General features: G+C 46.3%; 4 protein-coding genes, 1 long non-coding RNA gene and 2 pseudogenes across 8 annotated transcripts; 4 read left to right on the top strand and 3 right to left on the bottom strand.

Annotated features, from left to right (window-relative positions):
* Positions 1-4,937: 4,937 nt before the first annotated feature.
* On the bottom strand, positions 4,938-13,991 carry LOC129006274 (NUT family member 2D-like). 2 transcript variants are annotated; one of them, XM_054435817.1, is made up of 7 exons: positions 13,877-13,907; positions 11,120-11,819; positions 9,035-9,163; positions 7,923-8,062; positions 7,098-7,480; positions 6,500-6,616; positions 4,938-4,976 (listed from the first exon to the last, which is right to left on the bottom strand). In XM_054435817.1, exons 1-7 carry the CDS (start codon positions 13,890-13,892, stop codon positions 4,938-4,940), a joined length of 1,524 nt encoding a protein of 507 aa, XP_054291792.1. In that variant the 5' UTR covers positions 13,893-13,907. The 2 variants fall into 2 exon arrangements, with proteins under 2 accessions (XP_054291792.1, XP_054291791.1); XM_054435816.1 differs by lacking the exon at positions 4,938-4,976 and adding an exon at positions 5,119-6,167 and having other exon boundaries at positions 13,877-13,991.
* Positions 13,992-33,466: 19,475 nt separating this feature from the next.
* Positions 33,467-34,514, bottom strand: LOC129045029 (uncharacterized; annotated as a pseudogene).
* A 658-nt stretch (positions 34,515-35,172) lies between these two features.
* Positions 35,173-47,799, bottom strand: LOC129045028 (dual specificity protein phosphatase 8-like; annotated as a pseudogene).
* Positions 47,800-49,405: 1,606 nt separating this feature from the next.
* Positions 49,406-55,582, top strand: LOC129006544 (uncharacterized). Its single transcript, XR_010127418.1, has 4 exons — positions 49,406-49,590; positions 50,295-50,484; positions 51,747-52,686; positions 55,497-55,582. It is a non-coding gene; the product is annotated as an uncharacterized LOC129006544 (long non-coding RNA).
* A 3,183-nt stretch (positions 55,583-58,765) lies between these two features.
* LOC129006543 (arf-GAP with GTPase, ANK repeat and PH domain-containing protein 5) lies at positions 58,766-100,149 on the top strand. 2 transcript variants are annotated; one of them, XM_063669863.1, is made up of 12 exons: positions 58,766-58,951; positions 59,949-60,099; positions 61,950-62,072; positions 76,116-76,222; positions 77,688-77,875; positions 78,245-78,313; positions 80,601-80,669; positions 83,316-83,350; positions 90,906-91,006; positions 93,605-93,640; positions 96,923-96,974; positions 97,614-100,149. In XM_063669863.1, exons 5-12 carry the CDS (start codon positions 77,770-77,772, stop codon positions 99,162-99,164), a joined length of 2,019 nt encoding a protein of 672 aa, XP_063525933.1. In that variant the 5' UTR covers positions 58,766-58,951; positions 59,949-60,099; positions 61,950-62,072; positions 76,116-76,222; positions 77,688-77,769; the 3' UTR covers positions 99,165-100,149. The 2 variants fall into 2 exon arrangements, with proteins under 2 accessions (XP_063525933.1, XP_054292245.1); XM_054436270.2 differs by adding an exon at positions 70,157-70,249 and having other exon boundaries at positions 76,116-77,875.
* Positions 100,150-109,352: 9,203 nt separating this feature from the next.
* FAM25G (family with sequence similarity 25 member G) lies at positions 109,353-113,771 on the top strand. The gene is made up of 3 exons (XM_054436269.1): positions 109,353-109,480; positions 111,357-111,419; positions 113,584-113,771. Exons 1-3 carry the CDS (start codon positions 109,408-109,410, stop codon positions 113,715-113,717), a joined length of 270 nt encoding a protein of 89 aa, XP_054292244.1. The 5' UTR covers positions 109,353-109,407; the 3' UTR covers positions 113,718-113,771.
* Positions 113,772-116,711: 2,940 nt separating this feature from the next.
* Positions 116,712-133,087, top strand: LOC129006541 (annexin A8). 2 transcript variants are annotated; one of them, XM_054436268.2, is made up of 12 exons: positions 116,712-117,084; positions 121,143-121,233; positions 122,405-122,499; positions 123,841-123,954; positions 124,717-124,807; positions 125,467-125,546; positions 126,035-126,094; positions 126,641-126,734; positions 126,975-127,070; positions 128,904-128,962; positions 129,711-129,833; positions 132,174-133,087. In XM_054436268.2, exons 1-12 carry the CDS (start codon positions 117,064-117,066, stop codon positions 132,231-132,233), a joined length of 984 nt encoding a protein of 327 aa, XP_054292243.1. In that variant the 5' UTR covers positions 116,712-117,063; the 3' UTR covers positions 132,234-133,087. The 2 variants fall into 2 exon arrangements, with proteins under 2 accessions (XP_054292243.1, XP_063525932.1); XM_063669862.1 differs by lacking the exon at positions 116,712-117,084 and adding an exon at positions 120,696-120,830.
* Positions 133,088-141,577: the final 8,490 nt, after the last annotated feature.

The raw sequence follows: 141,577 nt of genomic DNA, 5'->3' as shown, positions 1-141,577 counted from the left end.
ACTCCATCTCAAAGGAAAAAAGATTATATATCATGACCAAGTTGGATTTATACTTGGAATGCAAGGATGAGTCAAGATACAAAAATCAATCAAGTCACACACCACATTAATATAATGAAAGACAGAAACCACAAGATTCAGACAAAGCATTCAACAAAATTCAACACCATTTCATGATTTAAAACACTCAACAAACTAGGAATAAAAGGAAAATACTACCACATAATAAAGACCTTACATGAAATGCCCACAACTAACATTATGTTTACTAGTGGAAGACAAAGCTATTTCTCAAGGTACAGGAGAAAGTCAAGGATGCCCACTCTTGCCACTTCCATTCAATGTAGTACTGGGCCAGAGCAATTAGACAAGGAAAAGATATATAAAAGGCATTCCAATTGGAAAGGAAGAAGTAAAATTATTTCTATTTACAGATTATATGGTTTTATATGTAGAAAACCCAAAAAATTCCACCAAAAAACCTGTAAGAACTAATAAATGATTTCTGCAAAGTTACAAAATGCAAAATTAACACACAAAAATCCATTGCAGTTCCATACATTAGCAATGACCAATATGGAAAGGAAATTAAGAAAAAAATTTCAGACCAGGTGCGGCAGCTTACACTTGTAATCCCAACATGTTGGGAGGCTGAGGCAGGTGGATCACTTGAGGCCAGGAGTTTGAGACCAGCCTGGCCAACATAGTGAAATCCTGTCTCTACTACAAAAACAAACAAATAAACAAACAAACAAACAAAAACAAAAAACCCACAATTTTATTTATAATAGCATGTAAAAGAACAAAATACTTAGAAATAAACTTAACCAAGGAGGCAAACAACTTGGACACTAAAAATTACAAAACAACAATGCTACAAGAAACCAAAGAGTATATAAATAAATGAAAAGACATCTCCATGCACGTGGATTTGAAGACTTAATATTGTTAAAATGTCCATATTACCTAAAACAATTTACAAATTCCATACAATCCCTATTACAGCATTATTCACAGTAGCCAAGAGATCCAATCCAAATATCCATTGGTGGATCAAAGGATAGAATATGGTATATACACACAATGGAAGACTAAGCAGCCTACAGAAAGAAGGAAATCATGTCACATGCTAGAACATGGATCGATCTCAAGAACATTATGCTAAGTGAAATAAGCCCATCACAAAAGGACAAATACTTTCCTTCATATGAAGTATTTAAGGTAGCCAAAATCACAGAAACATAACGTAGTGGTTGCCAAGGGCTGGGGGTGGGAGTAGGGGGGAAATTAGTATTTAATGTGTACAAAATTTCAGTTGTGAAAGATAAAAAATTTCTAAAGATCTAAATTTCACAATGATGTGAATATACATAACATTACTAAATTGTACAATTGAAAATGTTTAAGATGGTTTTTTAAAAAGGAAAAAGCATAGGAATAAATTTCATGACCTAAGACTAGTTAATGGTTTCTTAAACATGACATCAAAACCACAAGTAACAAAAGAAAAAATAGATAAATTGGACATCATCCAAGGTAAAAACTTTTGTGCTTCAAAGAGTACCATCAAGAAAGTAAAGGACAACCCATAGAATGGGAGAATATTTCTGCAAATTATATCTTGTAAAGCATTTTTATCTGGAATATATAAAGAATTCTTATAATTCAATGACAAAACACAAACCAGTTAAAAATTACTAAATGTTGAGTACACATTGCTCCTAAGAAGATATACAAGTGGCGCATAGGTACATGAAAGAGGTTCAACATCAGGGAAACACAAATGCAAACTACGATGAGATGCAACTTCAGAACCACTAGGATGACTTTATCAAAAAGAGAGTTGATAATGAATGTTGGCTAGAATATGGAGAGATGCTGGGACCCTCACACAGCTAGCGGGTATATAAAATGGTTCATGTACACTGGAAACAGTCTGGCACCTTCTGAAATGGTTAAACATAGAGTTTCCATATGGCCCATCAATTTCACTCTTAGGTATGTAGCCATGAGAAATGGAAACATACATTCCCAGGAAACCTTGTACACAAATGTTCTTAGAAGTGTTATTCACAATAGCCAAAAAGTGAAAAAAACCCAAATGTTCTTAACTGATAACTGGATAAATTTTAGTATATCCATTAACGGAATATTATTCAGCAACAAAAAGGTTTGATGTAATGATACATATTAAAAATGTAGATGACCTTGGAAATATTATTCTAAGTGAAAGAAGACAGATGTGAAAGACACACATTGTATATTCCATTCATAGGGCATCATGCGACGCTGAAGTTAGAATCAAAGTGAGCTACAAAAGCGCAGCCACCTGGATCGAGTCCATCCTGGTAGCTGTCAGAAAGCACAGCATGTTCACTAACGGGGGCCAGCTTTGCTCACATTGTCAGATGGAGTTTCCCAGGAGGCCGTGGCTTCTTCAGGGATCTGTCAACCAGTGGTGAAGGGAGGGGTCTCTGGAGGCAAACCTGCCGGTGGCCACCCCAGCTGCACTGGCTCCCAGAGAGTGACCTGGCTGCGTGAGCAGGGAGGCCAAGCCGACCAACAGCCTCAGTACACCCCCAGCACCTGCTGTGAGCAAGCTGCGTGGCTTCCCCAAGCATGGATGTGACGACATCATGGGTATTTACAGATTCCTTTTCACTGCGTCCCAGGCTCTCCTGGTTCATGTGTGATACACTGCACTTGGGGTGGAGGTGTGCTGACAGTTGCAAAGGGCCAAGCCTTTCTTTCCCGTGGCTCTGATGCACGGTTTCCAGATACCGGTCATGAAGGAAGTTCTTGAGATTATGCATCTTGTCCTAGTCACATAGGGCTGCTAGGAAAAAGTGCCATAGACTTGGGGGTGGTGGCGCATATTTTAAAAAAAATGTATTTGTCACAGTCTGGAGGCTGGAAGTCCAAGGTTAGCATCCCAGTGGGCAAGGTTCTGGTGAGGGCTCTCTTTCTGGCTTGCAGATGGCTGCCTTCTCACTGTGTCCTCGTGTCAGGGAGAGAGCTCTGGGGTCTCTGCTTCTTACCAGGGCCCTAATCCCATCATTAGGGCCCCACCCTCATGGTCTCTTCTAACCCTGAATAACTCCCAAAGGCCCAATCTCCAAATACCATCACGTTGGGGGTTAGGGCTTCAGCACAGGAACTGGGTGGGGGATATGTGTTCAGTCTACCAGAGCCCCCCAGTCAGCCCCACTGTGCCCATTTAGGGGCAGATTGTAGGGCTCAAGTGGGACACAGAGGTGGAGGAAGCACAAGTTCTGCCTTCTAGGAATGGCTCAGACAAAACAAGGACAGGGACAGTGGGATAGACAACAGCCAGTGGGGTAACCAGCAGGAGCCCCAAGGTGTCACTTTCACCCTTAGGTGAGGAAGTCGGCTGGGCACCCACACACGCCAGAGTATGGACCACGTTCCCTTCAAACACGGCTCACTTAACATTCCTAAACCCTGCAAAGGGGCAGTGCTACCTTATCTCCTGAGGATGGCCCTGAATGTAGAGGAGTCACAGGAGCTGCCCACATCACCCACCAGTGACTCTTCACTCCCCACATTTTCCCCAAGGGCCTGATGTGCACTGAGCTGGGGAAGACCTGCCAAGATAAACTCTCCTTCCTAAAGGCCACAGAAGATGGCAGGACTCCGACACTGCCCACATCGAGCAGAAGGGATGGGGCAGAGGGGCATCTGTCCGGCTGACTGCTGTGTTCTGTGGGCGGATGGGGCCAGAGAGGACCCAAACATGGCTCCCTTTGTCACTTGGCCGAGGGGCCAGGCCACCGTGTACCAGACAGCTTTGCCACAACAGCCTCTGCTGCTGGGCCAGCCCCCAGCACCATGACCACAGCTCTGCGTGCAGGCAGTGCTGGGACAGGTGCCCTGGCAGTCACAGGGGTCCTGAGCCAATAAGGGCCCTGGGGGAGGAATCAGAACTCAGACTGTAGAGAAGAAGATTTTGGCCAGGAGGGAACCAGGGTGGGTGCTGGGTCCTGCCCATGCTGGGATCTGAGATTCTAAGAGGTGGGTTAGGTGTAAAAGGGGCAGAAGTTGGCCCACGGGGTGAGAGGAGTTCAGCAGAGATTGGGAGGACAGGACAACCTGGGGAAGAGCAGAGTGTCCTCCCCAGCCTCGGTTCCTCTCCTGATGCAGTCCTCATCTCACTCATAGACTCTGGAAGTCTCCCTTTGGTGAACACCTAGCCCCCGACTCCCAGGGCACTTCCCAGACAGCCGATGCCACATCCCAGGCAGCCCCTGCTCTGCCCTTGGGGTCTGTGCCTGGCAGAAGGGCGGCTGACCCTCAGCCCCTCTCAGCCTGGGCCCCAGCTCCTCCTGGCCCTAGAACCAGCAGACACACCCACTCTGCACCTGGTGACTGGTCATGCTTGTTCCCATTGGTGATGGTGTGTTGGGAGGGAACTGTTTTAGATACCAATGTAAATCTGTGTCTACATCAATTCCACATGAGTTCAGTCCTCATATGGGAAGGGAATCATAGCTGTGGGGGGCTCCATGCAGGACCTTGAGGTCCTGGAGGCCAGTCCCTGTGGCCACAGCAAGAAGCATCTGCTTCAGCTAGTTGGACAAGACTCTCTCCTGCCCAGAAACAGGCAGAGGGACTTCCCCTGCTCCCCACCCATCGTCGTATCCCAAACACACCCGTGTGGACAGTCACCTCAACGTCTCCTCTCAGCCCAGTGCCCGTGCTCTTCCTGATGAGGGTTAAGCAGGAGCAGCCTCCTTTCCCCATGTTCACGTTGCAGGCGGCTGCCTTCTCCTCAGCTCCCACCAAGCAGAACAAGAGCCAGCCAGCTCTCTCCAATCCCAGGACTTTCCAGGGATGCTGATAATGATGGGAGGCCCCAAGAAGCCTCCCTAAAGCAGGCAGGGCCTTGTGAGTGGGTGGTGGGAGGGATCAGGGCTTCGTCAGCATCTATCAGTCCCTGGAGCATCTGAAGGGGCTCCCTACGCCAGGAGGAAAGAGTGGGGCCGGCCCCTGTGGGTTCCCAGAGCCTGGCATCTGCCAGTTCCTCTGCCCTCCCTCACAGACACCCTCCACGGAGCAGCACAGCACCGAGGACAGAGGCAGCAGCCCCGAGAGCATTTTCCAACACAACTACATTTATTCACATTTACACACGAGGCCCCCAATGCACTGCTTCCCACCCCCACTCCCCAGCCCCTTCCCCCCAGACCCTCCCTTCCTGCCCTCCCCGTTCAGCCACCCTCTCCCTCCCCTCCCTCCCCTACCCTCCAAAGCTAAGGCCCAGCAAGATCAGCACTGGGGGAGAAGAAGCTTTTGACTGCTTTGGGGCATCGGATGCCAGAGCCCCATCCTTGGGGATTGGCCCCAGAGAGCCTGCCCAGAAGCCCCTACTGGCTACAATGCTGCTTCTTCTTCCTGGAGACCAAGGGGTCACCCTTTCTCTTTCGAGACTGTGAGGGCTCACCCATCCCCCAAGTCAGGAATTGCTCCCCAGAGACCCTGAGCCCAGGCCCTGGGTGGGGTGTCCTTTCAGCAGGGGACGGGCTTCCAAAGAGAGGTTGCTTCTTGGACTTCGTGGCAGGAGAGGGTGCTAGGCTGAGGCCTCTTCTCTGAGCAGATGGGGACTGATGAGTTCCCTGGGGTCCCCACTTTTCTGGGCTGAGAAGGCCTGAGGCAGGGACAGGGCTCTGGGGTAGCCACCAGGGCAGAAGCTTGTGCTGGGAACCCAAGAGGAAGGCCAGGCTGGGGAGCTCCTCCTCCTCACTTGATCCCTGAGCCAGCCCATGTGACTCCCGGACAGGAGACCCTCCAGGGAGATCCAAGGCATCCTTGCTCCCCAGGCCAGGGCTGGTGGGTCTGTGGTCCTGGGGAGGAGAGGTTGGCCAGGCAGCCCTCAGCCCAGGGGAATCCTGACATCCCAAAAGCACAACAGAGTCTTTGGACCTGGCCATGCCAGTGTGTGCTCTGCCTCGTCCCTGAGGGTCCCGGGCAGCCTTCTGGGGTGGGCAGGTTTCCATGCCAACCCCTTGCTGGGGGTCAGGGATGTCTCTCTCTGCTCCTTGGCCAGCTGCAAACTTAGAAGAACTTGAGTCCAACCGAGCCGTGCTACGACCAGGGGCTGCCCTCGTATGCTGTTTCTCCTTCAAAGTTAGGAGGCGCTTCTCCACTAGCTGCGGGAGGAAAGGGGGCACTTACTGGCACTGCCCCAGGTGTGAGCAGGGCCCAGGGTGGTGGAGACCAGGGCACTTGGGCGGCAGGCAGGGAAGCCTGAGGCAGCTGGGCTTTATGTCAAAGAGAGAGGGTGTGGCTCTGCCGGGCATCCCGTTGGGCCTCACCGCAGCTTGCATGCTGACTCCCCTCCCTGGCTCCTGTCCATCCTACTCCCTCTGACCCTGCATCTTCCCACTCCAGAGCGGTTCCCCAAGAAGCCAGGCATCCCCGGGGGGGGGATTAGACAATCAGGTGGGCCCTGTGTGCCGGGTCCCTCCTGCCCCTGGGGTACCTGGGCAAGGGTGAGTCCTTCCTCCTGCTCCAGCTCCTGGCTTAGAGCCAAGAAATCCATCTGTGGATCTGGGGAAAGCAATTCTTCCAGGAATCGGGGGTGAATGACGGCCTCCACCTGGAAACAGAAGGAAGAAGGCATGAGCTTCCTGGGCAGGGAGTAACCTGGAGCCAAGGACACCCGGAGGAGATGCAGAAAGCAGCAAGCGCCCCATCTCCACCCTCCTGGGGCTGTCTCATATCATGGTGACCACCAGCTACAGACACAGACCACAGACCTGGTAGCATACACACACACAGACAGAGACACACAAACCACACACAGACACACAAACAGACCCACATATGACACAGGAAAAGACACAGACACAGGTAAGGTACACACTCCACACTCACACCCGCACAGACACACAAAGACACACAGTAACAAACCGCAGACACAAACACACAGCAACACACAGACACACACAATCACATACACAGACACTCAAATCCATGGAAATACACACACTGCTGAGTAGCGAAGGAACAGAGTTTAATTCCAAGGACCTGGGAGTGCCACCCCCTAGAATCCAGCAGACCCCAGCACTCCAGCCCACCTTGGTGACGAAGTCTTTCTGGGAACACAGCTTGTCAATGTAGCTCAGGAGGCCCGGGTCTGGGGGCGTCCAGTCCTCTTCCCGTGGCTGCTTCACTTTGCCCTCTTCCCGTTGTTTCTTGGGCTCCCCCGTGGCCCCGAGGGAAGGCCCTAGCAGTTCCTCCATGATGTCCATGTACTCCTGCACCACTTCTGGGGGGATCTCCTCAGGGACCTTTGTCTCTGCTGGCCTCTGGGGCCTGGGTGGTGGTAGGCGGGCCTTGGTCTCTGCTCGTCGGTGGGGCTGGGGTGGTGGCAGGCGGGCCTTGGTCACTGGCCTCTGGGGCCTGGGTGGTGGCAGGCAGGCAGTCGGGGCCTCGGGGCCGGCCTTGCTGGGAAGGTACACTGAGGCAGAGAGGGAGGAGTATGGGCGTGGTGAGGGCCGCTCCTCCTGCTTGCAACACACAGGGGAGGGCAGGGCTTGGAGATGTGAAGTGGGTCCCAGCTGGGTCAGGTCCACCTTAACCACAGCGCCCCCGGAGGAGGCAGGAGGGGCACATCTGAGACAGCATCGCTTGGGAGGAAGTTTGGAGCCACCAATGTGCCCTGTACTCTCCCCACTCATCCCTGCTTCCTGGGCAAAGCATATGTGGACTTTTGGACAGGAGAGGGGAGAGAGTAGCTAGGAAACTCGACCAAGTCAATACCCAACATATGCTCCCAGAAACTGTCCTGTTGGAGGGAGCAAATCCCCCTCTTGAAGGGAAGCATGGGGTGTGGGGACAGTGGCCTCCCTTGGCCCCTTTGGTCTTTGCCGTGGCTCCTGTGGGAATGTGGGAAGCCATACCTGGCTGCTTGACCACCTCAGGGGCCGGGGGTCCTCGAGGTTCAAGCCTCGGTGTGGCTGGAGGAGGCAGGCACTGGGGCCCCTTCATCCATTGTGATTTCTGAATCTGCATCTCCTCCTCAGCCTCAAACTCCAGGAACCTGGCGGTGAAGGAGGCCCAGGCTGTGCTGAGAGGGTCCAGGTCCCCTCCACCCAGGACCAGGCAGCGACCAAGGGCAGGGATGGGAGGGAGTGCCTCGGGTGGGCTGTCCAGGCCCTCACTGTGTCCCATTCCCCAGTCCCAGGAGGAAGCTGCTCCCAGAGTTCTGGGCTCACCCTCCCTCACTCGGCCCCTGCAGAGCCCATGGCATCAATGGGGCTTCCTGACTCAAGTCAGGGCCACGAGGTCCAGGAGGGTCCCGGGGGACCCCTCCTCCAGGTTTCAGCTGGCCAGGGGTGGGGTGTATGGCAGAAGGCATCAGGGATGATGCCCAGATGCAGGAGTCCTGAGGCTAGGACTGTGGGCCCCCGAAAGATAACCCAGGGGCACGAGGCCTGGGAGACCCCAGGTCAGGAGGAAGCAAAAGCTGAGCCCAGAGAACAGGGCCCCTTTCCCCTGAGGCTGCTGTCTGTCTGTCTGTCTTCATGGAGGGGACTGCCCAGGAGCAAAGGCAGTCAGGCCAGAGATAGGTCTCATGGTGTCCCGGGCACAGGTCTCCCCAACCCAACTCCCTGGCCAGGCTGGGATGGGAGAAAACTGACTTCTGGCCACTGCTGTGAGGAGCCTGCACCCCACTCTTGTCTATAGTCACTAGTGCCCCTTCTCCCCATCCCCACAGCTGGAGGTGACCCACTTTGGGCTGTGATGCTGGCTGCTCCTGCCATGACCTCCAGTGTCAAGGCAGGGATGGCCCCAGGCCAGGCAGGGGGTGCTTCCCAATAGGGCAGGACAGAGACCCCAGAGCACTCTAGGTGGCAGGAGCAGCTTCCTGAGGGAGCCAGGGGCCCAGAGTGTCCTGGGTTTGTCCACACCCTCCTCATACTCCACGTTGAGAAGCCACCATGGCCACCGGACCTCTGTCATTCACTCTCACCCTGCCACGCGGGCCCTGCTCCGAGGACCCCAGACTCACTTCTCTGCTATCTCGTAGAATATCATCCGGTCAAAGTTGCTCGTGTGCTGCCATTCCCGCATGGACCGCCACAGTCCCTCCTCCAGGGTCATGGTGGGCTTCCACCGGGCCAGGGATCGGAGAACTGGGCTGTAAACCAGTGCAGTCAGTCTCAGCCTATAAGCCCACCCTTCATCCCAAGCCCACCTGGTCCCAACACCTGGCCCCTGTCCTCCCCACACCTGTCCTGCCATCTGTTCCTGTCCTGTTCTCCCCCATGTGGGCTCCTCAGGCCCCAGGACACACCCCCAAGATCAAACATCAACACAAGCTACCAAGTGGCCTTTCCGACTGCCCCTCGAGTCCTCAGTGTTGAGAAGTGGACTCAGTACTATGGGTGGAACATGTGTGTCCCCAACATTCCTGTGCTGAAGCCCTCAGCACCAGTGTGTCAGTATTTGGAGGCAATCAGGGTTAGAGCAGGTCATGAGCGTGGGTCCCAGTCATGGAATCCAAGCTCTGATAAGGGCAGGAGGAGACGCCAGGGCTCTTGCTCTCAGCCACGAGGAGACACAGCCAGAGACAGCTCTCTCCAGCCAGGAGGAGGGCCCTGACCAGACACCCAATCTGCTGTCACCTTGATCTGGGACTTCTGGCCTCTGGAACTGGGAGACATGAATGTGTCTTGATAAAGCACCCGGTCTATGGGATTTGTTACGGCAGAGCCTGAGCTGACTGAGACAGTGTGCACACAGGATGACCTAGGGGCAAGGGTTAAAGTGCAGGTTCCAGGGCCCCAGGACTGAGCATTCAACTGGCTTCCTGGGGACTCTGGAGCAAGGCAGCCCCTGGGGATGTAGCCTCAGGGCCCTGGAGCATGAGGAGCAGGAGCACACGTCCAGAACCAAAGCGGAGTGGTGTCTATGCCACTGCAGCAGCAGGTCCAGATTCCACATTCCCACAAGAGCCATGGCAAAGGCCTGTGAGCCTGGGGCAGCTCCACTCCAAGAATCAGGGTCCCCAGTGCACCCAGACTCTGCTCCAAGGGGGAATGCAACCAGTTCCAGGGTGCGGGAACAGCGAGATTTTTGGGGATGAAGATGGGGCCACCTTCCACCTACACCCCAGGCAGGGGACTTCCCTAGGGGAACGGCCAGTGTGTCGCACGGTGGATGTGCTCAAGCTCCCGTTTGCTCGTCAGTGGGAAACACAGGGTGACAGAGGTGCCGCAGGGTGGAGAGAGGCAGGGACTGGGAATGAAACCACAAACTCTCCCAGATGCTGACGTTGCTGCCTCACAGCCACCACAGTCCATGGCCCTGGGCTGCTGGGCTTGAGGTGCACTCAGAGCTGTCACTGGAGCCCGTGGCTTTGGGGAGTGCTCTCCTAGATGGCCTAGTCCTGATAATGATAGTAATGGGGACAGCAATCATAATTGCTATCATGTAATGTGTCATAGCATGTGCCAGGCACTGTGCTATGCATGTCATATGTGAGCTCAAGTCATCTCTTCGCCATCATCTGAATGAAGCATCATTGTCCCTTTTTCTAGGAGGGATTGAGGGTGAAGATGCAAATATCTGCCTGGCATCGACCCCAGTGCGGGGCCCAAGATCATCCCCCTGTGCAGGCTCCACCACCACTGTGCTAACTGAACCTTGGTAGAACTGCGGGCACGTGCCAGGTTCCTGCTGGGCCCTGCAGCTCCTCCCCCCAGCCCCATGTGAGGTGCTCCTGACCATCAATACTGGGTTAAAGGGGAGGCACTGGAGTGTGTACTCAAAGACCTAAACCCAAACCGTAGCTCACGTCACACCAGGAACCCTCTCTGACCTGGTTCTTCTGTAAACATTTTTGTGAAAATTATTGAAAGTAAGGATTGGCTGGACTCATGGGACAGTGACGGGCAGTTGAGATGAGGCCCCTGACAGTCTGTCCTGAGCCACAGCCAGATTAATATTGTTGAAAATGTATCTTCCCATAGTGCAACCCATCACTCTCACAACCGCCCTGCAAGCTCCCCTGAACAGCGTGACCTCCCGTCCATCCAGCAGCCTCTTTATGTGTGAGCTGCAAGATCAGCTCCAATGCCCCAAGGACACTCACATGAGGAAGCACGAAAGTGCTTCGGTGTCGGGACTCTGGGGAAGGTGCCTCCGGGCCAGGGGCTTGTAGTGCTGCCAGAGTCGGAAGTTCTCATAGACACTCTTAGGGTTACAGGAGTCATCTGGCGGGGCCTTGGCCTGGGAGGAAGCCAGGCTGCCCTCTCCATGAGTCCCTTGTTGCCATGGCCCAGCATTCCCTTGGGACACGATGGGGGGCAACTGGGCAGCCGGTGGTGGTGGTGGTGGAAGAGGAAGGCCCTGGGACCAGCCTCCCTCACCGGCCTGGGTGCCCCCAACCACCTGGGGAGCCATAACAGGCACCACAGGAGCAGCTGCCAGGAGTAGGGGAGGTGGACACACGACACCTCCACAGACGGTGCCTGGAGCCTGCCAGATGAGGGGGGCCTGAGTTAGGACCAAGGTCTGCACCTGAGGGGCTTTCACAGGCCCCACCTCTGTCCCCATCTGGACAAAGACGTTGGAAGCCCCGGCCCCACTCGGGCCGTGGCCATCCCGTCCTGCCACCAGAGGTGTGCTGGGGAAGGCAGACAGCACCAGAGGGCCGCCTGGAGGAACCCCTGCAGTCACAAGGGGCAGCCCGTGTGCTGGGCCGGGAGCGGGTGTGGTGAAGGGCAGAGCCGTGAACACAGACAGGGAGGTGCCAGGGTTCACGGTCATGCCCGGTCCCAGCACTGGGTATGCTGTGGAGACAAACGAAAGAGGTGAATGAGCTGGAGTCTCCAGGTCCACACTAGTCACTGGGGAATCAGAGGGGAGTCCCAACAGCTAAGGGCTTATGACAGGGAAACTCTGCAGCTTGCAAGTGTCCCTGAGTGTGCATCGGATGCTCTGTTCCTCCAAGGAGAGTCGCTCCACTAGAGAGCCTGGCCTCGGTCACCAAGACTCCCTAAACCCTGTCTCCCAAGAAGCAACAGCCAAGCCTTTGCTGCCTGAGGGTCTGCCTTGGGTGTCCCTGGCAGACTCTGTCAGCCTCACAGGCATCTCCCAAGCCATGGGTCAGGGATCAGTCTCTCAGCGGCTTGGTGGTCCTCAGCATGCTCAGCAACAGGTGAGGGGCCTACCCCAGGGCAATGGCTCGGCACTCAGAAGGCCGACAGGAAGCCAGAAGCTTCTGAATATTATGGCCCCATCTCCTCTTCAATCTTCCTTTTCCTGAAGCTCTTGTAAATCCCTTTCTTTTCTAGCTCAAACACAACAAAAGAAAACCACTGGATGGAAATCTTTCCCAAGCCAGCACCCTAGGAACCCTGAAGATAATCCATAACTCGTCACACCCAGCATGGAAGTGATTGTCCTGGCACCACCCACAGCAAGTGCTAAATAGGGGTCAGATTCAGGCCACCCTTTCCTCAGTACTAGATGGTCCCGGCTGCCACTCAGGAAGCTCTGTTCCCAGGGAGCAGATCTGAGAGGCAGTGGTGGAGTCCCCTGAGATAGTGTCACTGCATAGCCAGCAACAGCCACACACGATTAGAACACAGCCAGCAAATGGCAAGCAGCAGGGCTATCAGGGGAGGTGTCTAAGGATTTTCACAGCTGCTGGTCATGTTACAATAGGTAGTGGGACAAGGAGCCCATCTCTGGCCCTTCTTCTCCTTTGAGCTCCCAATAACTGAACATAGTGACCAACCAAGAACCAGGGGTTCTTGGGCCACGGGCCAGGTGAGGCAAAGTTGTCTGGAACTCATCCCTGTTCATTAGGACCTCATGCAGTCTCTAGTCAAGGGGAATAAGGGATACAGCACATGCACCTCAGCATTCAGGACACATATTCTAACTTGAATAATAATAATAAGAGAATCATCTTCCTATTTGTGTGCTACTCTCTTTCCTCTACTGAAAAGGAAACCAGCCTTTCCAGACCCTTCCACTGAGAACCAGCAAGAATCCACACCTGTCCCCTGTTCATGAGGTAGTATAAATGGAATAAGAGCAAATTCTTCATCTCCACAGTAACACAAAGTGCAGAGGATGGGCCATGAGCTAGCAGACAAGAGGAAATGGGTCTGAAGACCTGAGCTTCCACAAAAGGGCAAACAATTCAGAACAACTCAGGAAACCCAGGCCCTGTGTTGCCTGAACTTCCCCATCTGCCCCCACCCCTGTTAAATCAAAGCCAACAGCTACCTGAACTGATGGAGAAGCCATGTCTGGGGAGGGAGCTGAGAGGCTCTGGGCTGTGGCAGTTACAGTAGCCCCCAGCCTCACCCACCCAGAGGCTGTCACTACATGCTCTGTCACAGCCAACCTACCCAACAGTTTTCTGGCTGAGACCACTTCTCCCCACTCCTCCCTAAGATCTAGAAAATTCCAGTCCAAATCCCTCTGAACACTATGGAAGGGCACCTTCCAGGTGCCTGAAGACACGGCACAGGGTTTGGGCTTGCCTGTCATCCTCCAGGGGCCACCAGCACAACATGATCCCACCACTCCCTACAAACACACAATGACGTGACCTGTCTCCTTCTAGAAAGGATCAATCCATCCACTCCATCCTTTCCCCTACATGGTGTATTCCCCCAGGCATCTTGGTCCACCTCTAAGGAGCCGTCCTCCCTAACCACAGACTCAGGGTGCCATGGCCATCCCCAGGTGTGGTGTCCTTTGGGACATCCAGTCCTCCCTCCCTCCTTAACAGCAGCCCTATCAACTGTCCCCAGGGGCAGTGTCAAATTTGAATTCCCAAGGAGTTGAGGCATGGCAGACTCGGATAATGCCCCCATCCCTACAGGCTCACCTCCATTTGAAGCCATCTCCTCAGGCTGGGCACTGACAATCGCTGTCTGGCAGTTTCCACAATGAGAAAAGTCAAGGGTAGGACCCAGAGAGTGACCTGGCTCAGCAGTTGCTCCTGAGTCCAGTGGAGCAGGTAAAATTTGAATGTAAATAGGTTTAGAACATAGGACCCCAGACATTCTGCAGAGGGGGAGGGGCAGTGGGCAGCTGGTAGAGGTGGGGGACATTCTGTGAGGGGCTTCGGCCATTAGGCAAGAACCTGAGTTTCCTTTCCAACTGGACGGCAGCAACAGAGATGGCGTGTGCCTCTTTAGGCAACTTTTAAATTGTCCTTTTGACTCACAGCAAAACTTCTACCTCATGTCCTCTTTACTTCCATTCTTTATCAACAGACCTACTTTTGTGCCAATCAACCCATGCTCCTTCCCACTTTGGCTCTTTCCCACTCTTGATGAATTTCAACGAGGGCTGCACTTCATGAACAAAATTCAGAACACGTTTTCAGTCTGAGAAACACAGGGGTTCTTAGGAAGGCAAGGGGACTGGGTGTTTGAAATCAGGATGGTCTCAGCCGATCCAGGCTATTAGGTGGCTGTGTGCTCATCATTGTTTAGGAAGCAATCCTTGTGCCCCCAGGTCGTGTATGTTGCTGGAATCTCTGTCCACACCAGCAGGCCAGCCTTACTTCCCATCTCCTTTGCTGGAAAGCCTCAATCCAGGAAAGAGTGGCTATGCGACCTACAGCACCGAGACCAGAAATCCTTTCATTTTGTTTCCCAGCATATTGTGCTGGTGTTAAATGTTTATTTTTTATCTTTTGAATGATTTTAATTTAACCAAGCAGTACTTTTCATGGCTTCAAATTCAAACTGTGCACAGTGGAATAGGCAATGACCAGCCTTCTTCCCATCTCTTTTCCCTGGCCACCACATTTTCTTTCCTGGAGGAAACAAGTGTTATCTGATTGTTTCTCATCTTCACTGAAACACATCCTGGCTGGCCTCTCTCAGCTCACTGTTGGCCTCACCTTCACCATACATTCTTGCTGTTTGGAATCCAGTGTCATCGCATGTGGTTCTCTGCATGGGAATTATTATAGCCTATCTTCAAAAAAAACTTCATTCTCATTTCCACACTGAGAATCACTGTCCATTTATTAGTGTCAAAATGACAGGAAAGAGCACCCATGTTCTGTGTTGTGGACATTGGAGTGTTAGGAAACTGGTCAAAGGAGATAAGGAGTACTCAGAGCACAGCAGCAAAATTTCTGACACACACATCACTGCCTGCTGGGCAGGGTAATTTTGCACGATGGGAGGGTGTTGGGGAAGGGAAGAGACCTTCAGCCAGACCGGTGCACACTGCGAACATTCACTGAAACACACTCTGTTGGAACTTACGAAGCATTTGCCCCTTTTGAAGACATTTGGACTCAAGAGGGCAGAGTTGCAGAAAAATGTAACAGGGGCCACACTGCAGGGGCAGGTGGTGGATTGCAAGTCTCAAGCCCAGGGTTCTCCCCTCCTTGCCCCAGTTGTGTGAGAAGGTCATTTCCTAACTCCTGTCTAATATCCCCATGAGTTCTTGGTTTTGTCCCAACTCTAAACCTGAACGGTCCAGCAAGCATTTCTATGAAATGCCTCCACAGTGGCCACTGGGAGGGGAGTGACCTCCATGCAGTGACTGCCTGTCTGGGTGCTCCCAGGCCTTTTGTCCTCTGAGACAGAACTGTGTACTTACATGCAGCCCTCTTCTGCTGTGCAACTCTACCTCGATCTTAGCTGAGAAGATCAACGGAGAGCAATTCAAGCAAAATCATGGTAAACTTACCAAAACAAAACAAAACCAAACAAACCATAAACACTTTGGAGATCTTTCTGAGGACTTGATCTTTTATCACGGGGCAAACTTAAATGATTTTCAATCAATAACTTCATCTAAGAGGGATGTTGAAGCAAAATATCATACTCAGATACTGAAGAAGGGCAGAATTCTTGGTAGCTTCCTCCCTTGTCAAGTCAGTCAACCGATGCTTTCTCAAGATTCTCACACATGGCTTTGATATAGGATTTGAATGAGTCTTTTTTGATATAGGATTTGAATGAGCCAGTGATACAAAAACTATACTGTGGAACAGTGTCTTGTCTTAATTCTGCAATTGCTTCTGTACATATTTGAAGTCCTAGACCCCAGGAGGAGAGACAATCAAATTAACCAAAGGTAATTTGTGAAGACTGGCCATGGGAGGTGGTGGCTAAAAGTCCTCCAGCCCCTGCTCTCTGAGCATCCCCACAGAAACTCCTGGGCCGCACTGACTGCTGAGAAAGAACATCTCAGGGCTTGGATCCCCTGTTCAGAGGACACATGCTCTTCCACCCAATCACGGAACAGTAGAGGAATGGCAGCTCCATGCTGTGTCCTGCAGAGCTCTCAGTCTCTGCACTTGAGGCCCTGGGCCTGCATAGAGGTGAAGGCTCTTCAGTGCTATCACGTGGAGACAGACGATAGGAATCCTGCAAATAAGCAGAAAGGATGTGACCATTAAACCTTCTTCTGAAGCTATTACAAACTCAAGTCAGTGAGTTGCTTCTCTACTAGCTTTTCATTGCCAACTGGAATGCTGCACTGTGTTGCAGAGTCAGGGGTGGGGGAGCCTGGAATTGTTCCCTTACTACCTGCTGCTTTATCGACTGAAATTGATCAAGGCTACAACCAAAACATTTCTAGAAATAATTTGAATGTGGTAGGAAAAACTCTGGGAATGGAGTCAGAAGAAAGTATATTTTGGAGTGTGTTTTCAGGACTAAAATTCTTTGCCAGAAATGTTCTTTAATGGAACCTCCAGACTGAGTAGGAAAATAGGGCATACTATTTTTTGAAACGCATGAGCAGGAATGAAATAAATGCCGTCCAAAGGGAATGCAGGACATTCAATTCGAGGATACTTTGCTTTAGGATAAACCCTCCAAAGGTAAACCTTTCAGCAAGGGTGTTACCTAAGTGCATGGACTGCAGGTTTGTATTACCGAAAATTAGGAGTGGTCATTGCCGATGTGCTGGTTTCTCAGAGGCACGGTCATGGAGGTTCCAATGAGGGGGCGTTGTCTGGACCCAGGAAGCACCCAGGTGCTGCCTCCCTCCATTTTCTCCTCTCCAGCGGAGCTCTCCCAGGGCGGGCTCCAGGCCAGCTCCGTGCACCTGCGCATGAGCCTTGAGGCAGCGAGGTTCCAGCGCCGGGCCGGTGGCCCTCAACCGCTCCCAGCACCGGTTGCGGCGGTTCATGGCAGGGAGACCCGCAGCGTGAGAGCAAAGGGCAGTTACCCAAAGGCCTTCGCTCTCATGGCGTCCCTCTTGGTGTTACCTAAAGATAAAGCCAAGTGTGTTTAGAAGGTAGTCGCCTCCTGGTCATGCTCCCACTGGTCACCAGTGTCTGTGGGGCGACCCCACATTGTGGCCAGAGCAGGCCTGTGGCTGCGCTCAAGGCGAGAGCGTTCATAGCTTTCCTAGCGGGGCCCTGCGGGATGCCCAGGCCGCGCTCCTTTCCCTTGCTCACCTGGCCCTGAAGTGAGGGGGGAGGTGTAGCAATGCAGTGGGAACCCCAAAATGTGTCTTGGCCATGCCTTTCACATTCCAAACAATGCAAAAGCTTGAGGAAAACCTCAGCAGTTGAAACCGCAATGCAGTTCAGCAAAGAAGTAGCTCCTGTCGTCGTAAAACAGTGAAGTTCTCACGGACGACCTCACTGAGTAAGTTGTGAAGCTTGTTGACTTGATCAGAATGATCAGCCAGCATGCATGTTCTAATATGCTCATTTGTCACTGATATGAGCAGCTGCAAAGTGGAAGAACAGGCTTTTAGTCGTAGTCTGTTCACTTGGTAGCACAAGTTGATTGTGGATGCAAGAGTGGCCAAAGTCAAGAAAAGCTTCTATGAGAATCGCTTACTTACGTGGAATTTACAAATAAAAAGTAGTGGTATATTATTTGTAAATTGTAGGCTACACATGTATCTAAAATTTGCTGCACACACGTGTGTATCTTGGGTGGTCGGGTTAGTGTGTACTTGAGAATGTCAGGAAGATTTATTTTGGATTTTGGAGGGTGTGAGATTTGTGGGGATGGTTTTGTGTGTGTGAAAATGCGTTTATATGAACTCTTAGTTTGGAATTTGATATGTATTTAATTGGTGAGAATCTAATATGTATTCACATGTGTGGGTTGGTGGTGTCTGTGTGGAGATTGCAGATTAAAGAAGGTCATAACTGGGCTGGGCAGTATTGTGGAACTCTATGTGTAATTGGGGATATGAGGTGGCATGTTTGCATATTTGTGGCGTGTTAGTTAATCACGGGTATATTTAGGGCATGTAGAGAACTACATGAGTATTGAGTTTGTGTGTGTGTTCAAGGGCGTGGCAGTTTAGATGAATGTTTTGTGGAGCTATGTGCTTGTATTTTTCAGTAAGTGGTTATTAGGCTTATATATTCTGGGAATTTAGTATGTGTGTGTCTGATAGAGAGATGGGGTTCTCTTTTTATACAGGAGAGTGAGAGAGTTGAATTTATATGTATTAGAGGTATGTGATATGGTTATTGGTTAGTACTTGGCAATGTGGGAGCTGGTTCATACTAGATTGGGATAATTTGGGATTGGGAAGTGTTTTTATGGGTATTTATAAATGATATGCTGGAGATATTTCCATGCATCTCGGGTGTGTATACTGGTTTGTGTGTATATTTATCAGCAGATAGATGAATTATCTTAGTCCATTTATAGAATATGGGATTGTTACTATTTAAAGTGTATTTCTTTGGAGAATGCTAGGAGGTTCGTACATGTGTTTGGGCATGTTTAGGGGATGAGGTGAAGAGGTTGTATTCCGGAGATGCAGCATATTGATTGGATAGTGTTTCGGGGGATTTATACACTCAGGGATTGGGGATATTTACATGAGTGTGTATGTGCCCATGGGTATATGGAAGTTGTGTACGTATATTACAGCATTATTGGTGTTTCTGTGTGTGTGTTTTTTTTTTTGTATTGTATGAGTTTTATCTGGGAGGGTGGGGTGTGTATTCATGGGTAGTTTGTGAGTGTGTATATGAGGGGTTTTGGGTATATTAAGACTTAGTGGTCCTCTGTGTCTGTTGTGAAATGTAATACTCGCAGAATTTGGTGTTGCCACTCATATGTGTGTTCTCAGAGTTTGTGAGGTGGAGTTACATGTATTTGATAAAAATAGTTTCTGGTTCTGTGTGTATTTGAGTTTATGTGGCTTCTGTATTTTGTATTCTGGGAGATGTGGGAGGTTCAGTGAAAGTATTTGGAAACAGAGAGGCTGTGTAGGTTGTGTTTGCATTCAAGAATCATGGATTCCTGTATTTTAGAGCTGTGGGATTGTATGTGATTCTTTTTCTGGGTGATGCATGACACAAGTGTTGTATACCTTGTGATTTTTTTTTTGAGCCTATGCCTATGGGATTTTCATTATGTACTGTTAACAAATCTACTGAAAGGATTTTCTTAAAAAAACAACAAAAGAAAAAAATAGAAATTTGATTCCAGTGAGCTGTTTGCAAATCAAGGAGTCCCAGCCTTCAGTGCAAAACAAAGGTACACTCTGAAAGAACAAAGAGAGGTATTATCTTTTATACAGAAAGTTAATCCTCAGATTCCCAATCTGGTTCACTCTGCAAATGAGGGATACAAGCTTGTTTATTTCTGATTGGCTGATGCAAGTCACAATCTATTTCTTAAGTCCATAAGACAAAATGGTACCCCTTGATTCAGGTGGCATAAACAGGAACAGACAGCTGTGAAAGTTCCAAAGTGACACAAGTATGTGGTTTTTGCAGGAAGCAGGGTACATGTGTGAGACCTGCAGTCAGTAAATGGCCGCTTGGCTCCATTTTGAGTTTAGGCCCAGTCAGACACTCATGATCCATCTGGAAGGATTAGCCCTTTCAGGGTTCACAGTATATATGGGTATATATGGGTACTGTGTTCATTGTACATGTTTTTATTTGGGCACATATATATGTACATATATGGTTTTAGCAGTGATGTGAGCATTTGGGGTGGGTAGAGTTTTGTCTGCAAATTTAAGTAGTAATTGGGCAGGCCATCTGTGTATTTAGGGTACAGGTAGCAGTTGTGTTGCTGGTGGGCTGGTTCAGGTTCTTAACTTTGCTGCACAAAAGAAGTCTTACTTTGAGAGTGAGTCCAACATAAAAGTAAGCAAGAGAGGTCATTGCAAAGCGAATGTACACTCTAACAGCCGATCAGAGTGGGCTGCTCAAAGATGAGACAGCATTGACTGACACTGGGGAAACCTCCTTTATGGAAGCCTTACATGACTATTCATGAGGGGGTGGGAAGGGGTGTCACCGTTAAGCACACTCTGGGCTGTTCTCTGGACACGCATGCGCTATTGCTGCACATGCTAGTGCCTATATCACGTGAATACCTGGTTAACATCTTAAATCTCTACCCAAGGGTGTGTTTTTCACTGTTATAATGAGCACTGGTCAACCCAGGGACACTAATCATGGGTTTTCACACTTGTGCGAATTTGGGGATTTTCCCTTCTTCTTTTCCACTTCCTTACTGCAGGACCTCCTTGTGCACTGTTGGACGGTTTGTTCTCTTCATCTGTTTAGCAAGTTTGTTCTCCTTTAATGGAGGCTATGACCACCCTATCCTATCTCAGTTGTGTGTATATGTTCAGGATACATGAGGAGGTTGTGTTCTGGAGGTACGTAGTTTGGTTTTGTTTTTATATTTGGGGTGAGAGTTGAGGGTCCTACTCAGGGTGCAGGTAGATTGTGTACATGTATTCCTATGAAAGGATGTGGCTGTGCTGGAGCTGGCTTGTGCTAGCTTGGGGTAGCCACTGGGCATGGCACATCTCTTCTCAGCTCTGTGTTCAGTGGCATTAGGTTGGTAGTTTAAAATTAGTCATGCTGAGATATTTATACCACATAAGCATCACAATTCTAGGCTTTCCTATTTCCCCCTGGAGAGCATTTTATTAAGCAGTTAGCAACAAACCACTGGGGTGTGTGTGTGTGTGCTCAGGATCTGTAAGCAGATGTTTGTATGAAGCAAGAATATTGAGGCTTTAATGGGTGTGTATACTGGGGATTCTATGTGTATTGTAGTGATGCAGAATGACCAGGGAGCATGGTTGAGAATGACCCTCCCTGGTCATTCTGCATCACTGTGTTACTCCTAAATAGTTGGTTCATTCTTTGGGCCAAAGAATCCTTACAAATGGTGGTTTCTGGCTCTTCCTCCCACAGATGGATGCAGGGATACCTGCACCTTAGGCAGGTGGTTGCTCCTTCAGTATCTGTGTTCCTAGCCTCTGGGTCCTCAGATGGGTGGGCCTGGTAGACAGAACACTGTGCAGAGCAGAACTTTCCTAGATATTGTCCATGTGATCGGCACAGTCAGAAAGATATGGGGTTTCCAGGACAGGAGGTCAGATGTGCCATGTCTTCTCTCAGTCCTGATGTCCCTGCTGATTCCTCTGGGGCATGGCGAGTGATGAGGACACACTCTAACATACGTTCCACGAGATGAAAGCCTGCACAACCTGTGCCTGCACTACCATCTGTCCCCTGGGTGGGGATACTGTTGGGTGTCAGGCTGAGAGCTAGGCCACCAGTTCTCAACCAACCTGTCCCCATGGAAACCTGAGGCTTCGGGGCTAAGACAGGACCTCCAGCAGGTACCCAGTGTTGGGAATATGTGTTGCTTTCTGTGTTAGGAGTTTTATCTCAGTGGAGTCTTGGTAAAAAGAGGGAATCAAAGGCATGTGACATTTTCTTTTTTCTCTGGTGAAGTGAGGAATGAATGTTGACCATTTCTTTCTGAAGTTCCATACAGAAAATGTATACTCAGCCTGAGGAGCCCAAGGTGACTCCTTAGCTGCTCTTGGAGAAGGTGTCATCTAGTCTTCACAAGGAGTCTTCAGGCACAAGGGCCTGAATCTGATTTCTCATGGAAGGCATTGGGCAGAGCTTCACAGTCCCACCTAGAGCTGGGCTGTAATTCTAGGGACAAAGTGGAGGAGCAACAAGGAAGTGGTGGGGAGCACACCTTTAGAACCTGGGCCTGGGGAGGGCAGGTCAAAGAAGCCTGAGTTTACACGGGCTCAGGTCCTGGGGCAGAAGCCAGACACAGAGCCTGGGCAGCCAGATTCACTCTGGCCTGGGTTGTGGGTGGGGATGACCCTCCTCTTGTGCTCCTGTCTGGGGCACCCCTGAGCTGCAGGCGAAGGTCTTAGTTGCACCTCGGCAAGGATGTACAGCCAGGCCTGGTGCTAAGGAGTGAGGAGGGTAGAGTCAAGGAGAGGAGGCACCGATCTGTGTCCCTTCAGCAATCTGGAGCATGATGTTAGATCCTGTTAGGGCGACCTCCCACTCGCATCTCCTGGATCTTCTGTCACTGGGAGGCTCAGCACCCCAAGAGAGAATGGATTTGGTTTCCCCTGATGTGTTCATCTGGTTCTGGGTCCCCACTCTCTCAGCACATTGGGAGCTGGCCCTGCGGGTGTGGGAGAAGCCTGGCAGGGGCAGGGGTCAGTGAAGTGACATGGGCAGAGCTGGGCAGGCTCTGTCCTGAGGGGTGCTGGGAGCTCGGGTCTGGAGAGACAAGGAAGCCCCTCCATTACTAACTCCTATGGGGGCTCCTGGGCTTTTGCTCCACTAAGCTACAATTCTTTGCATTTTCCCATCTCTCTAATTTAGTGGGGATTTAGGGTGGAGGCAGCAGTTTTTCTGTGACCTCAGTCCTCCAATGGATCTAAAATGACTTGTTGATAGTCTGTTTGTACAGCATTTTTCTTGTAAGGATGGGAGTGATGACTTCCAAGTTTCTTACATGCTCGAATAACTGACACTTTTTATTATATACTCACCCCCATGGTGGTAGAAGAATGCTATAATTTTTGGATCACTTCAGCTTTTTTTTTTAGCCCGAGTCTTGCTCTGTTGCCCAGGCTGGAGTGCAGTGGTGCAATCTCCACTCACTGCAATCTCTGCCTTCTGGGTTCAAGTGATTCTCCTGGGTGAGCCTCCCAAGTAGCTGGGATTACAGGTGTGTGCCATCACACACAGCTAATTTTTGTATTTTTAGTAGAGATGGGGCTTCACCATATTGGCCAGACTGGTCTCGAACTGCTGACCTCAGGTGATCCGCCTGCCTCGGCCTCCCAAAGTGCTGGGATTACAGGCATGAGCCACTGCGCCCAGCCAAGCATTCTTTTTTTTTTTTTTTTTTTTTTTTTGGGATGGAGTTTCGTTCTTTTTGCCCAGGCTGGAGTGCAATCGGGTGGGATTTCAGCTTACTCCAACCTCTGCCTCCCAGGTTCAAGCGATTCTCCTGCCTCAGCCTCCCGAGTAGCTGGGATTACAGGCATGTGCCACCATGCCTGGCTAATTTTGCATTTTTTAGTAGAGACAGGGTTTTTCCATGTTGGCCAGGCTGGTCTCAAACTCCCAACCTCAGGTGATCCACCCGCCTCGGCCTCCCAAAGTGCTGGGATTACAGGCATGAGCCACTACTCCCAGACCAGTCCAAGCATTCTTATATTTTTATTCATTTATTATTTTGTTAGTGACAGGTTCTTGCTGTGTCAACCAGGCTGGAGTGCAGTGGTGTGATCATAGCTCACTGTAACCTCCAACTTCTGGTCTCAAACCATCCTCCTGTCTCAGCCTCATGAGTAGTTGGAACTACAGATGCACACCACCGTGCCCAGCTAATTTTTTAAATTTATATTTTGTAGAGATGGGATCTCACTATGTTGTCCAGGCTAGTCTTAAACTGCTGGCTGCAAGCAATCCTCCTGTCTCAGCCTCCTGAGTAGCTAGGACCACAGGCCTGAGCCACCCTGTCTGGCTAATTATTTTTATTTTCTAGAGATGGGGTCTCCTTATGTCGCCCAGGCTGGTTGTGGACTCCTGGCCTCAGGTAATCCCACTTTAGTCTCCAAAAGTGCTGAAATTACAGGCATGAGCCACCATGCTGAGCTTCCCCAACACTGTTTTTTTTTTTTTTTTTTTTTTTTTTTTGAGATGGAGTCCTGCTCTGTTGCCCAAGCTGGAGTGCAATGGCGCCATCTCGGCTCACTGCAACTTCCACCTCCTGGACTCAAGCGATTCTCCTGACTCAGCCTCAGTCAGCTGGGACTACAGGTACACGCCACCATGCCCAGCACACCACCACTCTCTTCTGTACTCCGTGATTTGTGATAAGCAACTGTTAATCTTACTGAAGATCCCTTGTACAGGATGAATCACTTATCTCTTGCTGCTTTTCTGTCTTTAGCTTTCTACAATTTGATTATAATGTGTCTCAGTGTGGATCTCTTTGAGTTTATCCTGCTTTGAATTTGTTGAGCATCTCGAATGTGTAGATTCACAGCTCCCATCAAATGTGGGATATTTTTGGTCACTACTTCTTAACAAAATCTTTCTAGGCCAGGCACAGTGGCTCATACCTGTACTCCTGCATTTTGGGAGGCCGAGGTGGGAGGATTGTTTGAGCCTGGGAGTTCAAGACTGGCCTGGGCAACATGGTGAGATCTTGTCTCTCCAAAAAATACAGAAATTAGCTGTGCTTAGTGGTGGTATGTGCTATAGTCCTGGTGCTATATTCCCAGCTACCTGGGAGGCTGACTATAGCTGGTGCTATAGTCCCAGCTACTTGGGAGGCTGAAGGGGGAGGATTGCTTGAGCCTAGGAGCCTATGAGGTAGACGCTGCAGTTAGCCACGAGCCGTGAGATCGCACCACTGCACTCCTATCTGGACAACAGAGCGAGATCATCTCAAAAAAAAAAAGAAAAAAAGAAAAAGGGGTATATCTGCATGACTATGGATTAGGCAATGTTTTCTTACATACAACCTAAAGCACACCAACCAGAGGAAAAATAAATTACGCTTTCTCAAGATTAAAAAGGAGACTATCAAGAAAGTGCAAAAACAACTAATAGATTGAGAAGAAATATTTGCAAATTATATACATGATAAAGGTCAATTATCTAGAATATATATATTTCAAAAATTCATTTAGAGACAGGGTCATGCTATGTTGCCTAGACTAGTGTTGAACTTCTGGGCTCAAGTGATCCTCCTGCCTCAGCCTTCTGAGTAGCTGGGACCATAGGCCTGTGCCACCACAACTGGCTGTGGAATATATAAAGAACCCTTACCACTCAATAATGTGGACAAAACCCAATTTAAAAATGAGCAAAGCTTTAAAGAGAATAAAAATGAAACATTTAAGATTGTTGAAAATAGTTGCCTCTGGGGAGTGGAATATGGTGAGGCAGGTGTCTGGATTGGAGGGGACGAGCTATTGTGAACAATAAACCTTGTATCACTATTTGGCTGTCTGGATCACGGTTCACAACAAGCGGTGAGTTTTCTCCACAGGGGACATTTAGCAATCTGAATATATTTGTCATTTTTATAACTGAGGTGTCTTCCTGACATCTAACGTGTAGAGGCCGGGGATATTACTAAACATCCTACAAGGCAGAGAGAGCCCCCATAACAAAGAATTACATAGCCTAAAATGTCAATAGTGCTGAGGTGAAAAATTGTCTAAAGTATGTCTGAGGCTGGGTGCGGTGGCTCATGCCTATAATACTAACACTTTGGGAGGCTGAGGCAGGTAGATCACCTGAGGTCAGGAGTTCGAGACCAGCCTGGCCAACATAGTGAAATTCTGTCTCTACTAATAATAAAACAATTAGTTGGGCGTGGTGGCGCATGCTTGTAATCCCAGTTACATGGGAGGCTGAGGCAGGAGAATTGCTTGAACCTGGAAGGTGGAAGTTGCAGTGAGCCAAGATCCCACTACTGCATCCAGCCTGGGTGACAGAGTGAGATTTCATCTCAAAATAAATAAATAACTAAATGAAGTATGTTTGATAAAAATACAAATACAAGTCAATAAAAGTTATGTTAAAAAAATTTAAAAATCCTAAAACAATCTTTTGTACAATATCCACAGATGTAGTTTTCTTTCTTTCTCTCTCTTTCTTTCCTTCCTTCCTTCTTTCTTTCTTTCTTTTTTTTTTTTTTGAGTTTCACTCTTGTTGCCCAGGCTGGAGTGCAATGGCACAATCTCAGCTCAATGCAACCTCTGCCTCTCGGGTTCAAGTGATTCTCCTGCCTCAGCCTCCTGAGTAGCTGGGATTACAGGCATGTGCCTGCTTAGTGGGGGTATAAGCCCTCCTTACCAAGTAGAGAAAAAGGGGAGAAAATCACATTGCTAAAGCAATTGTGTTAAGCCCCATGTTATCTTTACTTGTGGAAGAATGTGGCTTTGACCTATTATTCGACACTTAGCACATATAAAATTTTAGGCCTTAGCTTTCAGTTCCTCAGATCATAGCAAATTGAAGTTTTGGGCTAACAAATTAGCTTACAGGGAATAATAGAAATCACTGACAGCACTACTACTGATGGCTACAGTAAGATCTCTGATAAAAATATGTTAAGTGATGCTCACTCAAATCTGTAAAGGTGCAGAAATACTCCTCTCAAACACAGTAAAAATAAAAATGATCTTATTATCTTGTATGTCAATTAAATGAACTATGGTATACCTATGCAAAGTACTAAACAGCCATTAAAAAGGATAACTTATATCCATGTAAATTACTTGGAATTATCACCAAAATACATATGGAAAAAGGCAGGTTTCATACAACATGTATAACATGTTCCCACTTACAATTTTCTTTCTCTTCCCCATTCCCTCTCCCCACCATATATATATTGTTTATAACTTTCTATATTATTTCAACTGTATAATACAAACTCATCTTTACAAAAAGAAAAACACAACTTTAAAAATGGTTAAACTATTAGGCTGGATGCTGTGGCTCACACCTGTAATCCCAGCACTTTAGGAGGCTGAGAGTGGATCACAAGGTCAGGAGTTCGAGACCAGCCTGACCAATATGGTGAAACCCTGTCTCTACTAAAAATACAAAAATTAACCGGGTGTGGTGGCAAGTGCCTGTAATCCCAGCTACTCAGGAGGCTGAGGCAGGAGAATCACTTGAACCCTGGAGGCGGAGGTTGCAGTGAGCTGAGATTGCGCCAGTGCACTCCAGTCGGCAACAAAGCAAGACTCCATCTCTCAAAAAAAAAAAAAAATGTTAAACTATTAAACTATTATGTCCCCCCATAAAATAAAGTTTTTTCTAAGGACTGTACCCAATTCTTCCTATAAATTTTACTTTTTAGTTGACAGAATCGGTATATTGTAATGTTTTTCTTTAACTCACGGGCCCAAGGCCTAGATAATCAACTTCTTTGAACAAGTTGTGATATATTGGATACAGGGCTGGTATAAGACAACTTTGAAATGTTCAAGGATTGCTTTTTATACTCCATCCCTCTCCACCTCCCAACTAATCTGTAACTCTATGTCTTAGCGCCCTTCCCTTAGTCACCTTAAAAATCTCATGAAGTCAACAACGACAACAAAAAACTTAAAAAAAAAATCTCATGAAGTCTAACCTACCCAAACCTATCCTTGGTTAGACTTCATGAGAAGTCTAACCCCACACAGCACTTGGAAAGATTAATGCCATATTCTAGCCTCATCCACTGACAAAAGGGCTCTCTGGCGCTCTCCAGCTCCTATTTGCTCACTTTCCATTCCTTTAGTGACATACCTTTGCTGGAGGTCAGTACAACTTTGTTTAACCACTCCTTTTCTCCCAATGTACAAATGACAAATTGGTCCTGAATCTTTCTAGAGGCATCTACGAAAGTATTATGCTTGCTTTAGGATTAAGTAAGCTTGTTACCTCAAACAACAATTCCAACTAGGCTGGGGCAGTGGCTTACACCTGTAATGCGAGCAATTTGGGAGGCTGAGGCAGGAGGATGGCTTGAGCCCAGGAATTTGATACAAGCCTGGGCAACATAGTGAGATCCCATCTTGATCAAACAATATATTTAAAAAACAAAAAAGCTGGCTGGGAGCGGTGGCTCACGCCTGTAATCTCAGCACTTTGGGAGGCCAAGGAGGGCAGATAACGAGGTCTAGAGATAGAGACCATCCTGGCCAACGAGGTGAAACCCCGCTGTAGACTAAAAATACAAAAATTAGCTGGGCATGATGGCACGCACCTGTAGTGCCAGGTATTCGGGAGGCTGAGGCAGGAGAATTGCTTGAACCTTGGAGGCAGATGTTGCAGTGAGCCAAGATCACGCCACAGTGCTCCAGCCTCGCGACAGAGTGAGACTGTCTCAAAAACAAAAAACAAAAAACAATTCCAGTTGGAGAAGGGCTCTGGCAAGTGGCAAGTCTGAAGCACACAGTTTGTAAATCACAAACATTTAATGATAAAATCCTTCTCAAAAACAGTCTATACATGCTAAACATGAAACAGCTTCACCCACCCAAAACAAAATCACAAGGTAACAATTATTACGCTTATTAGTTTTCTGCTCCATACAAAACTAATGTATAGGGATGCACAGATTACAAGTAGTTCCTGGATAACTGATACGTTCTTCTTTCTTTTTAATTTTTATTTTTTTGAGACGGAGTTTCACTCTTGTTGCCCAGGCTGGAGTACAATGGCATGATGTCAGCTCACTGCAACCTCCACCTTCCAGGTTCAAGCAATTCTCCTCCCTTAGCCTCCTGAGTAGCTGGGATTACAGGTGCCCACTACCACGCCTGGCTAATTTTTTCTATTTTTAGTGGAGATGGGGTTTCACCATGTTGGCCAGGCTGGTCTTGAACTCCTGACTTTAGGTGATTTGCCTGCCTCGGCCTCCCAAAGTGCTAGGATTACAGACATGAGCTACCGTGACTGGCCTAACAGGTAAATTCTTATATAGAGAACACGGTCTGAGGCAGAAGTTCATCTTTTTTAAAAAAGCAACTTTTCTAACAGCATGTGACTATAAAGTAGGAGATGAAAGGGTAATTTTGGTATACAGAGATATAAGGGGATGAGAAGGGTGGAGACATCAGGGTCCTGCAGAACTTTACATAGGTGATATTTACAGTCACACAAGAGAATGAACATCGACCTTTCAAAAGCTTTTCCAAAAACAGAAGAGGAAGGAATACTCCTCGACTCATTCCATGAGGCTAGAATTGTCTGGATACAAAGACTAGACAAAGACATCATAAGAAAACCATAGATCAATGTCACTTACAATAGCATTAAAAGGAATAAAATACTTAGTTGTAAGACTTCTACAATGAGAACTACAAAACATCATTGAAAGAAATCAGAGACCTAAATAAATGGAAAGACATCTCATATTCAGCATTGGAAGGCTTAATATGGTTAAGATGGCAATACTGGTCAGGTGGAGTGGCTCATGCCCATAATCCCAGCATTTGGGGAAGCTCAGGTGGGAAGATTGCTTGATTCCAGGAGTTCGAGACCAGTCTGGGATACGTGATGAGACCTTGCCTCTACAAAAAATTAAAAAGTTAGCCAGGCGCAGTTGTGCACGCCTGTGGTTCTAGCTACTTGGGAGGGTGAGGTGAGAGGATTGCTTGAGCCCAGGAGGTCAAGGTTGCAGTGACTGCTGCCTGGTACTCCAGCCTGGGTGAAAGGGCAAAACCCTTTTGGGGAGGATGAGGAAGATGGCAATACTCCACAAATTGGTGTACAGATTCAATGCAATTCCTATCAAAATCCCAGCCTCTTTTTCTTTGCTTTGCAGAAATTTACAAGCTGATGCTAAACACACATGTGACAGGATCAGGGTTCAGTCTCAGGTCTGACCCTCAATCTGACACTCTCTGTGGAAAGAGCAGTCAGGAAATAACAGATAAATAACATCAAATTTGAAGGTTTGCTGAGGAGTGAGAGAAAAAACTCCCTTTGCCTACCTCCTAGGCTTCAAAGCTGTCTGGGCCAAGATGTCAATTTAGCTGCATCCTGGGTCAATGAGGCTTTTGCGAATTAGGCAAATAAATCAAGTTACTAGAGTTTAAGCTGTGTTTTCTTTCAGTATTCCAATGAATCACTTTTTGACCTTTGGAATTATTAGGTACTTGTCAAGACTGATAAAATTTAGCTGGAGATATTGCAGATATGGGCGATAAATATGACTCAATAAAGTCTGAAACCATTCAAGACTATAAAATGTGTTTGAGATTTAGGCGAAGAGGAAAGACCTTTTGAAAATTGTGAAGGCTATTAACAGGCTGAACATGACTTCAATTCACCATATCTCAGAATCAGTAGGCACTTCTATAAAAGTGTGAGTGAGATAGTTGACCCATGTTAACAGGCTCCGTGTAATGACGCACAAGTTCACAGTAGTGCTGGGTATGTGGCAAGTCAAAGGTCCAAATGCCCTTTATTATGAAAGGCCAAATCTAGTCAAGTTTTAGAGTTACCTATACTTACTGTATTTCTATATTAGGTTATTTCATGACATTTATTTCATGACCTTTTTTCCTAAAAATGAATCTGAATAGCTTTATTTCTTTTCTCTTTCTTCTTGAGATCCCATCTTGTTTTGTCTTGTTTTGTCACTTAGGCCAGAGTGCAGTGGCACGATCACAGCTCATGGCAGCCTCAACCTCCCAGGCTTAAGGGAGCCTCCCATCTTAGTAGTTGGGACCACAGGCATGTACCATCACCCTTGGATAATGTTTTCATTTTTTGTAGAGACGGGGTCTTGCTATATTGCCCAGGGTGGTCTTGAACTTCCAGGCTCAAGTGATCCTCCCACCTCAGCCTCCAAAACCTCCAAAAATGCTGGGATTACAAGCACCAGCCACCATGCCCAGACTTTGTAGTTTAATTTCATAGGCACTTGTCCATGGTGGGGTAAATGCTGAGAAAGAAAGTAGAGAAAAATACACTTTATTTCCTATTTAAGTAGACCTTATTTTGTTTAACTATACTGATACTGATAGGGCAAGTATTCTATTATTAGGTAACTATTAACATTCTATTAACTATACTGATAGGGCAAGCATTTTATTAAATAATTATGTATATTCTATTCTAAAAAATTAGAAGCCTTCTAGATAAAAAAAAAAATATAGAGAGAGAAAGGTTTAAACTGCCTGAAAATTAAAGGGTAAATGACAAATATTTACATATCATAGAAATGAATATTCAGATCGCACACAAAGAAAGAACATATAAACACAGATAATAGTAAGATACGAAGACATCAAGCAAACGAAGATTAGTGTCTTCAAAAATGTTGTATGTTTGGCAAAAGTTCCTATAACAAATAATAGGAGGCCGAGCATAGTGGCTCATGCCTGTAATCCCAGCTCTTTGGGAGTCTGAGATGGGTGGATCACCCGAGGTCAGGAGTTCAAGACCAGCCTGACTAACATGGCGAAACCCCATCTCTACTAAAAATACGAAAATTAGCTGGGTGTGGTGGCACATGCCTGTAGTCTCAGCTACTTGGGAGGCTGAGACAAGAGAATTGCTTGAACCCGGGAGGCGGAGGAAATTGCACCACTGCACCGCAGTCTGGGAGACAGAATGAGATTCTCTTCCAAAAAAAAAAAAAAAAAAGAAGAGCTTTTTAGATGTTCCCACTTTATACTAAATTCTATGTGGCTACACAATAAAGCCCTTCTTTGCTAGCTCCATGGTGAACCTCCTTGTGATCTTTTCCAATTCATTATCCTGTAAAATAAGAAAACAACAAAAATGAAAAAAGTTGATATAAAAATCACTTGAGATTATAGCTAGCATCTTATTTTCTATTTATAGTACATTTTCATGTCTTCTCATCCTTAGAACAACTCATAAAGTAGGCATTGCCATTTTAAAGGTGAGAAAATAAGAGATCAGAAAAGTAGGTTATAAAAACAAGATAGTAGAACTAGGACTCAAATTCCCATTCTATTAATTCCCCACTGAAAAATATACTAAATCTTAATTAAGATTAATTGTAATATAATTATATTCCATGTAAATGGTGAATTTTAAAGAGAATAAAAATCATATCTGTTTATGTTTGTATATAAATAATTTAGTATTATGTAAAGCATTGTGACAACCAGTTTGAATTTACTTGGAACTGACAGGATAAAAAGTAAGGTTTTTATTGGCTTAGTTAAGATATTTGTCACTAGTATGAGATCCTGACTTAAAAACTTCAGATCACAGTAATACTTTTTTTCTTTCTTTTTGAGACAGAGTCTTGCTCTGTTGCCCAGGCTGGATGGAGTACAGTCGTGAAATCTTGGTTCACTGCAACCTCTGCCTCCTGGGTTCAAGCAGTTCTCATGCCTGAGCCTCCCGAGTAGCTGGGATTACAGGTGTGCATCACTATGCCTGGCTAATTAGATCACAGTGATTCTTTTTTTTTTTTTTTTTTTTTTTCTGAGACAAAGTCTCACTCTGTCACCCAGGCTGGAGTGCAGTGGCATGATCTCAGCTCACTGCAAGCTCCACCTCCCAGGTTTACTCCATTCTCCCGCCTCAGTCTCCTGAGTAGCTGGGACTACAGGTGCCCGCCAACACACCTGACTAATTTTTTGTATTTTTAGTAGAGACGGGGTTTCACTGTGTTAACCAGGATGGTCTCGATCTCCTGACCTCGTCATCTGCCTGCTTTGGCCTCCCAAAGTGCTGGGATTACAGGCGTGAGCCACCACACCCAGCCAGATCACAGTAATTCTTAAATATGGGTATAGGTGTCTAATAATATGAAGATATTCATTACCTTTTAAATAAGAAAATAATAATACAAAAAGCAAAAAAAAAAAAACAAGACTCATAAAAACAAAACCAAACAAAACAGAAAATGATAAAGGATATAGATATTAAGTAGGTGACCTTTATATGACAAAACACTCAGTGAGTTAATTCTTTACTTTTTTCATTCCATTTGAAAAGCAATGGGGACTATTGATCTCTCTGATATGGGGGATACAGAGAAGCCCAGTAATTTCAACTCCTTCATAAATGCACTGTGTGCACAAATACCACTCTGAGGCTGGGTGCGATGGCCCATGCCTGTAATCCCAGCACTCTGGGAGGCCAAGGTGGGCAGATCACCTGAGGTCAGGAGTTCAAGATCAGCCTGGCCAACGTGGTGAAACCCCCTCTCTACTAAAAATACAAAAATTAGTCAGGCATGGTGGCGTGCACCTGTAATCCCAGTTACTGGATCAAAGAGAATCGCCTGAACTCAGGAGGCGGAGGTTGCAGTGAGCCGAGATCGCACCATTGCACTCCAGCCTGGGCGACAGAGCAAGACTGTCTCAAAAAAGCAAAAACAACAACAAAAACAAATGTAACTTTCATACTTACGGTATAGTTCTTGGGATTGATCTTAACACCAGCTTTAGCACCCCCTAATGGCACATCTGAAAGAGAAGGCTGATGGTTGCTATTCCATATAAAGATTAAAAAAGTAAAATGACAAAAAGTGCCACACAATATTAGAAAAACGTGATGCTTTAAGCTTGAATTTCTGAAAGTTCAAGAAATAAACCTACCATCGTTTTCTCAACTGTACTTTAAACAACATTTTATTGAACAGGAATTGTTCAATAAAATTGGCTAGCCAAGTTCTAATATATACATATATATAACATAATTAATAATAATTAACCAATAATAATAAATACTTAAACCCCTAATCCATAGATTGCAAATGCAACAATGATAGCTTATTTTCTTGGGGAACAGGAATGGGTGGGGACAGAGGGAACAGGAACAGGACTTTTACTGAAAGGAGGGATGACAGGAACACAGGGCTGTGGGTGAAAAGAAGAACAAATAGAAGAAACAGCAGAGAAGGCAGCTGGCTGGGGTGGGGCGGGCGCCTCCCTGGCCCTGCTCCAGGACTCAGGACTGGGTCCTGCCTGGGCCGCCCCTCCTGCCAAGGCCCTGGCTTCTTCCCAGGGTGACTGGCCCACTCCTAGACCCTAGGACATCTGAAGGGCAGGGATCCCAACGGCCTGAGAGGGTATGGGCCAGGGGCAGCAGGCTGACCCACCTGGGCCCAAAAGCCACCTGTGTTTGGGGGCTGGCATGCTGTCTAGAGAGAGAGCGCCCTGGGAAAGGGGCGCACGAGAGTTTCTCTCCTGAGAGGCCCCCATGCAGGTCGGGTCAAACAAGGGGGCTTTATCTGCCTTGAGGCAGCGCTCCCTAACTGAAGCAGGCCTACCCCAGAAGCACAGGCACTTGGCTGGTGCCTGAACTCCCTGTGCGAGGCAGCACCTGCTCATGGAGCCCCTCAGCCTGCAGGTGCACACCTGGTTTCCAAGTCCTGCCTGGGGACTTGCTAGGTGGGGGACGGACCTGGAACAGGACCCTAAGCCCACCCCCTCCTCATACCTGGCGGTCCAGGGCTCCCCGCCCAGTGGAGCCAGCAGGACAGGCTAGCCAGGCCCCCCTCGTGCCTGACCCCCGGAGGCCAAGCTCCTCTCCTGCAGTACTGCCGCCCTGCCAGTCAGGTAGCTCTGGGGGCAGGGGCAAAGGAGAAGGGAGGGCCGCAGCCCTCTGGGAATGGCCTTTCAGAGCCACTCAGTGGCTGGACTGAGGCTCTGGCAGGAGTTGGGGCATTAACAACACCCCCATCCTCCCCTGGGCTCTGCCTCATCTGACGCTCCAGAACCCCCTGCCCCAAGCCCCTACACATTCTGTTCTATTCCTCAGCACCTCTCAACACCCTGGCACCATGGAACCCAATGCCCGTCCTCCCCTGAGAGGGAACAGCTCTGGGGCAACGGGCAGCGAGGTGCCCTCCCTGCCACCAAGATTTGGTGCCTAGAGCTGGTGGAGGGCTGGCCGCACCTCTCCGGGGCACACCGGGTCCTGCTCCCCCAGCCTATGGCTTTGGGGCGGAGCCCGAAGGGAGAGAGCAGGGGCGGTGGGTGGGGGAAGAAGGGGGTTTCTGCGGCTCAGTTTGTGGCAAGTAAGTTTTTTTTTTTCAACTTTTTCTTGTGTAAAAAGTGCATGAAAGCTCGGCAGCCTCTGCAAATGTCAGCAGTGTTTCCTGGGGCGGGGGAACTGGGAGGGGCCCCAGGCCTGGCCTGCAGCTTGGGACTGAAGGTGGCCTCTTATTGCTTAGAAACGTGTGTTTCGGTTTAAATACCAGACAGTAAAAATAGAGCTCGAGGACCACCTGCACTGTTGCCAAATCATTGCCAGAATGAACAGCTTAAATAAATAAAAAATCGAAATATTTACTTCTGGATAAAAATCGCAGTAAAACCATTTGCCTTTCTTTGCATTATTTATAATATGTATTTATAACGGCCCGGCTGCGGGCGGCGGAGCCCAGGGCAGCGGAGGGGTCAGGACATCTCGATGACCTCCACGCTGCCCGAGAAGCTAGCCTGCTTGCCCAGGGCGGCCAGCTCCTCGCCGCGCGCGCGCCCCTCCACCATGCCCTCCTCGAACTCCATCTGGCAGCTGCCCCTCTTGAACTGCGAATCCGGGGCCAGCTCGTCGGACCAGCTGGTCAGTGTGTCCCGGGGCTCAGCCCTTGCTGCCTCCCGCCGCGGCAGGTCGCTGCAGCCGCCGGGTTCCGGGGCGCCCGCCCGACTGAAGGGCGCAAACAGCACCCCGCCCGCCCCTTGCACGCCCTCGGGGCTGAAGCACCAGGGCACGTCAGGCGACGGCGTGCCGGAGGAGTCGAGCGGTGGCGTCCAGGCTCCGGGACTGGCCGGCTGGCCAGGGCCCGGCAGCCGCGTTGCCAAAGTTCAGGCGCGCGCGGGGCCGTGGGCGCGCCTTGGGCGAGGCGTCCGGGCAGGGCGAGGGCAGGCCCAGCATGGCCCCCGACGGGCTGTCCAGCTTTCAGAGAGCTTCGGGGCCTCGCCGGGGTCGCTGGGCCCGGGCCGTCGGGCAGCCGGCTGGGGGCGTAGGCCGACTTGATGTCCAGAGAGAAGAAGGGCTTGAGGCGGCTGGTGTCCTGCAGGCAGTGAGAGGTGCAGGCTGCGCAGGCCCTGCTGCAGCGTGCTGGTGGCCGTGGGGGGCGCGGGGGGCTCCACGCCTGCGCTCGGGCCGCCCTCCCTGGCAGCTGCACTCCTGGTGGCAGCGCTCTCTGAGGTAGGTGGTGGCAGCCATGGCAGCGGGGTCCCGGCCGCAGGGCTGGGGGGAGGCTCCGGCGTCCCTGAGGGGGTGCTCGCGTCGCCCTGCACGGCGGCCAGCAGCTTCAGGCTGCGCTCATACTCCAGCAGCTGGCCCAGGAAGTTGAAGTTGGGCGAGATGGACGGGTGCTGGTCCTTCACAAACCTGTAGGCGTCTTCGGAGGACATGCCCATGGTCTTCATGATGTAGGTGATGGCAATGGTGGCACAGCAGGAGATGCCGGCCAGACAGTGGACGATGACTTGGCAGCTGGACAGCTTGGTTTTATCGACGAACTCGATGGACTTGTCCAGCCAGGACAGCAGCTTTTCACAGTAGTTGTCGTTGATGGGGACCCGCATGAAGCGGCTCTGGTAGATGAAGTCAGGCTTGGGGCAGGAGTTGCTGGCATTGAGGACAGTAGCTTATTACAATCTGCGTCATCAGATCCTTGTTCAGGACGTCTTTCTGCGAGCCCAGGTAGAGCTGAGGCAGGATGAGGGTCAGGCACACGCTGGGCACAGGCAGGCAGGACTGCGAGAGGCTCATGGGTAGGAGGGCAGCAGGCTTGCCCTGGCAGAGGTCGGGGAAGCAGGAGGAGAAGGTGGGGAAGCCCCACCCCCCCGCCATGATGATGGCCACGCTGTGGAAGCAGCCATCCAGCTTGCTCAACAGGATGGAGAGGAAGCTGTCTGAGGCCGCGTGCTCTGGTCATAGACCACCACGGCCTGTGGCCCAGTGGCTTCCACCTGGCTGCGTGCGGCCGGCCGGAGGAACTCCGCAATGGTCACCTTGCCCTTCTGCAACCGCCACTTCACCAGCTTGGAGCAGCAGATGTTGACGGAGCTGAGCACATGCCAGCTGTTGTACTCCAGGAAGGAGCGGCTGTCGATGACCAGGCCCCCCAGGCCCGCCCCGCAGCAGGCTGGCCAGCTTCTTGGCGTCCATCACCTTCCTGGGGAGCTGGTCCCCGGCCAAGATGGGGCAATGGGTCGTGGGGAGGGTGACCCCTGAAGTGAGGAGGGGTTGCTCCGACGGCCCAAGTGAGGCCTCGCGCTGGGAATAACCTAGCACATGGTGCCGGACCTTGCTCGCGCTCACCTCGGGGGCTCTCCGGGGACCCGCACCGCGCTCAAGGCGCCCGCTGGGGTTTGCGGTCCATGGGCCAGGTGGGGGCCCGCGCAGCTGGGGCCAGGGCCGGGGCTCTAATATATATTTAATCAGTGCTCTTCACCACTTCAAAAAGATAATAGCTTACTTACTATCCTTCTACTGTAATTTGGTCTTATTTATAGAATACGTTGAGGAATTGAAAACAAAGATCTAGACTTAAAATCCAATTAGCTCCTACAAAAAAAAAATCCCTCACGTAAAAAAAGGCTATATCTTAATTTAGAGTAATTGAAAAATGATGCAGGTCTTAAAGAGTACAATTTAAAAAAAAATCAGTTCTGCTAAGGTATATTTCTATAGCATCTTAACAGCAACATGTGTGTAAACATATTTCCCGAGAGTTCTCATTAGGTAGCAAGAAAAGCAATCACTTACCAACCACTGCACACTTGTATGTCATCAGAGAAGCCAAAGCTTTTACTTCATCTACACTCACATCAGCGCTGTAACGGATACCTGGTGGTGTTTTTTAAAAAAATGTGTTGGGGTGGGTGAGAAAGAAGGGGATATATTTAGAACAAATTTCAGTAAGTTTCAAAAAAGAAAGCTACAAATTGAAAATATCCACTTTTTACATTTTATACCCAAGCTATGTCCAAAAACACTTGAAGCAGCTCATACGTCAGAACACCATAAAAAATGAATATAAAACGTTTAAAAAAGCTGCTAATAACAGTAACTATGATTTCACAAGACAAAAATCACTCTGCAATGAATTTCTGTACACTTTCCAGAAGGCTTTTTTATGTTCCTTTTACCTTTGGTTTGGGTGACCTGGTTGCAGGGAGTTTGAGAATTCAGCTTGCTTTTTTTTGGGGGGGGGGGTAGGGGTGGGAAACAGGGTCTTGCTCTGTTGCTCAGGCTGAGTGTAGTGGCACAGACATGGCTTACTGTAGCCTCAACCTCCTGGGCTCAGGTAATCCTCCCACCTCAGCCTCCTGAGTAGCTGGGACCACAAGTGCACGCCACCATGCCCAGCTAATGTTTGAATTTTTTGTAGAGTCAAGATCTCACCATGTTGCCCAGGCTGGTCTCAAACTCCTGGGCTCAAGTGATCCTCCCACCTTGGCTTCCCAAAGTGCTGGGATTACAGGCATGAGCCGCTGTGCCTGGCAAGAATTCTACTTTCTGATAATTCACAAACATGGGCAATGAATAGTCACCAGGTTCAAAATACCGTATGTCTAAACAGAGGTTTTGGCTTCAAATGGGTATACTGAAAGAGATCCTTACCTGTTATTCTCCTCACCCACTGCCAACCTCTTTCAATCTGAAGATGAGAAAGCCATTTTCCCTTCCTGAGGTTGAGTGATTCCCTTCACCACTTCTGCAAGGAGGGCAGGTAGCCAAGCAGACAGGTACTAGTGCCCCTGTATCTAGTAGCCATTACGTGTTGGTATAGGGTATACAGGAAGTGGGGATGCCCACTGCTTTGGCTTTGGGGGTCTTGGTCAATTACCCTTTGAAGTTTTGGAGTGCTAAGCCACCTTTCTTTCTCTATAATCCATTGCTTCTCAATCCCAAGGAGGAAAGGCTGAGCGGAGTTGATGTTTGACCACACAGTGCTTGGGGCACTGGGTGTTTGTGTGTGAAGGATACCCACAAGAAGCTGCAGCATTTTTTCTACCCTCCCACTCCCAACAGATTCAGCCCCTCTCGAGGGGCTGGGTACAATTTCCACTGGGAGTCACAGGTAAGTAATGGGAGCCCCAGGGACAGCTCTTTTAAAGAATTCTGAGAATAAAAGTTTTTCAGATAGAAAATATGCAATATCTCATGGACTGGCAGTTTGAGAGAACTTCCCTAGTCAATCTTAAAAGCTAGCTTTTTTACATGTTTCTGAAAACATCAACCTTAATATTGATAATGTTTTAAGAGAATTTATTTATTGTACACATGATCATAAAGAGCATATTCTAAAGCTGAACATATTTATTTGGTCTACTGTAAAAACAAATTATATTTAGAGGAGTATGTGCTTAGAACTATATCTTGTATATAATTGATTCTCAAATTGTGAAATAAATGTACTCATTATTAAACTTTTACAATGCAAAATTACAGGTAATTTTTCTAGCACACAGCAGATATCTGTATAGCTCACTCCCCCATTTCATTCAGGTCTCTGTTAAAAACTTCATTCTGAGAGGCTCTCCCTGACCGCTGTATTTAAAAGAGCACCTCTTTCTCACTCCCACTTTCCTGCCTCTCCTACCTTACTTGTTTCTTCAGATCGTTTATTATTACTGACTTTGCATTATACATGTGTTTATTATCTGGCTTCCCTACCTGGCAAGTTAGCACCACGAGGGCAGACTTTGTTATGTTCACTGCTTTAATTCCTGGTTCCTAACATAGAAATGGCATATATTAGGCACTCAAATACATGCTGAATTAATATATGAATATTCTGACTCTTAAAATTTAAAAAAGAAAGAAAAGCTATGGCCACAAAAACTTTTGACATACATGTTAAGTTTTAAATAACTTACCATAAGCCTCCATACATATCATGAAAGGACTGAAAGTATACAAAATTGGGGATGGGGGTGACGGGGAGATGACGGTCAAAGGGTACAAAGCCTCAATTAGGAGGAATAAGTTTCTTTGAGCTAGATTGCACAGCATGGTGAATACAGTAAATAATAATAGATTATACATTTGGCCCAACATGGTAGTTCACGCTTGTAATCCCAACACTGGAAGGCTGAGGTGGGAGGATCACTTGAGCTCAGGAGTTTGAAACCAGCCTGGCCAACATAGTGAGACCTCATTTCTACAACAACAACAAAAAGTACTGCACATTTCAAAATCACTAAGAGTAAATTTCAGATGTTTTCACCAGAAAAAAAATGATAATTATTTGCAATTGTTTCCAGTGGTGAACAGATTAATCAGCTTGACTTAATTATACAATGTTGTATTTATAAATCATAAAATTACTTTGTACCTCATAAATATATATCTACAATTTGTCAATTTACAATTTAAAAAATAAAAAAATTGAGAAGACTTCCCAGTCAGATGAGGCCCATAGAAAAGGAAAAAAATTGTAAATAATATTAAGATGAATCCTTTGTATCTTAAAAAAAGTTGAGCTGGGTGTGGGGGCATGTGCCCGTAGTCCCAGATACTCAGGAGGCTGGGGCAGGAGAATCGCTTGAGCCCAGGAGTTGCAGGCTGCAGTGAGCTACGCTCAGGTCACTGCACTCCACCCCAGCAACAGAGCCAGACCTTTTCTCAAAAAAAAATTGTTTAAACACTAAAATGGGCTTTTCAAATTATTCAAAATGCTTCTAAGTAATACCACATATTTAATGATAACTACACTAAGCCAGGAAAATAGTCAGGCGCTGTGCCCAGGCGACCCAGCTTGCACCATCCGCTTGCATGGAGGGCTGCTAACGCTGCTCTCCTAGGATGGGTGTCACAACTGCGAGGAACATCGCACATGGGGAATCTGGCACGGTGCCCTGCAAGTGGTCAACAGGCAAATCTCAACTATTACCACTGCTATAACAAGTATTACAAAGTAATGGCATGTAACAAAGCAATTAAAAAGTCTAAACTGACAGGAGTTTGAACAAATGACTTAATAAACCTTGGTTTCATTACTTCTACATAAATTCACAGGAAGTGGTAAAACAATGTATTAATTAAGAACTAGTATTTCTTCTCCCACACATAAATCACATTTTCCATTGCTCTTTTAGAGCCTGTGGAAGTCATCACTACATTATTTTTCATTTTCCTTGCTTTCTTAAGTGGAAGAAAAGTTACTTTCTTTTAACTTAGAAACATAAAAATTTTAACTTGCATTTAGCTGGGAGCTAAAAACTGCTGGAAACAATGATATTCATAAATCAAACAGAAGCATTCAAATGGCAAGCCTAATATTCTAGAAATAGATGCTATTAAAAATTAGAAACCAGACCCCTCCTTCCACACAACAGTGTAAACAGAATGTCCAGTTTCTCATAAGTCATGGAATGATATGAGTCAGAAACTGTGTGTGTATAACAAAAGACATGTTCCGCTGGATGGAACCCAGGAATTCTTGTTTGTAAAGTTAAATTTTCTTTCCCAGCTATACCCATTTAGAGAGCTCAACTGCTAAACAGTGAAGAGAAGCAGTTTCACAAATTACCTCTCACACCACAGGCATTTTCTGTAGGCTATGAACCAATAAAGGTTTAGTGAATGGAAGCACAGGAGGAGCTATAAAGAAAGTAGCAGCTTAGTGGAAGAAGCCCCAGAGCCAACAGAGCAGGGACAGGGAGGGGATAGAAATGAATGCAAGTGATATTGCCTGGGCTAAAGAAGAAACATTTTCATTTTAAATTTCTAGTTAACCAGTGATTCATACATGTTTTTAATTCTAGAAATTGGCAAATATCGAGTACTGGGCTACCTAAACTGGTCGTCTGAAAAACAAAAAATTTTAAAGTGCACCCATTAATAAAATACTCTGCAGCAATACTTGAGACAAAACAATCTCCAATAAGACACGATGTACCCACACACAGAAAAAGCCGGTTACTCTTCCTTCTCTGGGTTTGGAAACCAAAGATAACTACCAAAAATACACTGTCACCTGAAAATTCTTAACTACATTCTAAGGGACATTAAGAGATTTAAGTAAGGAGGCGAGATGTGGTGGCTCACCCCTATAATCCCAGCACTTTGGGAGGCCAAGCTGGGCAGATCACTTGAGGTCAGGAGCTCGAGACCAGCTTGGCCAACATGGTGAAACCCCATCTTTACTAAGAATACAAAAATTAGCTGGGTGTGGTGGCATGCTCCTGTGTTTCCTAGCTACTCACGAGGCTAAGGCAGAGGTTACAGTGAGCTGAGATTGCACTACTGCATTCCAGCCTGGGAGACATTTTGAGACTCTGCCTCAATAAAAAAAAAAAAAAAAAAAAAAAAGACTCCAAAAGGGAAGGTATTCTACTTAATGGATTGGGAAAAATTAGCACAACTGGAGAATGTGAAGGACAAAATGATGCGACATATACATACAAAGTTCTGAAAGGCAGGGAAAGCCTAGCACTTTTTAATGCCTACTCCCATTCAAATATACTCAATTTGAAGTTGTTCAATAAAGTCAAATAATAGGTAAATACATATGCATACAAGAAAATCAGAAAATCTTAAAATATTTAAGCCAAAATGAAGCAAGAAGGATCTTATGTGGTCTGAATATTGTCACTTTTTATAAAACCAAGCCTTTCCTCCTTCAGCAGAGAAGGCTGAAGGTGAACAGGACCAACAGAGATCAAACAGGGGCACAGAACAGAAACTAGGAGGAGGAAGGAAGAGATGTTTTATTCCAGAAATGGAGGAAAGTAAATTATATTTTTGTATCCCAAAGCCTTAGAGGGTTGGGCATGGTGGCTCATGCCTGTAGTCCTAGCACATTGGGAGGCTGAGGCAGGAGAACTTGAGCTCAGGTGTTCAAGACCAGCCTGGACAACAATAGTGAGATCCCATCTCTACACACACACACACACACACACACACACACACACACACCCCACACACACACATCTTAAAACTCTGTTAGACTCCATTGATGCATTACTAGTGTTTGGGATCAACTGGGTCTTTGGTCAACTGTGCTAGTAGGAATGAAGGTAAATACTTTTAACAAAGAGCAGGAGTCCACGGCTGGCTAAGCTAGACAGTGAATGGGCTTGGTACACAGGTGTCAGCCACAGAACTGATGCCATTAGAAACATGGCCTAAAAATCAAGGCCACCCTGCTGACAAAGTCATCTGTGCATCCAGCTCACCAGAGGAATCTAAAGACACACCACCCATGACGTTTATTATTTATCAATCTCAGTAAAGCTGGAGGAAGGGCTAGGGATAGAATGACGTATGTACTACAATGGGAACTTTTAAATCATTCCTTCTATTCTGAACAGAAACTGACTAAACAGTTATTTTGTGTTAACTGGTATCCAGATGTTTCCAAAGAATATTAGTGAAATGCAAACATCTGCAACTATATACAGTACAAAGCACTAATCTGATTTTTAACTTAATTACCACAGATATTCCTTAGTATGCTCAAGTCTAATGAGCAGTGCACGCTAAGTTTCTCTAGGAGAAATAAAAATCAAAAGCAAAAACTAGCTTAAGTTGCTATAGTGATGAAGAAAACAAACCAGCTCATTACTTTAAAAAAGATTCAGTGAAAACCACAATTGACTAAGCTTGAATTTTTCTTCCTTTTCCTAGCTGACTCAAAAGCAAACACACAAAAGCCTCCAGCTAGAGTCACTGTTTTTTTTTATAATTAATCATTAACAAAATATTTATGAAAATTCAAATGGTTTTAAAATTACTTGAACCTGGTTCTCTTAATAGGGTTTGATTTATTCATCAGAAATCTAATTTCCAGCTGTACTCTCTCACTTTTCAGGAACTATTTATAAAATAACCAAGAATTCTACCACAAGCACAGAACCCCCAGAAAAGCAAAAAGGCCTCAGAACAACTCTTAATATTCATACATTAACACTCTTGCCACTTACTCATCAGATCATATTTTTTCACTTAATATTGATGTACTTTCTAACCCACAATAATGTAGCGTAACTTAATTTAAAATGAGGAGAGGAAGGTTAGAAGCAGGGAGGAACTATTAATGTCCACCCGCAAGTAATGACCATCTGAAATACTATGTCTCAGATAAAAATTCAGACATTCAGCATGGGGAAGGAGCACTGCATATAGGAGCTAAGAAAAAGTATACACTTTAGGCTGGGTGTGGTGGCACATGCCTGTAATCCCAGCACTTTGGGAGGCTGAGGCGGGCAGATCATTTGAGGTCACAAGTTTGAGACCAGCCTGGCCAACATGGTGAAACCCTGTCCCTACTAAACATACAAAAACATTAGCTGGGCATGGTGGTGCACGCCTGTAATCCCAGCTACTAGGGAGGCTGAGGCAGGAGAATTGCTTGAACACAGGAGACAGAGGTTGCAATGAGCTGAGAATGCACCACTGCACTTCAGCCTGGGTGACAGAGTGAGACTCCATCTCAAAAAAAAAAAAAAAAAAAGAAAGAAAATAAAAATTATACTTTAATTGCTTTAGCAGCATCAATGTACTGTTCTGTATAAAGTAGGCAAATACCATCTTAGATTTTTAATTCATTGTCTAAATCTTTTATTTTAACCTGAATAAATTTTGAAAAGACAACTAAGCTTTCTGGGAAGCAAATGTTTAGCTGATGTTGGAAAAATGTAATGTAGTGACAGATCAAGGAAAAAAAAGGAAAAATACTTTTTTCATTAAAAATTTAAAATTATAATATGTATGTATGTATTTCTGTCAAAATTGAAATACAAAAAGAAAGCTGAAGACTCCCTTGACTACCACTTGTGACCCATCTTCTCTAACTGTATATCCTTCCAAATCATATTCCCTGCAGTTATATATGTACATATCCATAAAACATACAGCTTTATTTTATGTTAGGTATTTAACTTACAGCCTGATGGATGGAAGATTATGCATTAAAAGGGGGAACTTGTTAATATTTTTGGTAGATTCTTTTATTCTGATCTTGATTAACAGTAAACTTAGTTGCACTTTCCCACCAAATACGTCTTGGAAACGGAGATGATACTAGTTAAAATGGCAAATATAAAGTTGAACTTAGTAAAAGATAACAGTAACTTGTTATTAAAAAGTTTCAAAGGGATAAAGTCTTGAAACCTCAGGTATCCAGTTTCATGTAAATTACTTACAAGTCTAGGTGATATTTGAGATGGGTCTTAAGAGAGGAAGAGGAATCCTAGGGAGGGGGAAGCGAGGCATGGACAGGCAGAAGGACTGCACTATGCAAGGGCGTGATGGAGAGAAGTACATGCATGGATTTCCAATTTTCCTGAGGATAATTTTATACCAGATCTTCTTTATTTTAAAAATCCAATCCTTTTTCTTAATAACCCCTGTCTGTCCCTGATACCACCATTTTTTTTCTACCAGTCTCTCAGGCTAGAAATTTTGTAGTTATCTTTGCCTCTTCTCTCCATCCTGTAAATCCTACCTGTTGGGAATACATTACTGTCCTTTCTTCAAAATGTTTTATCTGTCTTTTCTTTTTCATTCTCTGCTATTAACTATAACTTCATTCTCAGTTCCACTGCTGCCTAGCTTTCTGTGTCCTGCTAGGTTCATCATTATCCATCCAACAAACATAAAAGGAAAACTGTTTCTACTTACACACTTCTGAAACCAAATGTGTGGGTTTTCCACACTAAGCAGTTCTCCAGTTCTCTGCAGATACAAACTGGGTGTCCTGCAATTCAGTTTTGAATTGCCATCAACTGAGATCATAAGACTGCTGAGCAGTTGGTTTGAGAGGGAAGATCCTGAGTTCTGTAGGGCATATCACTTTGGAAATGTCCATTAAACATCCAAATGGATATGTCATGGAGGCAGCTGGAGTTCAGGTTAGAGGTCTGAGTCACTGATAAAACTTTGGGGGTTGTTGGCAAATGATGGTGTATTGGTCAGAGTCCAATTAGGAAAGAGAAGCCAGTCATTTGAACAGGAAAAGTGTACATAGGGAATTGTTAATCGCAACAGGGAAGTGGAGTAACCAGGCACAGACTAGTAGGAAGTATGGGAGGAGCAGCCACTAGTCTAGGGCTGAGGTAGAGAACTCAGGAGAGTCCTCCTCTCTTAGTGCCCTGCCCCTGCACCTCATCAGAGGAACCCAGCCATGGCCCTCTGCTTGTCAGGAGAGTCACTGGTGCTATACCACTGGAACTTATTAGAAATACTTCCTTAGGTGCTGGGGAAAGAAGCGGTGTCTCAGAAGAGTTACTCTATAATAAAACTTCCTGGAGCTGGTGGGAGGAGTGGGACCTGCTGGGCACTGGCCACTGTGTCCCTGGAGAAGTCAACCACCTGCAGGAGCCAGGCAAGGGAGCATAGGAGAACCAGTAGCAAAGATGGCTTTCACCTACAAAGTCTCTCCATTGCTCTAGATAGGAGGTGGCGGTCAGAGTGGGATACTGTGGGGTTTGCAGTCCTTGGACCTGACAAGGTCTAAGGTCTGATCATGGAGGGAGGGGGAAGCTGAGGTAGGGCAGAGGACAAGAATGGGCTTCATGAGACCAAAAGGATGTTAGAAGGATTATTTACCCGGATACTGACATCTCCAAGAAGTAAGAGGCCTAGTGTGAAGAAGTTACAACATCCTAAGCTCTTCATGGATAAGGGAAGCATGCGCCACGTGGGTAGCCTCCCCAGTCCAGCACCCAGTATATAGCCTATGCAGAGTGAATACCTGGAGGCTGCTGGGGGTGAAAACAAGGTCCCTGTGACAGGACCTGAAGCCTGGGGGTCTCGGTGACAGGAGTGGGCCTAGTTTTTTGGTGTAGAATTGAACCTTGTGTGCACTGGTGGGATCATATTGAAAAGAAACCCTCCAAGACTAAAGGAAGATGCATCCTCTGACAATGTACGCTCTGTAGGCGTCCCAAGTAGCTCGGCTGGGGGTTAGATGGGCTCCAAGGCATTTCCTCAGGTGGCAATGGGCAGATCCCTGGGAAGGCAAAGCTGTGCAGGAAGAAAATGGCAAGATGCTACCTTCCCTCAGGGAAAGCCCCTTTCCCGGGAGCAGGGAAGGAGGGCAGTTTAGGCTGGGTCAGTTTGTTCCTGCCCTCAGAGTCTGTTGGTCCTGGAAAAAGAGGGCCTTATTTTATTTATTTATTTTTCTTTGAGACAGTGTCTTGCTCTGTCGCCCAGGCTGGAGTGCAGTGGCTCGATCTCAGCTCACTGCAACCTCCGCCTCCCAGGCTCAAGCGATCATCCCGCCTCAGCCTCCAGAGTAGCCGGGACCACAGGGACCACGGGCGCCCGCCACGACGCTGGCTTTTTAAATTTTTATTTATTTATTTATTTATTTATTTTGACAAACGTAGCCTCCCTATGTTGCCCAGGTTGGTCTTGAACTCCTGGGCTCAAGCAATCCTCCTGCCTCCGCCTCCCAAAGGGCTGGGATTACAGGCGTGATCCACCGCTTCTGGCCAAAAGAGGGCTATAGGGCACCCCCAGAACGCGAGATCTCCCTCGTCTGTCATCTTTACAGAGGAGGAAGTGGACTCCCAATCCAGCCAGTCCATTCGCCCCGGGCACGGTGACTCCGGGGCGGCCAGAACCAAATGTGTCTCCTTCTGGCTTTTGCAAGGCATCAAGTAACCCGCGCCAGGCCGCACAGCTGCCCTGGCCTTCAGCGAGGACTCCCCGAGCGAGGTGCAAGCTGCTCGGGAGTGCCACCGCAGGAGTTGAGGCAGCAGATTCCGAGGGCGGGGTGGGGCTGAATCGGGAGGGACACAGACCCGGTGGAACGCACTGCGCAGACGGCGCTGGCGCCCGCACTCAGCTGTTGACGAGTCTTTCTTCCCGCTCTCCCCTGAAAGTCGTCCAGGCGGCGGTCTCTTTTTTTCTGCCTTTTTGTTTACCTCCGGCGAGTCGGCGCGAGGGTGAATTTCCGTTTCCGGCGGTGTCCAAGCGGACCTAAGGAGTCGCAGTTGTGAGCAGGTTCGGTGCCGGGGCCTGGGGTAGACGGCGGTGGGGTCCGTGGCTCTGGGGCACTGGGAAGATCGCGAGTCGTGCGCGTGGGAAGGTCCTCCCCCGGTCCTCCGGGTCATCTTTGCTCCCGAGGAGCAGCATATTTCGCATCTGCCTGAGGTGTGCCTGGGGGTCGTTGGGAGAGTGACGGGATGAATCCCTGCAGAGAGCCCGGACTGGGAGGGAAGGTGTCGGGGAGACGTCGTTTCCTGGCGACATGGTCCCAGCAGGCGACTTAGACCTGAGCCAAATCTGTTGACCCCAAATTGTGCTTTTCCCACCAAGAAGAAAAGGGAGAGAAACAGTACAAGTTCGGCAGTAAAATATAGCAGAGAAGCAATATAACCTCTGAAATCACACAGCTATTCAGTTTCAAACGGTTCCTAGTGCCCAGCTCTCCTAACTCCCGGCCAGTGTTCCTTGACATATGGTGATATATAAAGACTTTCTGTTTCCGCTCGTGTGTGTGTCTGTGGGAAGCCTCTGACTCACTTCTGTGCCCCAGTAGCACCCTGTGCAGCCTTGCAATGTAGCCCTTATTGCATGGCACGGAAGATACTAGTTTGGATTTCCTCTGCAAGTCAGATCATAGGTATATCCATTTACTGGCACAGCGGCTAGCACATCATAGACAGACACAAACATTTATTAAATGGAATGAATACAGGACCTTAACTGAATGAAATGGCACCCTGCCCCGCTTTTTCTCAATCAAGCTGTCAGATTTTATGCAGCCGGATATTCCAAAAAAACTCACTGATTCAGTGATTACCAATTTATTGGCCACAGATTCCCAGGTACCTCAGAAATCACTGGAAGGGTCTCTGTAAGTCCATGAGGTCTCCAGGCATCATCTAGAACCAGTCATATCTCACACATACAGATATTGCTATTTTTCAAATGTATGTAGATGAGCTGTAATTTAGGAGTTTTAGAGTCAACAGGTACTAAAAGTAATACTGCGATCATATTGGAAGTTCATAAAAACGTTTTAAATTTTTTATTGAAATGTAAGTTTTAGTTTAGGTTAGGAAACCACTTCATTAGTCCAGTCGATATCTAGGTCTGAGCTGTCCAGTATGGTAGCCACATGTGACTATTTAGAGTTAGAATGAAATTAATTAAAAATTCATTTTTTCAGTTTCTCTAAGTACCTTTTAAGTAAACACATGTGGCTAATGGCTAAATGGCTGAAAAGTACAGATATAGAATATTTCCATCCTCGCAGAAATAGATACTGGTGATGTTGACACTTGAGATGAATAAAAAGTAACTTAACCATAGAAGGTAACCTTAGCAGAGGTAACTCCTCTAATTTATAGCATAACAGAGAGAAATGAAATTGGGGATGGTGAAGCAGTTTCTACCCTTGTTCAGTGAACAAATACATCATCCCTTCATAAAGAAATAAATGAAATTTAATGTTTTTCCCTGGGTATTGCCTGGATTGTAAAATGCTTCTTCCTTGTAGGTTAGAGTTACTTGTTATTGGTAAACAGCCACTATGGAGAGTAAGGACAAGAAGAAACACCGAAAGAAAAACAGCGGACCCAAAGCTGCAAAGAAAAAGAAGTGGCATCTGCGGGATCTCCAGCTAGGAGACGAAGAAAATGCCCAGAAGAGAAATGCCAACACTTTCGCAGTTCAGTCTGCTGTGTGGATGGCTCTATCCTTTCACAGGTGTGTTTAGCTACAGTCTGATGGTTCTTCCGTTGATTCTTTTTAAATAATAGGAGCCTCTCACAGGTGACATTTGGATTCACAAGTCTAGTCCAGCTCCAAAGGACATGGAGATGCATGCTGTGTGGCGTTTACTAAAACGTGAGAAGACTTCCCATAGAAGCTGCCTTGCCTACAGCATCTGCACACTGGTTGGTGTTTCTTACCCAAGATACAAGAATTTATAGAATTTGTTTCTTCCTAAACTTTAAACTGTTTCTATGGTGATAAGTGTGCTTTTTCCCTCTGGATATATTTTATAAAGTTGTAATATAAAATACAAAAATTACAATATGTAATACTAACATAGCTTTATTTAGTGAGTCCTTGTGATATTCTTAGCAGTGTACTTTAAACATTATTCAACTAAATCCTTCCAGCAGGCTTACCAGAGTAGGAATCATTCTTGCCCTCATTTTATGGACAAGAAAACTGAGGTCAAGAAAACAAGTTACCTCCAATCATATAACCAGTAAGTAGGAGAGCCAAATTTAACTCCAGAGCCTCTGCTCTTACCTGTTATGATGCACTGCCTCAGTATTTACCTTTTGGTTTTTAAAAAACTATTAAAATCACTCATAAAACAGTCAGATTTAAGTAGTGTTTAATTTTCAACTCTATACTATTGAAGTCATCTTGTTACATCTTTATTGAACAGCAATTGATTTGGATAGCGGTCAGAAGTTAATAATTGACAAGTTACTTATATTTTTATATTGTCTGTTGTACTCTCTATAAAATATACTAAAGTACTCATATCTGTAAGGATACTAAAAAAAAGTCTACTTATAAGGTTGATACCTTTTACTCTATTTTGAAAGTGAGTTTACTTTTTTTTTCTTTTTTAAATAAATAGGACTCTGGATTTGAAGACACAAAAGCATCATATTCCAGTCATTGATGGAACTCCACTAGAGCCCCCAGCAATAGTGGTAGTGGTGACGGGGCCTCCAAAGTTGGAAAGAGCACTTTGATACAATGCCTCATTCGGAACTTCACCTGGCAGAAGTTGACCGAGATCAGAGGCCCTGTGACGATCGTGTCAGGTAGGAGATGCCGCCACAGACACAGAGTCGGCGTGGCTGTTGTCATCTGAGGGACGTGCGTGTGTTTGTTGTTTTCTTGAGTGGAACATGTTAAATTCTGTCATATCATGTTACCTCTCTTATACTTTTACTAAGTTAGCTATAACTTCAGAAAAGGGTAAGTTCCCAGAGATGAGGATGTGATACGTGTCTTATCCTGAGTGCTCTGTGGCTTTGCCAAGCATGTTCCTTGGAAGGGTCTAGCAGGCCTGGTCACTGTGAACACATCATTTAACAGACAGCACGTACCTCCTATGTGCCAGGTGCACGTGCTTGCCCTTATGAAGCCACATGCTGGTGGAAGTGTGTGTTTTCTCTTTTTCCTGGGAGAATTTGTCTGCTTTGGGAGGTGGTGACCTTTCCAAGTTTGAGGGAAGATGAAACAAACTTCCAGTGGTAGAATGGCAATGTATACTCTGAAATATCTTGTTATTGTGGTAATATAGTTGGATTGAGGCTTTTCTTTATCTTTGAAGCATCCATATTTTCTTTTCCTTTTTTTGAGACAGTCTTGCCCTGTGGCACAGGCTGGAATGCAGGGGTGTGATTACAGCTCACTGCAGCCTCAACCTGCCAGGCTCAAGCAATCCTCCTACCTTAGCCTCCTGAGTAGTGGATGCCACCATGCCTGGCTAATTTTTCTTTTTTTTTCCTTTTTTTTTGTTTTTATATTTTTGTAGAGATGGGGTTTCCCCATGTGGCCCAGGCTCGTCTCAAAACTCCTGGGCTCACCTGCCTTGGTCTCCCAAGGTGCTGGGACTACAGGCGTGAGCCACTGTGCCCAGCCCATATTTTCTTGATCATTTTCTTATTACCTTAATTTAGAAATAGTTATCATTATAAATATTCTGTTGCATTATGTTTGAGGTTGTTTGTAGCGATAGTGGGAACGTGGGAAGTTTTGATAGAGGCAAAGACATTGGCCTGCAGCTGAACAGCAGGATCATGGTTATCGTGGAGCCTGTGCAGTCAGAATTTTCCCCGTTTAAGCACTGTTATTCATCTGGGTAGACTTTTGGTATTATCTAAATTTAGAACACAGCAAGAAAAACAGGATGGAATTTATTTTACCAGTTTTTGCCTATAAAAATGAACTTGTGGTATACTCCTGTAAACGTATATGGTGTTTTACTGGATGCAATTAAAAAATGAAAATGAAGAGTTGATGGTTAGAGTTTTTTCAGGGTCTTTTTAAAGTAAAATTTTCATCTTTTCACTTACAGGTAAAAAGTGCAGACTCACCATTATTGAATGTGGGTGTGATATTAACATGATGATTGATCTGGCTAAAGTAGCAGATCTGGTAAGTCAGCTGGGGCAGCCTGGGGTGCTGATGGAGACTTACAGCATTGTGATAGGTTATTTACCCCATGATGAAGGGAAGAGAGTTTTATGGTTATTAAAAGGATCATGGTCATTATCAGGGATATAGTAGATGTGACTGAATTGATGATGATAATAATAATAGTGATAAATGTTGTCATATTAATAATACAAATGGAATGTGCACAATGAAATGTATTCCAAAATCTAAAAGCAAATCACAGGATGGAGAAAACCTTTAATGAACACAGCTAATAAGAGCTCATTAATATGTATATGTATATACGTACAAATATATCATAGTAAGTACCATTTCTTCTTGGATCCTTCCTGGCACTGTGCTAACTGCTTTCTACAAATTTAGCTTACATAAACCCTTGATACACCCTTGAGGTGAGTAGGTATTATCTATAGTTTACATAAGATGAAATAGAGCCTCCCAGCAGTTAAGTAACTTGTGTGAAGATGGGACCCTTGTTCCTGATGGTTCTAGAACCTTCATCCTTAATGATAATGCTAAAGTAAGTACATGAATTGCCTGAAGAAGTGGTCAGAGTTTATCAATAGAAAATTTAGATAGTACTCAGTGTGTGGAAGATGTACATGCTCTTGCATTTATGGAAATGATAATGTTCACTATTTCTGATATTCTATGAACTATCTTTTACATTAGCAAAAAAAAAAAAAAAAAAAAAAAAAAGGCCAGACACAGTGGCTCACACCTGTAATCCCAGCACTTTGGGAGACCAAAGTGGGCGGATCACCTGAGGTCAGGAGTTCGAGACCAGCCTGACCAACATGCAGAAACCCCATCTCTACTAAAAATACAAAATTAGCCAGGTGAGGTGGTGCATGCCTGTAATCCCAGTTACTTAGGAGGCTGAGGCAGGAGAATCGCTTCAACCCAGGAGATGGAGGTTGTGGTGAGGCGAGATCACGCCATTGCACTCTAGCCTGGGCAACGAGAGAGAAATTCTGTCTCAAAAAAAAAAAAAATTAGCAAAAAAATAAGCCATATTGATTAGGAAGTGTGGGGTGACAGATACCTTGTTTTTTTCATTTTTATTTAGTTTTTTCTAGAGCTACAGATTTTATACTTTGGCCTAGGAAGAATCCTAAAATGTAAAGGAAAAAGTAATACAGATTTTCAAGTTGTGCCATTGTAATGTCAGAAAACTAAATAACATTCAAATTTTGAACATGTAATGCTACTATTAGTAAAAATAAGTGTAATTAATGTAAAGTTGTGTAAAGATTACTAAATCTTGTATACTTGAAATGATTGAATAGTTCATAGAAATCATTTGTTTCTCTTTTATTTAAAATGTAGCAAGTTTCTAATTTTAAATACATACATATTAAGAGATGCCTTTACATTTTTTTATTTTTAGTTATTATGGATACATAATAGTTGTACATATTTATGGGGTACATGTAGTATTTTGATAGAAGCATACAATGTGTGATGATCAAATCAGGGTAATTCAGATATCCTTTACTTCAAACATTTATCATTTATTTGTGTTAGGAACATTTTAATTTCATTCTTTTAGTTATTCTGAATTATATAATAAATTATAGTCACCCTGTTGTGCTGTTGGACACTAGAATTTATTCTATCTAACTGTGTTTTTGTACCTGTTAACCTTTCCCTCTGTCCCTCCCTCCCTGCTCCCCTTCCCAGCCTCTTAACCATCATTGAGAGGGATGCCTATGTAAATCTTTTTAAGATTTTCAAAAGGCGCACACACATTTGGTAAAGCACTCTAACTGTAATGCAGGGTACACACAATGTGCATTTTCTCTTTCCTTGCTCTAACTGCTGGTCTCTCAGGTCCCTGCAGAGTGGTATCCTTCCAGATACATATAAACACACATGCCACCCTTTAAAAACACAAACGGTAGCTTATTTTATACACTGTTCTATGCTTTGCTTTTTTCATGTAATATATCTTGGAGGTATATAATCAGTAAGTACTGTAGCTCTGCCTCCTTCTTTATAATATGATATTCCATTCTGTGAATGCACCATAATTTATTTAGCTTAGCTTATGTTGATTGCTCTGCTCTGGGTTGTCAAAGCCTCCTGAGTACGGCAGAGGCACACACAGTACGTGGATTTGGGTGTATACGTGCATGTGTGGATTAGGGGAGTAACACTGGCTTAGATGGCAAAGACTGGCAGCTGAGGGACTGTTTGCTCCCTTTTGTTCCTGACCCTACAACCAGCCGCTTGTCCCTTGGCACTCTGTGGCATCAGATGTGGTGTGAGGATATTCCACCTGTTCTTTGAGCTGGTCCAGTGTTGCTGGAGAGCTCTGCTTGCTGCCTCAGTCTGCAGTGGCAGCTGTGCTTTCCTACAAGCCCAACTTCATATATTCTGTGGTTTTGGGTTTTGAATGTTTCCTAGTTTAATCGAAGGTGGGCATTTCTGTTTCCATTTTGTGTTATTTTTAGTTATCCTTGGAAAGATAAAAACAGAACTGTCTTTAATATTAAAACTACAAGTTTCCAGGAATCAGTTCTGAAATTATTTTGCATCTTTAAAGTGTCTTAAATTTTAAAAATTGGTCTTGGCCAGGTGCGGTGGCTCATGCCTGTAATCCCAGCACTTTCAGAGGCCGAGGCGGGCAGATCACGAGGTCAGGAGATCGAGACCATCCTGGTGAACACTGTGAAACCCCATCTCTACTAAAAAAATACAAAAAAATTAGCCGGGCGTGGTGGTGGGTGCCTGTAGTCCCAGCTACTCAGGAGGCTGAGGCAGGAGAATGGCATGAATCCGGGGGGCGGAGCTTGCACTGAGCCGAGATCACACCGCTGCACTCTAGCCTGGGCAATAGAGCGAGACTCTGTCTCAAAAAAAAAAAAATTGGTTTTATCTGCTTATATTTTCTTATAGACTACCATTCATCATAATCTTACTGTTTTTTTACTTAATTCTTAACTGGTAGCTATTTAAAATATTTCTGAGCAATTGAGTTATACAAATTAACATACAAGATAGAGGTTTCCATTGCATACTTCCCAGCAAAAAAACAGATTTTTTTGTGTGTGTGTGAGGAGATTGAAAGAAGAGGTTGGTTTTCTGTACCTATTTAGTATATTTCATTGATTATCACTTTCTTCCCATTCTTTGGATGTCAGAGACCTCTTATTTGGCTTAAAAATACGTTACAGAAAACTTCATTTCTTTAAATTAGGGTTTTTTAGGTAAGGGCCAGGTTAGACCCAGCCTTTTCTGAGTTACTTCTCATGCATTAGAATTCTTAAAATGGAAGTTTATATCCTAATGGGCATTGTCTTATGGTTGCCTTTTAGAGTAAGTCAGAGAGTGGTGGTTTCTCTGTCTGGGTGATGCCTGTGTAGTCATTTGATTTAGTCTGCAGTGGGACTTTTCTGTCAAGGGCCAGATAGTGAATATTTTTGGCTTTGTGGATCATATCTTCTGCAGCTACTTAGCTCTGCAGTTGTAGTGCACAGGCGGCCATAGACGATATGTAAATGAACTAATGTGGCTATGTTCCAATAAAACTTTAGTTACAAACACAGGTGATGGGCTGGATTTGGCCCGTGGGCCAGTTGCCAACCCCTAGTGTAGGTGGTCTGTTTTGGTAGTTTCTTTGAGAAATGATGTGTTCTGCTTGTAGGTACTGATGCTTATAGATGCCAGCTTTGGGTTTGAAATGGAAATGTTTGAATTTCTAAACATCGGTGAAGTACATGGCTTTCCTAAAATTATGGGAGTTCTCACCCACCTCGACTCCTTCAAGCATAATAAGCAACTGAAGAAGACAAAGAAGCGATTAAAACACAGGTTCTGGACAGAAGTTTACCAGGTAGGAAGAGAAATAATTGTTAGAAACTAACAGTATAATCCTTTTAAAGTAGACTGAAGCGGCTGGGCACAGTGGCTCACGCCTGTAATCCCAGCACTTTGGGAGGCAGAGTCAGGCGGATCACTTGAGGCCAGGAGTTTCGAGCTCAGGGCAATATGGCCAAACCCTGTCTCTGCTCAAAAGGCAAAAGTTAGTCGGGTGTGGTGGTGTGCACCTGTAATCCCAGCTACTAGGGAGGCTGAGACGTGAGAATTGCTCAAAGCTGGGAGACAGAGGGTGGAGTGAGCTGAGAGTGCACCACTGCACTCCAGCCTGGGTGACAGAGTGAGACTCCGTCTCAAACAAACAAACAAACAAACAAAAAGACTAAAGAGACGTTACTAAACATCTCTCTAGGAATTGCCTCCTGAATTCCCTTTGTGTATGTGTTCCCAGTCTCTGGAAGGTTTCCCTCAAGAGAGTGGTTATTCTGGGCCTCTTGGTGTATCTCATTTGTCTCCGTGCCTGCTGCACCAGGCAATGTCTGGGTGTTTTGGGGTCGGGACTTAATAGAGTACATCAGAAGTTTCTCCCAGTTATAGGACCAGGCACTGCCCCTTCCTTTCCATACTGCTCTGGTCCATCGGCCACAGAACCATTTCTGTGCTCATATGTCTCACCTCCCTCTCCTCACCATACTTAGACGGATGCCCCGGCTTGGCTGCAGAGCAGTCTGCCTCTGTGGGGTTCTAATAAGTCCTGAAAGAATCCAGCAAGGCTCTGGAAGCCTCAGGACAGTGGCTTTGCTGGAAGTCTCCCTTCTTAGGATTGCTTCTTGTTTAGAGCTTTTATTTTGTTGCAGTATTGACGAGAATTTAATTGAAATTTAATTTTTAATTTTCCTTTAATGTTTAGGTTGCCAAACTGTTCTACCTTTCTGGAATGGTGAATGGAGAATATCAAAACCAAGAAATCCACAATCTGGGCCATTTTATTACAGTTATGAAGTTTAGGCCTCTCGCATGGCAGACTTCTCACCCTTATATCCTGGCAGACAGGTAAAAAGTGATTGTCAACTTTTTCTTCCTGGGCCATATATTTCAAAGTTAAAAAGACTAGAAAAAGAACAGTGATAGGATTTATTTTGTGCCTATTTGAATAGTGGGGGTAGAAGTGTAGTTGATGGAAAATGTCTACTTATATCATTGCTCAAAGATGCTGTGCCTTTGGGAGTAAATAAATTATGAGATGTTTAGGAAAATGGGAGGACTTGGAAGCATTTAAGGCTACAGGATGTGGCCCCATCCTACGTTCAGCCTCAGTTTTCAGTGATGCTGCCTTCGTGCCCGGGTGCTTGAGTCCTTTGTGTGTGCCTTCAGTTTCCTTCCTTTGTGCTCTTCTTTGTGCTGTGGTTTTCTCAGCCTGGAATACCCTTTTTCCACCTGCCAGAATCCAAGCCACAGTACAAATCCCAGAGCACAGGCTCACCCTCTTCCAGAAAGGGATTTTCTGAATATGTTCTTCACTGTTCCCTGACCCCAGGTGGACATCATCTCCCTGTCTGGTGTCTTACAGAATGAATGTCACTTTCAGCCTAGAGACACAGTTGTGTGCCTGCCCCTTTTCCTCTGCTGGATGGTGAACAGTGCTTCCTTATTTCTGCATTTTCTAGTCTCTAAATGATGTGCTTAGTGGACAAGAGTGTGATGAGTCATTGACACGTGAAAGGAGGTATAGGAACTTTTGGCATTCATTTCTGCTGTATGATTGAGTTTATTTTTCTAGGATGGAAGATTTGACAAACCCGGAGGATATCCAAACAAACATCAAATGTGACCGGCAGGTGTCACTTTATGGTTATTTAAGAGGCGCACAATTGAAAAATAAAAGCCAAATTCACATGCCAGGTATTCTCTTGTTGTAGAACATACTAGAATTACACATAGGATTCTTGGGATGGCTTCATTTCTCAGGAAAACTGAAAAATGACCAAACAAGGGAAGATGGCCTTGCTGGAGGTTTTAAAAGTAAGCCAGCTATGTGTAGGCCTGCAAAGGTGTTACTGAATCCCCTCTTCTCTGACCTCTTGTCTTGTAGCTAGAGGGCCACTGTTCCAGTGTGGCACAATGCCCTTCTTTGGGTCATGGGTTAAGCCCTTGGACTGTGGATCGTTTTTAACCCCCCAGTCAACAGTAGATACTTAATGACTTCTTGTCAGTTGAAGCTGGCTTTTTGGGTCCCGTCTTCCAGGGGTAGAACATTTTGCCATGAGTGACATCAGTTTCCTCCCAGACCCTTGTGTTCTTCCTGAATAACAAAAGAAGTGCTGTTTAAATAAGAAGGAGCAGCTGGTTTATGCGCCTGTTTCTGGAGTTGGGGGTGTGCTGTATGACAAAGATGCTGTCTTTGTTGGCCTTGGTGGCAGCCACGGTTTTCAGGCATCAGTGAGGCAGGAGTTAATGCTCTGAACTCTCATTATTCTTTCCGAATCTATTTTTTAATCAAAAAAAGTAATATACTCAGCTTTTATTTATTGAAGATTTTTCTCTTGTACTTGTAGTAAAGGCCCAAATGCATATTGTCAATATGTAGAATAAAAAGAATGCCTTTTCTTCATTGTACCAAGCAGAAGAGTCCTGTCCTCCATGCCTCCTTGATCCGTGGCCCCAGCGCGGGCACTGCTGCCAGTGTGGCACCTGCACGGCTTATTTCTGTTTCTACAAAATCAGTGTGCTTTCCAGCTCTTGTTTGTCTTTTTCTTTTTCTCATTCACAGTGGTCTCCTCATTATTTTAAAGTGGATTTCCAATATTTATTTCTTGGTTCTGTAGTTGAATTTTATTGGGTTAAAAGCAGGGTTATTTAAAAATGTTAGAAAAGCCAGCATTGTTGTAGCACTGGAACTGAGGCTTTTCTAGCTAGGTGTTTAGGTTATCAGGTTATATACTCACTGAGCTTTGGAAAAGTTTAATGGAGACGGGGATCCATTTCAAGCTTTGTTATAAGGATTTTCTTCTCTGGTTTTTGAGGCATTAAGAAAGGTCCTCAGGAAATGTGTCTAAGATAATTTTGAGAAACTGACTGAAACCAGTGTCTCTCCAGGATCTTTGTGCTTTCCTCACGTGCCCTTTCTTGGTGGCCTTGACAGGACAAGGTGGGGCCCACCCATGAGCTGGTCCAGAGTCTCATCTCCACCTACTCCACCATGGATGCCAAGATGGCTTCAAGTCGAGTGATGCTGTTTTCCGATTCCAAACCACTTGGGTCAGAGGCTATAGATAATCAAGGGTAAGTCTGCTTTTTTTCTATTTTTAATAAAAAGATATATTACAGAAGATCATATCTCACATAATTCTGACATCATAACACATTTTGGTGGGATTCATTCTATGTTGTTTTGTTTTTCTTTGTGTGTGCATGTGTCTCTGAGGGCTCTTCACTACCTGACATTACAAGGGAGTCTTATCTTGAAAAAAAATACAGGGTGCATTTTTCAACAGACCTCAAATATTCCTCAAATACCACGCCATCTTCCATAGGTTGCTTTTTTGGTTTTTCAGAGACCTGAGGCCACTTGGCTTTCTTTTGATGGCTAAAACACTAGAGCAGAGTCAGGGAGTTTGTGGCTGTCCAGAAGCCACATGCCTTGTCTGTGAAAGTTTTATTTAGATTATGTTGTATTATCTCCCATGGGTAGGTTTCCACTGAGTGGCTTATGTGAATTATTTTTCAGCCTGGGTTGAGAATTTGTATACCTTTATGCTTAGTGGATCTTTGCAAAACATTGATTTTGTTGTATTGATTTATGACTCCCAGTAAAATTTATCTGAAAATTTTGAGATAATGTAGTATGTAATTTTTTACAATGTGCATAAACTACCTACCACAGTGCCTGACATAATGAGTGTTATTAGCTATTTTCATTTTTGCATATCCTTCTAGTCATCCTTGTCTACAAGAATACTCTCTTCTAATATAGTTACAGGTAGAACACATAATTGTATTTCTATATTCTGAGCATTATTTTCTATACAGTCTTTATGTAGTCATGATTTTGTTGTTACCAGTGTTTTTTTGTTATTGTGGTTTCTTTGTTTTTGTTTTTGTTTTTGTTTTGAGATAAGGTCTCACTTTGTCTCCCAGGCTGGAGTGCAGTGGCGTGATCTTGGCTCACTGCAGCCTTGAACTCCCAGGCTCAAGTGATCCTCCCACTTCAGCCCCGCAGGTAGCTGGGACTACAGGAGTGCACCACCACTCCCAGCTAATTTTTTTTGTTTTGTTCTAGGGACAAGTTCTCACTATGTTGCCTAGGCTGGTCTCGAACTCCTGGGCTCAAGCAATCCTCCCGACTTGGCCTCCCAAAATCCTGGGATTACATATGTGAGCCACTATGCCTGGCCTGTTATTCCTATATTCTAACTTATCCATCTCTTATGGTATGATTTTTAGTTTTTTCTAATTTGTGTTTTCATACTTTTATCTATTGTGCTACATTAAAAAGCTTCATATAGTTTTCTTTCATCCAGTGATTTTAGCCCCCTGATGATCTTCTCTATCAGTTATGGCACTGGTGACTTAAAATGGATGTTATTCCTCTGTCATTCCTTCTACGTTTGTTACCTGGCATTTTTAACAAAGAGCTTTCTCTTCTCCCCTTTATTTCGGTATCACTGCTGACTAATGCACTTGCGTTTTATTCCATGGGTTATTTTCCATCACTGTCATTGTTCTTTTTGGTGCCTGTGCTGTCCCAGATTCGGCCGCGGGAGCCTTCAGTCTGTCTCCTGTGTCCTTTCAACTGTCTCTGTTAGTCTTTGACCATTTCTTACTTTCTGACAGAACCGGAGAATCCAGGCTCATTTTGTCCTCTTCCTGCCTTGGGCCTGGACTCAGCCATTTCTCTTAAGGATCATGTGTTTTTAGCTTAAAAATTAATCAGCTTTCCAGAAGATCTACAAAACCCTAACTTCCCTTTTGAGCAATTTTTTTCTAAAATTAGATTTTTTTGTTTTTTAAGGGTTATTCCTTTATTCTCTCTGTAAGTTCTTTTGAAGTGTGGTATTAGGGAACCATGCCTGAGTTTGCTTATTAACTCTTCCAGTGTTTATCAGATCATTTTTTCCCTATGCTATGTCATCTTAAACATCTTAAGGGATTCATTGACATTTTCTGTTTCTTTGTATTTTCATAGACTATATTGCCACTTCTAGATTAGCTGATTAATGTACAAATTGAATTATTTTGCATATCCTTGGTAATATAGGCTGTTGATGCCAAAGGAGGAAAAACAAATGGACTTGAAAACTGGTCGAATGCGTCGGAAAGCCATTTTTGGAGATGATTCTGTGGGAACGTCTTCTCTCCTTTCTTGATCTCTTAATTTTTTTTTCTTACCCAAATATATACTGGTTGATTTTGTCTTTCTAGAAGATCCAAGATCTTTGGTTTAGAGATATATTCTCTTAATGTTAACTGGTATTAGAATACTCTTTTCTGTATTTTATTTCAATACATTTTAAAAATAGAAATGATTGTATTTTCTTTTAACTTGTGAAGTAGAGCATGGCACCCAAATGTTGTATTCTCAGTATTTCAAAAAATTTCCTTCTTACTGTACAAGTTGTATTCAGCATATAAAGTCCATCCAGCTTTGTTGTAGATGCAATGTGATTATTACATGTTGATAAGGTGTGAATTGGAGATGGGATCCAAAAGTACTGTACCTATTGTAATTTTTAAGCTAATTGTAGGTTTGGTGGTGAATATTTTACTACTGGAAAATGAAAACAGCATTTCATCAGAAGTTGTTTTATGGTCTTTCAGGCATTTTATTTTATATCTTTGGTGCTTTTTGCCCATGAAGTATCTCTTTTGTGTGTTTGTGTGTGTGTGTATGTGTATTGATCTGCTGTAAATTTCACAGTGCTCATTATCAGGGATCATCAGAATCAGGCCTAGGCAGAGAGCTGAGCAGTACTCTCAGTACGTCTCTGTGTCCTGGTTGCCACATTAACTCTGTTGTTGATTTATAAATTGGAGAACTCTCTGACCTGTAACAAAGGTTGGATAGATCAGAGACAATTGGAAGAGGAATCCTCTACTCTATCGTCACCTCTTCTTTTTCTATTCACACATGTCAGATAGAGACATGCGTGTTGTAAATTATTTTGTCAGAATGAGAGCCTGGCAGATTAAATGCTTTCTTCTCTTCTTGCTGGACTTGATATCGATCTCTTGTTCATTTCTTGATAATATGTTTGGTTATTTTTGTTTTCATTGCTTTTAGTGTCAGAGATGGCTTTGGATTCCCTGTTCTGCGTGCTCCTGCCTGGCTCCTGAACCCAGCTGGAGAGGTGTGTCAATCCCAACTGGTGAAGTACTGAGAGGAAGCTGCACAAAAGGCAGCAAGGTATTAATAAGTGTACCTCTGACATTTTAACCACCTCTGACTTTTCCATGGAATGTACAAGTAGTAGTCTCTGTCAGAGCTATGTTTTAAAGGAAAAAAAGAAACTTGAAGTCGTAAACTGTTTATTAATTTATGCTGTTATTTTGTGTTTACTCAATTCATTTATATTGACTTGTAAATTAGTAATTTATGAACTACTATTCATCAATTCATTGCCTACATGTCAGCAAACAAGTTTTCTTCTTAATAAAGAATCCGGTGGCTGGGCACAATGGTTCACACCTGTAATCTCAGCACGTTGGGAAGGCAAGGCAGGAGGATTCCTTGAAGCCAGGAGTTCAAGACCAGCCTGGGCAACATAGCAAGATTTCATCTCTACAAAAAAATGAAAACATTGGCTGGGCATGGTGGCTCATTCCTGTAGTTCAGGCTACTCAGGAGCCTGAGGTAGGAGGATCACTTGAACCCAGGAGTTTGAGGCTGCAGTGAGCTATGATCCTAACACTGCTCTCCAGCCTGGGTGACACACCAAGACAGCATCTCTTCAAAAAAGGAATCTAGGGGCATCAGTGTGTGCACACAGCATGGCTTGTGAATGCGGAAGTGCCTGTGTGCATAGTTGTGCTCAAGAATGTGTTGATGCTTATACCTTCTCAGAATGAAAAAAAATTTTTTTTTTTTTGAGATGGAGTCTTGCTCTGTCACCAGGCTGGAGTGCAGTGGTGCTATCTCGGCTCACTGCAACCTATGCCTCCCAGGTTGAAGCAATTCTCCTGCCTCAGCCTCCTGAGTAGCTGGGACTACAGGCACACACCACCACTCCTGGCTAATTTTTTGTATTTTAGTAGAGACAGGGTTTCACCATGTGGGCCAGGATGGTCTTGATCCCCTGACCTCATGATCGGCCCACCTGGACCTCCCAAAATGCTGGGATTACAGGTGTGAGCCACCATGCCTGGCCTGAAGGTCACTTTTATAAAGATCTCTTTACGTCTTAGATTTGATTCTTCCTTTAAATATTTTTCTCATTGACATTTGAAAGCACCTGACCATATATAAAATGAAGAATTTTCATAACTCCATAAAAGGAGAATTATGATATCATCTACTATTTCTTTCCCTTGTCTCATAAATCTAAACCATCAACCTGCTTATTTTTGTATACTGTCACACTGTGTATTCCCTGCATTGAATGCCTTTCTATTGACATTCTCTGTAAAAATTGTGGGAAGTTTTCTGTACCCTAAATTTTCTGTTATGGGGATTAATTATCCACTATCCAATTTTTTTCCAAGTCTTACATCAGAAAGGGTAAATACAGCCCTCACAGCAGCCTGTTGTTTGTCCTGCAATTGTGTTTCCATCACATTCCACAAAGCCTCTTTGTCTTCATGGTTGTACCCCACTAATAAGTTTTTTTTTTAATTATGTAATGTGTGTATATACAAATACCTATATGTATGTGTGTACACATACAGCTGATATCTACTGAGATTGTGTATGCATGAATTAACTTGTAATGTATGTATAGAATTAACTTGTAATTTTAAGAAAATAAATGATTTTGTAAAGATAAATCTCATGTTTAAGAAGGGGAATTACAATTGAATCATTTAGGGATGCCTCAGCCTAAACATAATATGGAAAAAGCCATAACCAAAAGTCATTTTAGAGTACTGCTAGGTTACTCAACCTATCATCACATTTAATTCAAATGTCAGTTTGAACCATGGCCAGTCTATTTTCGTTAACATGTTATTTAAATCAACTTGTGAAGTCTTCATTTTAAATATAGAATTTGTGTTAATGAACTGGAAAATAACATTCTGTTGCTTGGAAGATGTGTTAAAGCCTGAAGATTTATGACTTTGTAAAAGAAGAAAACCAGCTGGTGATCAGTTGGCATTAGTATATGAGGATGTACTCATATTTGGTAATAGCCATTTTTTTCTAACTAGAGTAAGGGAGTTGGGAATGGGAGGCAGAAACAGGGACACAGATATATAAAAAATCATAGAACAAAACTGTATTGAGTTCTGAGTATGGGTCTGTGATCCATGGTTCAGTTTGAGAGGTTCCTGTGTCCCTTACGAGAAGGGACAGGAAAGCCGGGAGGACAGGAGTATGTTTGGGCCTGTGCCTGTGCTTCCACCACAGAAGTCAGCAGCTCTTTCTCTTTTCTCCTCTTTATCTAATAATTGTCTCCTCTTCAAATGTGGGAAATGAGCTTAATCAAAGATTTGTTGTGTTTTTTGTTTGTTTGTTTTTGAAATGTGGCCTCAGTGTGTTTGCCCAGGCTGATCTTAAACTCCTGGGCCCAAGTGATCCTCCCTCTCAGCCTCCTGAGTAGCTGGGACTACAGGCATGTGCCACCACACCCAGCTAAGTTAGTGCTAATGTGTAGTTTATCTGCTTCAGTTTTGAAGGACAGGATATATATAGATAGTTATGTTGTGTGTGTGGTGGAGGCGTGTGTTTGTGTGTGTGTGTGTGTGTGTGTGTGTGTGTATATATATATTTATATATTACTAGTCCATTGCTGCTACAACAAACTACCAGTATGTCAGGGCATAAAACAAATTTATTACACTCCTGTATGTCAGAGTGTGATGTGGATCTCACTGGGCTAAAATCTAGGTGTTGGAAAGGCTACCTTCATCTCTAGAGGCTCTAGGGGATCTTTTTTCTCGCCTTTTCCACATTCTGGAGTCTGCCTGCATTTTTTGGCTTTGGGCTTTTCTCCACTCTCACCATTAGCAACCTTGCATCCCACGGACCCTTCTTCTGTGGCCACATGTCTCTGTGGCTCTTTCCTTCCCCTTCTCTTCCACTGTTAAGGACTCATGTGCTTACTTAGTCCTGAATGGAGACACCGTCATCATCCACATGAGCCCACTGTCCTAATCCATACAGGCTGCTGCAAGGAAATGCATTAGACCGGGTAGCTTATAAATAACAGAACTTTGTTTCTCACAGTCCTGGAGGCTGAGAAGTGCAAGATCAAGGTGCTGGCAGTTTTGGTGTCTGGTGAAGGCCTGCTTTCTCATAGAGGCTTCCTTCTTGCTGTGTCTTCACATGGTGAGAGGAACAAACAAGCTCCCTTGTGCCTTTAATAAGGGCGCTAATCTCAGTCATGAGGGCAGAGTCTCCCGTAAGGCTTAACCTCCTAATACCATCACCTTGAGGGTTAGGATTTTAACACATGAACATTGACGGAACACAACGTTCATTCCAAAGCACCAGGGTAGTCTCCTCATGTCAAGGTCTTTACCTGAATCACATGCGTGATGTACCGTTTTCATGTAAGAGTCTAGGAATCTGTGGACATCTTTGGGGGGCCATTATTTTACTGACCACATATTACATATATTTTAATGTTCTAGACTAGTATGAAAACAATGCCACTTCCATTGCTTTATATATGTATATATATACACATTGTTTAATGCTATAATTAAAAAAAAGTTGTAGACACAAATATACCCATTTAAAAAAAAATTTTTTTTGCTATTTTACTTCATACTGCCAACTCCCTTTTCCTGAAACTGCTTCAACTCTGGAATTCTTTTTTGCTATTAGTTTTATTTTATTGAAATATTCATGAATGAGCATACACTTGTATATGGGTTTAAAATTCACAGTAATGTTCTCATGAATTCATCTGTGAATAACATTTTATAGACAAAATGTCTGCACTAGGACAAGAGAAAGATGTATAATTTCCTTGTTCTAAGGTACCGCCATTCATTGTTATTATTTTAAAATACAAGTGTTGACTGATGTCAAAACACAAAATGGGGCCGGGAGTGGTGGCTCCTGCCTGTAATCCCAACACTTTGGGAGACTGAGGTGGGTGGATCACCTGAGGTCAGGAGTTTGAGACCATCCTGGCCAATGTGGTAAAACCCCGTCTCTACTAAAAATACAAAAATTAGCTGGGCATGTGTTGCACGCCCATAATCTTAGCTACCCGGGAGACTGAGTCAGGAGAATCGCTGGAACCTGGGAGGCAGAGGCTGTTGTGAGCTGAGATCACACCAGTGCACTCCAGCCTGGGTGACAGAGAGAGACTCTGTTCTTCCCCCCACCCAAAAAAAAAAACAAAAAGGGATAATTGGCCGGGCTTGGTGGCTCACGCCTGTAATCCCAGCACTTTGGGAGGCCGAGGTGGACGGATCACCTGAGACCAAGAGTTCGAGACTAGCCTGACCAACATGGAGAAACCCCGTCTCTACTAAAAATGCAAAAATTAGCAGGGCATGGTGGCACATGCCTGTAATCCCAGCTACTCAGGAGGCTGAGGCAGGAGAATTGCTTGACTCTGGGAGGTGGAGGTTGCTGTGAACCAAGATCGCACCATTGCATTCCAGCCCGGGCAACAACAGCAAAACTCCGTCTCAAAAAAAAAAAAAAAAAGACAGGTTTATAACTGGGCAGTAGAATTGAAAATCATTTTTAAAAATATCCAAAATACCTAAGGAACTTGTATAAATAAATAGGAAAAAAAAAGAGAAAAACATCAAGAAGCCCACAAAAAAGCAGATTTGTAAATGGGCAATGGATTTGAATAGACATTTAGCCAAAGATGTCCAGTTGGTGAAAAGGCATATGGAAAGGTGCTCAACATCACTGATTATCAGGAAAATGAAAATCAAAACCGCCACGAGTGGTTTAGATCACAGTGGCATGCATGAAAGTTTTCAGGCCTCCAGGTGTTGGGAGTGGCTGAGGAGAGTGGAGAGCTTTTGTCTGAGGTGGAAGAGTGGAGTCTCAACAAGAACCAGTGTATTCTGGACATGTGTGGGCCCTGGAGTGTGCATGGCTGGATGCCTTGTCTACCTGTGCCTTACAGAGTGACACCACTGTGGTGTGGTCGATCAGAGGGCCAGGTGGCTTTCAGAGGGAGTGGGAAGTGGTGGGGGTTGGTTTGTTTGCCCATGGATGATAGCAAAAGTGAGTTGGCTTCCCAAGAACTTTTACCAGTAGCCTGTTTTGCTACAATTCTATACCCAGACTGGGGTCCCAAGGCATCGTAGCCCACAGCTTCTTAGCAAGTACATGTTCAGTTGGGTCCCCCAGCTCAGCCTGGGTCGTCCCCACCTTCTGCCTCTTGGGCCATAGCTCAGCTCTGCACACTGAGCCATCATCCTATGGTGAGCAAGACCCCATTCTTGGGCTTCAGTCTCTTTCCCTGCAGCAGGCAATCAAGGTTGTGGCTGGAAAGGGCCAAGGAGCCACATGTCACAGTGCCCTGCTGCCTGAACAAGGACCAGAGGCCTGTGGAACACATGGCTCTCAGATTTCTCCCATTTGATGACTCATCAGCTGCCCCCACATGGCTTTTTAGCTCACAGCAGATCTAGCCTTCTCTGAGCAGTGAAGATGGGATGTTTTATGGTCATTTTCCCTGGTGTGCAGAGCCCAAGTGGAGTTCTTCAGCACACCCTAGTCCATCCCCTCACTAACACCCCCACCTGTCCAGTCTTACCTGCCTTCATAGCAAAAGCACACAGTAACCCAGAGGGCTTCAGCCCTGCCCTGCCTGACTTTCTAGGAAACCCCCCTCTCCACCCACCCTAATCAGACACTGTCTGAAGGTTCCCCCTCATCATTTTAGAAGGAAGAGAAATTTTTCTGACACAGAGGTTCTGGTGAAGTGTCCAGCTCCCACATCACAGGGTGATGGCAGTTTGGGCTGGACCAGGATCAGACAGTGCTGTCCTGGGGCTGGCCGTCTGATAAGGGGCTCCAGAAAGGGCAGTGGTGGACCCCTGGGAAGCTTTCTGCTCTCCTGATCACAGGTTTTTGGTGAGAGGACCTATTGGCCACTAGGGTGTCTGCGTGTGTGTGTGTGTGTGTGATGTCTGTTTACTTGGATTGACTTATTTCAGCATGAAGCCCACTGTTTTGCTGAATGTATCTCACTGTTTCCTGAAACTCAGTACATTCAGCTGGCTTAAGGGTCCTGGGGCCTCGCTGTGTCATATTTGCACAAGCCTAGTGTCTGTGCAGACTGTACACTGGAGTTCAGTTGTAAGACCCTTTTGATCCCTTATTCTGTTCCTGTAATAGAAAACCCATTTCACTCAATGGAATAGAAACCCAGATCTAATGGAGAGATGTTCTAATCTGCCATACACTGGGGCAGTGGCCAGTGATTTGGACTTTGTGGCACAGATGGAAATTTCCAGGTTCTCTAGGTGGTAGGCAGAGGCCTCACTTTTTAAGAAACTCCCCCACTCCACCCCTGCCAATGAGGACATTGCTTAGAGATATTTCTATCAGTGTTGAGTAGAAGAGATCATTTCTTGATGTTGAATTTCAGGTAAGGATGCCAGCTTCTGCATATCAGGGTGGTGATGCTTGGGCTGACAGGTCTAGACAGCACTGTCTGAAAGGGGGCTTAAGGAAGTAGCTGTGAAAGGCCCCTGGGATGTTTTCTGCCCCCGTCTCTGCAAATCCCCTGGAGGGAGATCCTGTTAGTCACTACGGGATGTGTGTGTGTGTGTTCTTCACTTGTTGCTTGGGGGTGGGAAGAGACAACAAAAGCCTATAGAATCTATACTTTTCAGTTCATCTCCCATCCTAGTCCAATCATGGCCTACCATCCTTAGCTACCGATCGCAGAGGAGACTCTGCGCATTTGTGTTCATGCGGCCTTGGATGTTGGCAGATTCAGATTGGTGCCCCAGGCATCTGTGCCTGGAACTGCAGTTTCAGCGGGCTCAGGACCAGGCTAAAGGGCCTCCAAGCTGCCTCCAGTTTCCTGGTGCCTGCATGTGCAATATACTCCCCTGGCCTGGCTCTTTCCTGCCTCTTCTTGCCGGTTGGGTCAGAACTAACTTATTAACCAGTTTTTTCTGAGCTTTAATCGAACTGGCTCCAACCAGTTGGAGACTTGAAAAGGGCTACATGATAGTTATAGATTTTTAAAGATATATTATTATTTTAGAGTAGTTTTGAGTGTACAGCAAAATGGAGTGCAGAGTCCAGAGATCTCATATGCCCTCAATTCCTGTACACTCTCAGGTCACTCCACCAACAACCTCCTACACCAGAGACACTTTGAAACATTAGAAAATATATTTGAGCATTCAGAAATGTATAAACTAGGCAGCCCCAGACTGCAAGCAGCTCAGAGGTCCAACAGAGAGGCTTAGGGAGGGTGGGGGAAGAATTTTATATGGTGAATGTGGAAGAAAAAGAAAATACTTGATTGGGTAAAGTGGAGCAGTGGCCTCATTTGGAACATTACAGTGGAAAGTCTCTAGTTAGATGTTAGTTGGTGGTTTCTGATTGGTTAAGCTTAAGTTTCCTTTTATTATTTACACTGAGTCAAGTTTTGGTTTATTTAAGGAGGAATTGAGTGCACTGCAGCCACCTCAGCCTCATGGCCACCTGTTTATTTGATTATTGTTAACAGAGAAGATCCTTTTAAAAAATCTGTTGTCCCACCTGGAGTGCAGTGACGTGATGATGGCTCGCTGCAGCCACAACCTTCCAGCTCAGGTGATCCTCCCACCTCATTGCTCCCCACGCTGAGTAGCTGGGACTACAGGCATGTGCCACCACACCACCATGCTAGGCTAATGGTTTGTATTTGTTTGAGAGATGCAGTTTCCCTAAGTTGCTTAGGCTCCTTTCGAGCTCTTTGACTCAAATAATCTGCCTGCATTGGTCTCCCCAAGTGCTGGAATTACAGGCCATCTAAATCTTTTATCTCAGATTTGCCTTGTGACAAAAGGAGGGGTACTTTTTCTGACATGATGAGGCTGAGAAAGGTGAGGTGGGCGCATCCTGTGCATATTATTTTCTCAGGTGATGGGAATATGGTCGGCTCTTGCCTAATGGGATATATTTTCTCTTTGAATGATTTGGCAAGATATCAGATGAGAGAAGTTGAATAAATGTTAGAAGAACATGGAAAAAATAGGTTATACATGTTGGGTTTCTGAAGAAATGATGTCGTTGGAGAAACAAAACTTTTGTTGATTTCTGGAAACATTTAGGGCCAATTTTTTGTGTAAGTAATTTGAATTTATGATGATATCTCTGACCACTTTTTGATATTTTTTCTGGTTCAGCTGAGTGGTGTCATTGAGCAAACACAAAGTGGGGCTCATCGAGGGATGAGATTTTGCCAGAGAAAGGACGAGCAGCAAGTCAGGGAGCTTAAGGTAATTATGAGAACGTGACTGTCTAAAATTGCTTAGGTAGAAGGAGACAGATTGGGTTTTTGTGTGTTTGGTATTTGGGGTAAGAGGGATGTGGGTGTGTATGTGAGATGTGTTGTTTATTCTCTCTCTCTCTTTTTTTTTTTTTTTTTTTTGAGAGGGAGTCTCGCTCTTTTGCCCAGGCTGGAGTGCTGTGGCACAGTCTTGGCTCACTGCAACCTCTGCCTCCCAGGTTCAAGGGATTCTCCTGCCTCAGCCTCCCGAGTAGCTGGGATTACAGGCACCTGCCAGCATGCCCGGCTAATTTTTGTGATTTTTTTTTTTAGTAGAGATGAGGTTTCACTATGTAGGCGAAGCTGGTCTCGAACTCCTGACCTCAGACGATCTGCCCGCCTCGGCCTCCCAAAGTGCTGGGATTTCAGGCATGATCCACCTCACCTGGCCTGTTTATTCTCTTAAGAGAGAAAATGAGGGGATTTATGGACTGTAGTTCTGGACAAGGTGGAAAATTCTTAAAGTGGAAGTATTGGGGCAAGTGCTCTGACAGGCTAGGATGGTGCAGTCAGTCCCTTCACCCAGAAATCCATAGAATGTTAGCAGTTGAGACTCAAACCTTGTGAAAAACAGGTGGTGGAAAGCAAATCCCTTGCAGCAACTGGCACCATAATCAAGACAGAATGTTTGCAGAATAAATGGAGTTACCTGCTTTCAGCCCCGGGTGGTAGCTATTGTCTGCCCTGATGATATGTGATAATAATTTGTGATCCTGTTGTCTTAAAATGGGGTCACTCATCTCCAGTAGAATTAAGTCCACAGTGAAGTTGTCCCCCCATCCCCAAAGAGATAAACATATATGAATGAACTCACATGATAACAACTACTGCTGCCTGGGATCATGAGAGACCTGAACCGAACTGATAGGAAGTGAAAGGTGGCTGAGATAGTGAGAATAGACCCATCTGCAGAGGATCATAAAACCAGCAAAGACAAGGTCTTGTCTAAGATGCCTTCACAAGCTTTGTCTGTGAGAACTCTAAGGATTTCTCCAGACCTGTTGGCTGCTGCTGTGATCTCTGCCCAAGAGGAGCCTCTGACCAGCATCCAAAAGGCTTCTGGACCCACTGGACTCTTCTGGAGGTACATTGGTCTCCCGAGCCATGGCTGTGGTTTTTTACTCCCTGTATCACTGCCTGTGTGTAGAATGATAATTGCATAATTGATAGTGTGAAGACCTCTTGATAAATGGTAAATCTGAGCATATGTATTTGGCTGACATGTCATTGTGAAACCTCACAGCTTCAGTCAGTGTCAGCGCAGCTAGGGAGCATGTACCTAATGCCCATATCACTGGGCGTAGTCTACAGGCACCTAATAACTCAGGTACCTTAACAGTCACTAATGAGTGTATCTCCAAGGACTAAACAATGGAAGACTGTAGAAGATGCCATTCATTAAGATATCTCAAGAATAGGGAAGACTATTATTCGCTTCTCATGGGACAGGACTTTATAGGGCACCTGAAAAAACTCCCATGAAAAATCACTTTTACAAAATGTCAAGTTATGATATCCAAGATGAAACCAATGAGTCACAACATCCACATAATACACGGTACAACCCTGATCTCTTGACTGTCATCAAATGTTTCTTACCTCTAAACAAAGTTTCATTTTATAATTTAATTTTTCTCATTTTTTCTGTTCTCTTAGCTTAAGAAAAGATCATTACAAACTTTTTCTATGTTTTTCATGTATGCTTGCAAAGGGTTGTAAAACTTTATTGTGATTATTCTTGCTTTAAGCTGAAACTTCCCTAATCTTTCTTTAGAGATTGTGGCATAGCATGTTAGTTTCTTTTCCATATCCAATTGTTTTCTGTAATGAATACAGAAATACGGGCACTATTTTGTAACTTTAAATAGACATCATTTCAAGTCTAAAAGAATTATCCAAAATGGCATTTAATGACATTTCTAGGTCTTCAGACACTATTAACGCAAATTGTAGCCTCTAGGTCCTGAAGATTTTAGTAGATACTGGTTACTGAAACTGAGCTTTCTTGAATTCTTTTTCCTTCCACTGTGGTTTCCCACATTTCAACATATCACCTATTTTTGTCCTCAAACGTTACTTAAATTTTTTGCACAGAATTAAATTAAATATGAATCATCCCTCCTCTGATTTTTGAAATGACCCTTTGCTTCCTATGATAATCATTCTTCTGGTCTGTTTTGTAGTTGTGTGTTAGAGTTTGTAAATATTCACACATCTTGCAACTGCATATAATTTTCTTATTATTTTTTCCTCTTCTTCTAAAGCTGCTGGTATTTCTTTTAACTTTTTGTGGGAAAAATTAAACCCATCTTTCACTTTGTTGATACACTTATTTATAATTGAACTCCTTGATTTTTGCTCGAATTGCTTTTCAAGTTACCCACTTTTAGGGAAGACATTATTTGGGTTTTGTTTAGTGTATCAGGCTTTTTTTTAGTTAGTTGTATCAAGAAGTGTAGACTTTTCTATACATAATATCCTTTTTCCCACAGTAGTTATTTTTAAAAAAAAAAAAAGTCTGTAGCCGAGTGCAGTGGCTCACGCCTGCAATCCCAGCACTCTGGGAGGCCGAGGTGGGCGGATCACAAGGTCAAGAGATCAAGACCATCCTGGCTAACACAAAGAAATCCCGTCTCTACTAAAAATACAAAAAATTAGCCGGACATGGTAAGGGGTGCCTGTAGTCCCAGCTACTCAGGAGGCTGAGGCAGGAGAATGGCGTCAACCCAGGAGGCAGAGGTTGCAGTGAGCTGAGATCGTGCCACTGCACTCCAGCCTGGGCGACAGAGCAAGACTCCATCTCAAAAAAAAAAAAAAAAAAAAAAAAAAGTCTGTTAAAATAAAGGTCATCAAAAGATCTTTTCCTAAACCTTTCCTTTACCAGAAATATCTCTAGAGTCACATGGTCCTTTCTCCCTTCTTGCTTTTGTAGGAGTCCAAAGCTAATCTGTCCCTGATCCAGATTGCACGCACCTATGCCTTTTGGGGCCCTTCTGCGTTCGTTCTTCCATCTCTTCTAACCTCAAAAATGTGTTTTCTCTGTTGGCTTTTTTCCTTTAACATAGAAATATACTCACAGTTTTGTTGAATCTTGGAAAAAAAGGCTTCCTTTACCACATATCTCCCTTTAATACTACATCTCTCTTCTCAGCCAAATACTTGGGAAGAGAAGCCCTGAGTTTGTGTCATTGTTTTCTCACCTCCAGTTCACTACTTTACCCACTGCCTGACATCCAGCTCGCTCACACAAACACACAAGCCCAAGCCCAATCACTAAGTTGCCATAGCTGATTTGTAGCTTTCCTGTCCTCCTGGCAAAATTTGACTCTGCATTGGGATAACACATGTTGAGTACCTATTGAACAGGCACTGTGCTAGGTGCTGCTGTTATAGATATGAAAAGAAGGCATCACCTCCTTTCTAACAACTCACAGGAGCAGCCATTCCTGATTCATACACAGGTCTCGACTCCCAGTCCTCACTTTTGCAAGCTTCACTTAATGCCGTGTAAATCACCCTATTCTCCAGGTCTTCTTTCTTCCCAGTTCTCCTTACTATACACAACTCTCAAGGCAGTCACCTCCACACCCATGGCTTCAATTGCTTTCTCCATTCTCTGAGAACAATAGAATTTTAAATGCTTTTTTTCATGTATTAGCTTTATTTTATACAAGATGCCTCACTTGCTGTAACCATAGATTCAAAGTTGCTCCATGAAAGTAATAAATGAAAAATGGTGATGTTCTTAGCATGTAAATTTTAGGAAATTTCCCCAGTTACTCTTAATGGCTTGATTTAGTATGTGTGTTATTTTTGAAAACATCTGTTGGGATGTCACAAATGGACTTAGCCTACAGAGATTTATATTCAACTTTTGACCAGAGAGTTCCATTTTAATGTGACACTGAGAGTAAAAAACTATCTTTTCCTCCTTACCCATTTCTCTTCCTACATTCTCTGCCAGGAGGAAGGCACTGCTACATACCCAGTCTTCCCCAGCAGAGGCTGAGCAGCTCTGTTTTCCCTCTACTTCCCCTCTTCTTTCGGGTCTCATGACCAAGCACTTCCTATTCTGTCTCCCAAATGATCACAGACTTTTTCCTCCACTTTTGTCACTGCGACTGCCCTTAGCATTACTCTGCCTTTAGAGGAAGTCTCTTAATTGGTTTGGTTGCTTCCTTCAGTTCTTCCTTATTATACAGACCACTACACATACATCTGACAGAGACTTTTCACCTTTTTATGGTTCAATGACTGAAATTCCCAGAATAAAATTAAAACCACCCCAGTATCAAATTTGAGGTCAAATAGAGGTGGGTTTGTATCCCAGGTTCATATACTGTCCAGCAGTATGGTCTCAGAAAACTGACCTCCTTAAGCCTTTGTTTGTGTATCTGCCTACACTCATTGAGAGTTGGGACTATTTCACACATACAGTGCCTGGCATGTAGAAGGGACATAATCAATGTTGAAAGAAGGGGAGACATTTTAAAATCCACATCAAAAAAATGTTGTTCTTTTCGGGAGTGGTGGCTCACGCCTGCAATCTCAGCACTTTGGGAGGCCAAGGCAGGCGGATCACCTGAGGTCAGGAGTTCGAGTAGAGATGAAACCCCATCTCTACTAAAAATACAAACATTAGCTGAGCATGGGGGTGGGCTCCTGTAATCCCAGCTACTTGGGAGGCTTAGGCACTTGAATGAGAATCACTTGAACCCAGGACGTGGAGCTTGCAGTGAGCAACGATTGTGCCACTGCCTGGGCAACAGAGTGAGACTCTGTCTCAAAAAAAAAAAAAAAATTCTTTTAAAAATATACTAATCTGGTTGGGCACGGTGGCTCATGCCTGTAGTCCTAGCACTTTGGGAGGCTGAGGCGGGTGCATCACCAGCCTGACCAACATGGAGAAACCCCTTCTCTACTAAAAATACGAAATTAGCCGGGCATGGTGGCGCATGCCTGCAATCCCAGCTACTTGGGAGGCTGAGGCAGGAGAATCACTTGAGCCCGGGAGGCAGAGGTTGCAGTGAGCCAAGATCGCGCCAGTGCACTCCAGCCTGGGCAACAAGAGTGAAACTCCGTCTCAAAAAAAAAAAAAAAAATAGTGTTCAGCAAGGTTGAAGCATAAAATGTTAATAGCCAGAATCATGTATCAATTGTATTTCTATACATCTACAAGACACAATCTGAAAATGAAATTAGAGAAACAATTTCACTGGGCAACAAGAGCAAAACTTCGTCTCAAAATAATAATAATAATCTACAATGTCATTTCCTGTCCAAGCTTGACTTCTACCTTTACTTTCTGATATGGTTTTGCCATGTCCCCACCAAAATCTCATCATGAGTTATAATCCCCGTAATCCTGATGTGTCGAGGGAGGGTCCTAGGGGGAGGTGATTGGATCATGGGGGCAGTTTTCCTCATGCTGTTCTTGTGATATTCAGTAAGTCCTCATGAGATCTTACAGGGTTTTGTTTTGTTTTGTTTTGTCTTGTTTTTTGGGATGGAGTCTTGCTCTGTTGTCCAGGCAGGAGTGCCATGGCACGATCTTGGCTCACTGCAGCATCTGCCTCCTGGGTTCCAGTGATTCTCCTGCCTCAGCCTCCTGAGTAGCTGGGATTATAGGCATGCACCACCACACCCAGCTAATTTTTGTATTTTTAGTAGAGACAGGATTTCACTACATTAGCTAGGCTGGTCGCAAACTCCTGACCTCAGTTGATCCACCTGCCTTGGCCTCCCAAAGTGCTAGGGTTACAAGTGTGAGCCACCGTGCCCAGCTGAGATCTGATGGTTTTATACATGTTTGACAGTTGCTCCTTCACATGTTCCCACTCTCTGTGCGGCCACCATGTAAGTCGGACCTGCCCTTCTGCCACGATTGTAAGTTTCCTGAAGGACTTCTCCTTCTGCCATGATTGTAAGTTTCTTGAGGCCTCCCCAGCCATGTGAAACTGAGTCAATTAAACCTCTTTCCTTTAAAAATTACCCAACCTCAGGTATTTCTTTATATCAGTGTGAAAACGGACTGCTATACTTTCTGATAATCATGCTTCAGGAATTGGGGAATTCAGACTACCTGGGATCAAACTATGGCCCCACCCTTAGCAGTCGTGTGACCTTAGGAAGGTTACTTACCTTCTCCGTCTCAACAACTTCTGTAAAATCTGTAACATCAGATTGTTTCTGAGGGTTAAATGAGCATAGCACAGTGGGGACACTGTCAGGCAGACACTGCTTGCCAGATGTCGAGTATTCATCTTTATTGAACTCATTGTATGGCTCTCGATTTTGTATGACAAAATCATGCTTAGTGCCTTGTTAGTAAAAGAAAGAAAATCTGAAAGTCCCTGCCATGGAAGGAAGAAATAGCGGGGAGAAAAGGGAGTTGGTAAGTTTCAGCATTTCAGAGCTTGGAGGGACAAGTTAGGTTTCTATTTTATGGAGAAGGAGGTGGAGGCAGGATGGGTCCTAAGGTGTCATTCAAGACACACAGCCATAACTCTTTATTGAAAGTAGAGCTAGGGCCCCAGGGATTGCTGTGGTCAAGTTGCAGACAAAAATGACCACTCATTGGAAGACAGGAGAGGAGTGTTTAGTTACAAAAGCAGTCAACAATTCAGGTGTATCTATATTCAGTCAGCAAATAAAAGTTGTTCAACTTGGTTGCTAATGGGACCCACTCTACTGAGGCTTTGTATAGAACTCATAGAGGAAGATGGCTTCAAGTAACGAACTACCCTGTACTTTTCTTAGGACTAAAATCTCAGGAAGCTGGTGATGAATGAAAACCTTAGTCCCACTGGCACTGCACAAGGGACAAGGAGAGCAGCAGCATCATAAGCCACAGGGTGGGGCAGCCCAGGCAGGGGCATTCTGAGCTGTGGGGGAGGGGTGGCAGCCAGGGTGGGGCATTGTGAGCTGTTGGGGAGGGCATTGTGAAGTGTGGGGTGGGGCATTGTGTGTCACATGCCTGGGCTCCCAACTGGGCCAGTGGGCTTCAGTCTGTAGGTGACTACAGAAGGAGGAGGAGCTCCGTCTGTTCTCTCTTCAGGCAGTTGTTGTGTCTCTCAGCGCTTGTTGGGTTCACAACCTATTAAATAAGCCGGCTGGTCTTCACCCTCCCAGACAAGTCAACTCAGGGGAGGCGGCAGGGTGTGGGCCTTGGCCCACAGCCCTAGCTGGGGCCGGGGCCAGGGCTGGTGCCCGGGGCTGGGCTGTGAGGTGGGCAGGCGAGGAGTGGGAAGACCATCTCTGCAAGTGCAGCACAGCCTTGGCCTAGGACAGCGGGAGTGCGTGGCCAAAGCTGTGAGCAGAGGCACAGGTGGTGGCAGACAGTAGAGGCGCCCCATGGGGAACATACTGACCTGTTGTGTGCACCCCAGCGTCAGCCTCGAGTTTGACCAGCAACAGGGGTCGGTGTGTCCCTCTGAATCTGAGATCTATGAGGCAGGAGCTGGGGACAGGATGGCAGGCAAGCCCATGGCTGCTGCTATACAGCCTGCTGAGGTGACTGTTGAAGTTGGTGAGGACCTTCACATGCACCACATCCGTGACTGGGAGACGCCTGAAGGTAAGGAGGTGATGGGTGCCATCTGCCCTCAGCTTGCCTCTGGCTGCTGCTGTCCCCTAGGTTCCCTTTGAGGCATCCCCCACTTGGAGCTCCTTTCTGCCTGTAGCCAGCTTTCCCGGGGGCTGGCCAGGAACAAAAGCTGGCTCCACCTTGCATTCCTACCCCATAGTCTTTCCCCATCGAATCCAGTCAGTTTCTTTTTGCCTCCCCTCCCAATCGCCCAGTTCTTGCTCTCTCATCTCATTCTCCCAGGCTGGCATGGGACCATTTATTTATGGCTCTTGTTGAATAAGCAGCAGTTGAATAAATGAGTTGATACATTTTTATAAATGATTACATCTTTTTTCTTTTCTCCCTCTATACATACAGCTTTGGAGCTTAACCTTTCTGCCAATCCAGAGGCAAGCACAATATTCCAGAGGAACTCTCAAACAGATGGTGAGACAACAGTGTCTGTAGCTCTATTTATTATCCTGTGGGACTTTGTTTAGGCTTCTTTGGACTATTCTCTTCCTTTTCTCAATAAAAACTCAAATATCCCAACTTTTCAGTACCCATCTTATTTTTTCTTTGTATCTATCCAGATAGTACCTAAGTGAAGGAACCAGGTAAGTGCCTAATTGTTTCCTTTGTTAAAGTAGCTAAATCTCAGGACAGTTCATATTCAAATATTTGGGGATTTCTTATTTAAAATCAGAATGGAGTTTGCCATGAGAGAGGCTATATGGTATTCTTAATGGGCTGCTTTAAGTCACCTTGATAGAAGCTGCTTAGTTTCTTCTAACTGTAATTTGAACACAGAAGGAAAAAGAAAAAAGGAGAGTGCTTAAAATAATTGTGAAAGGTGTGAAATGTCACAGCCAGGGCTGCAGAAAAATGGTTGTGTGTGTGTTTGGGGTTTCTCAAAGGAGTTTACCTATGAGGCTCTGATTACTTTAAAATTCTTACTTTAATAGAAAATGTGTCTCCAGATTTATTCTGGTGACTTAACAGACTTTATTTACCTCCTTGTTCTAAAAGAGAGGTGGGGATTGGTTCATGGTCAAAACTTTCAAAAGACATGAAACGTCAATATAGACTTTTAATGTGCATATAAAGATTGCAGGTTAAAATGTCAGACCTTCCCTGTAAGAGTGTTTGTTGCCGTGGCTCCCCCTTTGTCCTTTCCCCTCCTGACAATAGCATCTTGTTCAAAGATAAGAAAGCTACAGTTTTGGCTGGGCTTGGTGGCTCACGCCTGTAATCCCAGCACTCTGGGAGGCCGTGCCAGGTGGATCACCTGAGGTCAGGAGTTCGAGACCAGCCTGGCCAACATGGTGAAAAGTTGTCTCTACTAAAAAAAAAAAAAAATACAAAAATTAGCTGGGTGTAGTGGCGCATGACTGTAGTTCCAGTTACTCACAAGGCTGAGGCAGGAGAATTGCTTGGACCTGGGAGGTGGAGGTTGCAGTGAGCAGAGATCACACCAATGCACTCCAGCCTGGGTGACAGAGTGAGACTCCGTCTCACAAAAAAAAAAGGAAAGAAAGTTGGAGTTTTTTAGTCTCTACACTGCTGGGAGAGGTGGGGGATGGGAGCTGGTAGAAAAGAGAAAACAATTAGTTGGTTTGCCTCTAAAATTTTGCAAAGAGATGAATCTAAGTAAAAGTAATTCTGGGTAATAATATGGTTCTTGAATAAAAACTGAAAATTTCAAAATAGAAAACATTGCATCATAAACATATTAAATCCAGTTGGCTTATTGGTTTCATTTAAATGCCAGAGAGTTCATTACTGTAGAGGAAATGTCTTATGGCTCTTCTATTTAAACTTTGGTTGGGCTCTTACTTTTTAAAGAGGTAGGATAATTAAGACTCATTATGAGTGTGACTTTGTAACTTGGAAGTACTATCCTCACTTTTCAAGATATTTAAGGATTGCTTTGGAATAAACAAATATATTATGTGAATTAATTGATTATACCTTTATACACAAAGCATGTAAGTACTTGTGTAAACTTATACTCTGCTTGATGTTAGGAAAGCCTGATTGATGTTACACACCAGTTAGTAGATGGGTAGTGTTGGATGAGAGCCCAAAAATGGCTCTTTATTGTCATTCTTTAGGATTCCAACACAGTTTATGTATGTCTCACTTGGCCCTTTCCAATACAAATAAGGCCTGTGTATGTTCTCCCTATGTATTGCTAATGAAGAAATGAAGACTTAGAGATATCACATGATGTTGGAGGACAGCTACTCAACAGAACTAAGGTTCTGTGTCCTCAGAATAACATGGAAGTGACAGATATGCTGAATTTACTTTTTACAAATTTTAAAAACTCTAGAATACATCTTATATTTTGCCTATAAAATAGACCTGTCTTTTAAAACTTACTGCCATCTTGATTTATTTTATGCAAAGTTGATTTTACACAACTCAAAGCCAACATTTACCTCTTCATTTTTTTTTTTTAAATAAAGGAGGGTGTCATTATGTTACTCATGCTGGCCTCAAATTCCTGACCTGGGTTCAAGTGATTTTCCCATCTCAGCCTCCTGAGTAGCTGGGACTACAAGCATGTGCCATCTTGCCTGGCTCTATCTTTTGTCTATACATTCATTTCAATGGATAAGAATAAAAGTAGAGATAGTGAAATAGCCTAAATGCAGCAGTCAAATAAACGAGTTGATAAATTTTTATCAATGATTACATCTTTTTTTCTTTTCTTCCTCTATGCATATAGCTTTGGAGTTTAACCCTTCTGCCAATCCAGAGGCAAGCACAATATTCCAGAGGAACTCTCAAACAGATGGTGAGACAACATTGTTTTTTCCACCAAGAGAAAGAATAAAAGCTCTTGTTTGATCAGGTTATAGAAAGTATTTAGAAAAACTCATAGTGGTTTAAATTTTTCACCTTTTCCCATGTTCACTTGTCTTATTTTAACATGTGATATACTTTCCTTTAGTTGTTATGATGTTAGTGAAAATGTGTAACCTTTTTGTTTATATATTTTGCCATCTTTTTATCAACATAATTAATTTGTCATGTGATGGAGAAGTCATGGATTTCTCTTTATAATTCTTGGATTTATCTTTATTTATAATTAATGGATTTAACTTTATTTATAATCCCTTTTCCCTTGCTCCAAAGAGTACATTTTAAAGATGAATGATAGAACTTAGGCTTCAGCTTGGTTTTCATTTAAACAAATTAAAAAACATAGTTGTTTATCATCAGGGATTGAATCTGTGATTTGGGCATCCTCTTACACAGTCCTCTGACCATATTCATTTACCACATCCAAGTTTATGCTACTCAAAAGTTTTAGGTTATTAACCTTTTCATTTGATGTAATGTAAATTTAAACATGCCCTACTCCTGCTTATTTCCCTTAATGTTATCTTAAATCCTCATTTATTTGCCAAGAAGCCATACACAGCCAAGTTTTCCAGTTGACTTAAACAGCAAGAATACAAGTGAGGGTTCTATAATAATATACGAAGTAATGCAGCACAGTAAAACACGGGAGTTTGTAACCTTTGTTTTTATAGTTTGAGTAGATGTTGCCCATCTTGAGTCAGTTATTTCTTTTTTGAATTTGTCTTCATTTTTTACATTACTATAAAGAGATACCTAAGGCTGGGTAATTTATAACAAAAAGATGTTTAATTGGCTCAAAGATTTTCAGGCTGTACAAACATGGCTTCAACATCTGCTTCTGGTGAGGGCTTCAGCAAGCTTACAATCATGATAAAAGGCAAAGGGGAAGCAGGTGGTTCCACACGGTGAAAGAGGGAGGAGAGAGGGGAAGGGGGAAGGTACCACACTCTTTTTTTTTTTTTTTTGAAATGGAGTCACACTCTGTTGCCCAGGCTGGAGTGCAATGGCACAATCTTGGCTCACTACAACCTCCACCTCCCAGGTTCAAGCAATTCTCCTGCCTCAGCCTCCCGAGTAGTTGGACTGTAGGCGGGCACCATAACACCTGGCTAATTTCTGTATTTTTGGTAGAGACAGGGTTTCACCATGTTGGCCAGGCTGGTCTGAAACTCCTGACCTCAAGTGATCTGCCCACTTCAGCCTCCCAAACTGCTGGGATTACAGGCTTGAGCCACCCCACCCGGCCTGTACCACAGTCTTTTAAATTACCATAATGAGAATTTGCTTATTACCATGGGGATGGGACCAAGCCATTCATAAGGAATCCACCGCCATTACCCAAACACCTCCCACTAGGCCCTATCTCCAACATTAAGGGTCACATGTTAATATGAGACTTGGAGGGGCAACATATCCAAAACATATCAGAATTGTATTTCCCAGTTCCTTCCAGAGCCATGGGCTTCTCACACCTAGAGAGCATGGAAGCAGTAAAAGAAAAACTATTCCATGTCCCTCACTCTTCAGTGGCAGGAACTTTTGCCTACAAGGCCCTTCCAGCATCAAAGGCAGAGGCAGTGTAGGAAACAAGGCATGGCCCAAGTCCCTCTTGGGGCTTTTATTATTCTGGGCTTTTTTTAGGGAAAAAAAGTGATTTTTTGTGCTGCAGACACCATGTCCAATTAGGTTTGTGTACTCATTTTAACATTAAAATTTAGTCCAGGCTCTGTGGCTTACGCCTGTAATCCCAGCTCTTTGGGAGGCTGAGGTGGGTGGATCACGAGGTTAGGAGATCAAGACCATCCTGGCTAACACAGTGTAACCCTGTCTCTACTAAAAATACAAAAAAAAATTAGCTAGGCTTGGTGGCACATGCCTGTAGTCCCAGCTAGTCAGGAGGCTAAGGCTGGAGAATCGCTTGAACCTGGGAGGCAGAGGTTGCAGTGAGCTGAGATCCTGCCACTGCACTCGAGCCTAGGTGACAGAGTGAGACTCCATCTCAAAAAAAAAAAAAAAAAAAATTTAAGATAGGTTACTTTCCAGTTCTGTAAAGACCCTTTTTTAATTTTGTTTTGTTTTTAGTGACATATTAGTAGATAACCACTAAGTGTGGTTCAAGATGCTTACAGGGATTCTGTTGCATCTAGAGCTAGGTGTCTGGTGAGGAAGTAGTTCTTAGAGCTGTTAGCTCTTAGAGTCTGATAATTAAAGTAAGCTACGTGTAAATGCAGAATGAGAGAATACTAATGGATCATGGCTCATATATGCAACAGTTAAACTTTTTATTAGCTAAATTTTTCATCTGGCCTAATTTTTTTGCCCTTTTCTTTTGTACATGAGGATTCTTTCATTTGTATGTAATAGAAACAAAAAGTAAACTAAATGAAAAACTAAGTTTTTAGATTTGACTTATGAAATTAATTGTGCCAGATAATTTAAATTATAAATTATTGAAAATTGTTTTTTAAATGGAATTTTGTCTCATTTTACATAGGATTAATCAGTAAGATGTTAACAACTACTTTTATTTATGGTATTTGTATCAGAAGTGACCAGTTTTTTTTCTTATTCTTAGTTGTAGAAATAAGAAGAAGCAACTGTACAAACCATGTAAGTAAACACTCAAATAGTTAAGAAATTGATAGTTTGACATGAAAGGATATCTCTCTTGATTTCTTTAAATTACAATGTGGACCTGGTGGTGGTAGCATGGACCTCTTTTTGTGGATTTTCTAAATATCTTCTATTTTCCTAAGTATTAAATTTATCCAGAAAAGTCTTTAGCTTAGTGTGTCCACCTCTTAAAGATTTCTGACATTTAAATTAAATTTCAATAGTCTGGTTCAAAAGATCTGCCTTAAGGCTGGGCATGGTGACTAACGTCTGTAATCACAGCACTTTAGGAGGCCAAGGCGGGCTGATCATCTGAGGTCAGGAGTTTGAGACAACCCTGACCAACATGGTGAAATTCTGTCTCTACTAAAAATACAAAATTAGCCGGGCGTGGTGGCACATGCCTGTAATCTCAGCGACTCAGGAGGCTGAGGCAGGAGAATCACTTGGACCCGGGAGGTGGAGGTTGCAGTGAGCCGAGATCACGCCATTGCACTCCAGCCTGGGCGACACAGCAAAACTCTGTCTCAAAAAAAAAAAAAAAAAAGTGCCTTAAATATTTAATCTTATTTTTAATGAAAGAACAAAAATAGAATAGCTAAGTTAATTGCCAGCACTGTCTATTGACTCTCTATCACAGCAGGTAAAAGCATACCTTCCTCGCTACAGCATGATCTTATGTTTCTCCCTGTGTTCCTTCCAATTGTAGCACACTTTGTAATTAAATCAGTAATATTTACATGATTATGACTCTGCAAATATTATTCACTGCTAAGTCATATGGTGTTTTCACTGTGCCTCTGCATTACATATCCTTCATCCTGTCTCTGAAACAGTTCTGAAATCTGAGCACTTCTGCAATTCTCCTGGATCTTCTCTTTTTTCCTAGCCTATATTAGTTTATCTATCCAAATATTGTAAGTAGCCTCTGGGTGCTCTGTTTGCTTTCACATCTATTATTTTTTAACATGAAGCTAATTTTCTGACTATATTCATTTGCCTATTTTCTAACAGCTGTTTTTCCCTCAAGTATTGTAGCATTTATCACATGCCTTTCAAAGATATTTTCCATCTGCGAAAACACATCTGTTCCTTTTTATGTGTGTGGGGGGGGCAACTTTCTTTGGCCTTTTGTCATCCTAGTTCAATATAGCGTGGGTTTCCCTAGATAGGCTCGATGTCTGCTTTTCTGGGCTAACTCCTTAAAGTCTTTTGGGATCTCATGTAACTGCTGTCTTGTGTGGGATCACCTGAGTCCTAGATTCTGTGTTTCCTTCTGTCCTGTTATCCTCTCTAGTTGTACTTGAACACATTTTCCTGGGTGGAGATGTTTAAAGAGCTGGCCAGTCTTAAAATCCCTCCTCTTTGATAGAGTACACCTCTAGGTTGAATCTAAATTTTATGGTTCTGAAGACGTTTTGCAGTTGTGCTCTCATTACAGTTTTGTTCTTGAATCTACTGCCAGTGTGTGATACATTACTTACAACCAGGTTTTAGATATCTGCGGAAGCTTTTTAAGATCTCTCTCTCTGAGGCTCTGAAATTTTATAACAGCTTGTCGGGGATCTTTTCATTTTATTGAGGCTAGTAAACCTGCAGACTATCTCTTCTTCAGAATTTTTTTTTATTTTCTCTGTTACTTTTTTACTGATAGTCTTGTTATTCAGATGCTAGGCTGCTTAGACCAGTACACCTGCATTGATTTTTAATTTTTCCCCTTCTATTTTTTTCAGTTTGTCTTTTTATTCTAGTTCTGGGATATTCTGTGACTTTATCCTCTACTATTTCTATTGAATTTTATATTTTTTGAGAGTGTTTTAAGATTTTTTTTTAAAGTTTTGCTCCTGATTTTGACTGGTCCTATCAATTCCTTTTTTCTATTGTTTTGATCTCTTTTCTTGGAGGCTTCCCTCCAATGTGTGGTGGTCCTTGGCCTGCTTTATTTGGAAACAGGATTTCTGTTAACTGATAGCACTCAGTGTGAGGCCTTAGAAGCCTCACTAGTTTTCATTTGGGGGACCTCAGTGTATTATCTGGGGATCTTTATTCAAGACATTTCAGTTTCTTCTGAGAAGGATCTCCCAATTTTCTGCCTGGAAAGTAAAAGCATGGCCACTTGCTTTCCAAAAGCAGAGTTAGCGAAGAAAGTTGGAGTTCCATTTTTGGTGTACAGTTTTCTTTATATCTCAGGTTTAAGCCATGGTATCTCTGAGCCAGAGATTCTCAGGTTTGATATATCCAGAGAACACACATCTAAGTTTCTTGTCAGATGGAAGGACAGGTGGACTTGGGGCTCTAGTTTAGAGATTTTCAACTGACCTTGCTGGCTTTTTTTTTAAATTTTACCCTACTTCCCAAAGTGCCATTTGCCTGTTAAGTTCACAACCTGCCTTTAGTTCTGTGAGACAAACTGGCTCGCTTCTGTTCCAGTCACTTTCCGTAGGCACCAAAGTTGTGCTTCCGTGTTATTTACCACTACTTTATCTACTTTTTATGTCTCAGCATTGATTAAAAATTATCTCTGTCAACCTTCTCTGCTGGTCATGTGTGTAACCTTTATTTTATGACTAATGAGACTTCTGGAGGGAGAGGAAATAAATTTGTTGTCAATCTATTATATTTAATCCAAATTTAGGACCTATGTTTAAATCAAAGTCTAATTTGAGTATAATTAATGATATTAAGCCAGAGAATTTTTTAAATTAATGTATCTATAATAAGCATATTACACTTTTCTCCTAAGGCCTTGTTTAATATTTTCATTCAAACTTTATCCACTGCCATATACTTCCCATTACTTGACAACATAGATGGAGCTGTTTTCATGAATGCCCAAAGTGTTAGAAATATTTAAGTTAATTAAGATTTGTTCATTTTTAGCCTGGTCAACAGAGTGAGACCTCATGTCTACAAAAAGGTTAAATAACAAATTAGCCAGGCCTGGTGGCATGCGCCTTTCGTTTTACCTACTCGGGAGGCTGAGGCAGAGGATCGCTTGAGCTCAGGAGTTTGAGGCTGCAGTTAACTATAATTGCACCACTGCACTCCAGCCTGGGCAACAAAGGGAGACCCTGTCTCGGAAAAAGGAAAAAAGTTACTAATTCTTTAAAAACATATCTAAAATTTATCCTGCCCAAAAGGAGAGTGAAAAATGTAAACTTTAGTCTTTGTTTTATTTTATTTATGTTTGCTGAGAAAAATGCTGTACTTTATTTATTTATTTATTATTTCCATAGGTTTTAAGGGGAACAGGTGGCATTTGGTGACATGACTAAGTTCTTTAGTGATGATTTGTGAGATTTTGGTGCACCCATCACCTGAGCAGTATCCACTGAACACAATTTGTAGTCTTTTATCCCTCACCCTCCTCTCAGCCTTTCCCCCAAGTCCCCAAAGTCCATTGTATCATTCTTATGGCTTTGCATCCTCATAGCTTAGCTCCCACGTGTGAAAGAGAACATGATATTTGGTTTTCCATGCTGAGTTACTTCACTTAGAATAATAGTTTTACTTCCATCCAGGTTGCTGGGAATGCCATGAATTTATTCCTTATTATGGCTGAGTGGTATTCCTCATGTATATATGTGTATGTATATCACAGTTTCTTTATCCACTCATTGATTGATGGGCATTTGGGCTGGTTCCATATTTTTGTAATTGTAATTTGTTCGAGTTCCTCATAGATTCTGGGTAATAGCCCTTTGTCAGATGTATAGACTGTGAAGATTTCCTCTCACTCTGTGGTTGTCTGTTTTCTCTGCTGATTGTTCCTTTTCCTGTGCAGAAGCTCTTTAGTTAAGTCTCACCTGTTTTGCTTTCCTGTTCTTGGTTGCATTTGCTTTCGTGTTCTTGGTCATGAAGTCTTTGCCTAAGCCAGTGTCTAGACGGGTTTTTCCAATGTTATCTTCTAGAACTTTTATGGTTTCAGGCATAGATTTATGTCCTTGATCCATCTTGAGTTGCTTTTTGTGTAAGGTGAGAGTTGAGGATCCAGTTTCATTCTCCCACATGTGGCTTGCCAATTATCCCAGCACCATTTGTTGAATAGGGTTTACTTTCTTCACTTTATGTTTTAGTTGGCTTTGTTGAAAATCAGTTGGCTATAGGTATTTGAGTTTATTTCTGGGTTCTCTATTCTGTTCCACTGGTGTATGTGCCTATTTTTATACCAGTACCGTGCTACTTTGGTGACTATGGCCTTATAGTATAGTTTGAAATCAGGTAATGTCATGCCTCCAGATTTGTTGCTTTTGCTTAGTTTTGTTTTGGCTATGCGGGTTCTTGTTTGGTCCATGTAAATTTTAGGATTGTTTTTTCTAGTCTGTGAAGAGGGATGGTGGTATTTGGATGGGAGTTGCATTGAATTTGTAGATTGCTTTTGGCAGTATCATCATTTTCACAATATTCATTCTACCCATTCATGAGCATGGGATGTCTTTCCATTTGTTTGTGTCCATGACTTCATTCAGCAATGTTTTGTAGTTCCCAACGGCATATCAAAAAGATAATCCGGCCAGGCACGGTGGCTCACACCTGTAATCCCAGCACTTTGGGAGGCGGAGGTGGGTGGATCATGAGGTCAGGAGTTCGAGACCAGCCTGGCCAACATGGTGAAACCCCATCTCTACTAAAAATACAAAAGTTAGCCGGGCGTGGTGGCACTCACCTGTAATCCCATCTACTCAGGTGGCTGAGGCAGGAGAATCGCTTGAACCTGGGAGGCGGAGGTTGCAGTGAGCCAAGATCACCCCACTGCATACTCCAGCCTGGGCAACAGAGTGAGACTCCATCTCAAAAAAAAAAAAAAAAGATAATCCACCCTGATCAAATGGGTTTCATACCAAGGATGCAGGGAAGGATTAATGTACACAAGTCAATAAATGTGATACACCACATAAACAGAATTAAAAACAAAAAAATCACATGATCATCTTAACAGATGCAGAAAAAGCATTTGACAAAATGCAGCATCCTTTTATGATTAAAACCCTCAGCAAAATCGGCATACAAAGGTCATAGCTCAATGTATTAAAAGCCATCTATGACAAACCCACAGCCAACATAATACTGAAAGGGGGAAAAGTTGAAAGCATTCCCCCCGAGAACTGAAACAAGACAAGGATGCCCACTCTCACCACTTGTATTCAACATACTACTGGAAGGCCTAGCCAGAGCAATCACACAAGAGAAAGCAATAAAAGGCATCCAGATCAGTAAAGAGGAAGTCAAACTGTTGCTGTTTGATGATGATATGATCATATACCTAGGAAACCCTAAAGACTCCTCCAAAAAGCTCCTAGAACTGATAAATGAATTCAGCAAAGTTTCAGGAGACAAAATTAATGTACACAAATCAGTAGCTCTGTTATACCCCAGAAGCGTCCAAGCTTAGAATCAAACCAAGAACTCAACCCCTTTTCTGATAACTGCAAAACTAAACTAAACTAAAATAAAATACTTAGGAATAGACCTAACCAAGGAGGTGAAAGATGTCTACAAGGAAAACAACTTTAGTATTTTTAATGGGTTAAAATGAGAGGCAGCAGGCACAGCAGAAGAAGTCAGTGGGTGGGCATCCGCATCCAACGGGTACTGCACCTTTGATGGTAAGGCTTTGGTTTTGACTTACTAAATTACTAGGTATGATTATTTTCTAGTTTTTGTCATTAAACCTTAAAACTACTAAGTAACCCCTTCCATTTCTTGTTAAATATAGTAAAATTTCATACTCTGATTTACACTGTCTGACATTAGATTATTTGTTTCTATTTTGTGACTACCTTAAATAATACCTATAAACAGTAAACTGTTAGTAGTGTTTTTGCTGTAATTAAATATAGTAAGACTTATCTTCCAAATGATAACTGAATTGTCAAACACTTGTCAAAGTTTTGGATTTACTCAAAATTCTATGCTCAGCAGCTAGAGATAGGAAGAGTAAGGGCCCTCCCTTCCTCTTATGGAGAGGCATACTTTCTCATGAGGGGAATACTCTGCAGGAATTAGCATCCTGTAAGCAGTGGTGAATTCAACTAATTAGTGTACAAAAACACATTTTTTGGTGTGGCTGCCGACAAAGAGATCCAAGAGGGTAGATGGAGTTGAGCTTGCTGAAGCAAGGAAAGAGAAAAGCAGTATTCTAGGCAGAGAGCAGGGGTAGAGCAGGAAAATGGCTAGGTGCAGGTCAGATGATTTATAGAATGAAATTGATCAAGTTTTGAAATGAATGCAAAGTATTCTCTGAGAGTCTCATTTGAGTCATGTCTTGGCAGTCTTATTTAAACATGAAGTGAAAGTTAGATTTTTTAAGTTGTCATTTGTTTTCAGGGTGTGAGAGAATATTTAAGTGATACTCTTTTTATCCTCCACATAAGAAACTAGGACTAGAGAAACCTATGGCTTCCTCACTTGTTGGTGGCCTAGCAGCCCTGGCACACAGAGTCTCTGAATCTGAAACACTTCTTTTGTAACAATATCACCTGAAATAATACATTTAGGATTAGCAATTTAGTAAATGCATTAGTCTTGTATTCACTGCAATAAAATGCTCTTGTAGCAGGATTATTTAATACATTACATTTTATCCTAGTAAATAAATAATAGAAGGGCCGGGCACGGTGGCTCATGCCTGTAATCCCAGTACTTTGGGAGGCCGAGGCAGGCAGATCGCGAGGTGAGGAGATCGAGACCATCCTGGCTAACACGGTGAAACCTCATCTCTACTAAAAATACAAAAAATTAGCCGGGCGTGGTGGTGGGTGCCTGTAGTCCCAGCTACTCAGGAGGCTGAGTCAGGAGAATGTCGTGAACCCAGGAGGCGGAGCTTGCAGTGAGCCGAGATGGCGCCACTGCACTCCGGCCTGGGCGACAGAGCCAGACTCCGTCTCAAAAATAAATAAATTAATTAATTAAATAATAGAAATTCTCGGCTGCTTTATATAGCTGTAGAAAAAAAGAATGAAATCTTATTTTAAACTTTTCTTTTTTTTTTTTTTTTGAGACGGAGTCTCACTTTGTCTCCTGGGCTGGAGTGCAGTGGCGCGAACTTGGCTCACTGCAAGCTCCGCCTCCTGGGTTCACCCCATTCTCCTGTTTCAGCCTCCCGAGTAGCTGGGACTACAGGGTCCTGCTACCACGCCCGGCTAATTTTTTGTATTTTTAGTAGAGATGGGGTTTCAGCATGTTAGCCAGGATGGTCTCGATCTCTGACCTCGTGATCCGCCCGCCTCCGCCTCCCAAAGTGCTGGGATTACAGGTGTGAGCCACCGCGCCGGGCGAAGCCGACTTTTCTCATTATTTTTAACGGTAATTCATAAAATCCTTGTTAGGTTTGATGACAGGTACCATATTAAGGGCAGCATTTCATAACCGGTATCTTAAACATCATCTCTGGAAGTTGAGAGCCTCCAATAGGTTTTCTATAGAGTGCACATGATACCACTCAGGCAGTTCATGGAGTGTAAGACATATCTTAGTGCTTTGTCATTTGACATTTTAACTGAGAAAAAAATACACTTTGATAAGTTTGACTTATACTTCTCTTCCCCTTCAGGTACCTACTGAGCGTTTCAGTCAACAATACAGCTCGTGTTTGACAATATTCCTTGATGACAGCACAGCCAACCAGCCTTATCTTACAATGACAATAATATCGTGAGTACAACTATACTGCCGAGGGACAGATTCCTTTATTCTAAAATTATTTCAGCCATTTGGTTGTCCCCTTCAGCAATCAGTTTAAGAAACTGGAGTCAACCATATATTGATATCCAGATTCTACATATTAAGTATCAGTTTCTCTTTTAATCTTCGACATCGTGGTGGAAGGAAAAATCAGTTAGCAAAGAAGCAATCCCAGAAACAGTGTATTTTTTGATGCCTTTATGCCTTAAGACAATGTTGAACACAGTGAGAAGGATAGGTTCCCTTTATTGAATGTTTTTTGTGAAAACTTAGTTTTTCAGTGCATTATAGGCCTAAATCAGTGTACACTACTTTGGACATTAGCCTTGGAAGAAGGAACAGCTTTTCTTCTTCTGGCACTACAGTGTATCTGCATTTGAGTTTCTCCCATTGTGTATGAGCGCCTCATGGGCCACAAAGATGTGCTTTGAGAGCACCCTGAGATGAAGTTTATTTTAAAAGGAACAACAACCAACACCACCACCAGCTCCATAGGGGCTGTCCAGTGTACATTATTCTCATCTCCTTGGGTTATTGGTCTTGATTTTTAGAACACAGTTTGGAAAGTTCTAATTTAGAATATTAATGTCTTTATCTTTAATTTTACTTTTCATTCTGTAAACATCATTAGCTTATAAACAATTTTGTTTCAAATGCATTAGCCTTTTTAGCTAATTCAATTGTCAATAACTTTTACTTCAATTAAAAGTGGCAAGTTTACACTCATAATAATGTCACTTTCTTCCCTCCCTTTTAACAATAGTTGAGAGGAAATTGGAAATTGTGTTTTGAACAAAAACTGGACTCAAACTCTGTCTCAAGTCCTGAGCTTTGGGACCTATTGAGTAATCACTAAATGTCTGTAGTCAACCAAGTCTCTTAAATCTTTGAGCACACATACGCAAAAATTACTTTGACTAGAGTCCCTGGCTTCTTTTGAGTTCCAAAGATTTTGATATGTTAGCATACAATTCAAAAGCAGCTTTGAAGATTAATTTTGCTCAAACAAATTTCGTGCTTTTTTTCTCATTATTCTACTTTTTAGAAGTCTACTTTTGAAAGTAAAGTAAGCTTTAATTTGCCAACAGCAAGTTTGAGAAATGATCATTTTGTGTATTCACTATTGGTGAAATAAAGGTTTATTGAGCAAATTAATAGGGCAAATTGGCTTCAAGAAAATATTTTGAAAAATGTTTTATCATGGATCAGTAGTGCACTATTGTCAGTGGGACAGGTGGAACTCACTGAGATACTTATGCAAGGTTTTTTTTCAAAATACAGGTCTGCAAACACATGTATCTTCCCATCTCCACTTTCCCTCTATCTCTGGGCACGGAGAAGCCTTTTAGGAAAATAGGGATGGATGTGAGACATCTTTCTGTGAAGAAAAGCATCCCAGAAGATTCTGATTTTCACCCCAGCTCAATCATTCCAAACTTTGCTACACATTGAAATCACCTGGGAAACTTTTACCAACAACCTTGATGCCCAAAGCCATACCCAATACTAATTAAATTAAAATGTCTCATGTTGAAGATGAGGCAGATATTAAAGCTTCTCAGGTGATTTTAATGTGCAGCAAAGTTTGAGAGCCACTGCTTAATTTGAGTTTAGGACGAGAAACTGCTCCTATTTGGTGGGACCTTGGGCAAGTCAGTTTTAAGGTTTGTTTCCCTGATCTGTAAAATGAGTGTTGAATTAAATGTCACATAAGGTCATTGGTCCTTTCCAGCATGTAACTTTAAATTCTGTGATTTTAAAATTATTTCAGAGATGAAAACTACTTGAAGCACTATATACATATCCATCTTACATGCTAATGTTACAAGCTTTTTAAAAAGTGCTAATATTGTGTAGACCTATTACTAAAATTGAGATTTGCCTTCCCTCAGTTGTTTTGAGCCTCACTCTACAAAATTAGCTGGGCGTGGTGGCACATGCCTGTAATCCCAGCCACTTGGGAGGCTAAGGCAGGAGAATCTCTTGAACCCGGGAGGCAGAGGTTGTGGTGAGCCGAGATCACACCATTGCACTCCAGCCTGGGCAACAAGAGCGAAACTCCATCCACTCCCCCGCCAAAAAAAAAACAGTTACCTGGGCGTAGTGGCCCAAACTTGTAGTCCCAGTTTCTTGGGAGGCTGAGGCATGAGAATCGCTTGAACCTGGGTGGTGGAGGTTGTGGGGAGTCAAGATCCCACCACTGCAGTCCAGTCTGAGCAACAGAGACAGACTCTGGGTCAAAAAATAAATACATACATAAAATAAATCACATGGGATGAAAGGTTTTGTGGGTAGAAAAGCATGTAACAGGGAAATCTGTTATGATTTATATATTATAATCACCAAGAGAAACGCATCTTCTAACAGCATATTGCCTCGCATTTTGGTTCTCATATTTTTGTGAAAAATGAAGAAATGAAAACAAAGTGCCTTTATGGTACTGTTCTGAACTAGAAGATTTGAATTTCAGGGCCGCTAGGAGAGTTTCCTCTGCCCCGCTTTTAAAATATGTCTTCAGGTCTAACAAATGATAACATCTATTGTTCTGAATTTTTTTTCCTTCCACAGTGTGACCTTGGAGATACATCATCATATCACACAAAGGTGAGCTTTTTAGAAACCTGTCTTGTTATTCTAGTTAATTACTTTGCAAGATATCAAGCTCAGTGTTAGGTCACAGCTCTAGACATCATAAGCTGTATTGTGCCTACTAAAATATTGAAGCAAATTACTTGTATTTTCTTTGTTCCTTAAGACTCTCTTAATTCTTAAATGATTGAGAATCTCAAAGAGTATGTGTTTATATTGATTATATTGATATTTACTGTGGTAGAATTATACAATTGAAATTTTTTTCAAAATCTCTTTTTAGTTTAGATTTCACAGCCTTACCACTGTTGATATTATGGGTTAGATAGTGCTTTGTTGTGAGGACTGTCTTGTGCATTGCAGAGAGTTTAGCGGTATTCATGGCCTCTACCAACTAGATGTTGGTAGTAACCCATGACCCAGGTTGTAACAACACAAAATATTCCTTGAGATCAGTATTGTTAACAGAAATTTTTCATTGAAAAATAACTTTTCTACAACAAAAGTTGAGTAAAAAATGTGTCATGTATTTATATTATTTAAAGTCTCTCATGTTGAGCTTAATAGGAGACAAATGGATTCTCTAGAGCTTTCTTTGCAATTTGCTTTAAAGAAGCAATAAGAGGCTGGGCACGGTGGCTCATGCCTGTAATTCCAGGACTTTGGGAGGCTGAGGCGGGCGGATCACAAGGTCAGGAGATCGAGACCATCCCAGCTAACACAGCGAAACCCCGTCTCTACTAAAAATACAAAAACTTAGCTGGGCGTGGTGGCACGCGCCTGTAGTCCCACCTATTCTGGAGGCTGAGGCAGGAGAACTGCTTGAACTTGGGAGGCAGAGGTTGCAGAGAGCTGAGATCGTGCCATTGCACTCCAGCCTGGGTGACAGAGCAAGACTCTGTCTAAACAAACAAAAAAAGCAATAAGCTGGTGGGGCACAGTGGTTCACACCTGTAATCCCAGCATTTTGGGAGGCCGAGGTGGGTGGATCACTTGAGGTCAGGAGTTTGATACCAGCCAGACCAACATGGTGAAACCCGCCTCTACTGAAAGTTCAAAAAATGGCTGGGCGTGGTGGTGCATGCCTGTAGTCCCAGTTACTTGGGAGGCTGAGGCAGGAGAATCACTTGAATCTGGGAGGTGGAGGTTGCAGTGAGCCGAGATCTCGCCATTGCACCCCACGCAGCCTGGGTGACAGAGGGAGACTCTGTCTCAAAAAAAGAAAAAAAGAAGCAATAAGATGACCTAACCTCGTGCAAATATGTAGTTGGTAGAAGATATATTTTTAAAGTTTTCAGACAGTTGTGGGTATTAACACTAAATCAAAACTTCATAAATGGTGGTTTCTTAAATTAGTTACAGTGGCATTTTACATATTAATAAATTTATTCCATCAGTACTCATTGATCTTTCTTGCACAGTAAATGGATCTTTTGCTCCATACTTGCATTAGTTACTTGGAATATATTGGTTTATGTTTTATTGTGTCAAAAATCACTTTTAGTTTAACCACCAATCTTACTTTAACACGCCTTTAAGTATTGAAAAGCTGTCAAGCCTACAGTAGAAGGAACAAGTTTTTCAAAGTCCTCAGGAAAGCTTAAATTTTATCATTGGGAACAAATACGTATTTCCCTTGAAGTGACAACCTCTCAGTTCATTTATTTTTGAGAATGATAGTTGAACTTGTTTTTTAGACTGAGTTTCAGTCTGTCACTTGGCTGGAGTGCATTAGCATGATCTCAGCTCAAGCAATCCTCTCACCTCAGGCTCCTGTGTAGCTGGGACCACAGATGTGTGGCACCACGCCAGGCTAATTTTCTTGTATGTTTGATAGAGACAGGGTTTCGTTATGTTGCCTAGGCTGGTCTCGAACTCCTGAAGGAGCTCAAGCCATCTGCCTGCTTTGGCCTCTCAAAGTGCTGGGATTTTACAGGCATGAGCCACTGCGCTGGCCCAGTTGTACTTTTAAATAAAAATGATGTTCTGTGAAAAAAGTGATTTTTCAGTTCACAATTAAATCACGAATTCTTTAAAAACAAAAAAAAAAAGCACTTCTCGTTAACTTTCCACTTATTCAGAATATTAAAGAGACATGTCAAGATTTAACAACATTTATTTTTACTGCTTCATCAAAGACATTCTTAAGTAATTCAGGCTATGTTTTTTAACTGTAGGGGACAGCGAAGAATAGAATGACTACTAATGTAATTGGTACCACTGCCTTGATTTATGCTGAGAAACCAGCCATTGTAGCCACTTTTGCTTTTATACAATCATGGCAAGTGTCAACGAAAAAGCAGGCAATGACTTTGTATTACTTTTACAAATTTTTAAAATTTTTCATCAGCTTTCTTAGGTTTAATTAGTATGATTCAGAACAGTGTTGGCCAGGCACAGTGGCTCAGGCCTGTAATCCCAGCACTTTGGGAGGCTGAGGCAAGCAGATCACCTGAGGTCAGGAGTTCAAGACCAGCTTGGCCAACATGGTGAAACCACATCTCTACTAAAAATACAAAAATTAGCCAGGAGTGGTGGCAGGCACCTGTAATCCCTGCTACTCGGGAGGCTGGGGTAGGAGAATCACTTGAACCTGGGAGGCGAAGGTTGCCGTGAGCCGAGATCGCACCGTTGCACTCCAGCCTGGGCAACAAGAGTAAAACTTGGTCTCAAAAAAAAAAAAAAAAAAAGAACAGTTGTGACCTCTTAGGCCTTCTGGAAGGGGTCTTGGGGATCCCGAGAGGTCCACAGAGCATATTTGGAGAACCACTGGTTTATCACACAGGCACAATGCATTAGTTTTACGAAGTTTAAAGTTCATCAAAGACTGGCCTCTTAAAAAGGCAGATGAGTTTGTCATTCAAACAACAGAAAATACATAAATACATCATGAGAGTATACTACAGAGAACTAAAGAGAAAGGAAGCTAGGAAATCTGAATCACATTTACATTTATTAAAGTTTACTACTACTGCTTTGTAGAACATTCTTGTGTTTCAATGTGTGGTTAGAAGAGTGAAAATATATTTGGTTTATTGCCATGGCCTGTTAGGGAGAGTCAATACTTATGGGTATTTCTGACTGGTTATCATATAAAAGACTTCACGGTACAGGCCATGATGTGCTGAGAAAGAAGAAGTCAGGAAACCCTCTGCAAGTCAGGATCCAGGAGAAGAACTCGTAAAAACTGCTTTGGTAAAGTAAACAGCAAAGCACACAGGAGGCGGTATTTTACTAAACAAATATTATACTAAGATATTAACAGTTTTTGAAGTAATGCACATTCTTATTTTATAGAGATGCAGATAGATCTTTGAGCATATTTGATGAACGGTTATACTCATTTACGGTAAGTGGCACTTTTATTGAGGTTGTATTTTCATCGTACACTTGTATCTGTTTCATGCTGAAGTCAAAGGCATCTTTTTTTAAATATTCCTCATTTCATGTTGCATTTAGTCATCTTAAGTGTTGTAAAAAGAATGTGCTGGAATAAGAACTGATCTGCAGCTCTGTTTAGTTAGTGAGCTAGTATGAGTAAATGTACTATCTAAACAACAGAAAATGTATCTTTTTTTTTTTTTTTTTTTTGACGGACTCTCTTTCCGTAGCCCAGGCTGGAGTGCAATCGCGCGATCTTGGCTCACTGCAGGCTCTGTCTCCCAGGTCCCTGTTCAAGCAATTCTCCTGCCTCAGCCTCTCGAGTAGCTGGATTTACTGTAATTACAGGCATGTGCCACCATGCCCAGCTAATTTTTTTTTTTTTTTTCTAGTAAAGACAGGGTTTCACCATGCTGGCCAGGATGGTCTTGAACTCCTGACCTCGTGATCCACCCGCCTTGGCCTCCCAAAGTGCTGGGATTACAGGTGTGAGCCACCGTGCCTGGCCCAGAAAATGTATCTTTTTAAAAGGTAATTGTGATTGTCTATAGGACCCTGCAAGCCACTACCCAATTTTCGAAGCCATTCCTCCTCCTGTTCCACACAGGTTTCCACTGTGCACATTACCCAGACAAGAAATGGAGGTGGGAGTTTAAGTAACCATTCCTCCTCCATTCCATCGACTCCCAGCACCAGCCAGGAGGACCTTCAGATCAGTGTTCCTCCCACTGCCAACACACCCACGCCCATTTGCAAGCAGTCCAAGCGCTGGTCCAACCTGTTTACATCTGAGAAAGGGAGTGACCCAGACAAAGAGAAGAAAGCCCCAGAGAGTCATTCTGACACCATCGGGAGCAGCAGAGCCATCCCCATTAAACAGGGCATGCTCTTAAAGCGAAGTGGGAAATGGCTGAAGACATGGAAAAAGAAATATGTCACCCTGTGTTCCAATGGCATGCTCACCTATTATTCAAGCTTAGGTGATTATATGAAGAATATTCATAAAAAAGAGATTGACCTTCAGACATCTACCATCAAAGTCCCAGGAAAGTGGCCACCCCTGGCCACATCGGCCTGCGCGCCCATCTCCAGCTCTAAAAGCAATGGCCTATCCAACAACATGAACAGTCTACGTATCTCAGCCAATTCAGACACCGAGCTGGGTGACTCCATATGCTTCAGCCCCAGTATCTCCAGCACCACCAGCCCCAAGCTCAACCTGCCCCCCTCTCCTCATGCCAGTAAAAAGAAACACCTAAAGAAGAAAAGTACCAACAATTTGAAAGACGATGACCTGTCCAGCACTGCTGAGGAACAAGGAGAAAACTTTATCATTGTGTCCGTCACTGGCCAAACATGGCACTTTGAAGCCATGACATATGAGGAGCGGGATGCCTGGGTCCAAGCCATCGAGAGCCAGATCCTGGCCAGCCTGCAGTCATGCGAGAGCAGTAAAAGCAAGTGCCGGCTGACCAGCCAGAGCGAGGCCATGGCCCTGCAGTCGATCCAAAACATGCGTGGGAACTCCCACTGTGTGGACTGTGAGACCCAGAATCCTAAGTGGGCCAGTTTGAACTTGGGAGTCCTCATGTGTATTGAATGCTCAGGAATCCACCGCAGTCTTGGCACCCGCCTTTCCCGAGTGCGATCTCTGGACCTTGATGACTGGCCAGTTGAGCTCATGAAGGTTATGTTATCTATTGGCAATGACCTAGCCAACAGCATCTGGGAAGGGAGCAGCCAGGGGCGGACGAAACCCTCAGTAGAGTCCACAAGGGAAGAGAAGGAACGGTGGATCCGTTCCAAATATGAGCAGAAGCTCTTTCTGGCCCCACTACCCTGCACGGAGCTGTCCCTGGGCCAGCACCTGCTGCGGGCCACCGCTGATGAGGACCTGCGGACAGTCATCCTGCTGCTGGCACATGGCTCCCGGGAAGAGGTGAATGAGACCTGTGGGGAGGGAGACGGCTGCACGGCGCTGCATCTGGCCTGCCGCAAGGGGAATGTGGTCCTGGCACAGCTCCTGATCTGGTACGGGGTGGACATCATGGCCCGAGATGCCCACAGGAACACAGCGCTGGCCTACGCCCGGCAGGCCTCCAGCCAGGAGTGCATTGACGTGCTTCTGCAGTACGGCTGCCCCGACGAGTGTGTGTAGTATCTGTTTAATTTGACTGCAGTCTCCTTGGTGCAAAAACAAAATGAGGAAAATAAAGATAACTCAGAATTTCAAAAGGAAATCACAAATTCAGCTAATAATAGCATTTTCAGTACTTTTTGTAAACTAAGTAAATACACAAAATGTTGACTTTTCTGACCATAAGACATATTTTATGTCCTTTTGCCGAGGTGGATGTGTTAGTCTCAGGCCCTCCTGGGCCACATTGCCCAAGTCAGACAGGGTTCTGTATTACGTATTTATATAAGATGTGTGAAAATATATTTGAAAAAAAGTTCATAAATATGCATTGATTTTTTTACACATGGCACCTCTTTTTTGTTTTTCTTTTTTTTTTTTTTTTTTTTGATGGTGTTTTGCTGTGTTGCCCTGGCTGGAGTACAGTGGCACGATATCGGCTCACTGCAAGCTCTGCCTCCTGGATTCACACCATTCTCCTGCCTCAGCCTCTCAAGTAACTGGGACTACAGGTGCCTGCCACCACACCCGGCTAATTTTTTGTGTTTTTAGTAGAGACGTGGTTTCACTGTGTTAGCCAGGATGGTCTCCTGACCTCATGATCCACCTGCCTTGGCCTCCCAAAGTGCTGGGATTACAGGCATGAGCCACCATGCCCGGCCCATGGCACCTCTCTTAATTTATAAATTGAACTGGATGTGAACTAATAATGTCAGCTAGTTGAGATAAGAGGGTTACAGATCAGCTGGGTGCAGTGGCTTACACCTCTAATCCTAGCACTTTGGGAGGCCTAGGCGGGCTGATCACCAGGTCAGGAGATCGAGACCATCCTGGAAAACATGATGAAACCCCACCTCTACTAAAAAATACAAAAAATTAGCTGGGCGTGGCCGGGTGTGGTGGCTCACACCTGTAATCCCAGCACTTTGGGAGGCTGAGGCAGGTGGATCATGAGATCAGGAGATGAAGACCATCCTGGCTAACATGGTGAAACCACGTCTCTACTAAAAATACAAAAAAAAAAAAAAAAATTAGCCAGGTGCAGTGGTGGGCACCTGTAGTCCCAGCTACTTGGGAGGCTGAGGCAGGAGAATGGCATGAACTCGGGAGGCAAAGCTTGCAGTGAGCGGAGATTGTGCCACTGCACTCCAGCCTGGGCAACAGAGCAAGACTCAGTCTCAAAAAAAAGAAAAGAAAAAGAGGGTTACAGATCATTGCACATGGAAAATATTCCCAGCAGTAAACACTTCCATTAATGTGATCCACAGCTTTTAAAAAGAATAAGATGGTGGTACAATTTGCTTATTGAGAAAGGAAAAAAAAAAAAAAAAAAAAAAACACTGGAGTATATTAAAAAGGGAAAAGAAGGAATGTGATTTCTCATGATTGAAAGCTTGATTTAGATTGCATACAGCTTTTGCTACCCAAGACCAAGCGGCTCTGGCAAGACAAGGTGGTTTTCTGAATGCCAGACCAAGGTGCCTTATGAAGGCAGCTGCCGATGGTTCCAGATGTAGAGAGATAGGTGATGCAGGAGGGAAAGCTGGATTGGAAAAGGGAGAGTTTTGTAGACGGGCTACGCTCATTGTGCCTTTGAAAGAGCAGAGCCAGCAGCCTCTAGTCATCATTTGGATATACAGGACTAGAGCATGAATCTGATGTAGAGCTACAGAATGAAGAGCAACAGCAGCTGTTTAAATACCGAGAAAGTGTGTAGAATGAAACTGGACAAGCCAAGCATGGTGGTTTCATGCCTTTAGTCCTAGCTACTTTGAAGGCTGAGGTGGGGAATTACTTGAGCTCAGCAGTTTGAGTCCAGCCTGGGCCAGATGGTGAGACCCTGTATCTTAAGAAAAAATAAGACCAGGTACAGTATCTCATGCCTGTAATCCCAGCACTTTGGGAGGCCAAGTTGAGAGGATTGCTCGAGTGTAGGAGTTCAAGACCAGACTGGGCAATAAAGTGAGACCCATTTCTACCAAAAAAAAAAAAAAAAAAATCAAGAAATTAGCTGGACACGGTGGCACATGCCTGTGGCCCCAGTTACATGGCATGGCAGGCTGAGGCAGGAAGATCACCTGAGCCCAGGAGGTGGAGGCTGCAGTGACCCGTATTCATGCCACTGCACTCCAGCCTAGGCAACGGAGTGAGACCCTGTCTCAAAAACAGATAAAGTAGGCAGAAAATAGGTAGGTAAGGACTAATCATTTAAGGGACAAGCCCCCAGAAGAGTGGCTACTAGAGTGGGAGGAGAAAAAGCAGGAGAGGATAATAAAAGGAGAAAGAGTTGAAGATAGGCGAGGCTGTGGTCACAGTGCTGAATGCTGCCAAGCAGTGACTTGATTCGTGAACACTCACTGGATGCTGACTCTGTTGCTCTTCTAAGTGCTGGGATAGAGGAGAGGAGAGGTAGAGCACAGTTCTTGCTTTTATGAGCTTATGTTCTAGGAAGTTCAAACTTAAGTATTTTTTCAGGTAGTATGAAATAGCCGGAAGAGGAAGCAGGCTAAAGGGACACAGAGTGATTGGGGGCTATTTTAGGTAGAATGATAAGGAAGAGCCTGTCTAGAGAGCTATTTGAACAGTGACCTGACCAAAGGGATGACAGAAAGCAGTGCTGACATTACAGGCAGCAGGATGACTGCCAAGACAGACAGAAACGCATTTCACGTGTGTTTGAGGAATGAAGAGCAAGGTGACCAGCATGGTGAGAGTGAAGAATGATGGAAACCTTGAATGAGAATAAAGCAATTCCATCTTGGTTGCTAATCTGCCATGTTCTGATTAATCCCAGTTCCAAGAATTCATCTACGATTTCTATTTTATCTTTTTTTTAAAATTATTTTTTATCTTTTATTTTTTGAGATGGAGTCTCACTCTGTCTCCCAGGTTGGACTGCAGTGGCACAATCTCAGCTCACTGCAAACTTCACCTCCTGGGTTCAAGCGATTCTCCTGCCTCAGCTTCCTGAGTAACTGGGATTACAGGCACCTGCCACCACGCCTGGCTAATTTTTGTATTTTTAGTAGAGTCGAGGTTTTACCATGTTGGCCAGGCTGGTCTCGAACTCCTGACCTCAAGTGATCCACCCACCTTGACCTCCCAAAGAGCTGGGATTATAGGCGTGAGCCACTGTGTCTGGCCATACACATCCCTACTGAAGCACTCATTACCCTTTCCCTATGCTATATAAGCCCTGGGTCGGGGAGGTGGGGGTAATGGCACAGGGATCCACCATCTTATCTTGGTGCCATCCCTGACTTGGCTTCTGTTCATAAACGCCTATTAAATGTTTCTTCCTGAGAAACTGGATTTGTCAGCCTCTTTCTTTGGTATCTTAGGTTCCTTGGCCTTTGCGGGTAGGTTTATATAGACCTGCTCAGCACAGAACAGGCAGTTTCTCAAAAAATTAAAAATAGAATTACCAAATCATCCAGCAATACCACTTCTGGGTATATAGCCAAAATAATTGAAAGCAAGGTCTCATAGAAATATTTGTACACTGATACTTATAGCAGTGGTATTCACACTCATCAAAAGATGGATGCAGCCTAATTGTCCATAGGCAGATGAATTGATAAAATGTGGTGTACACGTACAATAAAATATTCTTCAGCCTCAACAAGGAAGGGACTTCTAACACATGCTACAACAGCGATGAACATTGAGGACATTATGCGGAGTGAAATAAGCCAGTTAGAAAAAGACAAATACTGTGTTCTTTCACTTATGTGAAGTGTCTAGACTGAGTAAGCAAACTAATAGAAACAGAAAGTAGAACGGGGGTTGCCAGGGACATGGGGAAGGGAGAAAACGGGAAGTTGCTTAGTAGATATAGAGTGTTGGTTTTGTCAGTTGAAAAAGTTCTGGAGATTGGTTGCATGGCAGTGTGAATATACTCTACGTTACCCAACCCAAGGGCTCTCCTTGACCCCTGTTCCAACTGTCACTTAAAAGTGGTTAAGGTAGTAAATTTTATGTATATTTTACCACAATTCAAAATAGGATTACTATTATTATTTTTATTATAATTTTTTGAGATCCCTCACTCTGTTGCCCAGGCTGGAGTGCAATGGCGCCATCTCGGCTCACTGCAACCTCCGCCTTCTGGGTTCAAGCGATTCTCCTGCCTCAGCCTCCCAAGTAGCTGGAACTTACAGGCACATGCCACCATGCCCAGCTGATTTTTGTATGTTTAGTAGAGACAGGATTTCACCATGTTCGCCAGGCTGGTCTCAAACTCCTGACCTCAGGTGATCCACCTGCCTTGGCCTCCCAAAGTGCTGGGATTACAGGTGTGAGCCACCATGCCCAGCTGTCAAAATGGGTATTTGTTTTGTTTTGTTTTGTTTTTTGAGATGGAGTTTTGCTTTTGTTGGCCAGGCTGGAGTGCAATGGCATGATCTCGGCTCACGGCAACCTCCAACTCCCATGTTCAAGCAATTCTACTGCCTCAGCTTCCCGAGTAGCTGGGATTACAGGCATGCACCACCACACCCAGTTAATTTTGTATTTTATTTTAGTAGAGATGGGGTTTCTCCATGTTGATCAGGCTGGTCTCCAACTCCTGACCTCAGGTGATCCACCCACCTCAGCCTCCCAAAGTGCTGGGATTACAGGCGTGAGCTATCACGCCTGGCCTTTTTTTTTTTTTTTTTTGTGATGGACTTTTGCTCTTGTTGCCCAGGCTGGAGTGCAATGGCACGATCTCCGCTCACTGCAGCCTCTCCTCCTGAGTTCAAGCGATTCTTCCTCAGCCTCCTGAGTAGCTGGGATTACAGGCATGCACCACCACGCCTGGCTAGTTTTGTGTCTTTAGTAGGGATGGGGTTTCTCCATGTTGATCAGGCTGGTTTTGAACTCCTGACCTCAGGTGATCCACCCGCCTCGGCTTCCCAAAGTGCTAGGATTACAGGCGTGAGCCACTGCGCCTGGCCTGAAAAAAACATTTTAAAGTTTGAGAAAATACAAAATTTTCATAGTCTCCAAGTATCTCTCCTAAGATCTTTGCCCCTACGAGGGGGAAAGATAGTAACTTTACAACGGAGAAACCCAGCAGAAACCTGAACCAAATAAACAAGTTCAACATCATCAGTAAGAAGAACTATCAATGCCATAACTCTGATTGATGCACTGGGAAGGATTCCACATCATTTTTGTGCTGTAATTGCCAAAAGTGCGTAACTTCAGTCCAATCATGGAAATACATCATACAAACCCAAATTGAGGAACATTTGGCAAATACTGATCAGTACTGGTTCAAAGTGTCACGGTTATGAAAGATAAGGAAAGATTGAGGAACTGTTATTGCAGCCCTACAAAATGGCGAGAGACTAAGAAATAAGTAAATGCAGCGTGATCCTGGGTGGAATTTGGGAACAGAAAAAGGACATTAGTGGAAAAAGTGGTGAAACTCCAATAAGGTCTTTAGTTTAGCGAATATGTTCATTTTAAATTAGTTAAATTATTTAAATATATTTAAACATTATTTAAATGTATTTAATTAAATTAATAAAATTGGTTATTTTGTGAAATAATTTTAATATAGTTAAATATGAGAATGTGGATTTCCTGGTTCTGTTCACCGTACTGTGGTTATGTAAGAGGTGAACGTTCAGGGAGGCTGGGGGAGGAATAAATGGAAATTATACTATTGAGTTGGAAGAGAGAAACCTACCCCATCAGTCATGAAACCCTCACATTCATGGCAGTGTGTCGGAGGTTCCAGTATGAGTGGAATTTCCCAGATGTCAGGGCGACGTCCCTGTGGAGGGAGTGGGGCTCCCTGGGAATCTAGTGGAGAGCATTCAGGGCTCCCTTCCTCAGGAGCCTGCCCTTCCTGCACAGAAGCATCTGCCTCACCTCTGTACCACTGCCCCTCTGCCTCTCAGAAACCACTCAGCTTCAGGAAGGTTCTACTGCCAGCCTCCTTTCCCGATACAGCCTCCAGGGACTCAGCCCTGCCTTCCCAAGTGTTCCCGCCTCTCTTGGGAAGGGGTGCTCTGAGATCCCGCACCCTTGGACTTCCCCGGGCACCACCTGCTCCTTCATTCTTCACTTCTCCAGCTCTGCGTTCTCACTCTGAGGGTCCTCTCCTGCTGGGAGTGTGTGTTGCTGGCAACAGTAAAGATTCCCCCCTGGGTGGCCCCCCATGCCCTGTTCTGCACCTCCCTGGCTTCCTGTGTTGGTTCTGCTGGTGTCACTTGCTTTTGAGTTTACGTGGCTTCCCAGCTTCCTAATTTCTCTGAAGTTGAGTTTGATGTGTGTGTTGATGATGGGCTTTTTCTTCCTCCTTCTCCTCCTCCTCCTCCTCAGTCTTGTTGTTGCTGCATATAGTTTCCAGAAGGAGAAAAGGGACACTATAAAATTAAGCTGCTGCAGGCCGGGCACAGTGGCTCATGCCTGTAATCCCAGCCCTTTGGGAGGCCAAGGCAGGCGGATCACCTGAGGTCAGGAGTTCAAGACCAGCCTGGTCAACATGGTGAAACCCCATCTCTACAAAAAATACAAAAATTAGCAAGGCGTGGTGGCATGTGCCAGTAATCCCAGCTACTTGGGAGGCTGAGGCAGGAGGATCTCTTGAACCCGGGAGGCAGAAGTTGCAGTGAGCCGAGATCATGCTACTGCACTTCAGCCTGGGTAACAAGAGTGAAACTCCATCTCAAAATAATAATAATACTAATAATAATAAAGCTGCTGCCATGTTTCTATCAGACCCAGAAATCCCGCAGAGTGAGCTGGAATTCTCTGTTTCTCGTTTCCCCTCCATACCCACTGGCTCCTCTCTGCCCGCTCCCTCTTGGACTGAATCTCCAGGGTGCCTCACTGTCTGGCCCTAGTGGAATTCAGACAGTGGGGGATGTCATAGGAGGTGGGAGAGAGAGAGGAGAGGTGGTTATTTGCTCAGATTCTTCCTTGCTGGTTTGGCAGTGGCCACATCTTTCTACTGATGGCTGCAGCTCCTGATGATCCTCCTCTGCAGCCACAGCTCTCTTTGGGATCTGTGGACACCTTTCCTGTCCCTCTAGACCCAGGGAGATAACAGCTCCCACTCTTGCTGGTCCAGGGCATTCCTCATCTCTTATTGGTTCCCTTAACTCGGTCCACACTTCTGTGAACAGCCCCTTTCCTCAAGTACCCATTCGAATATGTCCTCTGGCTTCCACCAGGAGCCTGACTGATACCCACAGGTGGGTGAATGCTGGCGTGCTGCTGGGCCCCTCTTCCTCTGGTGACTGGCCAGCCAAGTCTCCAGGAGTCTCGTTAGGTGGGCAGGCGGTGGGCACAGCACAAACTGTGAGCTCAAATCCACAGAACAAAAGTGAGAGAAGACACTGGCAGGATGGAGTGCCACAAATCTCTTGGCATTCATGACATCTGTCCTTTAAATCACGCAAGGCATCATCATGCTTCAGACATGAGACAGCATAAGTATGTAAGTATTTCAAATAAACAAATTGTTTTTCAGAATTGGTAATTGCTAAGTTGGCAAATTGCTATTGGAAACATTGGCTCTCCTTGACTCAATGATTCAGCCAGCAAGTCCCTTGCCAAACTAGTTTGTTGGGCAAATTCCACCTTGAGAATTTATCTGCTCCTGTCAAAGCCAGATTCTCCCTGCCTGAGGGGAGGCTGGACTTGACCTTCTGACTCAGAATATGCTGACTTGGGTCCCTAGGTCCAAGGGCGGCCCTCTTGGGCCCATTGTGGGCTGGACCTCTTCCATGATGGGGTGGTGGAGGGCAGGCCCCACCTGATTCACCCTTGACCTCATCCAGGCAGGTGAAGTTCCGTGCAGGAGTCACCTGAGCCCAGTCCCTCAGACCAGGATCCATCATGGTTAGGAGGATTTTGGGCTATCTCAGGCTCTTTGGCTAGAAAGGGGTCCCACTCTTAGGGGTCTGCCCCAGAGGTGGGGCACAGAGGGCCTGCTGGGGCCCATGGGCTGGGCTGGGTGGATGGGGATCTGGTCACAGCAGCAGCTGGAAGGCCAAGTGGGAGGGCTGTAGGGCCTGGGGCCCATGTCTGGTCCTGGGCCTCCCTAGGCCTCTTGCCTTCTCCCCAGCAGGTATTTGGGATCTGTGTCTGGACCCAGAAGGCCATGGTGTGTTGTCATTGGAATCACAGTGCTCACACCAAGGCAGTGCATTAAAGCAGGGCAGGGTCTCATGGGCAGGGGACCATGTGGAGGGGGTGGGGGGAAGGGCAGTTGTCCCCAGAGGCTGTGGTGGGCCTGGCTCTGGGCTGGGCAGTGGGCCAGGGTCCTGCTGTGTGGCTGAGCTCTGACAACAGGCTGTCTGGGTCTGGTGAGCTCCTGAAAGCGGGGACTGGTGGAGAGTACCCCAGGGTGGGAGCTCATGAGGAGGGGGTCTGTGGGGTCTGGAAGCCATTCTAGAGCAGGCAGATGACACTTGTCAGGGGAACAGGAAAAGAAAGGACCCTTGTGCGAGTGGGGGACACACAGCCTCAGAAGAAACAGAGAAGGGGCTTTGACAGGTCCAGGGAGAATCCCTGAGGTTTCCTAGAACAATTCCCACCAGCCATGTCCCAGGTGTCCCCCCACTCCCCAACCCTCTGCAGTGCCAGCCCAATGCCCTGGGCAAAACATCCTGGACTCTGACTGTTACAAAAGGAGGACAGGGTCATCTGGACCCGCCTGAGCTCCAGGCCCCCCACTTTCACAGCCCCTTGTGGGTCCAGAAGTTCATATGTATATAAATGAAAAATGTGCAAGAATCATATTATTGTATTCTTTTTCATAAAGAGGGCCCCTCTAAATTGTTTAAGCCCCGATTCACCCCTGCCCAAAGGAGATAGCAATGGCATGTGTGGGGCCGTGGTCCTGAGACCCAGAGGTCCTGCTGCCCACGATACCCACTGTCCACCCTAGGGGAACTGGCCATAGCCCTGGAGCCCCCAAACACCATGCAGGAATGCAAGAGGGTCTCAGCTCCCGAGTCCCAGGCTGGGAGGGCCCACAGTCCAGTAAACTAATCAGGCCCCAATACACCCAGGAGAGCAGCTCCAGGAGCCTGCACTGGGGAGAGAGCTTCAGACCACTGCCCCAGGCCTGCACCCCAGAATTAGGAGCATGGGAAGACCTCTCCTTGGCTCCTGGCCAGCGGAAGTCACATTCCCCAGTCCTCTGGCTCCAAGGCAGCCTCATGTCCCAGTCACTCCTTGGCCCACCCTACCGGTTGGTCAGAGCTCACTGCCAAAGGGCACCTCAGTGATGAGTGGAGGGAACAGGTGTTTACCAGGAGCTTGCATGCTTTGTCTCAGGGACGATTAGGGACACAGCCGGGAAGACACGCTATCCCCAGTTCACAGATGAGGAAACGGAGGCTCAGGTTGGGCTGGTGACTAAGGGAAGCAGCATGTGGCAGGTGGCTTGAGGCATGTCTGTCCATCATGAGTAACTAGGGAGCAGCCCTGCCACTCCTCATGTGATGCGCCAGGAGCCAGGGAAGCTGCTTTCTAAGGGATTCTAGCTGGGGCCAGAAGCATCTCCCTGAGTGGTGGTGGAGGCCTCTGTCTACTCCTCCAGAACTGCCAGGGGATAGGAAGGCACCGCTGACCTCACAGACACTCTTGAGTGAGTGAGCATCAGCTGAGCGACGCCAGGTGACTACACTTCTGCCCAGTGCTGTGCCCCCTTCTGCCTTGGGCAAGGCACCACCCTGAATGCCCCACCTATCCCATGGAGGCCGCAAATTGCTCTGCAGAGCCAGGGTCTCCAGGAACGGGGAGGGCAGTCACCCTTACTCCACTCGTGTTCGTGACCCAAAGGACTGCCCAGGTCTCCAGGCCCATAGAACCCCCAAACCTCTTACTGGGCCACACTGGGGACCTTGAGCAGCAGGCTTGGAATCCTAGGCCTTGTCTCCAGGTACATATCAGTACCCAGGCTTGGGAAGCTTTGGTCTCAGGGGGGCTGGCACTCAGGCCCTCTGCCTCAAGGAAGAGGCATGTCCAGATCTCTCCTGTCCAGCCTCAGCCCTGCTCCCTGCCTCTGTCCTTCACAGGGTCCCTAGTACAGGGTTACAGAAGTCTCATGCTGTCAGGGGACGCTGCCACCCCAGTGCCAGGGTGGTTCCGCCCAGCCCCTTCCTGCTGCCGCCCTCGCTGACTCACCTGTCCAGCCTCCTACTGGGCTGGGGCAAGGACTTGTTGCCCCAGAGCCTAGACGGGCACCAGAGGCAGCTATAAAAGCGTGTTGAGCCAGTCCTCAGCATCCTAGTTGGCCACCGTCTGCTGCCACACGATGCTGGGAGGCCTGGGAAAGCTGGCTGCCGAGGGCCTGGCCCACCGCACCGAGAAGGCCACCGAGGGAGCCAGTGAGGACCTGGGGCTCCTTTCTACCTGGGCTGGGGGGATCTGGGGCAGACTGGGTCTGTTGGAGGAGGATCTTAGTAGGCAGGTGAGGACCTGGGGGGAGGCCTTGGCCCCTAAGGAACCCTGGTCTCCTGCTCTACCAAGTTAGCACGGAGTTGAGGGTTGCAGAGCTGGGGAGGTCTCCTGGGGGCAGGGCATGAGTCCTGGTGCTGGGTGAACACTGGCAGCTTGGACCCTTCCCTTTGGAAATCTGGGGAGCCTTTCTTGTCAAAACAGCCTATTCTGAATAACCTATGCAGGAAAAGGAAGATGGATTTTTATTTTTACCATAACTTTAAAGTTTCAAAGATTTCTTAACAAGTCACCAAGTCTGTTCAAAGTCAAAAAGGGCATTTTCAATTTCTTCCAAGTCCCCTAAAGCATGTTTATTTTTATTTGTATTTGTATTTGAAATGGAGTCTTGCTCTGTCACCCAGGCTGGAGTGTAGTGGTATGATCTCGGCTCACTGTAACCTCTGCCTCCTCAGTTCAAGTGATTCTTGTGTCTCAGCCTCCTGAGTGGCTGGGATTACAGGCACCCACCACCATGCCTGACTAATTTTTGTATTTTTAGCAGAGACGGGGTTTCACCGTGTTGGCCAGGCTGGTCTCAAACTCCTGACCTCAAGTGATCCGTTCCTCTTGGCCTCCCAAAGTGCTGGGATTACAGGTGTGAACCACCGCACCTGATCCCGAAGTGTATTTTGTATTCAGAGGTCAGCAGCTGTGCGTGGGGAGGCCCAGCCAGGCCCCACTCATGGGTCATCATGTGAAAAACAGTCTTGCCTGAGTTTGTGTCCTCTTTCTAAATGGCAGCAGATGCGTATTTTGTTTTTGACTCTGTGGTTGGTGTGGACTACCTGCTTCAACCTTTCACTAGCCTCTGAGTTTTGTATGATTCCTGTTGGGAGAAAAGCTGAGTGTTGGGAGAGAAGCTGAGGCAGGGCTTGCTAGATTTGCTGGCTCCTTGCTTCTAGCACTCCCATTATCTCAAGTAGCCATATGTTTCTCATTCACTGGATACACCGTTTCCTTTCAACCCCCACATCCTCACCACCTGTTTCTTTGTTAGATCACCAATAAATAGCATAGGCTCCCAGAGCTCAGGGCCTTTGCAGCCTCCACACTCGCTATGGCGCCCTGGTCCCACTTTCTCTCTCAAACTGTCTCTTTCTCATTCCTTTGACTCCGCTGGACTTGCCGCCCCCACGACCTGGTGTTGGGTCTCATCACCCCAACAGATGCCCATTCTAAAGATGAGGGAACCAAGAGGTGGACGGTAGAGTTAGAATAAGAACCATTTCTTCTGACTCCGAAATCTTTCAGTTCTAGCACACTACCACTCAAACTTTAAAAAACTCTGAAGTAGGTAGAGAATTCCCTCTTGTTGGAGGAATTGCTTTGAGAGACCTGGTTTTACTGGATGAGGCTTTGGAAACCAACCTGAGGCAAGCGCTAGCACATCCTGAGAGGGGTGTGACCTGGCACACAGGCCCAGCCTGGGCTTCACGTCTCAGCTGGCAAGACAGGCCTGCTCATTGCCATTCCAGGCCGGGCAGGGCCAAGGGGCTTCAGGGACCCATGCCCTCATGGGGCTCACTGAGCTCGTCTCCCAGCAGCCAGGGCCCTGGCATCTCCGAATGAAGCCTGCTGTGGGGGAAGGTCCTTCTCATGAGCCAGTCTGTCCTGGCTGGGGGTGGCATCCCAGAGCCCCACCTTGGATGTCCAGGGACATATAGGTCTGTTGTGAGGATAAGCCTGCTCTGAGCCCTCACACTGGACTGGGAGGGCAGCGGTTCTGCTCTGAGCCCTCACCCTTGGCTTGTCTCCTCTGTTCAGTTCATGCCGTGGAGGAAGTGGTGAAGGAGGTGGTGGGACATGCCAAGGAGACTGGAGAGAAAGGTACAGCCGGCTGAGGTCGGGCAGGGAAGGAGGGAGGGCGGAAGGGAAGCTAGGTGCTGGGCCAGCCTGTTCTTTGACTAACCAGGTCAAACTCTGCCCCTAATGTTGCAGCCTTTCAGAGCCTCTCGGCTGGGGCAGTTATCTATGCTCATCAGAGGCCACAGACTATACTGCTTTAGGGCACTGTCTAGATGGTTCTCTCCATGGAATGATAAGAAGACAAAGTCACACAAGACTATGTGACAGCACACTGGGACAAAACATTTAACATGGCAGGGCGCGGTGGCTCACGCCTGTAATCCCAGCGCTTTGGGAGGCCAAGGAGGGCGGATCACAAGGTCAGGAGATCGAGACCATCCTGGCTAACGCGGTGAAACCCCATCTCTACTAAAAATACATAAAAATTAGCCGGGCGTGGTGGTGGGTGCCTATAGTCCCAGCTACTTGGGAGGTTGAGGCAGGACAATGGCGTGTACCTGGGAGGCAGAGCTTGCAGTGAGCCTAGATCATGCCACTGCACTCCAGCCTGGGCTACAGAGCAAGACTCGGTCTCAAAAAAAAAAAAAAATTGCTGGGTGCGGTGGCTCACGCCTATAATCCCAGCAGTTTGGGAGGCTGAGGCGGGCGGATCACGAGGTCAGGAGATCCAGACCAGACCATGGTGAAACCCCATCTCTACTAAAAATTAAAAAAATTAGCTGGGCACAGTGGCGGGCGCCTGTAGTCCCAGCTACTCAGGAGGCTGAGGCAGGAGAATGGCGTGAACCCGCAAGGCGGAGCTTGCAGTGAGCCGAGATCACGCCACTGCACTCCAGCCTGGGTGACAGTGTGATACTCTGTCTCAAAAAAAAAAAAAAAAATTTAACATGTAAAATTCTATGTTAAATGTTAAATTGATGTGTGTGAGCTATGAGTAGAACTATGTACAAAGCATGTGTATATCTCATTCCTTTTCAACAAAATAGATTCCGGGTAGATGAAGGACTTAAATTAACATAAATGAATTTATTAACTTACTAGGAGATAGCCATCTTAGCTCAGGCTGCTATTATAAAATACCATAGGCCAGGCGCAGTGGCTCACACCTGTAATCCTAGCCCTTCAGGAGGCCAAGGCGGGTGGGCCACCTGAGGTCAGGAGTTCGAGACCAGCCTGACCAATATGGTGAAACCCCATTGCTACTAAAAATACAAAAATCAGCTTGCGTGGTGGCACATGCCTGTAATCCCAACTACTCAGGAGTCTGAGGCAGGAGACTCCCTTGAACCTGGGAGGTGGAGGTTGCAGCGAGCTGAGATTGTACCACTGCACTCCAGCCTGGGTGACAGAGCAAGACTCTGTCTCAAAAACAAAAACAAACCATAAACTGGGCGACTTAGAAACAACAGAAATTTATTTCTCACACTCCTAGAGGATGGGAAGTCCAAGATCAAGGCACTGGCAGATTTGGCATCTGGTGAGGGTGTCTTTCTGGTTCATGGATGGGCCTAGCTCTGTCCTCACATGGTGCAGGGAGCTAGCTCTCTGTGGTCTCTTTTATGTGGATGCTAATTTCAACTTCTCAAAGGCCCCACCTCTTAATATCATTACATTAAGGCTGAGGATTTCAACATATGAGTTTTGAGGGGGAAGATATCATAAACATTTAGACATAGTAATAACATAAGAGACTTTGACCTAATCTTGGAGAGGGGAGAATCTTTAGAACTACAACAAAAAAAACCAGCAGCCGTAAAGGAAGTATTAAGTCTGACAATCCAAAACTGAAATTTTCTATAGCCAAAAAAAAAAAAAACTATAAACCAAGCCAAAAGAAAAATTACAAACTGATGAAAAATATTTGTCATAAAAATGATAATCCAATATAATAACCCAATATAAAAATGGCCAAAAGACATAAGCAGGCATTTTCCAGAAAAAAAGGATAAGCAGGCAATGTACCCATGAGTAGATGCTCAGTCTCACTCACAGTTGAAGAAATGCAAGTTGTTGGGGAAATTAAAACCAAATTCAAATTCATTCTGCAGTAATCCTGCTGCCCTTTGTCCCATCGGGCCACTCCAGAGACTAATCCATGAAGATGGCCACATCCCACAGGCCACTCAAGGGGACACAAGTTCAGCGGGTGGATCACTAAGACATTCTTCCTCTTTCTTTCCAACAGCCATTGCTGAAGCCATAAAGAAAGCCCAAGAGTCAGGGGACAAAAAGATGAAGGAAATCACTGAGACAGTGACCAACACAGTCACAAATGCCATCACCCATGCAGCAGAGAGTCTGGACAAACTTGGACAGTGAGTGCACCTGCTACCACGGCCCTTCCCCAGTCTCAATAAAAAGCCATGACATGTGTACATTGAGCCCTGGATTTATTCCCATTTGGATGGAAACACTAGGCAAAGTATTTTCTTGTTGATATAACATATTCTACATATTTATGGAGTACATTTAAATATTTATTATATGCACAGAATGGTGATCAATCAGGGTGTTTGGGGTGTCCATCACCTTGAATATTTGGTATTACTATGTGTTGGGTACATTTCAAGTCCCCTCTTCTAGCTACTTTGTTTTTCGGTTTTTGTTTTTGTTTTTGTTTTGAGACAGAGTCTTGCTCTGTCGCCCAGTCTGGAGGGCAATGGTGTGATCTCGGCTCACTGCAACCTCTGCCTCCCAGGTTCAAGCAATTCTCCTGCCTCAGCCTCCCAAGTAGCTTGGACTACAAGCGCAGGCCACCACGTCTGGCTAATTTTTATTTTTTTTTTATTATTTTTTTAGTTTTTAGTAGAGATTGGGTTTCACCATGTTAGCCAGGCTGCTCTCGAACTCCTGACCTCAAGTGATCTGCCTGCCTGGGCCTCCCAAAATGCTGGGATTATAGGCATGGGATACTGTACCTAGCCTTCTAGCTACTTTGAAATATACAATACATTGCTGCTAACTATAGTCACCCTAGGTGAAGTATTTTTCAACAGAAACACTTTGCATGTCCCCCATGTCTCCTCTGCTGAGGTGGACACTGGTACTGGGGCCCCTGCTGCTGGTTGGATAGGTCCTCATGATGAATCAGATGCTTCTCTGTCATGCTAAGTAAGATCTTTCATGTCAGGAAGGGGCTCTTCTGGAAGAATAGTTAGTATCTGTGCAACATTTCCGAAAAAACTGTTTCCCCAGAAACTATATTTAACTTTCGGGTGCCTCAGTGCTTCAAGACACGCTAAGGGAGGACCCTCATTTGTCTTGCATGTTTTTGAGATTTTTCTTGAGATGTTCTTGCAGGACTCAGGGCAGATAACAGATCAGCTTGATGAAGAATTTAGCAAGGAAGGCCCCCACTGAGCTGCTTCCTGTTCTCGCAGAGATCAGATAAGCATTTCTGCTGGACAGTTACAGAATCTGGTCAAGGAGAGACTGAGTCACTGCTCAGTCATCCTAGAAGCTGCTGTTGATTTTTTTTTTTTTTTTAAGACGGAGTTTCACTCTGTTGTCCAGGCAGGAGTGCAGTGGCATAGTCTTGGCTCACTGCAACCTCTGCCTCCTGGGTTCAAACAATTCTCCTGCCTCAGCCTCCTGAGTAGCTGGGACTACAGGTGCCCGCCACCACTCCCAGCTAATTTTTTGTATTTTTAGTAGAGACGGGGTTTCACCATGTTAGCCAGGATGATCTCGATCTCCTGACCTCATGATCCACCTGTCTTGGCCTCCCAAAGTGCTAGGATTACAGGCATGAGCAACCGTGCCCAGCCCAGAGTATTCAGTGACTGATGTCAGGTTTCAATGTTGATAGTGGGTAGTAGTGGGCAAGAATGCCTGGCCCTCTCTCTTTCTTCTCATGAGCAAGTCAGTATCATAGAGGTTAAACATATCTTTAAGTAGCATTTAACTTAAAATTTTTTTAATTAAAAAAAAGAGAAGTAATTTGTAAAAATATTGCATCCCCTATTTCTCTTGCTGGAAGCTATTTATTCTTAGCAGAAATGAGAAGAAAAGGTGTTTTGCTTAAAAAATAAGTGAGTTGCTCACCGTACTTCTGGATCTCATCTAGAACTGGCCTCACAGTTTGTGAACAGCCCAGGTATAGCCAATGTCTTAGCTTTGGAACGTTTGCCACTTTCCAGCTACAGCTGGACCTTGTATCCTGGTTTGGTTCCTGATGACTCAAATTCTCCTGACCCAAATGCAAGCTCAGAAATACGAGCACATTGTTGGTGGCAGTACAGACTGAAACACCCTCTTTGGATGGCAGTTCCTCTCACAGGACTTTATTCTCCAGGTATGCACAGGCACACACAGGTGCCCAAAGGATAAACACACAGATCTATTGTAGCATATTTGTATTACTGATAGATTAGAAACATCCTAAAATGTTAACCAAATCACTTGGATGAAAAGTTTTGCTCTGCTTATTAGGTTTGGCATACAATATGGAGGTGACATCTATTACTTCCAGTATGTATTATAGATACTTTAGCTCGAAAAATGAGACCTGTACCTAGATGGGCACCAAAAGGGACTGGTTAACAAATATTGCATATACAGGGGTATGGGGTGGCTCCGGGGCCAGGGATGGTGGTGGCCAGGGTTGTGGCGGCTCCAGGACGAGCGGGTGGATCCCGAGAAGCGCTGTGAAATGGGCTGGCTCCCGAGCCAGCCGGGAGGATGCTTACTACAGCTGCTCAGAAGCACCACTGGAAGCTCAGATGTGGGCGCCCCAGCCAGAAGCCTAGAGGGGTACAGGGAAGCTACCGAGAAGCCCCTCCTGATGCCCCAGGGAGCAAGCCGACTCCTTCCAGGCTCCAGGAACACCACAAAGCAATATGAAACCTGTTCATGACAGGAGTCAGGAATGCCTTCCACCAAAGAAACGAGACCTCCCCATGACTAGCTGCTCCACTAACCACACACCCTCCAGTGATGCCTCTGAATGGTCCCTAGGGGTTGTGGTGGCCGGGCAGAGCTAGGCAGGAGCCAGAGTCAGCCTGGGGGGTGATGGAGCTGTGGCCATCACCGGTCTGACAGTGGACCAGTATGGCATGCTGTATAAGGTGGCTGTGCCGCCTGCCACCTTCTCACCAACTGGCCTCCCATCTGTGTGAATATGAGCCCCTTGCCCCCGGGGGAAAAATATTATTGCGTATGCAGTTGATTAAATGGCATACTCCATGGCTATTAGGAATGATGAAAATGGGCTGGGTGCGGTGGCTCACGCCTGTAATCCCAGCACTTTGGTAGGCCGAGGTAGGCAGATGACCTGAGGTCGGGAATTTGAGACCAGCCTGATCAACATGGAGCTGTGTTTACTGAGTGGGGCTTTTGCAGGCTGGAGCTAAGAATTTCCAATATGCGTAACAGCCACAGCCCAAATATCTGACAGTGGGTTGTGTAATTCCCCAGAGCAGGCCTGGGCAGTGTCTGGGTGGGGCCTGGGAGCCACAGGAGACGCCCAAAGCCAGGCAGAGCCTGGGGGCGAGGGGGCGGCAGGCAGGTGTGGCGCTGGGTGTGGTCCAGGGCGGGCTTGCACCCCCACACCCAAGTGAGCAGCTTGCTCACTCCTCAGCTGCAGGAGACAGACGTGTGGAGTCCCAGCAGAGGCCAACCTGTGTCTCTTCATCTCCCTGGGAAAGGTGCCCCTGAGGTGAATGAGATGGCCTGGTGGAAAGCCTGGGTAAGTGGGAGCTGGCAGGAGATTTGGGTTCCTGCATGGTGTTGGGTGCTGGTCACCAGGGAGTCCTGAGAAATGTAAAGTCACCCTTGGCTGGGAGTGGCTCAGTCTACATTTGGCTGCCTCCTGGGCCAAGCATGGAGGGTGGGGAGGGGCCGAGAAGAAACAGTCCCAGGCCTAGAGTGCCCACAGCAGGGATGTGACCTGGGCCGGGAGACAGGCCGATGAAGAAATCTAGAAATGCAAGGGGGAAGCTGAGGTTTGAGAGGAGTCCAGGGGAGGGACCCTTGCACGGGTGGGGCCACTCAAAGGATTGGGTATCATGGTTGAGCCTTGTGTGTCAATGTGTATGGGGTGCACACACGTGTGCATTTGGGGAGAATCAGGCATACTGCTCCTGGCAGAGGGAACTGTGTGCAGAGGGTCAGGGGGCGGGGAGCTTGGCTTTGAGGGAAGCTGCTCAGCACAGCTTGAGGGTCGGATGCTGCTCAGCACAGCTCGAGGATCCTGGTTCCGGAGGAGATGGACCTGGGGAAGCAGGCAGGGCCAGGTCCTGAAAGGCCTTGCCTGGCAGGCTGAGGAGTTCTGGCTTTACCTTAAGAGCAGTGGGAAGGCACTGAAGGGCTTTAAGCGGGAGAGTAACCTGAACCTGTTGTTGGGGACCCATCAATGCCTTCACCTCAGGGATCAATGATGTTCATTTGTCAAGACTGGAGAGGGAAGAGGGGAAGCAGGAAGGCCTGGCCTGCTAGAGCCTGGAGGAACCTGGGGCTCAGGGCAGCCCATCCCCAGCAGAACCGATGGGTTCTCAGGAGCTTTCCGTCTATGCTTGAGCCTGAGGCCATCGCTGTGCTAAGGAGTTGAATATCCAGAAGGGGACAGAGGTGACATCTCCCAGCTGCCAGCTCTGCATGCCCTTTTCCTTTCCTCCCAGGCAGCCTCAGGATGTCAGGGCTGCACTTTCTGTTTTGCAGATGAGGAAATGAAGGCTCAGAGACACTGAGTGACTTGCTAGGGTCCAATGGCCAGCAGGCTCCAGTCAGAGAGCAGTTGGGTCTCTCTGCCCAGCCCCAGGCTGTCTGTGAGCTTTTGTGGGATACCCAGGCTTGTCCAGCTTCAGGGAATCTCTGGATCATAGATGTCGCAACCCAAGCAAGGGTCCTCAGGGTCAGACATGCTAGGTTCTGGACAGGTGGGACACAGAGGAAGCCAGGCTGAGGTGGGGCAGCTGTCCTGGCCCCCAGGGAAGCAGCCATCTTCCAGGACAAGGGGCCATCGCGGCCTGCAGCTTCAACCAGGCTGCTGGGAACCTGCCTTTGAGGAGGTGGACATGGCAGGGAGAGCCCAGTGCTGGGTGGTTTCCAAAGTCAGTTGCTGGCCAAGGCAATCTGACACTGGGCCTTGCACCCAGTGCAGCAGGACAAAGGGCTCTCCATGTAGGGACCTGCCAAATTGACAGGATCACTGTGACACTCACTGAGTCCCTACTGTGTGGCCGGACCCTTCTCTAAGCACCTCACATTCAATATCTCCCTTGAACCTCACAAGAAGTCTATGAAGTAGACACCAGTATCCTTATCCACAGTTGAGGAAACTGAGGCACAAGTAGGCTAGGCAGGTGCCCGAACTCACTAGTAAGTGTCAGAGTCTAGGTGAGAATCTGAACAGCCTGACTCCAGGGCCAAAACCATACCCTGGTCATCCATGCCCCATGTGAGAGCTGGCCCATGTGAGAGCTGGCCCATGTGAGAGCTGGCTCGGGGTAGCAAGTTCACAGGTAGACCCCACCTGCAACAGCTGAGCTGCTAGCGAGGACCCAGTGTCCTCTGGGCACAAAGCTGGGCCAGGAATGGGATGGGAGGGGATGAGGGAGCCACTGGAGAGAGATCTGTCTGCAGGCAGGGCCCATCTGCACCTCTCTTTTTGGTGTTGCCTTTTCCTCTGTGTCTTTCATAGAGACAAACCCATCTCCCAGGCCTCTGGGCAGCCACATAGCAGAGAAAGGCCAAGGCGTGGCAGCTCCCCTGTGCCTGTCACAGAACAAGTCATATTAATAGATGTAGTCACAGGCTGGTCTGAGTCACCTTTTCAGTGAAAATGTGCCTGTCTGGACTAGCACGGCCCTGGGCAAGACCCTGCAGGAGCCTGAGGCTGACCCTTCCTTCTCAGCAGGTCTGGAGCTCCAGGACTCCACACTGATAGCCAGGGCTCCGATTCCCAGAACACTTATTTTCTAAAACCTTAGAGTGGGAAGTGAGACAGAGGCTTCTCAATGCAGCAAAATCAGAACCAGCCCGGGAGCTGCTTACAAATGCTGCACCTGAGCCCTACCGCACCCCTGCAGGACTGCATACTCCTCAGGGATGCGGTTACACAGCCTGGCCACTCGCTGGTGCACCACAGCCCCCGAGTGCTGGGGCAGAGGGAAGCCGGCAGGCACTGAGAGCTGAGATGCCTCCCACATTCCCAGACGACCTGCGTTCCTGTGGGTGAAGCTTCCTTCAGTGGAATGTTCCAGGAACACTCATTGTCTGGGAAAGGTTGAGTCATCATTAGGGCAGGGGAGGTAGAAAGAGCTCAGCTTCTGAGTCAGGCTGGGGAGTCCCAGCAGCATCGCTTACTAGCTGTGTAAGGGAGTCCAGCTCCCTTTCTGTAAAGTGAGGCATCAGTACTTACCTAGCACAACTGTTGAGGAAGCCATGACATAAGCAATGCATCTAAAGCACCTGGCCCAGGTCTGGCACACACAAGGGGCTCAAAGTGCTAACAAGAGTAATAGCAGAGTGTTACTCCACAAGCAAGGGATATCGTGTGTGTACACCGATGAGCAATATCCGGGACCACACTGGCTGTCTCTGGATGGAATTTCCATAGGAATTATTTCTAACAATTTCTGCTGTGAAACATGGTGCTAAGAAATGACTCAGGAAGATCTGTCACCAGACATTTGAAATTAAAACAAAGGGTTCAGAAAGGTGCCTTACCTCTTACTCAAAGGAAAGATACTTACAGATATACCATCCATGGGAATCTCTGTATTTTCAGAATCTAACCCAGGGCTTGGATGGATGGATGGATGGATGGATGAATGGGCGGGTGCATAGATGGATGGGTGGGTGGATGGATGGATGGATGTGGTAGTCAAATGGATAAGTGGGTAGGTGGGAAAGTAGATGGGCAGATGATGGAGGTGATGGAAGTAATAAGTGAACAGGTAAATGGAAGACAGGACTGGATGGGACTAAACTCTTTTTCATCCTGGAGGATCTCTGAGTCTCCCTCTAATTCAATACCTATCTCCAATATCCCTCCACTCTCTACCATTCCTCCACCCAAAACATATTTATGTCCGTGTTAATCATCTGAGAAATTCTGCAGGGCACAAGTTTAAAGAGCCCTCAGGCAAGCCCTGAACTGGAGGCTTGGAAGTCAAGGGCTCAGGCACTTGGTTATCTGGTTTATTTCACAATCTGCAGAGCATCGTGCGGGTTTTTCTAAACCTGCCGCTCTGAGCCCCATGGGCCTGTGGACTTGCAAACACCCTGAAATATCAGGATGCTCAGCTGGGCCCCTGCCCTCTAAGTTCCTGTAAGTCCCAATTCCCCAGGAAGAGGGCAGACTGAGCTCAAACCATTCCTCAGAAAGGCAGAACCATGCCCGGTCTTCCAACCTCATCTGCACGCTCTGAAGGCGGTGCATGCAGCTCCAGGAAGCCTTTGCTTAAGTGTTCTTTCCCCTCCTAACTTTGGGTGAGTTTGTCCCTTCCTGCTGCTGGTGGGTGATGCTGGAAGGAGCTGGGTGTGGCTGGGGCTGCTGTCTGCCGTCAGATGGCACAGACAGGGACAGGAAAGGTTTCGTGGCTTCTCCCCACAAGCTCTGGCTCTGGCTACTCCACCCTGTTGGCCAAGGGGCTGAAGGGCGGAGCACTGGCCTGCAAGGGCTGAGCCGATCTCTGGCCAGGGAAGGGGCTCACCCTGTCAGGGCGGGCTACAAGATGGGCTGGGAGCCTGCTCTGCCCTCCCTGTCCCTGCCTGCTTTGAGCAGGCCTGGTTCTCTTGCAGATTGAACAGGAGGGTGTCACAGTGAAGAGCAGCTCCCACTTCAACCCAGACCCTGATGCAGAGACCCTCTACAAAGCCATGAAGGGGATCGGTGAGTGGGTGTTGGCAGCCTTGCCACCTCTGCTCAAGACCCCTCCGCTCACAGCCCTGGAAAGCGGGTGCCAGGGGACATCTAGGGAGCTGGGGTGTCCCATGATACTCTGAAACTGACTCCACTACCCAGAGAATCACACAGCCCTCTGTTTCTGCAGTGAGGTCAGCACCCACCCTGCAAGACTGGACAGGAGGGTGCTGCTCTTCCCTGGGTAATGGGGGTGGGGAGGTCAGCTGTGTGTCCCTGTGAGTGGCTTCCCATCAGTCTCAGCTTTCTCACTTCTAAAGTGGCCCCAAGAATTCTTGGCCTTGTGTGTCACATGAAGTGTGAAGGGGGTGGTGCTGTATGACGCCAGGCAGAGAGCTGCTGGGGCTGTGAGGTGTGGGGAGTTTGTGGGGCTGACTCAAGGCCCCCTTGCCCCATGTCGATGGCCACGGAGCCGGCTCCCTTCCCATCTCCTGCACTTGCCCAGTGCTGCCCTCAGCACTACCATGAGTGGGCGAGGGCTGGCCTGAGGCCAGATTTAAACAGCTTGCCCAGAAAGCCCTCCTGACCTGAGAGCAGAGCATGCACCCTGATCTCACCCCAGGTGGGACTGACCCCTTAGCCGGCTCTGCCTGAGGATCAGGGGCATTAATGAGAACTGCTGCTCGTGACGAGCCCAGAAAACGTTCTCATACTCTCTGTTTTCTGTGAAGCAGAAAGTTATCTCCACTTCCCAAATGAGAAAACGGAGGCCCAGGGAAATGAGGCTGGCTGTCCAATGCCACACAGTTGCTGGGCCAGGCCTCAGATCCAGGGGTTGGACTCTTAGTCTTGACCTTCCCCTACAGCGACCAACACGAAGGAGGGCAGGGCCGGAGATCTGACTCGGCCAAGCTCCAAAGGCCCCGGGCTGATGTCCAGAGCCACCCAGACCTCAGATTCCATCTTGTGAGGCTGGCCTTGGGCACGCCCCAACATTGTGGGGGTGTGGGGTGGGAAATGGGGAGGCAGATTTCCTAAGGGTCTTGTTTACACCACGAAAATGGTCCGGGGGTTTGGAACTATCCAGGTGTCGGGTCCCAACTGCTCAGCCACCAAGCAGCTGCCTTCACCTTCCCCTCCTCCGCCCTCACCAGTGTGTCACCCTGGGGGCAGCAGGGTCACTCGCGCTGTATCCCTGCAGGGACCAACGAGCAGGCTATCATCGATGTGCTCACCAAGAGAAGCAACGCGCAGCGGCAGCAGATCGCCAAGTCCTTCAAGGCTCAGTTCGGCAAGGCAAGGGGAAGGCTGGTGGGGGTGGGGATAGGTGAGCCTTGGGGTTGGGGGTATAGCCTGGGAGGCAGCTCCATTCTGGACGACTTTCCCCTAGAGCCAGCCTACTGGCAGCATGAGCACATGGAACCTGTTTGCACGAAAACAATTGTTCTTTATTGAAATTCAAATGTAACTGGCCGCCCTGTGTTTTATCTGGCAGATCTACTTTTAGGTGTCAGAGCCCGACCGGCCAGGGGCTGGCCTTCCCTGCTTCCTTTCCTGCCTCCTCTCTCACAGCATTCCTTCTCGTGCACCCAACAGGCCCCACTGGAGGTCTGTCTCCCTGCCCCCAGGCTATCTCGCCCTGCCCTCTGAGCCCAGACCACCTTCTCTTTTCCATGCCCGAGGCATGCAGGCCTGGCTTTGCTCTGTTCTGGGGCATGGGCACGCTTTCCTCAGTCGAGCTGCTTGCACCCACACCTCGTCCCTTCTGCCACCTGGGAATTCTAAGAGCCTGGAGTAAGCATGCCAGGCCCTTTGTTTCTCCTCCCACCTGCACTCCACCCCTAGGACAAAGCCTGACATTTGGGGGTACACAGTAAACACAGGATTAAATATGTGCGTAGCCATGGTTGCCTCAAGCCTCTAGTGACTCATATCATTAGTTTGGAGATGTAACGAAGGAAGATCAGCTCAAATATTCTCTTGGAGAACCCAGTGTGCATTTTTACAGTTTCCCTCTCTTAGTCCTCACAGCTATACATTCTTTGTATTCAAACATTTGGGGAAACTGGCGCTCAGCGAGGTTTTAAGTTGCCCAAGGTCCCAGAGCCTGTAATCAACAAGGTGGGGATTAAAATCCAGGTCTGACAAAGCCTTTGATCTCTCTGCTGCTCTGTAGATCAGCTGATGTAGCCTGGTGGCTCCTTGTAGCAATATGTGCCCTTAGAAGGAGGCACATGTGAGACGAAGTCTTTAATTCAGGCATGCATTCATTCATTGAGTGCCAAGTGACAGGTATTTTATGGTGATGCCATACTCAGAGCTTGCAGTCTAGCTAGCAATGCCAATTTCATTTTACTGAGAGCTTATGATGTGCCCAGCACTGCATTGAATGCTGAATTGAGTCACACACAACCCCCTAAGCAATGGGATGAAGCGGGAGCATGTTTATCTCCGTGTAACTGGTAAAGATACTGATGCTCAGAGAAGCTAAGGAGCTGGCCCAAGAAACCCAGCCAGCACGTGGCAAGGCCCACGCAGAATCCAGCCCAAGCCCCTGGGCCCAGCCACCACTCCGCTGCCTGCACTCAGATGGGCCTGGCTTATGACAAATATCACCTGTCCCTGTTCCCGCATTAGGACCTCACTGAGACCTTGAAGTCGGAGCTCAGTGGCAAGTTTGAGAGGCTCATTGTGGCCCTTATGTACCCGCCATACAGATACGAAGCCAAGGAGCTGCATGACGCCATGAAGGTAACCAGGCAGACGGGGCAGGGGAGTGGCAGGGGTGCTCACATGACTGGGGAGGGGCAATGCGGGGACCGGGCACCTACAGCCCAGAGCTCTCCTTGAGCCACTGTTTGGAATGGCCATACGGGCCATAGCTGGGCCCAGTGAGCAGGCAGCCTGCTGCTCAGACTGCACCCAACACCTGGAGTCACTGGTCCCTAACTGACATGTTGAGTGGCCGTGATGAAGCCAAAATCAGTACTTCTCAGAACCTCATGCGCTCAGGTGTAAGTGGTATTGGAAACCCACCTCTACAGTCCCAGGCACAGCCCCCTGGGTTTCCCTGTACCTCTCACTACTCTTTGCTTTTGCAGATTAATAAGGATGGGGACCCAGCAACTATAGTCATTTTGTTTGAAAAGACACTTGCTGCGTGGGCACTGCCAGGCATTTCACACCCACGCTCCCTAATCTACCTTTGGTGCAGGGGAGGCTTCTTATTCCTGTTTATGGATCAGGATGCTTAGGCTCCGGGACATAGAGCAGTCTGTCTGAGACCACCTAGCTAAGGAGGGAGAGCTGAGACAGGGCTTTCCCATCACAGCACTTGCCCTCAATGTCCATCACTGAAGACAAGCATGTGATTTTCTCATCACATCCTCCCACTCCAAGTGGGAGAGGGCAGTGAGATCCTTCCTGAGGCTCAGGCATCTTGAGAAAAGAAGGTGTGGACGGAGCAGAAGGTCATGGCAGAGCACTCCAGCAGGCAGAGGTTTCTGTCCACAGGGCTTAGGAACCAAGGAGGGCGTCATCATTGAGATCCTGGCCTCTCGGACCAAGAACCAGCTGCAGGAGATAATGAAGGCATATGAGGAAGGTAAGGGGTGACACAGATGGAGGGGCTCGGGAGTGGCCACAGGCTTTGGCAGCCTGGCAGGGAACAAGGATCAAGAATTAACCTGGGCCACACTAGAAAGGACCCTTTGGGGACTTTTTTACCCACAGGTGCTGAGCACCTACCGTATGCCAAGATCTGTGCCTGATGGTGACACTGAACATGACTCAGACTTGATCTGTAAGCTCACCAGGTCCTCTTACAGGGGAGAGAGGCCCGTGACCAACTAAAGTCTCTGCTCTTGAGGACCGTGGTAGTAGGGTGTGTGGACCCCAGGCTAGCAGAGGCCAGTCAGTCCTCCATATCGTGTACCCAGTGGGGAGTTTTCCTGGAGGCTTTGGCTTTGCCAAGCCTTGAGATGAAATGGAGCTTGGTTGGCAGCCCCTAGCCTGGCTCTCTGATCTGGTCCATCTTGTGCTTTGAGCTTGGTTGGGTATGCATGTTGCTTCTAGTTGTGAACCACCACCCAGGTGACAGCCACTTGGACACCCGGGCATTGCATCCATGCCCTGTGCCAAGGAGTTTCTTTCCTAGAAGGCTTTAATAAGGAGAAGTATGGGGAACAGGGCTGGAAGGAAGAAAGCAGGCCCTGCGTAGGCTGTGGGCCTCTGCTTGTGCCTCATGGTCCTGTTTCCCTGCAGACTACGGGTCCAGCCTGGAGGAGGACATCCAAGCAGACACAAGTGGCTACCTGGAGAGGATCCTGGTGTGCCTCCTTCAGGTATCACAGCCCAGGCTCTTGGGAGTGCCTTGGTTTGGGAGTCTCAACAGCTCCACCCCAGGGAGCAGCCCTTGGATAGAGCCACAAGAGTCAGGGCAGGGGCATGGGATAGCCCAGCAGCCAGGGCTCACTGGGTGTGTCTCAGCATGGTTAGAGGGTCCCAACTGCAGAGCCCCCACACCTGTCCTTACTCAGCCATGTGAGAGCATCCTGGAAGCGGGAGGAGGGCAGGTCCTTCGTGCAGGCCTCATGCCAGGTACTTTGCTTATCTTAGCTCACTGAATCCCCCAAGCCTTATGAGACAGTCCTTACCACCCGCATTGTACAAATGAGGAAACCAAGGGCTGAAGAGAATAACTGGCTTGTCGAAGTTTCCACAGCCAAAGAGCAGCAGAGCCATGCCTACCCTCCGAGCCCAGGATCCCCCCTCTGCCCTTAATGCTCTGGTCAGCTGGCCTGCCTTACAGAGCCACCTCCTCTGTTCCTAGGGCAGCAGGGATGATGTGAGCAGCTTTGTGGACCCGGGACTGGCCCTCCAAGACGCACAGGTGAGGCTGCACCCAGCTGGCCATGTGGCCCCACCCCCTGCCATCTGGACTCCAGCTCCTCTGCCCACAGGGGCTTTCTCTGCCACTAGGCTGGGACCCACCCAGCTCAGCTCCCTATAGGCCTTTGTCCTGTGGTGTCTGGGGAGGAGAGTGAGGGTGTTGGGAGACTCGGGAGGAAGGAGTGTGACTTGGGGGTGGGGGAGCACTAAAACTCTGTCCTGGCAGGAATAGCCCATGAACCAGGGGGTGCTGGGCCCCAGTGCTGGACATATGTGTCCTGGTCTCTATAGGTCTGCCTGCTGGCAGAGGGAAGTCTGGGGACCAGGCAGTTCCTAGAGCAGCTTGTGGCCCAGGATAGAGAAAAGATTCTAAGCCAGAGCTGCTAGAGAAAGGGCAGCTCCCTGTCAGAGATGACCAAGCAGGGGAGCATGCTGGCCTGGCAGAGTGGACAGGGCCGGGCCATGGCCACAGCTCTGGGACTCTGGGACTCAGTCCCTCACCTCCCTGGTCTCCCTCACTGGCTTATTGTGGGTGTCCCAATGCTAGGATCTGTATGCGGCAGGCGAGAAGATTCGTGGGACTGATGAGATGAAATTCATCACCATCCTGTGCACGCGCAGTGCCACTCACCTGCTGAGAGGTACCAGGGAGGGAGGGGCTGGGGCTGGGGCCACAGGGGGTGTCCTGGCCGTGAGCCTCTCCCTCATGCTTCTGCCTTGTCAAGTCTAGAGTTAGGGAGAGAGCCAGGGAGCCCAGGACTCTTTCCCCGGCCACCAAGTGGGAGGTCAGGGCGGCAAATTGATGTGGAATCTCTGATCCGAGACACTGAGGGGCATCACGAGGAGGTCTGACCATCCCCTGAGCAGAGCCCTCTCCACAGTGTTTGAAGAGTATGAGAAAATTGCCAACAAGAGCATTGAGGACAGCATCAAGAGTGAGACCCACGGCTCGCTGGAGGAGGCCATGCTAACTGTGGGTAAGAGCTCAGACTTGCACATTTTTCCGGCCACAGGGCTCACTGTGGGGCAGCACCAAAGAACAAAGTGCCTAGGGATGGGACCGCAGGAGAAAGAATCCCTGTGTCACCTTCACAGGATGTCCCCCCAACTCACACTCTGCCTGTCCCCTTCACCCAGAGACTGCTCCACCTCTAGAGTCCCAGTGTGTGCTGCCAAGGATTGTTCTCTGTGCTGCCCACGTGGTGCCCAGTGCTGTGTGGGTGTGTCTGCATGAGTGTGTGTGTGCGTGAGAGTGTGTGTGCATGAGGGTGTGTGTGCATGAGAATGTGTTTGCATGAGTGTGTGCATGAGAGTGTGCCTGAGGGTGTGTGTGCATGACTGTGTGGGTGGGATATGAGTGTGTGTGTGAGAGAGACAGTGTGTGTGTTTGCGCACACAAATGCATACTCCAGTGATTATGCCAGCCCCAACCCTGTGTGTACTCATGGCAGCCATGCAGGGAGCACTCTGGCTGTGGTTGTGAAGCCCTGCCCAGCACAAAGTCATCTTTCTGGACATGAACCAGGTGCCTGGCCCCTGCCTTCATTGCCAGTTGAAGAAACAGTGATGTGTGGCTTGAGTCCAAACTGAGTGACGGATGGTCTGATGCTGAGAAACACTGGGGATCTTCCCCACAGCAGGAAGTCAGGGCCACTCAGGAGGACCCACTCCAGAGCTCTCATGGGCTCCAGAGCTGAGATCACAATGGGAAGAGTCACTGCAGAGTGAGGCCCAGGGCAGAGGGACGTCTCTTCTCCCACTTACACACAGAGCCCAGGTCCGGACTCCTGGCCTGCAGCTCTCAATTCCAAACCAGGCTGCCTCCGTGCAAAGCCCAGCAGCCAGCAGGCTCCCTGCTGTGTCCTGCCTCTCTGGGTGGACAGGGCCATCTGAGACACCCCAGCTGGCCTTGGATACTGTGATACAATCCGGTCTATGTCAGGGCATCTAATCACACCCCTGCTCCAATCTCAGCTTCCAAAGTCCACCCCTGGATCTGGCCTGAACCCACCAAGAATGAAGTCTGCCAGTAGGCAATAGTGAAGCCACGCAGTGCTCCATCATGCTGGGCCTTCCTATTCACTTCATCTTGAAGCCTCGCAGCAGTCTCACTTCCCAGATGAGTCAGGGAGGTCGAGTAATGAAGCCATACTGCACCATCAAGGCAGGAAGTGAACACATGCCTACCTCACTCAAAGCCCATGCTCCTTCTGCAGCCCTAGGTGAAAATGCCAACCTTCCCCACCCAGATGCCAAGTCTCTGAGCAGCACCCATGGGAGCAAGCATGGGCCTACTCTCTGGACCAGACGCCCCCAGGTGCCTTAGTCCTGTGGGGCCAAACTCCACTTGTCACATGGGAATTCAAAATGCAGGGTTCCTGCTGATAAGTGAGAGAGAGAGGGCACTCTGAGGCCAGCAGCCACCATACCATGGTGCTTCGGTGGAGCTGAGAGGCTGGATTTTTGGTAGAGGTGTCTCTGGGTTGAGAGCCCAGGGCCTGTCCTGAATCTGAGCTGCCCTTGGATGGGCTTGCGCTGGTGTCTTCGGACGAGCCCCACAGTCTGGTGCATTTCACATCTTACCCTTTTGCCTGCCTGCTTGGGCCTTTGGAGCTGTGCCCAGTGCCCCGGGCTACCTTCCCTGTCCCACGCCACCTGACACAAAGCCTCTCACACTGGGAAAGGCAGGGCACAAAGAAATATGCCAAGCCTTGCACAACACTGACTCTTAAGACCTAAGGCAAGACGTAAAGTTGTAGGCAGTGCCACCTACCAGCTCCAGACATTAACACAGCTTTCTTGTTTGCCAGTGAAATGCACCCAAAACCTCCACAGCTACTTTGCAGAGAGACTCTACTATGCCATGAAGGTAACTGTCCTGTCTTCTGCTTCCTGACGCTCACCCTACATAGCACCAAGTGCAAAGCCAAGGAGCTCAAAGCCACCACAATCCTCCACACTGGGGAGTTATCTTACCCAAACCTGTTGTGGATCTGAAAGGTTTTAGTTCTTGGAGGTGAAATTGAGTCTGGGAAACGGACGCTGCATCTCCAGAGGTGAATAATTCCCTGAAACTAAAATCATTGCCCGTTTTCTCTGACTGATGGTTGCTGATATCCCCTGAAGTTAGTTCCACACCTGAAATCCAAGCCCTCTGGCCACTTCTGCCCAGGAAATGAGAGAGGGCATGCGATTCCCTTGGCCATGTGGCCCCAGCTGACATGAGACTGGTCAGGGATGAAGGTGAGCAGGAAGGCCCTGCCTGTGAAATTCCTGGCTGAGCTGACTGCTGCCATTGCTCTAGTAGGAAGTCTTGTTCCTGGAGCAGTGAGTATTTTGTGTCTAGAATCTGATGTGGCAAACCAAACATATTGCAGTTTGGAGCACTTGGCATCATAAAGGAAGAGTTCTGGGCAGTGGGTGAGAAGGGATTAAGGGAGTGGACACCCTAAGCCACCAAAGCTTCCCTCCTAATGCTTCCCTGGCTGAAGCACAGGCTCCTTCCCACATCTCCCTCCCTCTAAACGCCCCAGAACCCAAACACACAGATCCGCCCATCACTCAGAGATGGACAGGAAAGGTGAGGCAGGATTGTTGATGGCCACTGTCTTGCCCAGGGAGCAGGGACGCGCGATGGGACCCTGATAAGAAACATCGTTTCAAGGAGCGAGATTGACTTAAATCTTATCAAGTGTCATTTCAAGAAGATGTACGGCAAGACCCTCAGCAGCATGATCATGGTAAGCAGGCATTCCCAATGCTGAGGCCAGCCTGAAACCTACACATTCAGGGAGACCTGGAGGCTGTGGCCAACACTGCATGAGCCCCTCCCTTCCCAGTGGGCACCATGTGCTTGCATTCATGACCATGTGGTGTGTGCAGGGAACAGCAGAGGTCAGTGTGGCTGGATCCCAAGGGGAATGGGGGGCAGGGGGGAGATGCAGAGACCAGGGCACAGAGGCTCCCCTGTGTCCCATTCAGAAAGTTGGTTTCACATTTAAGTTATGGTTGCTCCTTGAAAAAGACACCAAATCCTTGCAGAAGAAGCCACCTCTGAAGAGTCAATGAGATGAACTAGTCCAGTAGGAATACAGCCCACTGCTCAAATCCAGATTTAAGTGGTCCTGGCGGCCAACTTCTAAGGAGATAAGTCAGATGAGCGCCAATAGACCATCTAACCAGATTCCAATTAGCAAAAGTTCTGGAGCCTTCAAAACACAGAGTGATTATCATGCTGCGATAATTGGGAGAAACAGCTCTTCTGGGGGTGTCTGCAAATTGAGGTCTTGATGATTTCATTAGCAGAAGTCACATTAGGACAAATACATCCCCAAGTCTTCTTTGGCTACTAAGTCAAGTCTCTAGCTCTTCTGCAAATGTCGTTAAGTGCACTTTTCAAGAAACACATAGCTGACAATAGGTGGAAAAGACATTTCTGTTTCCAGATGTTTCAAGATGGGGCAGCAGGTAGGCAGGGGCAAAAGAGGATTGGAATTATTCTTGGTTTCAATTTAGGCTCCCCAGCCAATCTTGTCGGGAGACAGGAGGGCAAGGCACACACCAGCCTGGACTGCTGCTGTCACCTGCAGACAGTCTGAGCTGATTGTCATTAACCCTTTTAACCCCACATGGTAACTTACGGCATCAGAGAGATTTCTACAGATACATGAAGCCACCCTCTTCAAATTTTATCTAATGTTGTTACTTAAGAAAATTGAGTTAGAATCATGAATACATTGATCAAACATTTTCTTTTTAGTGTAGACCGTAGATGTCATTAAAGCAAAAATGGTTTTCAACACTAATATGAGTTAAAAACTCTTGCATTGAAATTCAGAGGCAAATGTATAAACATTCCAAGTATAACTCATGTATTTGAAAAAGTAAACAAAATTAATGCTTTTCTTTCTAAAAACTATTACAAAAAATTGTCTTCAAAATAATAAAAATCACCAGGCATGGTGGCCCACACCTGTAATCCCAGTGCTTTGGGAGGCCAAGGCGGGAGGATCGCTTGAGCCCGGGAGTCCAAAGCTGCAGTGAGCTAGGACTGCATCACTGCACTCCAGCCTGGGTGACAGAGTGAGACCGTGTCTAGAAAGAAAAAAGTTTAAAAACATGTAATTGTAGTTTGAAACCGATAACAAGATTTCAGGCTCAAAACAGGCAAATTTTACTAAATGGTGAAAAGTAGACAATAACCTAAACTGGTCCAGAGTGTGGAAAGTGGGTCTAGCCCCAGTCTACCCCTTACTCACCATGCTGTTGTGAATGAATCCACTCCCCTCTCTTGGCCCCGCTGTCCTCAACTGCATGAAGAAGAATCTGGGTGATCTGACCTGGCCCATTTCCCAGCTCTGTGTGCAGACCCTGGACTAGCCAGTCCCATCAGGACCTACCAGTATCTAAGAAACAGGGGTCCTCAGCCATCGGACCACAAGGTCAGTCTCATCAGGAGACAGACACTGTGGACCCAATGTGAGCCAGCTGCAGGGCAAACCAGCTTGCCTTCCTCCTGCTGTGCCCTCACCTCATCTCAGCAAGATGCACAGCAGCACAGCATCAATCTCATTTCATATATGAGTCCCACAGAGGGGAAGGGGCTTGCCTTGGCCACACTGTCAGGGCACGATGGTCCAGGCTCCCTCCACCCCCAGCCCTGCCCCTAGGTGTGTGCTGGTGCCTCACTCTCAGCCTTGATTCCCAAGCTGTCACAGCAGGTGTTGAATAATGATGCATCCTGTTGTGTAAATGAATGGCTGGGCACCCCTGGCTCCCGAATAGAAGAACCCTGGGACAGCTGACCCCTTCCTTGTTTAGGAGTGGAACTGTCTCTGATTCATTTTCCACATCAATCCTGGATGTAGTTGGTAAGAGAATCAAAAGGAAATGTAAAGGAATAGCCTGAAATTAAAAACAAGGAAAGACCGGTGACAGCACAACCCCTGCGGCTAGGAACCCTGGAGGGCCGGGCCAGGTGCAGGCCAGGGGCACAACTCTTAGTCATAATAATACAGCCGCCGCTGCCAAGCCAGGCACAAACAAACCCCTTCTCACGCTCATGCGCCTCCTGCCCACAGGAAGACACCAGCGGCGACTACAAGAACGCTCTGCTGAGCCTGGTGGGCAGCGACCCCTGAGGCACAGAAGAACAAGAGCAAAGACCATGAAGCCAGAGTCTCCAGGATGCCTCATTCAACCTCGGCCATGGACGCAGGTCGGGTGTTGGGGGGGTCCCAGCCTTTCAGTCTTCTATTTCTCTATTTCCAGTGCTTTCCAGCCGGTTTCTGACCCAGAAGGTGGAACCGGCCTGGCCTCCTCTTCCCAACTTCCTCCAGGTCATTTCCCAGTGTGAGCACAATGCCAACCTTAGCGTTTCTCCAACCAGACAGATGCCTTGGCATGAAGGGCTTGGGGACTTGTGGGTCATTCCTTCCTCCCTGCAGGAGCTTCCCAAGCTGGTCACAATGTCTCCTGGGCACAAGTTATACAGACCCCAGCCCCATTCCCATCTACCGAAATAGGATCTCCACAAGAGGGGCCAGGGAATATGGGTTTTTAACAAGCGTCTTACTGATACGCTTCTCTATCAGGCAGCCGGAGAGCTGGCTGGGAGCCCTTTTGTTTTAGAACACACATCCTTCAGCAGCTGAGAAACAAATACGTATCCATCCCAACCGAGATGCCATTAACATTCATCTAAAAATGTTAGGCTCTAAATGGATGAAAATTTCTCTCACCATCTTATTAACAAAATAAACTACAAATTCCTGACCCAAGAACACTGTGTTATAAGAGGCGTGGGCTCCCCTGGTGGCTGACCAGGTCAGCTGCCCTGGCCTTGCACCCCTCTGCATGCAGCACAGAAGGGCGTGACCAGGCCCTCAGCACCACTCTTGTCCCCACTGAACGGCAACTGAGACTGGGTACCTGGAGATTCTGAAGTGCCTTTGCTGTGGCTTTCAAAATAATAAAGATTTGTATTCAACTCAAAGTATCTTCGGATGTTTAACAGGGACCTGTGTAGGACCAATTTAATTTGTCAGAAACAGAGCTTTGGGGAGCCACGAAGCCTGAGCACCTCGTGGGCATCTCCCAGTGGGAACACTGGATGGGCTGCACCTGAGCACCCCGCGGGCATCTCTCAGTGGGAACATTGGATGGGCTGCACCTGAACACCTTGTGGGCATCTCCCAGTGGGAACACTGGATGGGCTGCACCCCCGCTGCCCTGGGGACAGCCCTTGCAAATGAGGGTAGATTCTATTCACCTCCTGATGTGTAGGCTACATCCTCGTATCTCAGGGTTAGAGAGGGATTTAAAGTCAGTTGGTCCTGTTCCAACCTGCGGCCTGACTACCCCCTTGGCATCCACCCAGGGGTGGTCCTTGGTGTGCTTGGGGTGCACTTGGGTACTCAGGGTGCAGTTGAGTACTCCGGGTGCACTTGGCTGCCTCCAAAGATGGGACTCACTGCATCCTTTGACAGCCCAATCTTTTTCCAATGGATGTGACCAGCAAAGTTCTTGCTTTACCTGAACCAAAATCAGTCGCATCAAGCCCACACCTCTGCCATCTAGGGCCACAACACTTATTCCCTCCCAGTAACAACATTTTGGATATCTGAAGAAGGCCCACAGATTCTGCGATGACTTCTGTCAAAGCCCAGTGTCCCCAGTCCCTTCAGTGGTCCCTCCTGGATCCTGTTTGGGGCCATCACCCCTGAACATGCTCCAGTTTGCAAACTTCCCCTCAAGTGGCCCTGAGGGGTAAGCGTGTGCCCAGGAACCAGCCTGATCAGGGAGATGGGAATAGCGTGGGCTCTGAATTCACTTGGATGGGAGGCAGATTCTGGCTCTGCCCTGCACCAGCTCCATGACTTTGACTGTGTTAGGCTATTCTTGTGTTGCCATAAAGCAATACCTGAGTCTGGGTAATTTATTTTAAAAGGGGGTTTAATTGGCTCACAGTCCTGCAGGCTATATAGGAAGCATGGTGCCGGCATCTGCTCAGCTTCTGGGGAGGCCTCTGGAGGGACCTTACAGTCGTGGCGGAAGGTGAAGGGGGAGCCAATATCACATAGCGAGAGTGGGAGCAAGAGAGGTGGCGGGAGGTGCCACACACTTTTAAACAGCCAGATCCTGTCAGAGCTCAAGATGGTGAGGACAGCGTCAGGCCATGACGGATCCACCCCCTGACCTAAACACCTCCCACCAGGCCCCCCCTCCAACACTGGGGATCACATTTCAACATGAAATTTGGAGGGGACATCCAAACTATATCAGTGACTGAGTCACTTAGTCTCTCTCTGAGCCTCAGTTTCCTCACATTTCTATACAGGGTGGGCTCCCAGTTACAACTGCCGCCTTTCCAACCACCCTAGAGCCAGTGGCATAAAATCCTCATGTATAATGTTCACAGATTCTGTGGGTCAGCAGTTCTGGAGGGCACAGCAAGGTGCTTGTCTCTGCCCCAACAAGTAAGGGGACTCAGTCTCAGTTGGGAAGACCTGAAGGTTGGGGTGACTCTAGGGCAGAGGGTTGCAATCATCTGGATGCCTCTTCACTCACATGTTGGGCCCCTGGTGAGATGGCTGGAAGGCCAGGCTCAACTGGGACTGTCCCCTGCGCTCCTACACGTAGCTTCTCCAGCATGGTGGCCTCAGGGTAGCAAGTGGTAGGGCTCCACGGTCTCCCAGTGGACAAGAAGGACACCACATTGCCTTCTGTGAGTTAGTGCCAGGAGTCACATGGCATCACTTCCCCGGTGCCCTATCAGTTGAAGACACCACAAGCCACCCCAGCTTCAAGGAAAGAGGACACAGACCCAATCTGTCAATGAGAAGAGTGTCAACGAATCTGGGGACTGTTTTTAAATCCACCACAAGTGGTGCTCAGAATATTTAACAACTGGTGCAGCACAACCCACTCACCTGAATGGCTGCTGTCTGCAGGGGTGGAGCAGAGTCTGAGTAGTGGCCCCTGCAGGGCCAGGCCTCAACCCTTAGTGCTGGATGGCAGGGTGTCTGTGGGGCCCCAGGGGAGGCTCCTGGGTGTTGGGGGTGCAGCAGCTATTCACCAACATGTCTTAGTCTTTTCAGGCTGACACACAAAATACCATAAATAGGTGGCTTAAATAACAGACACTTATTTTGCACAGTTCTGGAGGCTGGGACGTCTAAGATCAATTCAGTTCCTGGGCAGGGCCTCTTCCTGGCTTGCAGACGGCTGCCTTTTTGACACGTCCTCCCATGACTTTTCCTCTGTGCTTACACATGGTCATGGGGGGAAGAGCTCTCTCTCTCTCTCTCCTGCTCTTTTCATAAGATCACTATACCATCATGAGGGCCCCGCCTTCATAATCTCATCTAACCCTAATTACCTTCCAAAGGCTCATCTCCAAACACCAGCAAACTGGGGGTAAGGGCTTCAACAACACACAATCAGACTATAACACAGCAAGGCGGGGACCCTTCGGGAGTTTAACAACCTTTTAGTAGTTGTATCAGTGTGCGTCTCTTGGATCCCAGCCCTGGGTGAGACTTCTTGTTCCTTTTCTTTCAGTTCAAGTCCTGCTCTCTGTGCAGACTTGCTTTCAGTGCTGAGCCATTGCCTAGCTGCTTTCTGCCAAAGCCCTTTAGAAAGGACTTAGAGGGGCCAGGTGTGGTGGCTCAGTCTGTAATCCCAGCACTTTGGGAGAACGAGGCGGGCAGATCACGAGGTCAGGAGATCGAGGCCATCCTGGCTAACACGGTGAAACCCTGTCTCTACTAAAAAATACAAAAAAATTAGCTGGGCATGGTGGTGGGCCCCTGTAGTCCCAGCTTACTCGGGAGGCTGAAGCAGGAGAATGGCGTGAACCCGGGAGGCGGAGATTGCAGTGAGCAGAGATCATGCCACTGCACTCCAGCCTGGGTGACAGAGCGAGACTCTTGTCAAAAAAAAAAAAAAAAGAAAGAAAGAAAGAAGAAAAGAAGGAAGGAAGGAAGGAAGGAAGGACTTAGAGGATCTCTCTGCCCTGCAAGCCCCCCTGACCGCTGGTTTGATGGGTTCTTTTGTAGCCCACCCCAAAACAGGCCTCACGTGGCCAAACAGGAGCCTTGAGAAGAGCTGCGGCCAAGGAAATTTGGTCAAGTCCAAGTACGTGCCCAGCAAGGGGATCCGCTTAAGCAGAGTCATGAAGTTGATCATCTCCCCTGATGGGGCAGAATGGACATCACCCCCACTGCCTCCCTGCCAGCAGAGAAATCTGGGACAGGCCTGGAAGCAAGAGGTCTCCTCAGATTAGAGGGGAAGCTCCCTCTGCCTGGGGTCAGAGCTGGAGCAGCATGGGTGTAAGGGGTCACGGCCCCATGTGCTGACTCCCACCAGGTGACCCCCATGGCACCTGGGGAAGGAAGCAAAGGGGACCTGGCCAGGACACCAGCAGCATCCACAGCACCTGCTAATCATTTTTGCTGGAGTAACCTTTTGGGCACTTCTGGTAAAGCAGACACACTCCACAGGTGCTTTTGCAATTGCTCTTTGGAATTTGTTAAAAACACACCTATGTTTTTAAAGATAATTTGGAGTCTGCCTAGTTTAATTTCAGCATAGGGGAAAAATAAGGGAGTAGTGACAAAGTTTCTTTGCTTGAGCAAACTTGAGTCAGGCTCCTGAACCTTCTAGGCTCATCTGTGTACTTTCTTGTAAAATCCAATTTGAGCAAGAACCCCACTAAGTCAATTCAGCAAGAACTCTCCTTGTTCCTATCTGACCACTCCCAATATCTATCTGATCAGGGTCCTCATCCTCCACCTTCCCAGGTGATGTCTGGTCACCCTGGCCTTTCTTCAGCAGGTCTCCTGTTAGGTCAGTTTAGCCAGCATCATCCTCACCCCTGGCATTTCCTCTTGGTAATTTTCCATCTTTCAACTCCTGCCTGCTCCATGGCTCCAAGTCTCCACTTCTCATGCTGTTTTTAGAATGAGCCTGACTGTATATCGAGGTCTCTTTTCACTTATTTCAATAGTCCTGAATAAAATCTGGTTTTACTACTTTATCGTCTAGCTCTGGTTTTTCTTTGCAGTAGGTATTCCCTACTTGTAGCCTTGCCATAGCTCTATCATAGTTGCTTTTTAATTCCCTTCAAGAGATGATATCTACATATACTCCCTCTTTATCCTCAGATCAATGTTTTGCATTTCCTAGGAGCTGAATTCCTTTTCTTCCACTGCAGCACTGGCTGGGAGAGAAGGCACAAATTGGTCCGGCATACTGAGCCCCAAGTTTGTCCTGCAGCATGATTTGAGACACAGTGTTCGTGCCGCACAGAATTCTGTGAGCCGTCCAATAGCCTTTCATACATTTGTTTTCTGCTTAAACTACAGAGTAGATGCTCTTGTTAGCACCTAAGAACACTCACTATTACACAGACCTACACCCTAATGACATTTTATCTGTTTACGTGTCCTCTCAGAAAAGCTGTGAGCCCCTTGAAGGCAGGAACTTTATTTGTTTTTAAACATTCAGGGCCTAGTAGATAGCAGGCTTTCAACGAATATTTTTGAATAACAACAAACAAGAGTTTGGACTTTGGGAAGAGGAGAGCCTACTAGCCAGCGAGCCTGAGCCAATCCTTGATGGCCTCCAATTCTGAGAAGACTCTCTGGGCCCCCTTAAGCTCCCTGTGGAAGAAAGCTTACCCAGCCAACCCTGATAAAAATACTTCTGAGACAGATCTAACAGGACAAAGTGGAGTCTCTGCACTCTTTCAGTAGCTCCTTCACCCCAGGTGCTGTTTGGGGTTCTGACACTGCCATGGCATGGCCAGCAGGATGGCCCCTAGGGCTGCTCTATAAGAGCTTCCCACCCCTGATCTGCAGTCCATGAGGGCAAGGCCAGAACCGGGCACATGCCCACCCGTGTTGGTCTCATGCTGTCAGGGGGTAGAGCTAGTGTGTTGGACTTGGCCTGTTTAGGGTCACCTCCCTGAGGGTTGACAACCTGGGCAAAATTAGCATTCCCTTGGCAAGGAATAAAGGGGGAATGGACTTGTGGTCAGCAACCCACATTGTTACCACCGCCAAGCATTCTGCCAGCAACAGGGTGAGGCTGGCCAGGGGAGGCTCCTCAGGGAAGGTGATAGCTGTGCAGAGTTTTGCAGGATGACTCAGTGCTTATCAGGTAGACAGATACGGAAGAACATTGCAGGGAGAAGGAGGAATGCTAACAGCAGGGGGTCTGGTCTGTACTAGACATGCCAAAGGAATGGTGTGTCCATATCAACAGAGGAGGGAGAGACAGAAGAGAAAGAGCTTGTCAGGGCCTGAGTCAGAGCGGGCTCATGCTGTGGGGCTAAGAAGCTCAAAGGATTTCCAGAGACAGTGGGGAAGTTTTACAGAGACAGGCAGGGGAGGATCTTAGCCCAGCTTTGGTAAGCCTCTGGCTTGAGTATGGAAGGTGAGTCTGGGACAGGGAGCCCGGCGCCGAAGTGTTGCAACACTGTAGGGAGACATACAGACCAACTCCCTCCCACCTAACAGCCCTGCGCTTTGGGGTCCTGGGTTAATTTCCTGGGAGAAGGCTGGCCTTGGCTACCTCTGTCCTTGGCCAAGGACGTCGTTTTAAATATTTGTGATGTGTCCTAGGCCACTGCATCTCTGTCCCTGTAGTGAAGAGCAGATACTGATTCCCAAGCTCCTACTCTGAGACCACAAATATCCGCAATACCTCGGTAAGCCCTAGGCCTGAGTGTGAGGTTGCAGGCACTTCCATGGCCCCATGCAGGTGTCCAAGTTCCCTCGTGGTATTTGGCCAAGGTGGGCCCTGTGTGATGCCCTAGCGCGGTGACTACCTGTGTTCCTGGCCCATGGGCATCTTCCACGGAATTCTGGGCTTAGCCTGGGGATTCATGTGGGCGCATCTCTGTGATCTTCTCTGGAGCAGGATGTACATCAGGTCTCTCAGACCCGAGTCCCTGGTGCCCGGCGCTCAGCCTTGACTGAAGTGCTCGGCCCACCCTCCTGGGCCAGCCAGCTCCTGCTCAGGGCCACAGCCCTGTAACCACGGCTTCCTCCCGAGGACTCAGGAATTCTCCCACTCCGGAATGCCTTGCTGCTGGGGTGACCAGGTCTTCACTTGTGAAACAGGAGTCAGCCACCTCAGCCCTGCGCCTGGCCTGGTGGAACACGGGTCGCCGCCCCATCCCAACGCAGTTGCTGCCGCTCTCCATGCCTCCCTGTGCCCAGCTAACCGGGGGACTTGTCCCCTGGGAAAACCTGGGTACCCAGGCTGCCTTTGGTTTCAGCCCCTACTCCTCTTCCCGGGCTGCCTTTGCTCCCCGGACAGCCCCTTTACCCGGGCTGTGTTCACATCGGCTGGGAAGGGTCCCTTGCAGACAGATCTTGGAGGAGGTCGCGTCCCCCGTCGTGACCAGCAAACTCCTAAAAGCGGCCCCTGCCCCAGAGTCCCTGTAAGCCTCCAACCGGCAGTCAGGGCGCAGCGCCGCCTCAGTGCCGCTTAGTGGCGCCAGGCGTGCCTGGAAACCCGCTCCCGCAGGGCCCTCTCGTAGCCGCCTCCGCCCGCAGAAAGGAGTTCTCCGGACAGAGGAGGGGGCAGGCGCGCGGGGGCGGGCGCGGGGGCGGGCGCGGGGGCGGGCGCGGGGGCGGGCGCGGGGGCGGGCGCGGGGGGCGGGCGCGGGGGGCGGGCGCGGGGGGCCTTGCCGGAGAACCTGACTCTCCGCAGCAGCAGTGGAAGCTAGAGTGACGCGTTCTGTTGAACACCAGTTTTCTGGAGCGCTGTGTGTTCTCACAGGTGAGCAGTCTGTTTCTCCGATCAGGTTTCAAAGCCACTTCACTGCACTGTCCCCTGTGGGTCACTGCTGCACCGCCCTGGCCCATGTGGGTCCCTGAGGAGCGACCTGCCGGGGCCACCTGGCTGGACGAAAAAGACACACCTTGGACTTAAGCCGTGAGAAAAAAAAAACTTCGTCAGTAAGAAACAAGTCAATAGACAAGTCAAAGACTAGGAGAAAATATGCATAAAACATAAAAAAGTGACTTGATTCCTGATTCTGGAGTATTTAAGAATTCCTATAACTCAACAAAAAGTTCAATTTTTTAAAATGAGCAAAAGGCTTGGGTAAATTATTCACAAAGGAACGTAGACAAATGCCAGTACACACATGAGAAGCGCATGCACATCCACAAACTTCAAACAAGCCCACCTCATGTATTTCTAGGGAGTAAGGAAAAGAATGCAAACACTTTTGAAAATGGTTTGGTTGTTTCTTGTAAATTTAAGCAAATACCCTATTATATTATCCAGCGAGTCCATCCTTAGGTTTTTATTCAAGGATAAAGAGGTGAAAACTCATATCTAACAAATAGACTTATAAAAAGATGAAAATAGAAGCTTTATTCATAAAAGACAAAAACTAGAAATAACCCAAATATTCATTCACAGGAGAATAAATAGACTAGGTTGAATCCATACGATGGAATGTTAGCAGACAATAAAAAGAAAATGAACTATTGATACCCCCTACTACACAGCAGAAGCTCTGAATTGTGTTCCTGAATGAAAGAAGTCAGGTATGAAAGAATAAACATTGTATGATTCCATTTATATGAAAACGAATCTGTGATTTAAAAGTCAGACTAGTATTAGGTTGGTGCAAAAGTAATTGCGGTTTTTGCCTTTTTTTTTTTTTTTTAAATAAAAATAGTTGCGTTGGGGTTTATGGATGGAGTGGCATGGCGGAGGTTAGCTGAAAGGGGCATGAAATAACTTTTTGGGGGTGCTAGAATGTTCTAAATCTTACAGTGGGGGAAGGACAGGAGTGCAGGTATTTGACAAAACACATTGAATTGTGAAATTTAAGATTTTTGAATTTCATTGTATGTAAATTACCTGCCAATAAAAACACGACGAATACAGCAGTTACGAGCATTTGTGTGTATGTTTTTGTGCAAATTTAAATTATAATTTCTCTGATAAAAGCCCAGGAATGTGATTGTTGAGTAATACGGTAAGTGCATGTGTTTTGAGAAACCGTCAATCTATTTTTGGGAGTGGCTGTGTGTATCATGTTATATTCCCACAAGCAAGGGATGAGAAATTTGGTTTCTCTGCATCCTTGCTAGCATTTGGTTTTATCATTACGTTTTTATTTCAGTTGCTCAAATAAGTGTGTAGTGATTTCTCATGATCTCAATTTGCATTTCCCCAAAGGCTAATGATGTTAAATATATTTCCACATGCTGATTTGCCTCAGCCATGAAATTTCTCTTCATGTCTATTGCCCAATTTCTTATTAGATTATTGTTTTTACTGTTGAGTTTTGAGAGCTCTTTATGCATTGTAAATGTGAGTCCTTTGTCAGATACGCAGTTTGCAAATATTTTCTCCCCTGCATAGCTTGTCCTTTCATCATCTTAACAGAATATTTTGCAGAGGCAAAGTTTTTAATTTTGATGAAGTCCAATTTATCAATTCTTTCTTTAAT

The sequence above is a fragment of the Pongo pygmaeus genome, chromosome 8 (genome assembly GCF_028885625.2).
Source record: "Pongo pygmaeus isolate AG05252 chromosome 8, NHGRI_mPonPyg2-v2.0_pri, whole genome shotgun sequence".
Taxonomy (NCBI): domain Eukaryota; kingdom Metazoa; phylum Chordata; class Mammalia; order Primates; family Hominidae; genus Pongo; species Pongo pygmaeus.
This window is presented reverse-complemented; position numbering and strand designations above follow the sequence as displayed.

Coding starts and splice junctions, on each gene's coding strand:
- LOC129006274 (XM_054435816.1), bottom strand. Junction 8,063..9,034: donor TTCTACGAGATAGCAGAGAA/GTGAGTCTGGGG, acceptor CTTCACCGCCAG/GTTCCTGGAGTTTGAGGCTG. Junction 6,617..7,097: donor AGAAAGACTTCGTCACCAAG/GTGGGCTGGAGT, acceptor TTCTGTTTCCAG/GTGGAGGCCGTCATTCACCC.
- LOC129006543 (XM_054436270.2), top strand. CDS start 77,653: ATGGGGAACATACTGACCTGTTGTGTGCACCCCAGCGTCAGCCTCGAG. Junction 77,876..78,244: donor TGACTGGGAGACGCCTGAAG/GTAAGGAGGTGA, acceptor CTATACATACAG/CTTTGGAGCTTAACCTTTCT. Junction 78,314..80,600: donor GAGGAACTCTCAAACAGATG/GTGAGACAACAG, acceptor CTATGCATATAG/CTTTGGAGTTTAACCCTTCT.
- FAM25G (XM_054436269.1), top strand. CDS start 109,408: ATGCTGGGAGGCCTGGGAAAGCTGGCTGCCGAGGGCCTGGCCCACCGC. Junction 109,481..111,356: donor GAAGGCCACCGAGGGAGCCA/GTGAGGACCTGG, acceptor TCCTCTGTTCAG/TTCATGCCGTGGAGGAAGTG. Junction 111,420..113,583: donor CAAGGAGACTGGAGAGAAAG/GTACAGCCGGCT, acceptor TCTTTCCAACAG/CCATTGCTGAAGCCATAAAG.
- LOC129006541 (XM_054436268.2), top strand. CDS start 117,064: ATGGCCTGGTGGAAAGCCTGG. Junction 121,234..122,404: donor CAAAGCCATGAAGGGGATCG/GTGAGTGGGTGT, acceptor GTATCCCTGCAG/GGACCAACGAGCAGGCTATC. Junction 122,500..123,840: donor TCAAGGCTCAGTTCGGCAAG/GCAAGGGGAAGG, acceptor TTCCCGCATTAG/GACCTCACTGAGACCTTGAA.